This window comes from Brachionichthys hirsutus, unplaced genomic scaffold, assembly GCF_040956055.1.
Source record: "Brachionichthys hirsutus isolate HB-005 unplaced genomic scaffold, CSIRO-AGI_Bhir_v1 contig_1405, whole genome shotgun sequence".
NCBI classification, from domain to species: Eukaryota; Metazoa; Chordata; class Actinopteri; order Lophiiformes; family Brachionichthyidae; genus Brachionichthys; species Brachionichthys hirsutus.
Window position 1 is genome coordinate 170658 of NW_027180323.1, and position 101648 is coordinate 272305.

Consider the following 101648-nt stretch of genomic DNA (forward strand, 5'->3'; position numbering starts at 1 on the left):
AGCCATGGGAGGAGCGCTCCAGCACATAGGAAGGGAAACACAGGCCCTGTGATATACTGTGACCTCTCACCTCAGAGTCAGGTCCCATCCTCGCTCCAGCCGGAGCCCCTCACTGGTTCATCACCCTACAGATGAACGATAAAATTCAGGAAGCTGTGACCTCCAGCAAGGTCACCGCTGAAGACTTCTGCCCACTTGAGCATAAAATCCATCAGAATTTAGCATCTGTTTGGTCAGACAGAAAAAGGTGGTTTGCCCTCTCTGGGTTGGCTCCAGCACGACCGGCGACCCGGTAACGGACTAAGCGGTTCAGAAGATGAATGAATGAATCCTTTTGATTCATGTAAAATCTGATGTAATGATATGTAGAACAGTAAATGGAAGCAAGAACCGGATGGACGAGATGAACATTTTGTAGTTTAGCTTTCAATCTAGCAGAAGTCATTTGTCTTGGTTCAGCTGCTGGCATCCATTCTGAATGTGCCCCCCCCTCAAAAAAAAAAATCACATCAACACATCACAGATGGACACAAAATTGTTCTGGGAGAGATGACAGTCGTTCGGTATGCAGTCTTCAAACAGCGGGTGGATTTCTAATGAATGAGCTAATGTAAACTAAACTGCCCATTCCGTAAAGATAGGCTCTCCCACGGGTAGCCTGATTCTTCTTTTGTTGTTCCGTCCTCCTTCTCCTTTTATCCACCCATCTTTTCTTGCCTGCTTGTTTCAATCCCCCCTCGTCCTCACTGTTCTCACCATTTTCAGAGAATCCTGCTTAGCTGCTTACACAGGGGCTCACCAGCTCCATGTAAACCCGAGGAATGTCCTCGATGCTTTTCCCGGCAGTGCCGTCTCTCCTCCTGAAGGATCCCACAAGACACGTGAGCTTCGGTTTACACATTACACAGAGATCAGGGCAGAGAGGTTGGAGCTCAGGCACACACAGAAAAAAACAAAAAGCCATACAAGGGTTAGCAAGTGAGACGGACGGGAAGGCTGAGAAGCTGCAGCGACAGCATTCATCAGCCACATGACTGGTTTGGGAATGTTTCATCCCCACACACGTTCACCCGCTGAACAAATATTGGGCCAGACACGCAAGTAAAATCACGCTGACTCAGGAAAGCGGCGAACATAATTATTCATTTTCTGAAGAGGAAAAAAAAAATGGATTCTTATAGTATTCAAACTTAAAAGCCTATCACCATTATTACGACGAATAGAGTGCTGAGCATCCAGAGTAACGCCATATTAGGTGAAACAATTTAGCAGCTGTTGGCTTGCTTGTGCTAAAACTCTCATCCATAAGAGCGTGACACTGTGGACATGTGATGTGAGAGGACGCCCAGTCCTCTGTAAACGTGCCACACTGGCTGGAGTCATAACCAGCAACACATCCAAACTGACATCTGGGTCCAAGCGAACATCATGTTCTTAAACGGCCTGCTAAAGATGCACACACAGACGAGGACATTCACTCTGATCAACTTCAGAGCTGAGCCCTTGAATCTGCATGTTTGCTCTTCGGCAAGGGCGAGCTGTAGGCAATGACGTTCCATCATTGTCATTCATTTCATTTGACAGTGACGGCGCTGGGCTCCATTCATCGAGTCATTAGAGCTCCCACTAAAGTGAGACAGACTTTTCCGAGCTCATAACTGCTTAAAGAAGATGGATCTCTCACGAGAACCAAATCAACTCTATGCAAGAGGAGGAAGAACCTCAGCGAAGACAGTCTTTTTCCTCTCACCCTGGTAAGATTCGCAGTGATGCTACCCCCCCCCCCCCCCTAAAATAAACACAGTTCGTACTGACATTCCGCTTTAAAAAAAGGCGACTGACCCAGGTCAGATCAGTTTGTGCGCATCACTGTCATTCCACATATACTCCTTCCTGAGTCTATCTAAAGTCTGTGTGTGTCCAAATGAGCATAGCAGACATTACAATGATTAATATGTCTTAAATATGCAAATATTCAGCTTGAACCCAACATGTTCTATAAATAAATAAAAAAAAAACAGAGTGGGCAAAAAAAAGAAAACAGCCATGAGAGGAGGATGGGTGGGTGGGGGTAAAATAAATGAGATTTCCCCTCTGTTTTCCTGTCTGAAGTGGGAACAGTGCTCGCTGTTTCTGTGAACTGTGCATCGCGCGTGTTCACGAGGACACAACACATAGCAGGGATAGCGTCCGAGGAGCTCAGGCTCAGTAAGGAGAGCTGAATTTTAAGGGAGTAGACCTTGGGAGTCAGGGATCTGGAGGTCGCTCAAGACAAGCCTGTTAAATTCAACACCAGCTGATGGAGGAATGAGGAGAGTCTAAACATGGACAGGCACCCTGTGGGAATGTTTAAACATTTCTTAGGCTTACTTGAAGGCATCAATCATATTTGGTACAAAAATAAGGTTGTCAGCGTTTAACTACCGTGTATTAAATCATTGCAGCGGCTAATCTCTGACAGATTGAATCGTCTAAAGCTGAATAATATTTTTTTTTTAAAAAGGCTTAGAAACTGTGGTTCACTGAGATAAACTTTAGTCATCAGCATGTAAACATTCTCAAACTGTTGCGGCAAGTAACTTTAGTTTAGAAGGAACTAAGTCATAAACTATTATTAAATTACATTGAAGTTCTGACCTGTTAATAGTATTAAAGGTAAAGTATGTCACAGCACAGGTTTAACACACTGGGGGGGGGGGTCAGGAATTCCAGTGTCAAATATCTCACTGCCTATTAAAAAAAAACGAATTCCATGGAAATCTATCCAATAACTGTCAATATATTTCTGATGAAAACCATGACATAAAAACAGCATCACCAAATGCAGCCAGGTTATGTTGTTTATGTGCTGCCACCTAGTGTTGATCGGATGATTAACAAGTGACACGTCACATTTAACAGGGAACATACAGGTCCCTTCATGAGTCACCAAGTCACTGTATAATAACTCGGAAATAATGTCCTCTATCGAGAATTCTTTTTAGAAAATGCATAACTTTATAAAAATAAAAATAAACCTTCATGTGAAAATGCAGAAAAATAAAGAGTAAAAGTGCGAGAACCCCCCCCACACACACACAAACACACAAACACAAACACAAACACACAAGGATAATTCTCAAGGATAGTTTTAATGACATAATTACAAGAATGGTGTACGGAGCATGGAATCACAAATCGGAAAGAATGTGTTTTGTCACTTTTTGTTTTTTGACATTTGCTCTGCTGTGAAGTTAAAATGTGAATCTGAATAAAATGTACATAACCCGTTGGAATGGATGTCAAATGAGCAGCAGCTCAGGATACTTTTTTTGTTCATCATTATCTTAAGGCTACTGGGAACAAGGTCAGAGCAGATATGTAAAATACACACACACCAATAATTCCCGTCACATATCTATGAAGGACAAGCCATCTCTTCACTGTCGATCGAGATCATTTTCAGGTTAAAATTAGATTTTATCTGTAGCACCATCTGATCACTATTATATTACTGGTATACACTGGTATCCAAATCAAACATCCTGACCAAACAATGAATTGCACTAGAATGTCAAGAACAGTTTGACTAAAAGATTTATGTTCCTCAAATTAAAATATGGCTAATGTAGTTTCTTGATTTGTACTTTATACCAACGGGGAAGTACTCATACATTAAAAAAATTAAAAAAATAAAGAATTCCAACACACAAGATTCAAGATTCAAGATACTGTATTATCATTATGCGAACATAATAAAATCATGAGAAGGCCCACAGCTTAAGGCACACATCATATCATAATCAAATCGTGTGGCACTCAGATCAGTGACTCAAATGACACAACCCATAACCCCCATCATAATATAATCACCTGACTAACACCAAATAAGCTCACATCCTTGGAGCTAAACGTTCTGAGTCAGAAAGCAGACAACCAGATGAAAATGAGTTTGACGATAGGCAAAGGCAAATCCACAGCTGGAAGCTTACATTTGCAAATAGTGATGGTTTCCCGACTGAGGTCAAACTTGTCGGACAGGCTAGTTTGTCCTGATCCCAAGGCTACACAGTCAAATCTTTATGTCCTACAATGATGTTTCCTTGGATTCTGGCACAACTGGCTGAAAGGTCAGGATCTCTGTGAAGGTGTGACCTAAGGAAAGAAGCAAAGGCAGGACATTAAACAGCCGTTATGGTCTCGGCCCGTTCCCCTTTCCTCGTCCACCACTGCGCTTTTTCCCCCTTTTTGCTCCATTGCAACAATATGGTTCCTCCATCCTTACGTTTCCACTGTCTCAGCTGCAAGTCTGTGTTGTCCAGCGAGTGATCGTACGGCTGCGCTTCGGTCTCCTCCTCTGGTTCCCGGAATTCTGCAAAGTAAGGCAGCTTCAGGGCCTCTGCGGCGGTTGCCCTGCTCTCTGGATCTAGCAACAGCATGCGTTCCAGCACAGACACGGCTGAAGGAGGAGAAGAGCATGGTTCATACAGTTCACAGTTTCACCGATGAAGCTGAACAATCGAGAGGCTGAGCACATCTTACCGAGGGGATTAGCTGTGGAGAAAAGCTTCTGAAGGTCTTTCTTTTCCAGCCTTGGAAGACTTTTAATGTATCTTTTGGCCTAAGAGATTAAATGTCACACATCATCAGAATCATGCATGGATTATGTTTGTACATGAATTGAAAAGGTGCACACACTTATTTTGCCTGAATGTCTGATCTCTAAAGCTACAGAGAGAGCGAGAGAGAGAGAGTGTGTGTGTGTGTGTGTGTGTGTGTGTGTGAGAACTCACATCCTCAGATTCTAATTTCGATATAAATTCCTGAGTTGGTGTTCCTGTGGTCTTCATGATTTCATTCAGTTGATCGAGGTCTGAGAATAAACCGTCAAGGGTTAATTTCACAGGATTATTATTGGAGTATAACGGTGGACGAACACTCAGTCTGAAATAAGTCAGCGGAGCTCAGCCAGTGAGGTAAAAAAGATACGGTCGCTGCCTTTGAAAAGAGGCTTCTGTTGCAGCATCTCTGCCATGATGCAGCCCACAGACCAAATGTCCACTGAGGAAAACACACAGAAACAAAACACACATCACATTCTTTGTTACCAGTTCCATTTCAATGAATAAAGACAGCGGGGGCGAGAGAAAGCTGAATTCACATCTAAAATACAAGAGAAGTTGTTAAGGCAATAGTTTTAATGGCACATCCTAGAACATTCTATTTCTGAGCCCATTTTATCATTTATTATTTTGTGTGTTATTTTGTATTTTAGCTGCTCTCTAGAGTTATTCAAAAATCATTCAAATAACTCGGTCCATAGAGAAGAAATAAATAAACAAATAAACAGGCAGTCCCCTCTTAATTAAAGCCATGACATACATTTTAATTATTAACCTAACAAGTCATATGAAAAGTAGTTTATGCTTAATTCATGGGTAGTTATTCCTCCTTTGTGCCACGGCACAAATTGCTCAATACACAGTAATGTATTGAGCAATAACTGACCAAAATAAAAAAAACTCTATGATGCAAACGCTAAAAAGTGTAAAATCAATAAATCACATTCCTGAATCCACCTCTTTGTATGGATCCGTTCCAACCTAAAATGGGTTCTTCCCGCCCACACATCCAACCCTCCAAACAAGTTCCATGAAAATCTGCTGAGTGCGTTCAGCCTAATCCTGTTGACAGTAAACAAGCAGCAGAATAAACGCAGCTACAAACAACATGTCACTGGCTGAAGTCAGAACAACTCAACTTGCTGTCGCCTTCGCAGACACGTCCCGCGATCAGGCTTGCATGATACGAGTTAGAGAGGAAAAAGAAGCAAAGCAACAAGACCCAGCCTGTTCGCTGGAGGGTAATTATGGGAAATGTAGTAAACCTCTAACAGCAGCAGAAGCTCTGAGCTGAAGGACAAGCATTCAGCCGAATAGGGCTGAGTCATTCTTCATCTCTCCGTAGTGTGAAAAGCATGTGCTAATAGGGAACCCTGATGGACGATAGGGGAAAGCGCTGCTCCCGGCCCTGGGATGAGCTCCTCATTACCTGTCTGGGTGTAGTGCATCCAGTTCAGGATGACCTCTGGGGCTCTGTACCAACGAGTCACGACGTAGCCCGTCATCTCGCTGTCTGCCTGCCGCGCCAAGCCGAAGTCCAAGATCTGGTGGAACATGAAATGAAACATTAAGACAGACACACACACACAAAAACTATAGCTCATTGTCGTGCAGATCTGGTAACGAGACTAAGGCAGCATATTTCTAATTTCATAGTTAAACTGCAGAGAAAGGTGATTTCTTGATGCAGAGACACACAATGGGCTTCGTTTGGTTCGCTTACCTTGAGCTCACAGTCTTGGTTGATGGCCAGATTTCCTGGTTTGAGGTCCTGCACGATAGCAAAAGACAAACTATTAAGAAGAAAATTTGGAGAGTTATAGTTTGTGCAGGAAATGCCAACTCCCTTCAGAATGATATAATAACGTAATAAAGCGAGCTTGTCTAACAGAGCGGTGGATGGATCATAGAAATGATGACTTACCCTGTGAATTATACCAGCAGAATGAATATACTGTATTGGAAGGACATGAGATGGATTAAGCACTATAATTATTTAAGCATTAAAGTAACAGTTAATTCACAACGCAGGGTCTCCACCTTAAGCCCTTTGAGTATCTGATAAACCAAATATTGAATCTTCTCCTCCGACAGCTTTTGCAGCTTCATGAGCTTCCCCAGATCGGTCCCCATGAACGGCATCACCAGGTAACTCCAGGGAGAAGGGGGAAAAAAACAGTCAGAACAAAGCCTCGATAACGCACGCCGCTTTGAAATGACATGTGCAAAAATGTGCCTATATGTAAAATAGGTGATATAAAAAGAACAGAGTGCACTTACAAGTCGTGAAATATGTCCAGAGAGAGGTCAGCGGTAAACACGTCTAACAAGCCAATCACCTGCAGACAGAAATACGTGAGATACTACACAGAACCCTGAAATAGTGCATGTTCAAGCTTCATTTTTCTAATCTTCCATTAAAGTCCATAAAGCTTTCAAAGCTCCATCTGGCTCGTACTAGCAAAACGAACGAGTCGAGCAGTCCCGCATGCCTGGGGCCCTCCCCTCACTGATCCTGCTGTGCCTCACATTTTCATGTTTCATGTGTTTGAGAAGCCTCAGCTCCCTGTAGGCCCGCTTGGCGAAGAGCTCTGACTGGAAGGGTCTGTACAGCTTCTTGATGGCCACCTTGGTTCCGGTTCTTGAGTCCGCTGCTGAGCTGAGGGAAAGAATACAACAGGGCTCAATATCAGAATATTCCCCTGATGTCCTTTTGGACGACGTCGTATATTGAGTTCACGCGCAGGTCCGACGTTCAACTGATCATCTAGAATATGTTGCTATACCATTTTTACTGTGCCCCAGGAATGTCAAACAGGTTTCTAAATGTTGCCGTGGCTTGATTTAGACAAATAACGAAAGTAAAACCAGGCAGCTTTATGCAAAATACAAGCTCTGAGGTGCACATCTCACCGTCTTGGGTCTGGATGCCAGAGGACACGTGTCCATGCAACACTGTGGAGTTTGTCTTACTGCTGCATTCACTCAAGAATCTATGACCCCAACCACTGTGTAAATATCGGAACAAGCCCACAAAGTTTTTTTTGGGGGGGGGACTGTACATCAAAATGACGCTTCATGGCACTTACAATGTTTAATGTCAGCTCTGCTCAAGGCAACGCGTTATCATAACGCTAAATGTCATCAAGATCAGAAATCAAGCTGCGACAGATACAGGCCGAGGGCCCGTCTGTGCTTGTCAAACGGCATTATTAATGTCACTATGCACTATAGAGGGATGCAACTTTGCTATGGTTTAATTACGTAGGTGGATAGACGGGACAGATATGTTGAAATTTAAGTATTTAGACAAATTGAGTACACGGAAATTAGCCTTTGGCTATAATTCTGTCATATTTTACATATTTTTATATGTTCATTAATATTTACTGTCCTTGTTTATGATCTACACGAGTTTCACATGTAAATATGTTTCTGAAAATGTGTTTGTTCATTTTGAGTTTATGCCTGATGTTTGATGCTCAAATAAATAAATAAATAAATACATTTAAATAAAAGAAATAAACCTATTTAACCAACAGCAGCAGCAGCAGCAGCCGTATGGCAATAAAACCGGCCTCATCGAGGATCAGGCTGGTGTGAAACGCACTAATAAAGTTATGAGTGCGTTGAAATCCACGTCTCACACATGGAGCGTCCAGCAATGGGGCCTCATAACATAGAAGATCCCGGACCCCGGCCCACGTCGAGAAGCGCCCCTGCTTCCAGCTGAGAGGTGTCTGTAAACGAGCGCTTCCACCTCCAGCGCGTTATTGCGCGACACGCAGACAGCCTAAAGCCGTTTAGTGGCCGCCCAACAGTTAATCATTGATAACAAAAGAGAAAGCGTCGGGCCCGCAGAGTGCGTGAAAAGCTGCGATCGAATGACGTCAGAGCGCTTCACTTGTAACTTAGTCTTTTTACCGACAACTAAAGACGAGCACAACAACAACAACAACAACAACAACTGCTGTGAAAGCGAAGCGCGCCGCCAGCGTCTCCATCACACGAGGAAGTGGAGCAGCGTGCGGCGCGTTTCTTTTGTTTGGCCGTGGCGGAGCGCGCCTGCCTGTCTGTCTGCCTGTCTTTCTGTCCGTCTGTGGGGCACCATCTGTCCCATCGGGGTTCGCCATAAACCAGCTGTTACGCATTTACACTCACTTACCAAACCGTCCCGTACGCTCCGGTCCCCACCTGCCTCAGATCCCGGTACCGCTCCGGTACTTCCCACGACGTTTTGTTGACTTCATGGCGATGATAACCGGGTCTGACTCGTCGAGACATTCTTGTTTTTTCTTTTTTTGTTTTAAAGCTAATAACAAATAGAACGTCCAGGAGATGTTGCTCGGTGGTTGTTATTTGCGCCTACCGCCGTTCCACACCCATCGTCCCGGATCCCACCTATGCGCGCCGCTCTGTGCGGCGCTCTGCGCGTCAGCGGCTCAGGGCGCACCCTTAGGTTACACAAAAAGCCCCTCCCGAGCAGAGCTCCCTGATGAAAGGTGAAAGGGACGCCGGGGAGGGAGCGAGCTGCCGAGACGCGCGTGACTTTGAGACGCGTCGGCAGGTGCGCCGTATTCCTGAAAGCAACTCAAAAGTCGACGCAGTCTGGCGTCGTTGTTCCGCGGCGCGGACAGGTGGGACGTGTTCCAATCCGAAAATGCTTTTCGTGTTTGAGGCTTGCTGGGACATGAGGAGGACAACTCTGCGCGGATTTGAGACGCAAGACTTTTACGCGTCCATGAAAGGCGTGTAAAGAAAGCGTGGTATTAAATAAATACTCTGCGAGGACTCGGTCTGTGGAAAATGCACATAAATATGAAAATTTATTTTTGCTTCTATCAAATTCAAAGACAAAAAGATGTGATTGGTCGTCAATAAAAAGAACACAAAGTCTATTGACGGGTCAGTTTATTATTCAGGCAACTTGAGAGCCCAACAACATTTTACTGTATTCATTTTGAAACACACGCCATCTGTTTCCTACCAGTTTAAATGGTTTCATTTAAACCGATCTGTATTAATAACGGATCAAAGCCAGATCGGTTCAAACCAGCGGTTTATGGATCAGTCCTGCGGTGGCACAGTTCCAAACGGTTAATGAAGGTCTTAATGAATTTATCCACAACTGATAACGTCACATTTTGTGGCACAATGGGCAAGAAAGTTTGAAGAGCAGCTTGACTCCCGTTTTTAATGCCGAGTGCTCAAGCTACAGAACAAAAACAGCTCATTAAGTAACGAGCTACTATGACAGTACTAAAAACCAACAAGATTGTCTATAAGAGAATATATATTAGGATATATTGTGCGTGTTTATTTTTGCTGCACGGATCTATGCTTTCACCCACTAACATCCCCAAACATCAACATTTCTCTTTTGCACACACACACACACTATTTGGTATATATTCGGGTGACACCCCATGTTTTGTCAGAGTCAGACAGGTCATTGTGTGACTTGTTGTCTGACTCGTCATTAATAGCTGACCGAACACCAGACAGACAGACAAGGAGCAAGTTTCTTTCAAAATGTAACCAAATTGCTCAAATTAAAGTCGATCGTCTCACAAGCAGCTCAGGCTCCGTCTGCCGAGGTTCAGCTCGGTAGCCTCTGGGGGTGTCAACCCTCTGGCTCATTTCCTTGATGCTGCCGACCAAAGAGAGGCGTGAGGCGAGAGACAGATGGCGAGGATCCGAAACTCTCTCGTTACTCTTGGCAGGCTAATCAAGCATTCAAGGAAGTTATTTACGAAGATCATGTGACACTCATTTTAGTAGCCCAGGCCGGAGGCTTGCTGTCATAAGGAACAGGACCTCTGGCTCCAGATGCAGATGTTGCCTCTTGCTGGCGCTCCTCTCCTTCATCCCTCTCTCCAAGCCTGGGAGTCTCACCTCCGCCGACCCACGCGGGAAACTCGAGGCCAGGCTGCGAGGAGAAAGGCTTCTCCAGAACCTTGAGGACTCGCTGGACCTGCAGCGCAGAAAGGAAAGTGAGAACATGCTAACACACCCTGAAAGTAAAACACTGCAGGGGCGCTGAAGTGAGCCGAGTAGAATTAAGCTGCTTTTTAACCACTTCTGTAAAATGCAAATCATTTTCTACTAAGGTCAAACAAACAGTCCAAAGTGACACGAGAGGGTGTCGATGAGCTTTTTACAATCTCAAGGGCATCGCGGCGGATCCAAGACTGACCTCAGAGAAGTCTCCATCCTCGGCGGCCTCAATTGCATTCTGGGCAATGTAGTTCCTGAGTATTACCCGGGGGTTGGTGCTGTTCATCACCCTCACCCTCTCCTCCTGCAGGGCCTGCACGTCACTCTGCCCTTCCAGCTCGCGAGCCAGACGCTTCCTGCAGCAGTGATAACATAAAAAACACTCTTTAGCTACAGCGACGGACCAACGCCCCGGTTCCTCCCTTTTCCTTTCTATCCACCCCCTTTATCAGTCACACTTCACCCATCACCATCCTCCAGACACAGTCACGTATCCGGTCGACACTGCCCCCTCTCTCTATACACCTTGTTATTCCCATCCGAACCTCACCTATAACTTGTGATCCAGGAACTCCACTCCTCAGCATGTTTGGCTTTCAGCGCCTCCTGGCTGGTCTCCATCAGATCTTTCAGTTTGCTGATTCGGTCCAACTGCCTCGCGATTGTCGCCCGGTCTGAGATCATCTGGAACAGAGCTGGGTTGCTCTGCGCCATGGAGAGCAGCATCGCCAGCTCTCTGTCAAAAGACGATGGAAATCAGAACTGTTAAAAACAAAATGCAATCTGAATCCCTTTATTTTCAAGGTAGTTTTTTTTCCCAATTACCCAAACACAGATCGCAACCCTCAAAATACTTGGCTGCAGTAAGACATATCCAGGTGATGAGATTCTTCTAGCTGCCTTTACCATTTTACTCTGAATTCCTCACTTTTAAAGTCTATACTAATCAACTACTTCTTCTAATCAGTTTCACGCATGTAATTTTAAATTGAAAACTATTCTGAAATTGCTCCGATAGAAAGTCCATCCTTAACTTACATTCAAGTTTCATTGGATGTTTGAATTTGAAATGAAACATCTGTTTAATCTGGATTGAAAAATGTATCCCTGTTGCTGCGACGCAACCAAAATGTTATTTTATATTTAACTTGCCGTAACGATATGAAATAGACCAAACATAGCTTGCAGTCTCACCGTGGATCCATGGTAGGTTGGTTGGCAGCCTTGAGTTCCTCTAAAGAGGCGCACTGCTCCAGGAAGAGGTCTGTGGCTTTCTTGACATGGTCCTCTTCTGCCGCACTTTCTTCCTCGGTGGGAGAAGAAATCTGACTCAAGATGCGGAAGGTGTTGGTGAAGTCAGCACCTTCAGTTCAGGGGGGGGGGCAGAAATAGCTCCAATAGGTAAACCATCCTCGACCAAAAAGCAGCGATCCATGGGTTCCCCTCAGGGCAAGCAAATACATTTATTCCTAAATGTGCTCAAATATTTACATCAATAATAATAATAAATATCAACTTACAATGTGAAATTTTCCAGGCACAAAATATCACAATCATTGGCGATAAATGTATTTTGTTATTTTGCAAGCTAATCCTGCCGAGTGCTCTGAAGAGAGTGGCGAGGCCAAATGTTTCAGAATAAAATATTAAATTAATATTAAATATAGATTCACAATGAAAGTCAGTGACGCAGCGCTGAAAGTTCATTTATAGAATCTGCCACGTACCCCAAATGGGTTTTTTCCTCCTTCCATTTCATGTTATGGTTTTATTTACAATTACAAAAACACATCTTCAGGCACAAACAGCGCAGAATCCCCTGCGATAGGCCAAGTATTCTTCCTGTTTGATACCTGTTTGAAGTCTTGTCACAAAATGAAATGCTCTCTCCGGCTACACAATGGTGTAATAAAAAAAAAAAAAGCCCTCCCATCCCATCCCACCTGCATCGTGCATCGTGCGCAGCAGCTCGGTGACCAGGATCTCATCCTCGGGCTCGCTCTGCTTTAGCAAGCCCAGCTTCTTCCTCATGTTCTCGAGGTAAAAGCCGTTATACAGGTCCAGGTACTCATCCATGACGGCCGCAGCCCGCTCGGGAGGCACCTCTGGCGCAAGAGCCTCGGCCAGCTTCACCAGGTTCCACCGGCAGATGGCTGGCTGAGCCTGGTAAGAGTATCGGCCGTTGTTGTCGGAGGCATTGCAAATGAATTCTGGGTCAAATCTGAGCAGGAGAAAGAAATCTGTTCTCATTGTTTGAAGAGAATGAGGACTTCATAAACACATAACCGTGTATTATCGCCTTAATTACTGCGTCCACGGCAGCTAAATAACACTCATTTGCCTTATATGCTAAGGATCAACAAAATGAAGACTGGATCTATGACGGCACTTGCACCCAACCTGTCCATGAAGCCGTATGGACCGTAGTCCAGCGTGAGTCCCAGGATGCTCATGTTGTCTGTGTTGAGAACGCCGTGGCAAAAACCCACACACTGCCAAAGAGCCACGAGTCGAGCTGTACGGAGCATCACCTGCAGACAGAGGGAGAAGGAGAAGCAGACGTTTAGCATTTGGCTGGTTTAATGCGTTTCCCAAAAAAAATCTTCATCTGAAAATAAACACACACGGGGGGGGGTTAGACATGACTTCTTATTAATTATAAAAGGAAAATGTCAAGGTTAATATATATATTTTATAAAACCACATTTTATATTATACTGTATATAATGCATTATATTATTTTGTGTGTGTATCTATATCGCAAGTAAAAACACTTTTTCCATTGTTTTTAGCGTTGATTTGAGTGTTTTTAAAGGGGGAAATTGATGAAATTGTTTTCAGTTATTTCATAAGGGGAAAATTGATTTGTTGTACGATTGCTACGGTCCGGGAAGGGATTACTGTACCGAGCGGCACACAGACAGTGAACCAGCTAATGCATTTTAACTAGATAAGATCAATATGTTCTTCATCTGAAATTGGCTGCTTGATTAACTTTCACTTGGCTGACATTTGTGCGTTGCCGTGGCAGCAGAGCATCGCTCCACGTGCCCTCACCTCTCTGAAGAAAGCCACGTTCCTCTCCACCCGATCTGGGTACGTCCGCTGAATTTCTGGGTAAAACATCTCAATGACATAATCCATCATCTGACCTCGGATCTCGCCGCGACCGTAGCTGGGACCCTGACGGCCCGTGAGCTCGTCTGCCTGCTTGAAGATCTCAAAGGACCCGAACCTGCTCAGAGCGACCCACGAGTCAAGCAACGCGAAGCGCACGATTACTGAGGCGGATCAAAGAAGGCGACACCGTGGCTCACCTGAGGAAGGTGGGGGCGATGCGGAGGACCACGGAGCATCTCTCATGGCGAGGGTGCCCACTGTAATACACATCTCGTACAACCCTGCTGTCAGAAGTCACCAGGGAGCCAGCTCTGGTGGTGGGAACACCCAGGAAGAACATCACCTCGCTGCAAAGGAACTCTCGTATGCTGGAGCGCAGGACCTTACGGCCATCAGCTTGTCTGCAGACAGAATTAGTCCACATAGATCATGAAAATTCAACTGTCGAGAGAAGCGTTTGGGTATTTGTATTTTTATTTGTAGTATACTTAATACTATTATTCTCCCTTCTACCTGGAGTAAGGAGTCAGCCCCGCTCCCTTCACCTGGATCTCCCACCGGCCGCTCGGGTTTTCTCGCAGCAGTTCGGGATGTTGTCCGGGCGGCACCTTCACCTCCCCGAGGTAGCAGGCCGCTCCGTCGCCGAGCTGGCCGGCGAAGTGGCCGAACTGGTGCCCGCAGTAGCAATGGGCGGCGGGCTCGGAGCCAGGCATAGCTGCGGACCCGCTAAGATATCCCGGCCCAAGCGGGTCGTTCATTACCTCATCCCCGTCCAGCCCCAACAGTGCCAGAGCTTCGTGCGACACACACACGAACCGGGGATTGGTTATCGGCTGCGGCTTCACCCTGGAGAAACACGCTCCTTTCACCTGCCGCACTCCTGGGACGTCGCACGGATCCAGGGGGAGTTTCTGGAGGGCGACATTGTCGAACTCGAGCCTCTCCAACGAGGAACGACTCATTGCTAGACCCATATTATCCATCCCGACTGAACCGAGGAGTCTGATCACGGACACAGCGGGAAGAAAGTTGCGTGACGGTCCCAGCCGAGGACCTAAACAAGCCATCCAACTAAAGCCATCCGTCAGTTTCTCCTGTATCCTACAGCGGATGTTTACCACCAGACGGGTGGTGTAACAGTATTATTAGTCCGACTGGAAATACTTCGCTGAATTAAATGTCAAAATAAGGGCTGCAAAAATTATATTAACCTCATTATGTGATTATAACTTATCATTGTTTTAAGTGTGCAGATCCATATATCATTTTAATATAATAAAACGACTTGACTCTGCTCCATATTCGGTTGTGTCGGTAGAGACTTCCGTTCTGTACTGCAGGAATCCTTGCAAAGTTTGATCTGACATACTAGGACAAACATCTTTAAAAAAAAAACAAGAGTTAAGTAAAGCAGTTTTTTTTTTTATCTGACATGAAAGACTTTCAAAATACTTTTTTTTTTGTCACGATGGGATCCATTTATCTGCGCCACAGCGGGGGGGGGGTGAAATCCGCTGCTAATAGCAGGGCAGTGAATGCAGCAGCGCGAGTCCGGAAGCAAGCGATGCAAGGCAAAGCAGTAACCTCGTAGTTAAGCAGAAATCGACTCTAAAAGTCTGTTTCATCGGAAGCGAAACAAAATGGGAACTACGGCAAGTCACCTCGGGAAGGATTTGCTCTCAGAATACCAAGTACGTGTCCAAAGCAGAGTCCGAGCAAAGATAATCGAGATTCACCGAGCGGCTAAAGTTGAGGGCAGTAGTACTGGCAACGACGTCATAGCTGTTAGCATAAACTTTAAAGGCTAAAACAGGTATTACAAGTGCAGTTGGATTTGCTAGTGATCTGTATTACTATTATCCATTAACAATACATATTGGCTGCTTCATTTACTTTTTTCATTATACAAATTGAAATAGATAGTTATTATTGCTAATGCCACTAATTGAAAATGTCTTAAAATTGTAGAAAGTAGCGTGGAGAACGTTTTCTGATTGTTGTTCTAATGATTATTTCCTTTGAAGGAGCTGACATTCTTGACCAAACAAGAAATTCTGCTGTGAGTTATTATTTGCATGTGATATTATAAATATAAAACTTGTTTTTGAAGTATGTAAAACCATAAAACGCTGCTTTTTTTACATGATATTTGCTTCTTCAGAGCTCACAAACGATTTGCTGAACTTCTCACTAAAGAAGAGAAAGAACTTCCAAATATCAGAATATCCATGGAGAGGTTTCTCGATCTGCCAGAGTTGAAGGTGATGTTTTTTTCCCCCACGTGAATCAGAAGAAATCTGGTATTTTGCGCAGATTGTTCTGTGTTTGTGTATTTTTATGAAAAAGCCTCCAGCATTGATAACATATCCTGATCCTTGCACTTTTCCAATCAGTTGTCAGGTTTGTGACACTGTAAAAGAGAGAAAATCAGAACCAAGCCCCAAAGATTCAACCCAATAACCATTTTCTTGCGGTAAGAAACGAGACTAGTATTCTTTCTTTCAGCAAGGGAGAATGGAGCTGCTCTCTAGCCGTGCCAGCCACCCTCCCAGCAAGGGAGAGTGGCTGCTGCTAGCTTCGTCCTCGATTCTCAGAGAAACAGCTCCACTCCAGCTGGTTTTATTAGCAGATAAGAATGTGTACGTGCGTAAATCACCCAGACATGAAGACTCCAACCTTGAGCAGATAGCACACAACACAAAGTGTTCACTTCTTCAGTCTAGTCAGCATATGAACAGATCTACGATTGTCACATACTTTATGAATATCTTGAGTAAGATTATGAAGGATAAATGGCCTTAAAAGAACCATGACATAACTACTGCTACTCATTGGTGAATTAATGATAAACACATTCGCAGATTTATCTAACAATTCCCCCCTTTTTATCATTAATGAACACATAAACATAACATCATGTGATGTCAACTCGACTTCAAATGGCATTCTCATTCTCATGTATCTATACGTGACGGATCAGGTTCCGTGAGATCCGTACCTGCAATAGCAACTTTCAAACAATAGGCAGTGATTTTTTAATGCAAGGGAAAACATAAGCACACATGATACTTTGAATAATTGACCTTTACCCATGTCAAAATCACTTATTAGCATGTTAAATTGTTGGATTGGAAATCAAAACAGTCATGGCCTGCAGCCAGACTTCATCAGTGTGTGTGAAAGCATAGAACCTCAAGTTTATTTAAGTCACAGTTTATATTGCCCAGTACGGTAGGTGAGACTGCTTTAGCTTGTTCTGTCACACAAATCAAAGGGACCCCGAGGGGTAGCGACAGTCTGAGGTTGGTGCACGGTGGAGTGATGCGTTTTCATTCACCAATCACTCTTTTCTTCGATCAGGAGTGTGTGTTGAGGGGTCGGTGGAGTGATGCGTTTTTATTCACCAATCACCCTTTTCTTCTGGCACAGCTTCTTCGGTCAGGAGTGTGTGTTGAGGAGTCGACTGACAGGTTCTTCTATTAGACTATGGTGGCGTTCATCTATGGCCTACAGCAAGTGGTTACTAGCACGCACTGCTGGAGCAGCTAAAAATGTTTGCTAACAATGTTACTTGTCATCCAGTGAGGTCCTGCATCTGCGCAGTGTCGCTCGGGATCGGAGGTGTGATCTTTTGAGTGCGAGGGTTACTCACACGTTGCACCGGACACTGTTGTTAGTTGTGGTAGCACCTGCAGTGGGTGCCGTGCATCCCAGTTGCTCCTTCGGCGACCTTTTCAGCCGTGTGGGTCATCAGCTGAACTCGGAAGGAATCCTACCACCGTTGGTGTTCCCAGGACTCGTCGGGTGTTCTTTACCCGCACAAAGTCTCTGGGTCTGCTGTTCGGGCAGGTGCATCTGCTGCTGCTGCTGCTGCTGCTAGACGACACGACCTCTCTTTTTGGTCTCTCAGTACCTGCGTCAGATTTATGCAGTATTGGGTCAGTGCATCATCACACAGTGTGTTTGGCCATAGGAACCAGTCCAGTGTTTGGAGGTCGTCCAACCACCACCTCACTTGTTGACGACAGATTATGCTGTGGGTTAGGGTTAGAAGGTAAACCAGGATAATTCCAACATAACTTCGTTCATCTGGCTTTCAGAGTGTGGGGTTGTTTCGTTCTGCAGCGCCACCAGAGTGCGTCTGGTAACTGCAGTGTGTCTTCAGATCCAACTTAAATCTGTCACTGAGTTCTGAAGTTCTGAAAGCATTTTGTTAGCAATACATGAATCATTGTCAAACCATTGTCAGAGAAAGTCATCTTCTCCATCGCTGAAGCACTTTGTTTCTTTGTGCTTCAACCAAATTCGAAAGCAAGGTGAGCGTTCCACCAAGTCCATCATCAGATGCTGACAACGTCTCTGAGGTAGACGAGCAAGTTGATGGAAAAGTCAATGGAAAAGTCATTGGACGCGTCCGTCCAACATTATGTCATGCAATCACTTGTGAAATTGAGAAAGGATGAACAAACAGGAACTAATAAACATCAAACAAAGACGGTGCTTTGAGATCCTTCAGAATGGGAGACGCCATTCTCTCGTCAGGGGCGGACCAATCATCCTCAAGGGCGCCCAGCGCGGGCCCCCAAATCCAGATTTCTTGCCAGTGAAGAAAGTTTTGACAAATACAGGTTGCTGAGGAGTCAGGCATACACAATTAAAAACAATCAATGATCATAATAGAGTCTCTTTAAGGAATGTAGATTCAAAGGCTTCATCTCTGCTCAGGAACATAAGCTGTAGAATGCAATAAATGTGATGTCACCACATCATGAGTTGATGAAACCTGCTGTTTCATCGAGTCCATTAAAAAAATCCCCTCATTGTTGTGCAGTGATCAGTTATACACGTACATCATGGCGCATGCAAGGAATGGCAACGCCATCGGAATCACAAAAGAAGAGTAATTTCAAAGAAGGTGTCATGAAATCTTGACCAAGCAAAAATTATCAGAACATAAAGAAGAAATCAAAAACTCTGTGATAATCTAAAACATGTATCCTCAATAGTCTGTGTCCCTTTAACAGGCCTAGATAGAGGTTTGTGTGTCACAGCATCAGAATCCAATTAAACATAAAACATGAATCCCATTCATCAATAACTGAACAACAGGATGCTGTTCATAAGCTCTGTGTTTTAACTGCTGTTTGAGCTCATATCTTCTTGCATCATTAAGTCTAAACATCAGTTGAGCTGTGTGTGTGTTTGTGTTTGCATCTCACGTGAACCGGAGGGCGATCCGTCAGTCAGTCAATCCGAGCCAGCCACAGAGAAGGAGGGACCCCCGCCCCCTCATCCACGACACCGCTGTTGATCACCCCTTATCTGGCCTCTGTCCCTCAGTGGTTCCGGTCACTCCCTCATCCAGCGTCCCCTCTGTTCACAATTGAAGCATCCGCCTGGTCATCGTTCCTCCACAGGATGAGAGCATGTTCTCTTTCTCATTCGTGACGATGTCTCCCACGGGACGTCCTCTCGGGAGGCACGCTGCCTTGAGACATCGAGCGTTGCATGCTCTTTGGAGGAAAGTCTTTTTCTTCTTCTTTCTTCTTCTTAGCATGTTTGACGTGGTGCATTCAATCGGTCAGTCTGTTGTTAGCCCCACATATCATGCTCGAGTGAGCAGTGTGGCCTGGTGGGGGGGGCGTTGGACCCTCAGTGGAATGCACCCTGAGGTGGACGATGAACTCTGGTCTGATGGTGATGGTGATTGATGTCTTCTGGTCGTGGACGGTGGGAGGAGGCACCCAACCCTCAGTGGCTGGAACAGAGTGACCCGCGGGGGCCAAACTCCAGTACAGTGGAGCAGGTTGTGGAGCAAAGGAAAACAATTAGTTCCTGCATATTGTATTATATCATATTACATCAATCAACTTGAACCTCTGAGCTTAGCATGCTATCATCTTTTGTAACATAGACCTGAGACATGTTAAAGCGAAGGAAGCAAACAGTAGGAGAATAGCACTCATAACACTCACAGGAGTAATGGCTTCCAACAGAATACATACATAAAAATTTTTTTTATAATGATGAGTAATGGCACAAAGCTATTTGTGCCACCATCCCCCCTCTTGAGGCGTGGCAACGCCCACGGCTCAATATCGCTGCCCATATGTAGACAAATTTAGGCAGACGTGAATGTCCTAGTTGATGTCATTGCTATCAATGACCTGGTAGTGTATGTACCGTTTAAAAAAAAATTAGATTTATTTTCCCTATCTGTCCTTCACTCCATGATTATCTACTTGTTTTTCCTACCTAGACATGCTGAATCGTGTGTTTTTCTTTACTTGGCGCCCTGCAGTAATGCGCCCAGTGTCCTATCTCACACCTTCCTTCCACCCCCTCCTCTGCCACCCCGACCTCTCTGATAAGGTCTACGTCTGTCTCGCCAAAACACTTCCTCTTTACCATCAAAAACATATCATCAGACTTCTCGTTATTTGTTTCACGCTACTCTCTCTTCATGTTTTGCCCGTGTAATAAATTCAGACAGAGTTAAGTTTAGCAAGGTGACAGAATGCTTCATCAGCCAGTGGCTGATTTCTGTGTTAAAGGTTTTGTTTTTGAGACGGAGCTCATTCTTTAATTGTTGCCGGTACGGACCGGCCTCATTATTAACATCATAAAGGGCACTGTTCTAGTCCTGCTCTGAAGTCATCAATAACTTCATCAGACTTTGGCTTTGTTTGTCCTATTTTACTGTAGTTAGCTCTTTGTCTAAACACCTCTCTCTCTTGCATTTAGTCTGGGTTTGACTTTGGTTACGTGGGCGGACAACAACGGTGGGGCGCTACTTTTTATTTATGCCCCTCCCGAGTGGAGGTGCAGATGGGTAAATTCCTCTTTTCTAATTTTGGTTTAGTAGAAAGGTTATTTATTCTTCAGCGTTTACTTATTCTATCTTAAATACCTTTCCTGCTATATAGAATTCCACACGTGACGTAACTCAGAGAGAATCCCCCTAATGGGGCGAAGTGCAACTCCCGAGATGCAATCTTCTAGAGCAAACTTTTGTTTGCTCCGGCTTCTCGCTCGGCGTCCTAACACAGAGTTGCATATCGTTTTAGACCCTCCAGTCTGATCACCACTAACCTTCATGAATGAGTTCACAAAGTCTTCCCCAGTGACGGTCTTGCGTTGACACCGTGAGGTTCCAGACCGTCCAGCCGTGCAGTGATCCCATGAGGACTCAGGCTGTTTTACTGTTACAACTTTGACTCATTCCGTTCATCCACATGAAACATTTATTCACAGACACGTACATACAGGGTTTTAAGTCTAGACTTTAACAACAACAAGCAGATCTGTACTTTATTTTTATTCAGCAACAACAACTTTGTATGCTTTAATTTATTCCAGGCCTTTACATCCGCATTTAATTATTATTATGGCCTCTAAATTTAATGACGTCGTTTGTATGCACTGCTCAATAGGATCGTACCGGAACCCTACTAGCTTCCTTTTAAACAAGACTGTATTGATCACTTGATCAGGTACTGCGCAATAGGACCGCTGCTACCCCTATTCGCTCGTCTTCAGCGCGATGAGAAACATCTCCATCCGCTATGAGGTCTCCCACTGACTGCGTCTTCTGGAGCCTCCACGTTAGGGCTAATCCCTACCCGCCTTCTCGCGGAAACCTCTACGTTAGGGCTAGCTAAGCCCTACCCGCTTTCCCGAGGAACAAGAAAAAGGGTGTCTTACCTTCAGGCTGGTCTGCTCTGGTTCGGATCCCGTCAACCCGATCCCCAGGGACTGGCACGCGAAGGATTGGCCCCAGAAAAGGGTCTTAGTGAATTAGAGTGTGCACCCTCTAATCAATTCTTCCAAGCCAGCCCACTGCAGACGGGTGTATTGGATCCTGCCGACAACGCCAATTAATGTCAGGTTTGTGACACTGTAAAAGAGAGAAAATCAGAACCAAGCCCCAAAGATTCAACCCAATAACCATTTTCTTGCGGTAAGAAACGAGACTAGTATTCTTTCTTTCAGCAAGGGAGAATGGAGCTGCTCTCTAGCCGTGCCAGCCACCCTCCCAGCAAGGGAGAGTGGCTGCTGCTAGCTTCGTCCTCGATTCTCAGAGAAACAGCTCCACTCCAGCTGGTTTTATTAGCAGATAAGAATGTGTACGTGCGTAAATCACCCAGACATGAAGACTCCAACCTTGAGCAGATAGCACACAACACAAAGTGTTCACTTCTTCAGTCTAGTCAGCATATGAACAGATCTACGATTGTCACATACTTTATGAATATCTTGAGTAAGATTATGAAGGATAAATGGCCTTAAAAGAACCATGACATAACTACTGCTACTCATTGGTGAATTAATGATAAACACATTCGCAGATTTATCTAACATCAGTCCAACCCTTTCAGGCAAAGAATCTGTCATGTATTCTCGACATCCGAAAGCAAAGACGGAAGCCTCACATTTGAGGACTTTCTGGATCTCTTGAGTGCCTTCAGCGACTCGGCGACCCTTGAGATAAAGTCCCATTATGCCTTCCGTATATTTGGTGAATACATTTTTACAAGTTAGCTGCTATTAATAGTGCGTGTAAGGCCATCAGCCCGTCTTGAGCATGTTGGTGTTTTCAGACTTTGACGAGGATGGAACTCTGAACTGTGGCGACCTGGAGAAGCTGGTAAACTGCCTGACCGGAGAGACGGATGACACGAGACTAACAACGGAAGAAATGAGACAGCTCATCAGCAACGTGAGTTCACCCAGAGATGTCTCCTCTTAAAAGAGTTGAAAAGCTCATCGGTTAAAACCGCCTGTGGATGCAGTTTGGTACGCTCGTGTGTCAATGAGCTTATCGGTCTTTACTTCAGATTCTTGAAGAATCAGATATTGACAAGGATGGAACGGTGAACCTCTCAGAGTTTCAACACGTCATATCACGGTCGCCGGATTTCATTAGGTGAGGATTCAAGTTCGTTATTTACTCGTAATTTCTTCTTTTTTTTTTTTACTTCAACTGTTTCTCTTATGTCTTGCTGTCTCCGTAGCTCTTTCAAGATTGTGCTGTGACGACCTCTAACGTGCTGTGGAAATGCTTCGCCCTTTAATTCTCATGCTTTTCATCTTTATTTAGATGTTTGCCTTAAATTATATTTCCCTGTGGTTTTCAATGTCTTTGTATGGCTTAAAATTACCCTTCACACAAATTAAAATATTTATGAGGAACTACTCATTCACAATGTTTCTTTTTTATACAGAGATGAGAATTTGTGTACATTATAAAATACATTTATTTCAAAGTCTCGTTTGTGATAATACACACGTCCAAAGTACAGTGTCCACTTTTATAAAAAGGATTACGTGGCACTAAGTTACTTCCTCCTTGACGACAGCGGCAAAAGTGTTCCACGCCCCACACACGACATCAACGACACGCAGCTGCTGCTGCTGGAAGAACGCCACACGCTGAGGCTCGTCGGTACTGGTCAACGTCCGGTTTCCAAGTTGGCCGTACTCGCCTGCAATGATAAACGGGAAGGAATGGCTCAAATGAAGCATATTTAAAGTGTTGCTTTAAAATAGATCATTTATTTGAAATGGTACAAAAATGCAAAAACCATCGCATCCGATCCGAACATACCCCAGCCCCAGGTGTAGAGATGGCCTGTTGCTGAAATGAGACCAGAGAACAGTGACAATGCTGTAGACTTGCGAAGGAAAAAAACAATGGGCGATGCTTCTTACTCGTTACTGCGGCCGTGTGGCGGGAGCCGCAGCCGACGGTCCTGATTTCACATGAGGGAGCGACGTCCAGCAGAGCTGGGAAGGCCTGGATCGATAGGAACACCTCATCGTGATCCTCCCCTCGTGGCTCTTCAGGAGGACGTGCGCCGGCGTCTTTGCGCGGTTGACCTGTTCAGGGCGGTAAATGATGCGACACGTATAAATTTATACAAAGTCATTCAAAAAAAATTGCCTCAACAGAAAACAGTTTCACCTGCTTGTTGGCGATATTGTTGCCGTGGTGCTTTCCTCAGTCCTCGTGATGGAAGCCCAAGCTGACCGCTTTCATTCCAGCCCCACACATAAAGGTCGCCTCCATCTACAGAAAGGGATCGTAAAAGCTTTGACCCAATGGAGGACAACAAGATGCTTCACCGCCAACGTGTCGTGTGGAGCGTACCACTAATGCAGGCAGAGTGCCAGCCTCCTGTGGCTACGCAGCTCATGGGCATCCCCCAGAGAGCCTCCACGACTCTGGGCTCCTCCTCAGAGGTCAGGCCTCCATGTCCCAACTGACCATGGCTGGCAAAAACAACAACAAATGCACACAGAAAAGATAAACGCATGCCCGGGACATGTGAAGTTTAACTCAGGTATTTGGTGTCATTGGTACCTGATGTTATTATAGGATTACTGTGTTTACTATGTAAACGTTGTAAATGTTGTAAATGTTATGTGTGCTTTTTAATTGGACCATTGTGTCTGCAAATAAAGATTTTGATTGATTGATTGATTAATAAATAAACGGGGTGCAGGTCCTGGCTCTACCTGCCTATTCCCCAGGTGTACACGGCTCCAGCGGCCGTGAGCAGGACCGCATGCTCCGCGCTCAGCGACAGCCTCTTGGCGGTCAGCTGTGGCGCTAAGAGGCGGTGGAAGGGCGGCTTGGCTGCGAAGTAGCCTCCAGGGACCAGCGGGAGATTCAAAGGAGCGCCTGAAAGCAGCACAACAAAAGGACTAGTTTATAGTCGGTGATCACAAACTCAAGGACGTTTTAATACGCGTTACCAAGGCGCCCGGGCTTTCTCTCGGAGATCCGCGGGGCCGTCTTTTCTTCTCCCTGGAGATCCCAGGACTCAATCCGGTCTGGGAAAGCGAGGATCAAGCGGGATTCGGCGACGCAGGCGTCGGTGCAGCCGCGGATCTGGTTCACGAAGGCGCAGCGCTCTGCTCCGAAGCCTGCCAGGCACACGCAGCCGCCCCCTGCCAGGGCGAAGCGGCATTACAACCTCTATTTATATCACAAACACGTGTGTGTGTGTGTGTGTGTGTGTGTGTGTGCGTGCGTGCGTGCCAGAGCAGTTTCCTCTGCTAGGCTTACCATCCAAATGCAAAGACGCTCTCCGACTCCAGCTTGCGCTGATTTGATGGCTCTCCGAGCAGCAGCTAGCTAGCTCTGTCGGGCTAGCTACTTTCACTTCTCGGACGTCGTCGCTCGAAGCTCCTTTTTTTAATTTCTCCTCTGCAACTATCTGTCCAAACGCATTAAAACCGAACCCAAACCACCGCATTTCTCACGGCCACGCAGTTTAAGCCGTCCAACGCGGGTATCCGCAAAGTGTTGACATTTGACGTAGAGCTGCATCGCGCATGCGCAACGGCGTCACTCCACAAGGATCGACGTCACCGGTTTTATTTGTTTTTAGTCAAAGTAAACACAAAAACAAAACCAGATGACAAACAAGTAGAGTAGGAACGTCGTGATAATAGGGATTTAAAATACACATTTAAAACGAACGCGTGAATAAAATGCTTTCACTTTAACAAATGCAAAATAGAGCCGTTTTGTGGAATAGACATAATATCATGGAATGACAATCTTTAGTGAAGAATGCATAAAGTATAGCCTCATTAATATCCAAGCTGAATGTACGTTGCCTGCCAAGAGATGCATAAACATACAAAAAGTACAATCAATGAAAAAGTCAATCACAAAAACTCTTTGTTGCGCGTCAACTGGATTTCATCTTTCTTCCTAACGTTTGCTTCAGTCATAATTTCCACATCAGCTTCTACAATCTGACTTCCTGCTGGTTCAATGCTCTTAAACATTGTCAAGAGGCACTTTTTTCAGGGTTCACTTTCCTTGCCCTCCCTGGTCTTGATGATTCCGTACCCCACAGCCTGGTCCAGACACGTCTGAGCCGCCTTAGAAACAGCTCCCGGCGTCCCTTCTCCTCCCTTCGCCAAGACAGACAGGATCTCCAGCGCTTCGCTCTCCACGAGCATTTCAGCCAGACCCTTCTCCGCCCGCATCATGTTCTGAACTATGATCACTCCGCGATGGCGCAGGTCTGATATTTCGCTGAGCAACAGAGCCTGCATAATCTCTAGCCAGTGGGTCGTCTGAGAGGAGAGGGGGAAAAACAGGAAATGATTTCAGCTAAAACAGAAAAATGCATCATTGCAGTATGCGATAGTGCTCGAAGTGTGGATGTGTGCGTACTGTCCCAGGGATGCGGGTGCAGAGCTCAGGCTGTTCTGCAGTCAGCATGGCCAGAGTTCCTGCAGCAGCTCTCCGCAGCCTCTCATCCTCCTCTCCACTGTAGAGCACAAGCAGCTTCAGACGATCGGTCCCTGTGGCCAGATACAGCTTTTGCACCTGGGGAAGGGCCAAAACACACAACCATACTTCAACTTTTCAAGACATTTATGCAATAACGCAATATAGAATGATGTAGCTCACCTCTGTGCTTAAAACCAAATTGCACATGCATTCTGTGGCAGAAGCTCTAACCAGTTCGTGTTCTTCAAACATATAGCCTTCAATTTTTGGCACTGCCTTCTCCTTTATGATCTTTTGTCTGTCGAGCAACATCAACACAAGCAGCCACTTTAAAATCCGATGCAAAATGTCATGTTATAAAGCAAAAAAAAAGCAACTAACTAACTACCCTTTTAAAATCGTCTTTGTTTTCAGACTTCCCAATGAACAGAAATACATCAAAAACAATTAAAGTCTGGTTTGTCTGTTCTCTGCTAATTAACTGGGTGTTTTGTACATGCACATATTATTATTTTTTTCGAGGAGAGACGCTCCCCAGTGGCCAACCTGAGTCTCTCACTGATGCCGGCCAGGTTGGTAAGAGCCATAAGTGCTTCAAAGTTCTGCAGCAGGGTGCATTCAAGGCTGAGAAGACTGACAAGGGGGCGTACTACCTCATAGATCTGATGACAAAAAGCGAGGCAAGATTAAATAGGAAAAGTTCTTCTCATTTTTTATTTTTATTTTGAAGAATTTCTTCGAGGACATTCTTCTCACCCTTTCTCCTGGAAATGCAATTTCTGGGTTTGATGTGATGGCTATTTTTGCCAGGGCTTGTGCTGCTTTGATTTTACCTACATCTGTGTTGTCAGACGCCAGAGGAATTAAAGCCTGTGTAGGAGAATACTCGACATTAATCACGTAAAAACAACTCAAAGTCAAAGTATTTTTTGGGAGCTTCCAAGCTAAACTAAGTTTATTTACGTGGGTGCTCTACCTTTCCTCCACCCTGTGCCACCACTGTGCCTCTGTCTTCCTGCCGGTCCACTAAGGCCAAAAAGACCCTGCCGAAAGAAATGGCATTAAGATAAAAAAAGAAAAGTATTTACAGAGGAAAAAATGAGTGGGGAAACTGACTACCACGGGCCTACCTGGCGATACACTCCCTACAAGCCTCGGTGAGAGCAGGACTCTCCTGCTTGACCATACACACCAATGCAGACACCACACCAGCCTCCAGTAGCTTCTTCAGTCTTTTCTCCACATAGGAAGGTGCGTCCTGACACGTGACAAGAAAGACACGCTCGCATAAAACAGCCAATCATAAAGGAATACTGTGTGTGTGTGGTTCGCGAGTCTAGCAGCACGGTGGCGCAGTGGATAGCGCCGTTGACTCACAGCAAGAAGGTCGGAGGTTCAAATCCAACCTGAGGGCTTTCTGTGTCTCTCCCACTTCTTTCCACCACTAAAAATGTGCAACTTAGGTCCAGGTCTTTATAGTGTTTTTTTTTCTCTCTCTTTGTCCCTCTTCCAGGTCTTTATTGCAAAAGAGAACTAATTCTTAATCAACTTGCCCGGCTAAATAAAATAGCATATTTTAAATGTTACCTTTGGGTGCTCCTCGGGCACATGCTGCTTTGCATACTTTGCCAGCTCCACCATCTGAGGGTCTGGTTTCTCCACATCATAGCTGTTGGTGCAATTCACTAACGTGGAGCCCACAGCAAAGAGCACCGTCTTATCCTCAGACTGCAGGCAGGCGAAGGAAAGATGGTTGTTAAAGCCATCCTTAGATTGGTCCTTATGCATACATAAGATATTCTACGCGTGTCTGATTTTATGGTGGTACCGGTACTTTCAAAATATACACAATAGTCATTAAGGATGAAACCTTACAATCACAGACAGTCATCACTCAAACCTTTGCTAGCTCACACATGGCCAGGAGAGCGTTTTTGTCTTCCGCCAAGTCCTCCTTCACATCGGCATCGAAGGTGAGGTAGGCAAGTCCTTCCGCCGACCACCGGCGAGAGGCTGGGGGCATAGACTCATTACAGAGCCACCTAAAAGACAAAGTGACTAGCTTTTTATATAAAATAAAATAAATCCAACATGATTTTATTATAATGGAGCAACAAGGATCACACATTTATCTTATTCAACACCAATACTGTACACACACACACACACACACACACACACACACAGGCAAACGTACTTCCTGCACTGCTTGGCAAGTTTTAGCGTGGATCCCTCTGCAAACTGCTTCATGCTGAAATCAGTCCCTCCTGCTGATCCAAGCTTGCACAAGCCCTGTGCAAGAAGCACAAGACACCATGGCGGTTCCAGTCATTTCCCACTACTGTCTGGAATAAACGAACTGCTTTTTGATGCAGCACTTACCACCAGGGCTCGCACACGTATCCTGTCATTTTCACTCTTTTTATACAGGTCCTTCAGAAGGGACACGCCATTGGCTGTTATGAAGGACGCCCTCTTGGCTTTGCCTGCGGCGTGAATGACAGCCTCCACGGCTACCTGCTGGTGAGTTATATCCCCGGAGGCACAGAGGGATATCACCGCATCAATCAGGCCTGACATCTCCAGAGTTCTGTTTCCCACTTCACTTGGTCCTTGGAGGAGCACCGATACCGTTTGAATGGCTCGCAGTTTTGGACCAATGCCAGATTGGCTAAAGTGTTGCCTACCCAGAAAAACATTTGGAAAAATTATTGAGACCGTCACTTTTGAATGATGGTCTGTTTCTCTTTTTACGTTCATTTTCAGTTTTTGCAGGTCAGGTGACAGAAAGAGGAAAACCTTTGGTTGTTAACTCACTGCACATATTCTTCACAAAGTTTGCTAAAGTTCTCCCTCTCTTTGTCACTCTTCAGGTCATCATAGAGTTTGCCAAGCAAGACGGAGCAGCTCATATGGGAGTTGTCTGTAAGCGGTGGTCCCTCTGAGAGCTCAGGAACCGTCCCAGCCACCTCCAGGATTTTCTTCAGTCCTACAGGGAGGACAAAAATGTCATTAATCGCAGTGAGAGACAAAATTGGTGATAGACTGAGACAGAATTGGAACAGCTAAAGCCAGAGGTGAATTTCTTCTGAATTTAGAAAACAGAAAATGTGTATGTCGATAATGGAAAACTGATACAGATCCATGTTTGTCTGTATATTTCTGTCTGCTTTATAAAACATAAAAGCACAAGAATGTGGAAGATATTACTTTATCTGCGGGTGTGTTTCATACCTTGGTCTATCACCCATAATGTAAGGGAGTTATCTGGGTTTTTCAAAGACTTGCGGGGAACTTGTTTGACCAGGAGGTTGATGGCGCCGTCTCTACCCGGCCCCGACACTTCAAATGCTGGCAACATTTCCAAAAGGTGGTGCAACATTGAGCGGAGCTCCATGGAGGGTTCTGTGTCAAATTTATGCATTCAATTATTACTGAAAGCACAGAATAGAAATCTGACGTACATGTTATTGAAGCCGTCAGGAAGCGCAGTCAAAACTCACCAGGAAGTATGGCTTCATCTTTCCCCCTGATTTCTCTTTTCATGCCCTCCGTCAGCGCCTCGAACATTACCTGCAGCAGGTGGCAGGCAGCCAGAGACACGCCGGAAGCTACGGATCCCATCACCGCACACAGCTGGCCCATTCCCAACTCATTCACTATCGCCATAGTCTGGGAATAAACAGGGGGCGTCAGGAATAAAAAGCAGTTCGCCAAACGACAACAGGGAATAGCCTTCTGACAGAAGGAAGAGACACACGTGAACATCTGCCGATAAGCCTCAATACAGACGACTTGGCAATGAATGAGAAGGTCAAACTTACTCTGGACTGATGCCCAGTGCACAACCCAACCAGGGTCCTCAGGGCAGAAAGGACCACTTCCTCCTGCGTTGACTGAAGAAGTTTCTGAATCAGCTTCACGCCATCGTTACGGAAGATCCGTTCGGCTCCCGCGTCTTCTCGAGATAACACCACGAGGTTCTGAGCAGCCTGGAATTTCACAACAGGCCCCATTATTTTAGTGCAGTACGACTTTGCAGGAAAAATAAAATTCAGTCCAGCTTGCTAAAGATACAATCAATGCAGAGAATAGCATTCATGTGAAATACGTCAGCAATTTATTGTCATTACATGCCAACCTTTTGTCGATCAACGTCTTTCGCAGACGCATCTAAGAGGACGGAGAACATTTGCTGTACACGAGCATCTGTGGATTTTAGTTGCATTGACTAGGCAATGAAGAGAGAGAAAGCACTAGTTAGCAACAACTTCCAAGTCAAATCAAATAACATGCAATCAACATTGAAAACAAAATATGCCCACCTTTTGTTGGATCTGTGCTCCCAGCTGTCTGAGCAGATCCTGGAAGGCTTTGTTTTTGGGCTCCAGCTGTGCACATCTCTGAGCATCCAGAAAGGCCTGGTCAAGACGAGCCAGTTTCAGAAATGCCTGTGCTCTCCTGAACCTGGCTTTCACATCACCCGGGTCATTATCGAGAGCTGAAGGGCGGAAGATAAAGAGAACACATTCAGGATCAGGCTCTCCACACATCCTACTCCAAAGTCAGTGTATCAGATCAAACAATTAGAACCTAAAGTAACTGTAAATAGTTTCCTCCACCCTATGTGTGCATGTGTTTTTCTAATTATACACTGTGGGAAGCTCTGACTATTTTCAAATGACTTATTTTAGCAGCCCTCAGACCTAAACCTGAACCTGCCACAGAAAATCAATGGATAGATTTAGTTTATCTCACCTGCGGTGGCATCAGCCTCTGCCTTGCTGTATTCCTCCAGCTTTAGATAGCATGCAGAGCGGTTGCGGTACAGAACGGCGCTCTCTGCTTGTCCGTCGCACAGCTTTAAAGCTTTAGTGTAGCAGCGGACAGCTCCCTGCGTGTCTCCTGCCTTAAACAGGGTGTTGCCCTCCTCCTTCAGGGCTGCAGGGTCCTGAGATAAAGGGGGGGGGGGGGGGGGGGGGTATTTAACAAGGCAGTAAAGTTATCTGAATGCAATCGGCTAATCGCAAATGGCTAAATTACGCAGCGTCACATTACCTTTTCTTTATCATTGATGCTCATCTTGAATCTGCAGCAAACTAAACACTTGATGCGGTGATTATGTAGTTTAACTTTATGTGCAAGCCACCGCTAGCCCCAAAAGAAATAATGCTACATGTCACTCTGCTTCCTGTTTTTTTGGCAGCAGGTTGATGACGTCATTCAGGCACTACCCCGCCCTCTACCGACGCTGCATTACCAGAACATAAATGGAAGACGGGAGCCGAGCTCTTCCTCTCCTTTATTTGGTAGCATTTATTTCTGCGCATTTCTTTAGGTCACAGACACCGAAGCTTTTTATTAAAGGGTAAAACAGAAGAAAGGACGTAAAAGCCTTTAAGTGATTATTTTATTTCAGTGGATTCAGAAGCAAGAAGTGTTTACATAAGAGATGTGTAAACGACGTTTCATGGTTTTCTTTTATGACATTTAACTAAGTGTGCTACATGACAAAGTTCTTCTTTCTCTTCTTCTTTTAATATCCTTTGTTTTTATTTATATTCTCTTATTTTAACTGAATAATGCTTTACGGGTTTTTTCCAATAAGCCCATTTAAATTGATCTCTACTCTGTTTGAAGGACTCAACTATAGATATTAAAGATACCTCGGTAATATGCAAATAAACTGGTATACAATCAGTAATCGATCAGATCAATACGTCAAGTTCAATATGTACAAATAAATAGTAACAATCAGTCGTATTGTTACCTGAATGCTCCGCTCTCGCTCTCTCCATTCACCTCACTGGTCTGCTGTCTCTCATCTCCCAGAGACTCTTCTGTTTGTATTGTAGAAATGAAGAACTAACATTCTGTATCATGTATCGAGTTTTACTTATATGAACATGATACCATGATGATGTGTTTGCTGAAATGTTAATCTCAACAAGCCAAAAAGATTAGATATACCATACCGCGCAATACCATGCAAGATTATCCTCAATAAAATATGCAACCAGCTAATGTGGACTGTATTTCCCACACCTTTCACCCAGGTGAAAGTCTGACACTTGTTTACCGTGGCAGTCAGGCACCATTGTTGTGATTCCACTCTTACTGTGGTGACAAAAAGATTATTTTGGGATGTTGCTTTCAGGTATTCTCATATCACCGTGGCAGCTTAATAGCACAACAACCAGCCTGAATAGTCGGTATATATTTACTAAAAGCTGGGCTTGTTGTGAAGCTTCATGCATACCAGATCCACGGGACATGAACAGCATGAGCAAAGCAAAAGAGGCGAGCTCGAGTCTGAAAGCGCAATGAATACCAGCTGAGTAAACATGTGTTGCTTATCACAACTTGTTGCTGGAGGAGAGTTTTTTTTTTTACAGAACACGGTTTTGTGAGTGCTGTTGTTCTGCCTGGTACAGAACCTATTTTTCGAGTCTTGGTATAACACATTTTGAATGGACCAAAGAAGGTTGTCAACTTGCCAGCGTCTTGTGACAAGAAAATATCTGTTCATGTTGTGTGCAATGAAAAGAGATGATCAATTATTAAAGCACCAGCTCAGATCCTGTGTCCTTGAACACATGCCTGACTTGCTGCAAGATCAATGGAAACATCAGAACAATGTGACTTACCTGCAAGGCATCACTATATGTGTCATTAAATATCTACCAGTCTTTGCAGTTGTTTACCTTCACGATGATGCTCACTCCTCTGCTGTAAGATATAAGGCCAGTCTCAAGCTTTGATGGATATATTGCATCGTGATTCAGGTAAACAAATGTCAAAGTTACCCCTCATTCCACAAATTACATAACTGGAAATTGAGCTTAATTTACTCCATAATGGAAAGGTAAGACAGATAGGACTCACTTGCATCAAGATTCAAACAAGTTACCTTTATTTGACTGCTTGACACATTTAACATGCTATCAATGGGACTACACAAATTGTTGAAACAAAGGAAAGCCTTTTCATTTACAAACTGCACAAGAGTACACAGAGAGGTCTATTGTCCTCTGGATCCTGGAGTCTTAATTATATTCGATTATATTAGATAGAACTTTATCAATCCCTTGAGAAGACTCCTTCAGGGAAATCCTTTTTTTTTTTTTTTTTGCCAATATCCCAACTTACTTCATGTCAAGTTACTTTATCCTGTGTGTCGTCCTTGCCTTTAACTTTTTTAACATACCAGACGACTGTCAATATGCCTGATTAGGCAATTTAGTCTTCTCCATTGTTGAGTGACGTGGACTTCTGTATTGTGGACTCGGTCCATTTATCAGAGTGGATGGTCAGACTAAGCTACCAGGGGTACAGCCCACACAATAATGGGCTATGACATTCTTCCCACTCTTTGATTATTTTGCACTGGAAACGAAACACACTCCTCACGTACTATATTTTAAGATTTTCCATGTATTGTTGCAGACACATCACAGCAGTTATTTGGACAATGTTACCAGATCTGCTTATGGGCCCTTGTATTAACAGAAATAATTACAGACATATTATTGTATACTGCTGCTGGGATGTTCCAAATAATACATTCATAATAATACATTAGTTGAATATCTTTGACTTTATGCAGGTGATGTTAGACATGAAGTAACTGTGTAATAAAGTGCTGTAAATAGATATACGGTCGAAAAATGTTATGCTCATTCCTTGTGTATTTATATGACCTTATGAAGAAATGCAATGATTCAATTCCGACAGTATATTATATTTTTTGTCACAGATATTACAAGTATTTTTTTATGAAATATAATCATCAAATACCAAAATACCACTTTGATTGACTACTGAAGTATTAAAATTATTCAACCCAAGTATCTATATTGGGCTTTTGCAGCTATGTCCTACTGTAAAAACAAGACACAGCCAGACACCTGCTCCTGGCACTGTTCCTGAGGAATCTTAACCCATTCCTCATGGAAAATAATTCCAGTTCTGTATAATATTCCAAGGTTCGTGGGATTGGTATAACCTTCATCATTTTCTTTTCCTTTTAAAGGGATATAAGTCAGCTGACTTGTGACAGCCCCTTTGTAATGTTTCAGAACATTTTCTAAAATCTTGATTTGGCTATTGCAAACATCTGCTAAATACTTTACTTTTACATTTTATTCCATATGCAAAGGTTGTTTACTTGCCTTACTTTAGCTATGTATTGATGCCAAACGAATTCATTAATAATAATTTAGTAATTTGCACATTTAAATTGCATTGCAAGTAATCGTACACGCACACAATACTGAATTCTTTGTCCAGAAATGAAAGATTGATTAATTTATTTAATTTGACATCTAAAACGATCCAATCAGCTGATGCGCAGCTCCTCGTTTACCCATAAGCCTTTGCGGCAGCTCGGAGGCGCTTCCTGCTTCACTTGGTAATCTGTCATCCTGGGGAGAGAGCCACAAACGCGCTGTTTGGCTCGACAATCTTCCGGATTACGGTCCTTTGAATGGTAACGTCAGATTTCTCTTTGTTTTGTTCTCAAAGAGACGGATCTAAAGGTCCGTCATTGAATGTTCGATGATGTTTAGGTGGAAAGTGGATGCAGTAAAAAAAACAACAGCATCAGTCGCTCATTGTCTTGTTATCAAGCCATTAGTGTTTGTCTGTAATGTTAGACTTGAATCTGTCGTGCTGCTGCACGGCGTTTTCACGGATGCAGGAATGCTTTGTGAGCGCTGTTCACACGGATTTACGTCTAAATGACAATCTTCACGGTAACGCTGTGGCTACTAGCGCGCAAACCAGTCGAGTTCATGTAATGTTATTACATCTTTGTAGCTAGCGCTAGCATGCCCGTCTGCTTCGTCCGTGTACAGTCCGATATTAGTATTTAAGTTTGACAAGAGTACGTGAATGGATCAATGAAATAAGTATTTTTTTTACGTTTTATATATAATTAGTTGTCGCGTATCTGCGTTCAAACAAGACGGCATTCGAACTGTTAACACAACTTCTGTTGGATTGACAGCAATCTGTGCTAATGCTAAAACAGTCCCAGCCTGAGGAGTGAGCGGATTATGTCCTGTTGGATTTGTTCGCGGGAGGGGGGCAGGGGCAGGAAATCCTCCTGGTGTTGTGAAGAAATAAGTGCATATTTTACATGCTCCAATAATGAAAGCTTTTCTCCCCCAACAGCAAAAGAAGATCCTCCCAACTATCTGTCCATATGGCCTCGCTCCGGAGAGGGGGGGGGTATCATTTGTACCCTTTTGTTGTGTTGGACAGGATTACTTAAAAATGTTGGCGCGGTAAGCCAATCATTTTTTTCTTCTTCTCTCCCCTCTGCCCTTTTTTTTTTTTTTTTTTACACTGTCTGGAGTTTAAAGTGTAAATGGCAGCAGGAATGGAGGACGAGTGAACAAAAGGGTCTGCGCTGGTAGACGAGACGGCGTTGTGGAGTGGAGTCTGGACCGGGACTGCAGATCCACGACGGCACACATCATGCTGCAGGGACACTAGGGCCCCTGTGTGAGGCCCTCTCTGTGTGGCGCTTGTTTTTTTCTTCTCATGCAGCCTCATCAATTTGGATGTTTGAAAACAAGGGCGACTTTGAAGGAGCCCACCGGTGGCTGTGGTTTGGCCGGAGCTGACAGACTCCTTGCCAGCTATTGCTGCAGCGCTTTTCACTTTGGTCTCCAGTATGGTGCGTGGAGGCTGGAGGCTTTGCAGGAGCGGAACTGAGCTGTTAATATTTGCGTAGCAGATTACATTTTATTATTTCCCCTGTACTGCAAAGGATTGTCATTCAAGCTTTCAAAAAAAAAAAAGAAATTCTGTGCTGGGGAAACCCCCCCCCCCCCCCCCCCCCAGCTGATTCAAGGACATTTATTTACATTTGGGAAGAAGCCTGCGCCAGAGGATGAAGCTGAGGAAACAGGTGACGGTGTGTGGAGGAGCCATATTCTGTGTGGCTGTATTCTCGCTGTATCTCATGTTGGATCGAGTCCAACATGACCCTGCGAGGCAACAGAATGGTGGGAACTTTCCACGGGTAAGAATGAGTGTTGTCGTTTTAAATCTTAATATGGTTTTGTGATGAACGTATCAAGATTTTGTTAAAGCCCTTGTGGTTTGCATGAGTTACTTTTCATCCTGTAGCTCAAAGCATATTATGTATTATTTGTTTGAACATCCAAAATCTAAATGTTCATGTCAAGTCGCAAACATTTCTCAGAAACTTTATTGCTCATCAATCCCAGACTGCCTTTAGTTCTGGCTGAATCCAGAGATCTTTCATTACTCTCTTATTTCTAGTCTTGAAACGCACGTTTTGTTCACCCTAACGCAGAAGGAGAACGTGGGTGTAGTTTGCACATGTCCCGTGATGTTGGACCGCTGCGTGACGATGCCTGTGTGCTTTTTAGAGCCAAATCTCAGTTCTTCAGAACCAGATAGAGCAGCTCGAGCAGCTCCTGGAGGAGAACCACCAAATCATCAGCCACATAAGGGACTCTGTGATGGAGCTCACAGACACAGGAGCTGTGTCTCCCAGTGGCCACCTGCCATTCAGGAGTGCCAACGGCTCCTGGGTCCTGCCGTTCGATGGCCGCCCCAGTTTCTTTGCTATTAAGCCCCAGGATTGCCAATTTGCTGCAGGCGGTCCCGGTGAAGCAGATGTTCAGGTGAGCCGTTTATATTGCTTTATTTGTCGTTGGACTCAAATTTCGTGTTTGGTGGGTAAATGATGGGTTTGCGTTTCGTCTCAGATGCTGGACGTGTACTCGCTACTGAAGTTTGACAACCCCGATGGCGGCGTGTGGAAACAAGGCTTTGACATAACTTATGAACCCGCAGAGTGGGACAGTGAACCCTTGCAAGTGTTTGTGGTCCCTCACTCCCACAACGATCCAGGTGAGTCGTTTTTCACAGGCTGGTGATTATAGCCACAAGCGGTGAAATTAAAAAGACGCTGGCAACGGAGCACTGAAGCTATTTCAATGTTGGATGAGCTGATTTTCGACTGATATTTCCAGCCTTTTTAGCAGCCTGTCGCCTGCTTGCTCACTTGACGTGTCGTATGATATGCGAGCTAGCAGAAACCTGGACTTTTATCCATAAACCTTTAACATAATATGATTTATTTGGAGCAGCATTTGTTTAACGTCAGCTGTGAATGCTTCTTTCTTTTTCATATACATACATACTAAGTGTGCGCTCTAGTTCACGTAACGATTTCCATTTCATGATGGAGGTGGGGAAAGGATGTGGAACTCTGATTTCTATGAAATCTTTTAGCCAAAAAAATGTGTGCGCTAAATAAACATGATGTTTAGGGGCTGTAATATTATATTCTGTTGGACAGTCACGAGGCTATTTCAGTCGCTTTCTCTGAAACCACTCTGCTAAATGGCTTTCTGAGGGGAAGAGGTGTACTTGAATAAAATATGAGTTTGATTTTTGATCCATTGTGGCACTTTCCACAGAATTTTGTCTCCTACGCTGCTCTGTCATCTTGCCTTTGTATCAGCTAGCAATATGAAGGCGGGAAGTCTGTGTCGTTTCAAACAGAGTCCAATCGTAGGGGACGGTCGGCCAGCGATTTTGCTAATTGCTCATGGACGGAATCATCTTCTCTTTTTAGGTTGGATCAAGACCTTTGACAAGTACTACACGGACCAGACGCAGCATATATTAAACAGCATGTTGGTGAAGCTAGCAGAGGATCCTCGCAGGAAGTTCATCTGGTCCGAGATTTCCTTCTTCTCCAAGTGGTGGGAGACTGCAGACGTACACAAGCAGGAGGCGATGCGCAAGTAAGTCACTGCTTGGTGAAAGCATGCAGCTTTCCCCCGACTTCCCCTCCTAAATCTGGGAATCTGTTGAGATTTCTTTGATGCCCGCTGCTCTAGATGCAGTATTTTACTCAATGGATAGTGTTGGCGTTGGTCTAAAAATAGCTTATCTGCTTAATGAGATCCTCCTTCTAAGGGCCTGGATTATTGCCACCTTTTCTACTTTGCCCTCTCTCTCCAACAGGCTGATACTTGGAGGGCAGCTAGAGATTGTGACTGGCGGCTGGGTGATGACGGATGAAGCCAACGTTCATTACTTTGCCATGATAGACCAGCTCATCGAAGGACATCAGTGGCTGGAGAGAAATATAGGTACGCAAGGAAGCCGAAATTTTAAAGAATAATAATTAAATGCTTAGGAAGCTCCTTTCTTAAGCACCCAGTGGGGTGGGTGGGGGGTGGGGGTAAAATTCTTTCAGCACTCCCTGCTGTGGGCAATTTTGCTTAACATGTGCCCCCTTTCTTTTTTTAAACAATGATAAATCTGCCTCGTCTTGCCGTCATAGGTATAACTCCTCGCAGCGGGTGGGCGGTGGACCCTTTTGGCCACAGCGCTACAATGTCCTTTCTGCTGAAGAGGGCCAACTTGACCAGCATGCTCATCCAGAGAGTCCACTACTCCATCAAAAAGCACTTTGCCTCCACCCGCAGCCTTGAGTTCATGTGGAGGCAGTCCTGGGGTGAGCGGAGCAGAGCCAGCAGCGCCATCTGATTCAAGTACTAATCTTTGTTGAGCTCATTGCAGAGTGAGCCACGCCACTCCAGCTTTACCTTCACATTATCACAGTGTGTTATTGTCTCGAAGGATCCGTCACCGTTAATGAAATAAACATCTCCCGACACTTTACTCTTCATTTGTTCTAAATTAGGAAAGAAAAATCCGATTTGATCTTAGATAACAGAGATTGTCACTTTCTGATGTTTACTTTGGGTTTGTGTGTATTCTATACGTGTTGCTGCTTTAACCTGTTGCGTGAATGTTGCCAGTCTTTTCAGAAATGCCTTTTTAAAATAGCAAAAAGGTACATTCTGTCGGAGCAGAATATACCTTTTTCAGTGCATTTTAACCTCTCAAGCCCAAGCTTTGCTTTCTCCGTTTCAGACACCGGATCGAGCACAGACATCTTTTGCCACATGATGCCTTTCTACAGCTACGACGTGCCTCACACCTGTGGGCCCGACCCAAAGGTCTGCTGCCAGTTTGATTTCAAGAGGCTACCAGGAGGTCGGATAAACTGTCCGTGGAAAGTTCCACCAAAAGCTGTGGTTGAGGCCAATGTAGCGGAGAGGTGAGACACTGACTCTGATCCTGCTGGTTACACGGCGGTAGTGGTTGTTTGTTCATCAGTTCATTTCGTCATTGGTGCACAGTAACTTCAGAAATGTAATCTATGGCTTATTGGTGATTATTTAAGTTATTCACCAAAACATTCTGAGACTGCTGCTCTTCAAGCATCAGGAATCTTGGGGAAGCAATCTAAAAAAATGTCCCGCTTCAGTTCTCCTGTATGCGTCTTGATTTAGTCTTGAATGTCACCACATTGAGCTGCTTTTGTAGAACAACTTTCCAGATGCCTCGTTCCACCGGCTAATGGAAAACACCTGCAGGCCTGTGTCCTCCAAACATTGGCAGAAGGAGTGCAGTTTTGGTGCCAAGAAACATGTCCTCAATGTTTTCCCCCTGTCACTCTTCCTCTCTCTCAATCAGGGCGAACCTCCTCCTTGATCAGTACCGTAAAAAGTCCAAACTGTACCGCAGTAGGACGCTCCTTGTCCCCCTGGGAGATGACTTCCGCTATGATAAGGCACTGGAGTGGGATCAACAGTTCATCAACTACCAGAAGCTGTTTGACTACATGAATTCTCGCCCAGAGCTACACGTACAAGTGAGGGAATAATTTGTCACCTGTCAGTGTTTCCTTTTTCGGCGTTCTCTCGCTGCTCGCTGCAGCCTTTTCTCGTGATAATGAATCACGCGGCGATGCTTTAACTTGCCGACAGCGTGGAGAATCTGTCACGTCTCAAGGAAGGTGTTGTGTTGGATGAAAGTCACATGTGTAACTCTGGGATTGTGATACATTTGTTTTTTCTGTGGTAGAGTAAAGACTGTGCTTCTTCTTGTCTCTGGCTGCTGATCCAGGCTCAGTTTGGGACTCTCACAGACTACTTCAATGCTGTGTACAAAGCGCACGGCGTGGCCCGGGGCTCCAGACCAGCGGACTACCCCGTGCTGAGCGGAGATTTCTTTGCCTATGCAGACCGTGAGGATCACTACTGGACTGGCTATTTTACCTCTCGACCCTTTTACAAAAGCTTGGATCGCATTATAGAGTCGCATCTCAGGTGAGGGGGGGGGGGGGTTCAATGACACCTATGTGTGTTTGCACAGATGGCGCTGTCATTGCACGCCTGAAACAACTAGAATCTGCCCCAAAAGTTCATTTGAACACAGTGGAGGAGTAATGGGGGGGGGGGGGGGGCGTTTGGTTTGTTCCACCCCTGTGATGCCTGTGGAGGTAGTAACAGCACTGGGCCAGGTGATATCCTGATGTTGCGACAGAAATCCAGCGTTATAAGCACATAGGATAACCTTTAACTTTAACAGGCTAATGATTTGGCTTCCTTGTTACATCATGTCTGACCTTTTTCTCATCCTCTCCCAATTTGGAGGCATTTGTGGTCTACTTTCTTTGCCTAAGCCGCTACTGGCTGCGTTTTAAATCTCCAGCTCAACACTCGTATAATACATCATCAAAAATGTCGCAGAGGCATTCTGTCCTTCCAGTTCGTGTGTTTGCACAAAGGCCGAATTGTTGCTTCCAGCTTAGAGGAAACCGCAATTACTAAACTAAAGACTGTCATTGTTAATTACAATGCTTACAAAATGAATCATCAGTGAATTATAAGAACGTACCTTTCGTACATCGTTGAATTGAATTTTAACCGGGACCTTTGCAACCAATTGTAACTTTTTTTTTTCTCTCGGCTATGAACAATTAAAATGAAGACAAAATGCTTCTGGGATGCTTTCCAAACTGCTTAAAGATTAGCTGCCATCCTAAAAATAATGTAGTAATTTAAACTGTTTTGCTGAGTAGATGAAGCTGTTTATTCTCCTCTTGCTCATCTCCTTCCAGGGGGGCAGAGATCCTCTACAGCTTGGCGGTCGCAAACGCTCGACATGCTGGCATGGAAGGGCGTTACCCAATTTCAGATTATAACCTGTTGGTGGACGCGAGGCGGTCTGTCGCCCTTTTCCAACATCATGACGCCATCACTGGCACGGCAAAGGAAAATGTTGTCATCGACTACGGCACAAAGTAAGGATCTGAGACTCTAGCATATGTCAGAACTACTACTGTACTTTCGTCTTGTCCCATGAGGGGTCGCCACAGCAACCCAACGTTCTCCACTTCACCCTGTCCTTTGCATCGTCCTCCCCAACACCAGCCACTCTCATGTCCTCCCTCATGACATCCATGTATCTTCTCCTGGGTCGACCTCTAGCCCTGTTCCCTGGCAGCTCCATCCTCAGCATCCTTCTACCGATATAGTCCCCGTCTCTCCTCTGGACATGTCCAACCCATCGAAGTCTGGTTTCTCTGACCTTGTCTCCAAAATGTCTAACCTTCGCTGTCCCTCTCATTGTCTCACTTCTAATCCTATCCAACCTGGTCACTCCCGAGGAGAACCTCAGCATCTTTATCTCCTCCACTTCTAGCTCTGCCTCCTGTCTTTTCCTCAGAGCCTCTGTCTCTAAGCCGTCCATCATGGCTGATCTCACCACTGTCTTGTAGAGCTTTCCCTTCATCCTCGTGTCAGCGATAGAATACATTTATTTTAAACACTAACGTTATCTGATCTAGAAAAACTGTTACCCCTCTGCTATTGTATTTTTGCCTGTTTAATGCGTGGAGGCCTGCAGTTCTGCATTCATTGCTTCTCTTTCTACAAAGATTGCTGCGCTCCCTCATCGGCCTGAAGAGGGTAATCATCAATGCTGCCCACTTCTTGGTGATGAAGAACAAAGAGTTTTATCGCTTCTACCAAACGGAATCCTTCCTGGAGACTGTAAGAGGAAACGTGGAGGGACGCTGAGAAAGCTGTGTGTTCCGGTTCCTGTTGGTGCCTTCAGCTTGTTGTCTGTCTTTGTTTCCTGTTTGTGCAGGATGACAGACGTGCGACTCAAGACTCACTGCCTCAGCGTACGCTAATCGAGCTCAACCCAGCAGGGCCGAGGTATTACCAGTATCCCCTCGCTCTCTTCATCTCCGCTTGCATCCTGTGCCTCTGATTACTCCCCCCCCAATACGTTACCAGGTACGTGGTCCTGTTCAACCCCATTGAGCAGGAGCGGCTGTGTGCGGTCACCGTGTTGGTCAACACGGTCAAAGTGCGAGTGCTCACGGAGGACGGTCAGACGCTCCCTGTGCAGCTCAGCGCTCAGTGGAGCTCTCCCAGTCAAATGAGCGCAGAAGTGTTTGAGGCAAGTAGTAGCATCGGTTGTTTAATGTGCTCGAGACCGATCCTGAACTGCTGCTGCTTGTGATAAAAACAAATAAATAAAAAAACCCTCCAGAGGGATCTGTATGAAGTTTGGTAATTTAACTCGAGTCTGTGCCTGTTGGGACTGAAGAATAGAAAGTTTCACACCTCTACTCTGCTCGAGGCTACCTGAATGTTACATAGTACACCCGAGCCTCTGACTCACCTGTCGGAGCGGACGATGTCGCCCTGGGGCTTCTGCAGGTAGCAGGTTTTCACAGGGAAGAATAATACATATTTTATATATATAAAGGTTATATCTGGTGCAAGCGGTGGAGAAAAGGTCCCTGCTACGGCGATGACTTTAAATTGATGTAACAATTATTTCCAACTGAATATGTACAGAGAGTAAAGTAATAATCGAGTCCTCAGAGCTACGGACCGTACGGATTTCTTTTGATGTTTCCTTGCAACCAGGAACCAGAAGAGATGCATCGTCTTTCAATTCTAAAAAAATAAAACCCACCCAAGTTGAAGCAGCACAAATTGTGTATTGATTGTGCAGTAGTAACAAAAAGCTTCCCATCAGTATCCGCCACTGCTCCGGCGATTCTTTTTTTTTAATGTGTAAATAAAATTCCTCCGCAGAAAGTAATGCATTGAAAAGAGAAATCTAGTTTTAATGACGCCATCTTTCATCTTGCTTTAATTACAGCCCACTGCCGAAGCTTTTAGCTAATAAAGAATGCGTTATGGTCAACGCTCGTCGTTAAAATTAGCGAGGAAAGTCAAGCCAGGGGCTGTAAAACAAAGGCTTTTAGTGTCTGCACGCGCTTTTGGTTGTATGGATGACGTGGTTTATCACTATTCTCTGCCCCCCCCCCCCTGCCCCCCCCATCTAGGCTACGTTCATGGTTCGTCTGCCGCCTCTGGGTCTGGCTGTGTTCCACGTTTACGAGTCTCCTGATTCGCCCCTGACGCTCCGATCAGACACCCTGCTCCGGCTGCCCGGCCGGGGCGTCGCCGCTCGAGCTGGGGACCCACTTCCTGTCCGATCTCAGCAGTCCGACTCTCAGACCTTCTACATCAGCAGTCAGTCTCTGACCCTCGGCTTCTCTGGAGCCACCGGCCTACTGGAGGTTCGACTTTCACAAACTTCTGTCTGAATTGAAACCTTCTGAGATGTTTTTGTTTCCTGCGCATCATTTCTCGGTAAACCTGGGTCGTATTATCAAAGTGAACATGGCATGTCTCGTTGCTCCTCAAAAATCCTTTCATCTCTTCTGTGTTTTTTTTTTTTCTCTGTGACATTCCTGTTCAAATGCTTTTTCATCTCCAGAGTATCAAGCGGAAGGAGGATCCTGAGGAAGTGAAGGTTCAAATGCAATTCATGGTTTATGGCACCCGTCCCTCCAAAGACAAAAGTGGCGCCTACCTCTTCCTGCCCGATGGAAAGGCGAAGGTATTACTCTGTCATCGCCTGATGCTTGGCTGCCCGGGGCAAGAAGGCAGGCAGACTGCCTGCTGCGTCGTGCGTCCTTGAAACACAACAGAGTGTCTTGTTTTCATGCTGTAATCTCCTGTTGTTTCCAGTAATCTAAACAATATGAGCGCGCGCAGCTCACCGTTCTACTGCCCTGTTCTTCCTTTCAGCCTTACAACCAGAAGGAGCCCCCCGCGGTGCGTGTCGTGGAGGGGCCTCTCTTCTCAGAGGTGGTGGCATACTACCAACATTTCCAGCAGACCATTCGTATACACAATGTGCCAGGTACTAAATGTATCTCCTATCAGCTCCCTATCCAAAATAAATCTGTAATATTTCCCAGGAGGGGGGTCATGGGAAGTTTGAGTTGTTCTACTCCTGCTTTTGTTCTCCCAGGGGTGGATGGGTCGTCTGTGGACATCAGCACCACGGTCGACATCAGAGATCAGACCAATAAGGAGCTGGCGATGCGGCTGGTCACCAACATCCAGAGTGGGGATGTCTTTTACACGGATCTCAATGGCTTCCAGGTCACTTCCTTTATTTATCATCAAGTAATGAAACTTTCACCTGTCGTTTTAGTATGAAGGGTATTTCCAAAGATTTGAGAACTAACTGATAAGACATGATTACATTTAATGTGTATATAATTAAGAATGGATATCATCCTGTGCCTGATCTCTTCTTGTAGATGCAGCCTCGCCGCCACCACAGAAAGCTCCCCCTGCAGGCTAACTTCTTCCCCATGCCCAGCCAGGCGTACATTGAGGACGGCCGCCGCCGCCTCACGCTGCACACAGCTCAGTCTCTGGGCGTCACCAGCTTGGAGAGTGGTCTGTATCTCGTTCTGTTTTTATTCAATGCTTTTCCATGTTTGTTTCAATGGAGCTTATTCCTGAAAGTGTCCAGAGCTAATCCTTTTATCTTTGTGAGTGATGGAGGCCTTTGTCGTTTCTTTTGCTGCTCCATCAGGCCAGCTTGAAGTGATCATGGACAGGCGGCTGATGCAGGATGACAATCGTGGGCTGGGTCAGGGCCTGAAGGACAACAAGAAGACGGTCAACCATTTCCGGTTGCTGCTGGAGAGGACATCCACTGGGAACAAGGTCGGGAAGATGCCGATGAAGGCAGCTAGCGTAGTTGGTCAGGTTGGAAATTCCTCCACAGAACATCTAACTGTGTGGCGCTAAATGAATCAAACCTGTGAGCCATAGGAGTGTTGTGTCCGTCATGCTGCGCTCATTAAACCCTTTTGTTATCTTTTTTAACTACTAATTAACACCCCATCTGCTGTTATTGTCGTTTTTTTTGTCTCTTCCTTTTCCACTTCATTACCCTCAGCATGACGGCATCTTTGCCAAACTCTCCTCCTTTTTTTATTCTTTGCTCTCCAAAATCTTGAGCGGCGGAGTTCAAGAGGTAACGTTGCTGTGGCGACAGCCAGGGTGTTTGATAGCTGACATTAGTCTGTGCTGTACCTTTTTTTTTTTTTTTTTTTTACCTCCCTCCATAGACATTTCCAAACCAGTCCGTCTTCATGATGACGCTATTGAAAGTAACAAATTTACGGTGTGTCATTTGTCAAGTAGAAGAAACTGACAGAGTGAACGGCATCGGTTGATTTGTCGCAACTTCATCCCAATAATCCTGAGCAGTTTTACCACAGCGCTGTGTGTGTGTGTGTGTGTGTGTGTTTTAGAAGCCAAACATGGATCGATTAGCGCTGTCTGGATTAGAGATGAACCGTAGCTCGTCCTGATTAGAGCCTCTTCCACATGTAGTGTAGCAATGGCAAAAATGACGACTCGCTGACGCTGCGTCGGTCTCGCTTAGCTGATGTCTTTTTCTGTCCTCCTACAGATGATGGACAGCACAACAAATAGCTTCCCATCTATACTCAGTCACATGACCAACGCCTTTCTGAACCACGAGGTCCTGCCGCTGCCCGTCCAGCCCAAAAGGCGCGGCGTCCCTCCTCTGCAAACCTTCGCCCCTCTCAAGTCCATCATGCCCTGCGACTTCCACCTGGTGAACATGCGCAGCATCCAGAGCCAGGTGACGATGCAAAGAAGCAGCGCTCGCTCTGTCTACTCGGCCTATTGACTCAACCTGATTGTGTGTGTGTGTGCGTGAGCAGGAAGACGCACTCTCTCCGTCTCCGTACACGGCATTGCTTCTGCACCGTCTGGCTCTGGACTGTGGCATTGAGGCTCAGAACCTGGCCTTCAACTGCACCACTACCCAGGGACAGGTCAGGGGTGCTGCATAAATACGGTCTCACTTTCTCTGGAGTATTTTTCAAAGCTTGATGTTGCTCCTTTTTATTTGACTGTCTGAACTCTTCGACCATGAAAAGCTAAACTTGACATTTTCTAACCTCCGCATCAGTTTATAGGATTTGTAACCCCCCTCTTCCTGCCCTTGTTGTGTCTCTCTCTCTCTTCACAGCTGAGCATATCCGGGCTGTTCAGGAACCTGGACCTGCAGCTGCTTCAGCCCGTGTCTCTGACTCTGATGCACTCCAGCACCCCTCTGGCCAATGACTCCACCATTAGCCTGGATCCCATGGAGATCTCTGCCTTCAAGCTTAAACTGCGCTAAAGAGCCAATGCGGACTAAACGAATCAATGAAGAATATACCGGACTCCTTGGACCGAGAGCCGGGCCCATGGAGGGGGTCAAAGACAGGCACCAGTGGGATCCGGATCTCCTGTTTTGTCGAGCTGAACCACAAAGACTTGAAGTTTGAGACCGTAGCTGGACTGACTGCACAGCAGGGGGGGGGGGGTCAGACGTTAGCTGCCACTGTGGACAGCGTGTCTCCGGGTGAACTTGAAGCTCTTCCGAAATGAGACCGACTGCCAAGAGCTGATCTTCAGATGCAACTGTAGACCTGTTGCCTCTGGGATCTCATGTAGTTCTGCTTTTTAAGAACTCGTCTTTTTCTACACTCGCTCCATCCTGGAACGAACTACTGAATGTAAATATCAAGGTTGGTGGGTGGGGGGTTCGTGCCACATTCGTGCAATTTCCAAAGCTTTATTTGGTATGTGGGTATTTCATTTTCTTTATGTACTCTGAAGATGACAGATCACAGCACTCATTCTTTTTTTTTTGTACCCATTAATGTAACGTGGACAGCAGTTTTGATTCTTTGATTTTACCCCAACAGACTCGAATGCAGCCGTGGGTGGGTCGGTCTCTTCATCGTCTCATGAGGAGGCCGTCTCCGTTATGCTGCTGCGTATCCGAGTCCCGGAGCTCCACGCCACTGCGTGGAGAAAACGCGCTCTTGAGTGTTTATAGGATGAGCCATCTCCTGCCGCGTTGGCTCGTGTTCCCCGTTTCCCTGTGCTTCCTCTTGGCTGATTACAAACCCGTTGGAAGGCGTGTGCATTTCAACCCCCCAGTCCATCATCCCTGGCTGGTTTTGTTCGCCGCGCTGTATGCAGTAGAAGACTAGACAAAGGCCATACCTCAATGGGACACTGTGGCAGGTATCAGTGGAAGCGTCTGTAGAGTTAATGTTCTGGGAGTATCAGGGTGACGGTGTGTGTGTTATCAGGGACCATTCATTGTGCCGTTGAGTGCTATCCATCAGTCTGGCTGTCTGTGCCGGCGCAGCTTCTAATATCAGGACAAAGGCAAAATCCCAGCGTCGACTGTGATGTAGATTAAAGGTGTAGTTCCCTCTAAAATAAAAACCGACTCTCCCGCTCTGGTATTCAGCTGTGCAGATGCATTTTGTTTTAGAGCTACCAGTCTAAAGCTGTGAAAATTATTATTCTACCATCAAATGTTTGTGTTAAAATGTTAGTCTTTTTTTTAATTTTCCAGAGAGCGAGGTTTATTAATTTTTCAGTAGTTTTCTACAAACAGCAATCCTAAACCCAGAATAAAAAAATAATATATTGCAAATTTAAAAGTAGCACAACTCATTCTGGAATCAAACTGGCATTTTCACTGGCTAGAGATTCTCTAGTCTAGGACGTATGAAATGATTTTACTTTCCTGTGATCGTGTCACTATTTCCTCTGAGATTTGTGCCGCCGCTCTGCTATGTAGCCGAAGCTGAATGGATTTTATTTTTAGTGCTCGGTGCATGAAACTGTATAATTTAAGATTTGACAGTGAGTAGATCAGCTTCCGATTTGCCCCAAGTTTTAATATAGAAAGAAATAACCGTATGATCTGAAGTACTTTTGATCATATAGTGTGCAAACTGGAAACTCGTGACTGAATATACAACACCACGTACTATGCATACTATAAATATGAGTCCATCGTTTACGATTATAGGATGCTTCATTGTGCAAAAGGAATGTTGGGTTAAAACAAAGTTCTTACAGTGATGCTCTTCTGTAGTCTCTCTGCAGAATTCGGGGGCTGCATATTTTCCTGCTTGTGTAAAATGGTGAAGTAACAGAGGGACTTCTCAAAAGCAAAAGCATCGAAATATGAATATTTGATGAAGATAACTGATGTAAGAATATATACCTGTGATTGTCTTTTTTTTTTTGGGTGCGTGTGATTTTATTTAACCAATAACAACCTTTCTTGACCAAATATTTTTTTCCTGTTAAGCTGCACGAGTCTGTCTCACGGCGTGGAGGATGTTGTCATCTGTGTCCAAAGCTGAGGCTGGACGTCTCACTGCCCAGCTGTGTTCCCACTTTGTGCTTACATCGCACTCTGTGTCCTTCTACTTTAGCCTCTCATCTTCTTCTTCATTCTCCATGGGAGGGCTTCAGCTTTGTTGCCCTCCTCCTCCTCTGGCCTGTCTGCTCTATGCATCCTGCCTTCAACCCCCCCAGCAGAGATGGACATTTCAGTCATCCTGGATTTCGCTGCATCTTGAATTTACATTTTCCGTCTTGTCGTCACCTTTCCGTAAACCTTCCCTCCTGCTGATGTGATGTTGCACCTGTCTGTTTAGATGTCATTTAAAAATGTGATCCGTATTGTAGCACTGTTTATTTGTTCAGAGGTAATATATGAAGCCATGGTGTCATATGTTTATTCTTGGGATGGGGGGGGGGGGTTAAAATTGCAGTAGAGTTTAAGAGATGAATGAAGTCAATAAAGACCAAACTACAAAACTGTCTTTCTGGAATTTGATCGATGAGTTCAGCCTTTAATGAATCCCACTGCATTGTCCTGTGTTGTAGTCTGCCCCCCCCCCCTACCGGTAGGGGGCAGTGTTGAGTCAGAATGGTCTACTCTAGATACCGTAATAGCCCTAATGGACTGTCCGACGCGTCTAAAAGGTCTCATGCGCTCATTAGCGGCAGCACATTTCTGTTTCCGAGGCCCAGCTGTAATGCCCGGTGGGACCCCCCCCCCCTACCCCCACCGGGGGGCGGGGCCCGCCTACATTTCATTCCTTAACCTTTGTGTGAAGGATAAACCGAGCCGTCTATTTTTGGATGCGGCCCAAAGGCGCAGCAATAATGTTCGACCAGCTGACATGATGAGGCTGGGGCGCCGTGAAATCAGCTGATTTGTAGCTGTAATTATTTTTTCTTCCAGTGCGTGCGTAGTCATTAGACTGCGCCGCAGAACATGACGGCTAATTAACGCAAAGCCTAAAGAGCATGCAGGGAGGGAAACGAACGGGCAAGAAACCGATTAGGGCGCAAGAGAAAACACGCAGCGAAGGTGTGAACGGAGCGACGAAAGGCGTTAAAGCGCCGCTTTCAGTGTTCGCAGAGGTTTATAATGCAAAGGAAGGCCCGACACGCTGAAGGGCACCGCGAGTTCTCCCGGTAGATCTCATTATGAGCCAGAGAATAAACGCGCCTTACCTGCATGGCTCTGTCCGGGGCTACTGCAGAGAGAAGGTGGTCCCTGGTGGCCCCGAAGTGCAAAACACAACAACAAACCGTAGCGCACAGGAAAAAGAAATCATGCAAAGATTGTAGGTATGTATACCTGCCGTGAACAGGGCCCTGAATTTCTTCGGTGGCAGCCATAATTACATATAAACTTTCGTCAGAAAGACGATCCAATCAGCATCCAGACCCTGGTCACGGCAGGTACTTTTCTTGTCTGCGTGATTCCTTTTTTATTGTGTGCGCTACGATTTGTGGTTGTGTTTTGCACTTCACTGGGAAACAGTTCCTTCAAGGCTTTTTGAACAGCACCGCTTTTGTTTGCAATTCGACAATAGGGAGAAGATCGGATGCTGGCACCGAGATGAAGCTCAACGCCCCCCAGAGTGATCCCACTTCAGACAATGATGAAGCAGTGAAACATCTGCTCTTTTGGGTGCTGCTCGTAATGGCCGGGTTGCTATTTGCAATGCATAAACCCCTTAAAGGTTTGAACATCTGGCAGTTTACAAAACACAAAAAGCCTGTCTAATCTGTGCAGTCATTTTTATTCCAGCATGAAGCATCTCCACAATATTAACATTGTAAGTTAAATAAAAGGGTACAAAACAAACATACGAAATGTGAGACGATTATCTCCTTGTATCTTAACGACTGTCACCGGTCAAATCAAATACCTTTGATTCACCTTGTGCGGAAAGTTTTTCGTGTATTAGATGGGAAATGAAAAATCTGTTTGTCTCTCAATGTATGATGCTCGCAACGGGAAGGGAAAGCATTTCACAACTGATGAAGACATTCTGGGAGAACAGCGACCCTCTTCTATAAGTCAATGGAATTTGATGGCCTGATATTCCTCTGCCGTGGCAGCGATTCCGACTGTGCCTTGATATGAAACGCAGCATCCTCCTCATCAAACAGCCCGCGGGACGTTTTCGTGTGCCGTCCCAGTACGCTGCGCAAATCTGCACTGATGCTTTCTTACTATTAATGAACAGCGTCGTGACTTCAAAACCTGGCATGAGATTGTAAAAAATATGACATGTTTATCCATTCATCCAATCGCACCTCTTACCGACAACAGATTCCGAGGTGATCCCAGGATAGATGAGATAAGTAGTCCCTCCAGCGAGATCTGGGTGGGGTGGGGGGGTCCACTCGCAGGAACATCTCCAAAGAGGTGCCAAAGGTTAATAAAACAGAATAAATGCTAATGTATCACACCTGCCTGTGATGATGATGTGCCACTGTGTCATCACAGTGTGCTGGATCACGTTCTGCTGTGTCTCAAAGACAACTAAAGATGTTTTGATGATTGTTCTTATACTAACAATTGAGCTCGGAGACTATATTTCCTTTTTCCTAGAAACTGGGACCGTTGCGCTTGAAAGACGAGATGTTTACCGTTTAGGAGGCCCTGAGGTATAACGCTATCATGTCGCCTCATGGGAAAGGAGTTTGCAGGATCTTTGGAGCTTTGGTCCTATACTGGGAGTCAGATAACATAGAAAATTTCTGATGTTATTATAAATATATGTTTTACCATTCTGTTCCCTCAGCATTATGGGAAAGCATTGCTAAATTTCAGAAGCATCCATTTTGACCCATCCGACAGGATAATGTGGGGCGGCTCATTTGAGCAAAAATGAGCAACTGCATAACAAAAAAACAAGAATCAAATGAGATAAATAAAAAATGTCAATAAATAGAGGAAAATGCAAATGACTGATTCGTTGATGTCCTACTTTGTGTTTTTTTGTCGCGTACCAGCTCCATCCAGTCGCAGCGGGACGCTGCTGCAGGCTCGGCTAGATGGAACTCTGTGTCTTGATGAAAGACGTCCTCTCGCTGTGCCCATCCGCTTCCTCGCTGTCTGATTCAGACTGGTAGGAGATCAGGTCCTCGTCCCCCCACACAGTGGGGATCCCCTTGTAGCATATCCGTGCTTTCCTATCCCGCCCTTGGCCGATGCCAAAACCAAGGCCCACCCTTACCCCCCTCATCTCTGAATACGCAGAGGGCAGTTTGGTCCTCCAGCGCAAGGAGGCACCACGGGAGCGCATCTGCAGCAAGAGGAACACCCCGGCGAAGGCAGCGAGAATGAAGGCGCAGCTGAGCACGGCGATGACGGCTGGCAGCTGAGTGGAAGGAGGGCTGCCGAGCTCTGGGGGCTCTTTGTCTTTTCCTCGGCCATGTGCTGCTGCTGGGGTCCCCCCCTCTGGCTGGACGCCGGCAACCTGAAGCGGCCCGACTGGTGTGGATTTACGCAGGACTTGGTTCTGGTGCGGGCAGGAAGTGAAGACCAGACGGCTGTGAGGTGGACAGGACAGGCAGTCTGTAGGTCCGGTGCCGGAGCAGGTGAGGCAAGCGGGGTTGCAGGGCAGGCAGGCCTGGACGGAATACAAGTCGACCCAGGTCTCCAGGGAGAGGTTGAGCAGCTGCTGTCCCGACGTAAAGCCCAGAGGACACAGCTTCACACAGCCCTGGAGGAAGAGGTAGAACCCGGGGCTGCACTCTGGATGGAGAGTAGAGTGGAGAATGAAAGCACAAGGGAGGTCACTTCTCACGAGGTCCAGTACAACTGAAGAATCTGCTCCTTTGTGGTTTCTTTGAAAGCTCACTGGGAAGAACTACAGTTTTCACATTTTCAGAAAGCAGTTTTTCCACCAAGTTGTAAATTATTTTTGCTTTTTCCGCTGGGAGATATTTGTTGCATCACCTGAACACTGTCTTGTGTCGCTATTTTAGAATAATTACACAATCCTTTCCAGTAACCTTGGGCTAATTTCTCACAAGTTTTTATGATACAGGGTCTCTGTAAAAAAATAAAATAAAAATGCAACCAGTAATTATTGAAATGTGTGTTTTTAAATAAATGATGTAAAAGACTGGAATCATTAAAGCCTCTGAAGGCTTCAAACTCATCTGCCTTTCAATGAGGCAGTCGTGCTCCTAGACAGTTGTTGACAGCATAGCACAGCCTTCTTCTTCTTCCTTTAAATCTCCCCTGCTACTCCTTTATGCATCCCATCCATCCATATACACACGCATGCATAGCCTGCGTTCTCGCATAAACAGCACAAGAGGGGGAAAACAGCCAATCTGTATTCACAACATTAGTTTTAAGCAAGCTAAACTACTCACCACAGCCCAAAAGAAAAGCCTGTTTAGCACTAATGACCGTGCGCCAGAGCAAATACAAATGAGCCCATTCAACTTAAGTAGCTCCCGTTCGCAGTTGGCGTGCCGAATGATCTCACCGATGCAGATCTGTTGGGCATCAAAGGTCTTGCAGCTGTTGTTTGACGGCCGAGGGAAGTCGGATGATGAGGGGTTGATGATGCTGGCTCTGGTGCCCCACAAGATGAGGGTGAACTGACTCAACACACCTGAGAGAGTTTGGGGGGGGAGTCAGCGACAGATGAAAAGAAGAGGCGTGAGATGTGGATGAGAATATTAATGTAATTCTTCACCGAGAGCGTACTGGGCTGAAAAGAGGATAAAGGGGTGGGGGGGGGGAAACAACACCGGAGAAGGATAAACACAGGCTGAGGATACAGATGCATTCCTACAGCCTTTTATTTCCCAAGATGCTGAAAGTAAACAAAGCCCTAGGATTGGACTTGGACAAGATGCTTCCGTTTGCGCCTGTTAACAGAAAATGCAGCTCAATACAGGAGTTGTAAAAAAAAATCATTCCCAAGATAAAAAAGTTCAGAAGGTTGCATGCAATTTTTTTTTTTTTTTTTTGCAGAAGGATATTTTGTTAGCGCGGCAGCCGCCAGGGGTTTAATCGCGCCCCCAGAACCAAAACTTGGTACCAACTGAATCAGGAGAGCGGGCCAGGAAGAAAATAGAAAGTGAGAAGAGGCTAGAGAGGGACGGGCATTGAAAAAATGTGAAGAGGGACTTGAGTTGATGAGGGGATTGATGCGGCTGGGCTGGACAGCTAATGATATGGAGTTACCATAGTCACGACCATTGGGGAGCACGTTCTCAATTTCCAAGGTCCATTCCCCTTGGGGGTCCTCGTCCCATGAGTGGGTGGTCATGAAGGACCAGTCATTGAATCCCTCTGAGGAAAAGTCGTTGGGTCTGAGAGAACAGGGGGGGGGGGGGGGGGGGGCACAAAGATGTATGCTTTATTTTTCCGCATCGCTTCTTCCCAGCGAGCCTGCTTGTGGGAATACCTGTCGACGAGCGGGGGGGGGGACTGAACCACACACACACACAAACTCACGACGTGTTCATCTGTGTGTGCGACAGATGTGAGAGATGTGTGTATTAGGTGGCGTGCTTGTTCACCTGGGGAACAGAAGGGTGGAGCATGTTCCCAGCGGGCTGATGAGATGAATGGCCAACTTTCCTCTCTGGTTGTGAGAGAGCGTGAGGCGAGCCTGAACGTGTTCCAGAGAGCCGACATATTCCGGCCGTCCCCAGCAGGCATCCACGCTCTTGCTGAACACCAGCTTGTTCCCGACATCTCTGCAGAAGCGGTGGGCAGAGAGTGGTTAATGTCGTGTGGCTGCAGAAGCGGACACACACACACACACACACACAGAGGCCCGTGCTGCAAATCTTTGCCACCATCACAGCTCTGGGCAGAATGCTATCAATCAGACTGGGCTGGAATTCAGAACAACTGCTTTTAGGGAGGCTGAATTCACTGCAGTTTGAACACATTACACAGAGCTTCAAATGACCCCCCCCTCCCCCCCCCCCCCGACCTTGGTTCTGTGAGCATGGCGTGAACACACTGGTGCTGCGGTCCAACTGTGGTCCAGTTCTGTGCCAAAGCCACCATAGCACCTGCATCCAAGAGCCCATAACCGTAGGAATGACTCACTGTGGGGGGGGGAGAAAAAGGCATGTCGAGAGTGGCAGGTGGGCGGATTGTGGCGAACACAACATCACATCAAGAAAACTGATAGTGAGCTATGCACTCGATTATAGTCAAATGAATAATTGCTCCTCAGTCCCTAAAACATATGAAAATCCTCGATTTAAAACGCAGCAATCCGATAGACTGTATGGAAACAACCCCCCTTCCCCCCCGCCCCCCACCACTGCGTAAACATGGACCTAGAGTAAGCCAGGAAAATGAATTCTAAAAAATGAAAATGTGAAATCTAAATTGTTGTTCGAGCACATCGGCAGACATTACGATGCATTATCTTACTTTGTCAAATTGCAGGTGAAGCGGAGAATGCAAACCGCAAGTAGCCTGACAGGATGTTATTGTGTGATTACTTTGTGCACAGAAGCAAACACGCAAATAAATCTGCTGTGCACCGAATGTATTTGTTCTTAAGTTAAATAGTTATTTGCATAATAATTACTTCTCTATTGAATGCAAGTCGGATTTACACACAAGCTTCTTTTTTTTGGCTTTCATAAGGACCTATATTCTGACACAAAAAGCAACATGTGCTTGATTTGGTCCAGCCGGCCTCTAACCTCTACGTCCCACTCCGTTGGTCTTCCAGTCTGTGGCGCCGAGGTGTCCGGGCTGGGCTGTCCTCACCACCAAGTGCTGCATGTCTCTCCAGGTCAGGTTCATGCTGCACAAATGCAGAAATATGTACCGATCGCTGGTATTACCTTCTAAAATTTTGCACACAATGACAAAAGCCGGGTTTTGCTGACTTCGGCTTTTTCAAAAGGAAATACGAGGAGGTGTGGGACACAAGAAAAGATCGGGAATCCCACATGTTATGCTGTTTTGTGATATGTCTGTACTTATATTGCTGTGCTTTTAATGCTATAGTGATGAAAGGTCAGGGAACACAGTAAAACAGTGGCTACAATATAGTGGAGGACCGTCTTCCCCACACCGTAATAATACTCTCTAATGAGGACTGGGAGTGTGGGGGGGTCACCTTCCACACAGTGTAAGACAGTTTTTCTTCTCATCGATTTATTGGGAGTTGCAGCAGAGAAGATAATGAATCGCACTCGTGCAAAACCACGGTCGGCAGAAAACAACAAATGCACTGTGGCACTTCGCCTCCACATCAGCATTCACATCTCACGCCCTCTCGTGTCTTATTAATTGACAAGTTCACCCGTGCACTCAATGTCACCTCTGCCGAGAGGAAAGGGGAAAATAATAAAAAGGCCACACGGCCAAAAAACACTCTGCCTCATTAAATGATTGCATCTATGAGAGGAGCGTGTTCCCAGTCTGATAAACTGGCTATCCTGTTATTGCTGCTGCCTGTCAGAAGGGACGCGGCCGCTCGCTGACAAACGCTTACAGGCTCGGCTGCGTGGAGGAGACCTCAGCCGTCAGCCAGCGTCCCTCTCTCAGGCTATCAGAGGGGACAGTGAGACACGGCGGACGCTCCGCCTGAAATGAAACTGGGCTTTGAGGCAATACTTGATTTGATTTGACACCTGCTGGCTAATCGCTAACGTAGGTAAATTCGGTATAAATGGATGACTGCTGACCGATAAGAGGATTTAGCACCCGGCGGATAAAGATGGGAACATAACGGCGAGCACAGAGCTGCCGACGGAAACGTGGATTTTGGCAGCTGAGGTCCAGAATGAGCGATGATGAGTGGCGCTCTGGAGTTTCTACAGGTATTCAGACGTCTCTGTGGGCTGCAGCTGCTGATTTGTCTCGCTAATTAACGGATTATCAAAAGCTTAATTTACTGAGGGAAAAAAAACAAAATCAGAGCTGGGATTTAGGCACACTGCTGACTGCTAGATGTGTGTGTGTGTGTGTGTGCACACACTCAAACAAACACCTATCATCACAGCACAATGGAGAAAATGCAAAGGAATAACGATCTTTTTTCTTGTTGACTGTTCATTATTGTAAAATGAAAGCTAAATAGTTACAGTATAGGATTAAGAGACGTTGTTCCGACTCACTTGGCCTCCAGAGACAGAGCGATGATCCCAGCAGCCAGCGGGGCAGACGCTGACGTCCCGGTGTGAGAGTCGGTGCATTTTTGCCTCAGGTCTGTGGTCACCTTGGAGACAGGAGGAAGAGGAAAGCAGTCATACAGTTAAACAGACACACAAGAAGTTCCTCGCCGTGGGAGGGGGGAAGTTTCACGGCGAGAAAAGCTGAGAGTGAGTCGTAGAAGAGGAGAAGGCAAGAGGAAGTCCGTCAGTGACTGGAGATGGGAAGCCCGCGGGTCGTGCTGGAGCCTATCCCAGCAGCCAACGGGTGAGAGGCGGGGTACAACCAGGACAAACCACCAGCTCATTGCAGTGCCACAACACACACAGACAATCATTCACACTCACACTCACGGACAATTTGGTGTAACCAATTCAAACATGCAAACTCCTCTCAGAAAGGCCGCAAGTCGGATTCGAACCTGTGACCTTCTTGCTCTGCGCCACCGTGCTGCCCCACCCACAAACAGCCAAAACATAAAACAAAGTGATCAAAACTAGTAGTCACTTTGGATAGAATAAAACTGCGTGCGGTCCACAAAGTAACTGCTGCAGTACAGCGCTTCCTTTCCCTCTGTTGGATGAGTTGTATATTTGCTTGCCTGCAGCACGCTCCTAGTAGCACGTAGCAGAGAACGGCAGCGTTACGGCTGTTTCATGTTACCGTACGTCCCCGAGGCGAGTCTTTCTTCAGCTGACAAGCAGCCAGGAGGAAACACGTGTGTTTGTTAGCTTCACATCAGTCGCTCTGGTTTTCACAGACTGACGCAAGTTTATGAGTTGATATCGGACGTACGTGCTCCAGCCTTTGACTGAGTGACACGGGGTGTGAGATGTAAGAACGATTCGTTTTTATGCGTCATGTCGACACTGACAGCGCCACCTACTATTTGCTTCTCCCCTGGGTTTCCGGAGCTGAATGTGGTGGCGAGGGTGGAAGCGCATGGCTCGCTGTACCACGGCACGTTGCCCGACTGTGTGGTGCTGCTGATGGACAGGGTGTAAATGCTGTTAGTGTAGCCGTCACAGTTGCAGTTGTCCTGCTCCCGGCCACCGTTTCCCGAAGCCCACACAAAGATGGAGCCGCGTCCGTCCCGTCCCTGCGGTATAGGAAACACAAGAAAAAGAAATGCATATGCTTAAATCATGAACCACAGGAATGCACAGAATGAAACGGGAGAGAGAGGCTTAGCAGGAAGCAGCCGAAGCGTAGCAATCAAGCGTCTGACAGACGTACACGTCTCACCGCGATAATGCCTCGTCGTTTACTGAACGCGCTTTGTTTCAGAAAGAGGCGTTTGTTAAGTAATACATCATAATTCGGGCGACTTACTGCGGCAGAACATCTGGTAACAGACAGAAGAAATGTAATTACAGCATCTACAGAACTGGGGCATGATGAATGACGTGTGACTCTGGGAAGGAGACTGCACGCGCAAATACAAGAGCTAAGAGGTGCACATTTAATCCAGGCGGTTAAAACTCTCAGGCGAGTTTACGATTCAAAATGTCACTCAATGTTTTTTTTGAAAGAAACAAAGGATGTCCTTGCCAACCCCAGTTCCCTTTGGCTCAGGCTGAGGAAGCAGTGCTTTTTTCTTGTCTTGTCAGTGGAACACAGTTCCTTTTCAATCAGCGACCAGGAACTTCATCAGCGGTGGAAAGTTTTGGTCTTTAGAATTGATTTTTGAGATTTAGAGTTTACTTCCACACTGTTGATCGGTTGATCCCTGCCCTACAGGGCTGATCTTATGCCTCTGGACCTCTGTCTCTGAGGTCGTGTGACGAGTTGTCGAGTGTCCATGACAAAGACAGAGAGGAACGGCATCTTTAGACAGACAGGTCTTTTCAACATATTTTTTTTAAAGGGCTTTTTATTTAATTTAATTTTTAGTTTTGCAGTCATATTTTATTATGTTTTTTCTCTTTAGAAAATGTGATAACCAAAACTGTTATTCTTTGCAAGGCCTTTCCAGCACTTTAATTGTTTTTATGTGAAGCGCCTATTTTTCAGTGCAATGCCAAATAATCATTATTAACTCACATCTCTTCCATTCAGCACTTTATTACATGCCGCAAGCAAATTATTTTGTCAAAGAGTGAAAGCAGCAATGCAGACAAGGTGACTTTCAGATTGAAAGTCAAACAAAAACAGTGTAAAGTCAGAAATAAAAACTCTTCTTCCACCAATGGGTTGAATCAAGTGGGTGGATTCATTTTGTAGAACAAAACAATAAGATTAGAAAGAAAGAAACAGACGAATTGAGGGTGACCCTTTTCTTTTTTTTTACATCCCACATGTGGAGAAAAAACAATGAAACATCAAGAAGCAGGAAAAAATGTCAAGATGAGAGACACAGTGTATTTCATGTATTTCTCCAGTCTCGTTTATCCACAGAAACAGTAAAACATCAAACTAGAATTATGTCCTTGCCATTCCACGCCTCCACCAACCAGCAAAGTTGTATCTTCCATCCATGCCTGTCCAGAATCATCAATCTACTGACAACTTTTAATTAAAAGAGATTTTATCCCCCCCTCCCGACACACAATGAAAGTTACTACTATATTGACATGTGACATCCCAGTGATAAATCTCCTGTTAACAACATGCCGTCTTCATCGTGAGGTGTTTTTGCTGCCTGGCGCAACAGTAATCACCAATAATGATAACAAACCAAATCAGCTTGCGATGGTCCACCAGTGGAAAGATCAGGCCAGGTTCACCGGTTATCACCCGGGGGCGAGGAAGTGAAGAAGGTGCACTCGTACAAGTAGCTTGGGGTCTAAATCAATAACAATCTGCACTGGTCTAACCTACAACATTGCTGCCTTGAAGGGTCAGAGCATGCTGTTCTCCCTGAAGACACCCACATACAAAATTGATCTGGCATGACTTTGTCAAGCTTGTCAATAAGTGTTAAAGTGCAATGAGAAAAATAGAAGGAAACAGAATTCCTGCTCCTGTTTTTGCAGGCATCGCCACTAAAACCAAAATCTGACTGGACGCCATGTTTAGCCAGGCAGCGCCGTCCTTCAAGTATGGACGGCGCAGCAATGAAGCCACATATTCTGAAAGATGGATGTTTCACACACACACACACATAGCTTTAACCTGGCGGAAGAAAAGATCTCTGATGTCTCCAGTTTCAAGGTGGGCAGTCGAGATTAGTGCCAATAAGGCAGTATCTGACTAAATGTGATTAAGATGCTCCTGATCCCAAGTCCTGGTGATGAACAATGTCTAGAAAAATGTTTCTGTAAAATGTTATGATATCACAGTGACTCGCTGTGAAGCTGACTTTTGGCCTGGAGGATAGAAAAATTCCATTAGGGCATCATTAGCATATGAATGATTGAGTTATGGCTGATAGTGAATAATTACCTTCATCTTTGACCTTTAAGAGTTAAAGTCGTGGTAAAGGTCAGCCGTTAATGTCAGAGCGGATTTGAACGGTTGCTGCTAGTAAGGAAGGGTTTGGGGTCAGTCCCACCTGAGGACCTGAGAGCTCACATGTTTTCCCATTCTACTCTGGCTTCCTTTAATGGTCCGAAACGTGCAATGTCTGTCTGTCTGTCTGTCTGCAATGTAATAAACCGGTGATCTGATATTGACCCTGCACACAATACGGTGGTTAGGGAAAATGGATGGATGACTAGAATGCCCAGTGCCTCAGAGCCTGGCTGTTGCAGAGACAGAGGCGTCCGTGCGGAAACTTGCCCAGGACTTTAGTTTCGCACGGAGCGCTAGTAAAAAATTTAATGAGAAAAAAAATGAAAAACTGAAAAGGTGGACCGAACCGAACATGCAGAACCGAAGCGTTTCAATACATGGCGTGAACCATTACACCCCTAATAAGTTCCAATATTGTGGCTTCTCAGTCCATCTAAATACAAAGATGTGCTTCTTATCAGTGTGCTGCAACACGCCTTTCTCTGGCATGGCCAATCAAATGTGAAGTACACAAAGAGACCTCAGAGGCTTTTTACATGAGCTTATTTTCCATATAGGATTATGCATTTAATTCTCTTAATTGACTCCCACCTCTAAATCTGCACATTGCCCGTGAAACAGAAACTGGGGAAAGTCTATTCCTGCTGTGTGTTCAATGCTGACTGACTCTGAACCATTCTGTATGCTAACATTAAGAGTCTTGGGGGCTCTGGGCTAATCCTCCTAAATCTTCCGGCCCTATTTTCGACCTTGTGCTGCCTTTGCTGCAGGCTGCACTGGGACACGATGACATTTCAGCGCCAGGGGTTATCTCACTGCCAGGGAAACACACATTGAGGTCCTATAGTGCTGCTGTCAGGCCATTTTGTCCTCACTGAACACACTGTGACACGTGGATTATTTCCAATTTTAGGATGTGAAATTATGACTCATTCTATTTGAAAGAAAGTGTGCAGTCTAATTAAATTATAGACAAATTACAGCGGCGGTTAAATCTGTTGAAACCATTGTTCTGCATCGGTGCTCCGCTGCTCTGTTACAGTTCTCCCAGCTCACATTTATTATTTAGCTGCTTTTAGAACCTCCTTTAATGCAGCACGCTGACTTTAGCTGTAGACACCGTGACGCACTCTTTAATGGCACACGCTATTCAACCTTCAAGGACTCGCCCGTGGCTAATTAGCAATCTCACCTTGATTTTGTTCTTTTCAACAACACGTAGAAAATGGAAACATGTTCAGATTTAATTTCAACATCGCTGTTTGATGGCTTGTTGAGAATTAAAGATAAATAAATAAATGAGTTCAATATTTTTGGTAAAAGGCACAGTATTTGTCTGCTTGCTGAGAGTTAGGGAGGAGACTAATGCCGCTCTTATGCCTGTGGCATAAATATAAGATAGAGCCAGCGGCCATATATACTGCAGCTTAGTTCAGCATAAATACTGGAGCTGGGCAAAGAGCTTTGTCTACAGTTCCAAAATCTTCAGCTCAGAATCACCATATTGTGTCAGGTTGGCTTAACCCGCATATGAAGTGAATTCTAAGTAGAAGACTTGCATCCAAGGACATAGTGCTTGTAGAAAAAACTGAATTTGCGCTGATATGAATAGCTTTAACCTTTATCACTGAAGACACAATACTATTCAGAAACGTGTTTTTGTGTGTGCATAGATTACTCTCTCTCATTATAACAGAAAATTGGCACACAGACATGAAAACTGCCTAATCTCAAACAAGACTAAAAAGTAGAAAAGCACTCAGAGAGCGCAGACCTCCGCCAAGCAGCTCATTCCCTTCCTAATTGGATTTACGCCATCCACATGGTGATCTTTATCATCACCAAAAGGTTCTAGATTCTTCTCGGTATCTTTATACATATATCAATTAAATGTACATTCATATGCTCTGACTGACCATGGTGATTCCCTGGAAGAAAGCCTCCTTAGCCAGCCTGGCAGGGCCGTCCAGTGACTTGCCGTCATCCTCTGGGCCCCAGCTGGCGCTATAGACATGGATGTGCTGAGGATTCAGGCTAAGCGAGTGTGCCTCCACCACGTCCGTCACCTCCCCATCCAACATACGAACTCCTGTAAAAATTTAAATACGTGCACAGCAATGCAGAATCGGTTACAAAACTAGATGTCATGGAGTACCAGTAAGAAATCGTTTAGACTGCAAGTCCCCGTGAAAAACATTAAAAAAACAGGAGAAGCTAAAGATTTCAAAGACAAACCGAATGGTTCGAGAGTTCCGGTTTTAATGAGCGAGTGCAGGAGAGAGAGTTCACCTGCAGCCGCTGCTCTAACAGAAGCGACAACATTTTACTGATACACAAACAGAAAACGCTGCTGGTTGCTAAATCGAGAAAGCCGTTTCCTGACCCCACTGAACCCACAGCAGGGACAAGAAGGACACACACACACACACACACACACAAATAGAGCTGAGCAGGACATTTACAGAACCTTCAAGCGACTGTTGTCTCTACAGAGTAGCGCAGAATGTCACCTTTCACAACGGCTGAACGCACCCCTGTCTGAGCCTTTGAAGTCAGTAGCATCAGATCAGTCCTCTGAACATGACTGCACCCTCATTACTGATAAAGCACCCCCCCCAGACACGGAGGGCGTCGCAACAACTGCTGACATTTACGCTAAGACTTCAATAACCCATCGAAGACAATGTGCCTGGCCCGGCAGGCGTGAACACGCGCCAGGAGGGATGGAGCCAAAGCAGTATTTACTCTGTTGGAGAGCAGATTCGCTGTAACAGAAGTCTGAATACCAAGTAATCTAACCCCCCCAAAAAAGAGCAATGTTTGTTCAACGGTCCCTGTGAATGGGCTCCGTTACAGCGGTAATAATAACTATCCTGGCAATGTCATCTACGCCCTGTGGCTCAGCAGTTCCTTATTAATATACGGTAGTGTGAGCTCTCCCACTGAGTCAGAGGGAGCAGGGTGGAAGACAGGTGTGTGTGTGTGTGTGTGTGTGTGTTAGGAAAACAGGTATTGCATGTGAAAAGAATCACCAAATTAGCAAAGCAGAGTTGATGACAGTTTTGGACACAAATGACCAATTATTGTGCAGCAAGGATTCTCGTATTTATGCATTACCACCAACATGGCCGATTGTGCACAATCGCACGTCGCTGCTAGCAAATCACAGCTGCTAATAAACAATCTACTGACCCCCCTGACGCGAACAGATTCGCAGAGGAATAATTGACGAGTGCTGGGCCGATGCGTGACTTCGTCTGCAGATAAATGTTGCTGAAAACGAAGGAGAGTTATGACTAACATCTGTGAATGGGACTGCTTGGGGGGGGGGGGGGGGGGGGCACATGAGTCTCGTTGGCCGCCTTCACGTCGCTGACAAATTGTTTTGTGACAAAGGTTACTTCGTGCCTTCTAGCAATATTTCATCAAATGCTAAACATCCTTTCTGACTTAATTTGCGGTCACATTTATATTCCAAATGAAGCTGCATCTTCTCTATTAATGCATATCTGGAAATACTGAAAGCAATATTGTATTACAGTTTTAACTGTACAGCCCTAAAAGTCAACTTTTGCAGAAACTGCAGAAACATTTTAGTGCTATGGCTTTCACTACCAACATAACTAAATTTTAAAAAGATCTCACACTGCACAGAGTTCCCTACACTTTCAGCTTGACACTTTACAGTCAAGCTGAAAGAAATCAACAAATACACCAATTGTTGAGATTATTGTGCATATTATTTCTCTATAAACACCTTCAGACGGATTAAACTAAACACTGCCCCCCCCCCCCAGACTGCTTCACTCACCTCCAATCTTAGCATTGTAGGCCACACCTACACCACACACACCATTGTTGGCTACAGCTGCAACTTCTCCAGCACATCGCGTTCCGTGTCTGGGAAAAGAAGGAGTCAGAAGCACACAGCTCATAAGAGAGTATTAAAAAAAAAAAAAGAAGAAGGAAGAAATAATTTACACAGTCAGCAGGGGAGTTACAATACAGCAGATAAATACTGATGGTAACAAAAAAAAAGGCTGCCATTGTTTGGAACTCCTGCTTTGAAATAAGAATAAAAAGAAGATCCCTTTTGTTCCTCCTGCTGATTTGTGTTGGCGTCAGCGTCATGCTGAGGCTCTATCAAACCTCGAATACCACATTTGTGCATACAAAATAAACGCGTCGCAGAGGAGTGTGTGAAAATTTCAAGGGCTGGTTAGATGGCAGGCTTAGAAATATTTTAAATAAAACACATTCTTAATCAGCCTCTTACTGCATCAGTGAGCGAGTGATTCCCACGTGTGTGTGTGTGTGTGTGTTTGTCTTCTAGTTGGAGTCATGCAGTTAATGCATTTAGTTTTATAATAGAAACAAATGTGCTGCTACCAACTTCCAGAGATCAGTAAAACGGATCAAAATCTGCTGACAGTTTGTGAGGTTGTCTGTCTGCACTGTCAATCAAATCTCGTTCAACACCCACACAGTCACAGTACAGGGAGCCTTTTTTCGAAACACTTTGCTCCATGAACAGTACACACTTTCATCTATATTATTTCACAACATGTACATAGTTTGACTAGTGAATTCAGTCAATAGTACAGTAATTCTTTTAAACACAGCTACAGAGACCCCCCCCCCCCCCGCCCCGCCCCGCCCAAGGAGAAAGACAATGATCTGTCCAATAATAACTTTAACTCGACTGTCACTGGCCACCAAAATGAGATAAAAGGGATGGTTTCACGAACATGAATTATTGATGGACTCACATTAATAACTCAGCTCAGAGTTTCAGAGAACAGACAGGTTCCTCATAAAATGTTGTCAAAATGTCATACATAGATATTTCAGAAGGGGACCCCCCACACACACGCACTGCAAATTGAAAAACATGCTCCATCAACTTCAGGTCCAATCTTGCTGGAACAGCTTTGCACATCTTCAGGAACCCCCCCCCCCCCCCCCAGTGTAATTTGTTATCTATAGATAACTATCTTAGCTATTTCTATTTTAATGTATGACACTAATTTCCTTTTTCAATATCTTTAGCCTCATAGCATAATTGCCCATCATCAATAGGCATTGCCTAAGAGTTAGGCAATTATGCTATCAGGCTAACAATCTCTTGTTTTGGCAGCACAGTGGTCAGCGCTGTTGCCTTACAGCCAGAAGGTCGCAGGTTTAAATCCAACTGGAGTTTGCATATGTTAGCATTGCTGTCACGAGGCTAAAGTCCATTGTTTTACTGCTAAATAGCTTATTTCCTTTTGTACAAATGGGAGAAGGTAATGGAGAATTGAAAGTTGCCTCCAGGACATAGACTAACAAATGTGGGGAGGGCATATTTTTCTTTTGGGTCTATGGCAGTGTTCATTAGAAACTGAAGCTTTAAAACACCTTAATGACCTAATTAGCATTGTAGATCATTCAAATTCACATCCCCGAAGCAGCCTCTTTATCAGATTATTCAGATTCTATAACAATCGAGGCTTTCACTGTAGATTTCACTGCAGGAAGCATATCTTTGGGTGATTATCTGTTATTTCATCACAGCACTAAAGGTGAATAAACCTTCTAGCTCATTACATTTCAGCTCCATTATGCATCTAGCATATTTATCTTATGAGTAATGCTATTCAAGACAGACCTAGAACAGTGGAACTAACATATTTTTTTAGATTTTAATGCCTCTGTTTAACATAAAAACATGCATATTTGAAGACCTACAAGACGCATGCTTCCAATAATTTATTGGAGCAGTGGCTCACTGCTGCACACCAGTCTGTTTCAATGTGTTGGGAACAATTGTTTGCACTTGATTCTTTGACATTTAAAACAAAAATGTAATCCCATAATTATCTAGATTTTAAATTATTTTATACATCCCATTTTCCTCTGCAGTGTGGTTCTTTTAATGTTGGTGCAAAATGACACATAAACACAGAGGAAGCCCTAATTACTAATGAGAACATATTGTCTCACTTTCCTTAAGTACTCATGCCAGAAAGCCCACAACCATTCACTCTATCCTAAATACACAGTCAGCATTTTAGCTGCATATATGCCAACCGCATCTGATGCTCATTTGTGAGACCTGACCTGAAAATCCACACGATTCCCCCACAAAATCTATGAGGAAAAAAATGACACATGCAGAAAAGTTAGAAATAGAGTAAATACATCATCTATCGCTGAAGCAGAGGATGGAAAAAAAACGACAAACTTTGCCCAAGAGCCAAACTGAAGAGAAAGACCAAACAAAGCTTAAACACAGCTTTGATAAGGCTGCTGAACTAGAGCTACTCATTTCACACAGCCAATGGAACAGCTGTTATCTTATCAGAAAGAGGGAGGAAAAGGGGGAAGAACGAGGCCTTGGTGTTATCTCGCCGGCTCCACCGCAGGAACCACACTCTGTCAAATGCTGCCTTGCTTTTAAGGAAAGTGTAGATATGTCACTTGACACATTCTCGCTCAAGTAACCGCAAGGACCCAAAGGACTCTGCTACTGAAACACTTATCTATTTTCAAATATGTCTAAAAAATAAGAAAGATACGAGATAGACAACTTTAGCAAAACATATAGGACTTCATTGAATTGTGTCCATGGCATCATAATGCATCCCTGAATGCGACTGCATCTAAGCCATACTCGGCTCAACTGTGGGATCACGGCATTGCTTTGTGGGTTCGTATCTGCTTTTAGAAGGACTGAATAGGGGCTCTTCATTGGAGCTTCCAAAAGGATTAGGCTGTTTCCCCACTCAGCACAGCACAACTAAGCCCTGGCCTCAGGCAGGTTTGTTCAAATGGTTTTACTGGAATGTTACGGGGAGAGCTCCTCATTGTGTGGTCGGATACAGAAGCGCTATCTGCTGCCTTGTGAAGACGATCAGATATTTGTTCTAAATCCCAGAGTTGAAGGTCTTGGGTTTTGAAAAAAACTACACAAATTAGATAATTTGTAATTCATTTCAGTGAACTTCAGTGGGCAGAATTTTTGAGTGGTTCAGAAACACAAAGTCCTTCATCTGTCAAGAACCACTTACACCTTTAGGCAGTTAAATGTAAACCCCAGTCACCGGATTGCTGACTGGGGTTTCAAGCAGCTTTTTTCTAGCATTTTAATAACACGTTTTTGTATTGCAATAAATAAATATATATATATATATATAAAAAAACAGGCAAAAAGCCAGATGAACTGAGTTGAAATATGAGGTTCATGTTAACAACACCTCAGAAAATGTCTGCCTGGCTGTTTCTAATATAAAGACACCCTGGCCTGCAGAATAACAAAGACAAGAGGAAGCAGAATTATATTATTCAGGTTTGAGAAAGAGTGGCAGCCACTCTCTATTCTACTGAGACCCGATGTTGAGTTCTATAACGTGTCATCACCTAGGTGACCTTAATGCTGTGTTAAACCTCATAGCAGGGATGTTACAGCAGACCACACAGAAGGAAGCTGTCTGCTTCGGTTTGATGATTCAGGCTCTTTGCCTGTCTCTGTATTTCGTATATTTGCAGTAGGACTGTAGAATGAAATGTACTTACACATAATTCAACATGAAATGTTACATAATGTTACATTGTAAATTTATAGACTCAGTGAACTGCCAAATTTAAACAATTTCATTGGGTAAAGAAAAAGGAAAACATGAATGATATAATCTGGAAGACATGGTAGAGGAAAAAATTTCAGAAATATGTCAGAACATTACCATTTTGTTTATGCATGAAAATATATGTGAAAATATTTACAACTGATCACGTATTAACTTTTCAACAGCACAAAAAAAACAAGACAAAATCACTGGATCAAAAGTTACTCTGCTTAAAGTCACCAACTACTTTACCCCTTAATGACTGCAGGGGTTCTCTGACCGTACTAATGCAGCGGATCCCTGCTCAGCCTTGACTAATACCAGAAGAAATTAACACTACGAATCAAATTAAAATGATTTGTCTTCTGCAGCAAGTGATGCAGCTGCCTTTATCACTTTTCCTATTGAATGCATTCTTGATGAAGAGGCACTTTCATGGTCAGAGAAACTAGTAGTTGAGCCCCCACCAAGGACGAAGCACAAAACGAGAGATGCGTGCAAAACACTTTGCTTGGTCTTTCTCATCGTCATCATTCAGATCAGCTGACCACACCTCTTCCTTTATCTTTCAGGCCTTGAGTTGCTTCAGTATTCAAACTCTGCCATGGATTGGATTGAAGGACACACACACACACAAGTGTAACATGCCAGTAAATTTCTAATAAAGGCCGTCCTTACACAATCTCACACTAAAGACATGCAGATGTGAAATAATGGACACCTGTGAGAAGTTCCTGACAGGCGAATGTCGCTCTTCCCCAGGGTTTAGAAATACAGACCATTTTTCTCTTTTGACTCACGTTCTCCCCGATGAAAGACAACATGAATTTGAGCAAGCAGGAATAAATGAATGAGCACAGCTGGTTGTTTTGCTTCGGGTTATACATTTAATTATAATATCCACACTGCATGCCCCCCCCCCCCTTCGCCCCCCATCATAGATATATCTTTTTTTTAGGAATATGTATATAGTTACCAGTATAAGCTCTACTGATGAGATGTGCAAGGGAGGTGAAATCAATGCTGTCATCATCTTTTCTTGCCCAAAAGAAAAATGAACTAATGGATGTAATGAAGGGGAAAAAAGATTAAATTAACCACACACACACACACACACACACACACACACACACACAAAAAAAAGACCAATATCATCATGATAAAGATAAAACAGCCTTCAAATTCTCCGACACACATTTGAAAAATATCTGGCAGATCTCTTACCTCAATATCAAATAGAATCTCTGTGGAACAAGCCCAGAGATGAGAATTCAAAACTCAGCCTGTGATCATTTCAGATGAACTGGGCTTCCCAGATATGGAAATACACGCCTCCAACTCTCCTTTGCTTTTTGTTTCCCTATGAATATATTCATATAATCTCACTGTGAGGGGGGTTGTGAATATTACTCACTGTCAGTCCATGTTAGTCAGCGGTGATTTACGCGACTCTCTGGATATAATTTGCCCGCAGGTCACGCCAAACAACACAGACACACCCCTGCCATTCATTTCATGTCTATGAATTGATCAAATTGAGGCTAATTGCGTTAGCAATTCCACTCACATGACAGATTACTCTGCACTCTATGTATTTATTTTATGTATATATATATATATATGAGTGTGGGTTTTTGAAGTAAAGGCACGTAGCAAGTTAAATAAACCGGAAACATTGAATAATCTGCTCCAGTCATGCTTTGCTCTAACGGAAGGACATGAGATCTGCTTTTACGGTGACAGAAAAGTTTGGGGTCGCTCCGCATGGCTGCTCAAGCTGTCTGCAGGGACAGAAACAAGGACCCAGCTCCAAAAACCCGCTGACGCTACTCCCTTTCAATTGAAGCACACACCGAAGACAAATGGATCACATTTCAGATGACGACAGGAAAATAAATGCTACCTGTGAAATTGTTTTTATTTTACTGTATTTTATTTTCTATATTTTCTTTCTTTCTTTTGCTCAGTTTGTTTGCTGGGTTTTTCCGTGTATCTTTTCCTTTTTAGCTTTTATTTAACTTCCATTTTTTTGTTTTATATATATATATATTGATTGATTTTGTTTAGTTAATTTGAACTTGAGGGGAGGATTTTTATATAAGCCCATTTGGCTTCTTTTCCTCTCCTGCACTATTATTTGCCTTTGTAATGTTTTGTTTATGTTTATTATTGTGCATATGAATAAAATAAATAAAAAAAATGAAAATGAAACAGAGGCAGAAACATTCAAATCAGAACAGCTGCAAAGAATTGGTTCCATTCTCACACAGTATTCTTCAGAAGTTCATGAAGACTTGTTGGGCTTATTTAGCATCTCCCTTTGACCAACTAACAAGAGAATGTGACACTTTGAAATTGAGGACAGAAAAAAAGAGCATCATGGTGGCAAGAGTCTGAGAAAAGAGAAGAACGGCAAACAAATCCTGCTGTTCATTATAGAGAGAGGACGTCTGTTCTCATCTGCTCCAGGGGATTGGACTAAAGTGGAGGACCATGGTGTTTGAAGAAATGGGAATGGAAAGGAGGAAGGTGTTGGCTTCTCCCTCTCTGGAGCTTGAAGTGTTGCGTTATTAAATTGGTGCGAACATGTTTAAATGCGATCACCAAAGAAGGGAAGCGAAGATGAAGAATCACTGAGGGCAAGTCACCAACTATACTGTATTTGCAACAAATAAGTGTCAGAGTGGGTGTGGGGCTTATGGGCTGGGACTTGAATTGCAGCTACAGCAGCTTGGCTATTGTGCACTGAAGCAATGACAGAAAAGAGGGAGCGATCTTTGAAAAATAGCTGCACCAGTGCATTCTTTATATAATTGGTTTCTAAATGCTTGGCAAAAAGCCACATGGAGTCAGTGCCTTCTCAAAGTGTTGCTGCCTGTCAACTAACATTTGTAGGAAGGTGGAGCAGAATCAAACACCGAGTGTTGTTTGTTAGAAAACGGAAATGTTTAAAACATGCAGAGCATGAAAGCATTTACAGTATTTTACAATCAGATTTATACCGTCCGCACTTCTTGCCAAATTCCAACAGGTGCAACAAACTCATTTTGAAGCCGTTTACGCACGTTGCCAGGTTGCCAGTTATGCGACCCTACCTGTTCTCATTTCGCTGAGTGTATCTCGGTTGGGGGTCGGCATCTCCATCATTAACATCATAGCTGGCCTCGGGGTCCTAAAAGAGACACAAAAAGCATCAGCACATCAATCGCTTTGTATTAATTAGCTCCTCAAACACCGTTTAAACACGACTGGTATTTTTTTCCGCGCAACTGTAAATGCAGTTCTGCGTCGCTTACATAATTGCTATTGAGGTCAGGATGATCTTTCTCAATGCCGTCGTCCAGGATCGTCACCACGACACCTCTTCCCGTGTATCCTTCGGCCCAGGCCACTTTGGTATTCAGGTCTTGATGCGTTGGCGTCGACTGAAAGGTGCAGAAAAACCTTTGTTCGTCAGTCAATCTGCTAAGAATGAAGATTCCCAGACAAAACCATGGCAAATGGTCTACTAGTCTGAATAGAAATTAAATAATTTGCAAATACTTTTTACTTACCACAAAAAATAAATAAAAGAAATCACATTTTAAAAATTCAACCAAAAAGGTTGATACAAAATAAACAAGACACAGAGGGAAGATGTGAGGTGATTCATGAGCACTTAAAATTCAATTCAAATTAATTGGATAACCTGTTACAGGCCAGAAATCTGCATGTATCTGCCTCCCTCCCAGTAGAAATAACTGTGCCCAGATTTCAATATGAGAGGCAACAGACCAATTAGAAATATGGAATTGAAAAGAGTGATTGGGTTGAAGAAGACATTTGCACTGGGTGGTATGAAGAGAAGTGGGTACAGGAGGAGTATAACATGGCTCCAGATACGTAAGGCAGATGGAGGAAAGGGATACCGCACAAAAAATCTTATCTGCCCCTTCTTCTATTTGCTGCCAATTCTCCAATTTCACGACAATTTTCTCCACAGTGCATGTGCACATCTTCAGCCACAAAGCCCAGACACTCCAATCTAAAATTGTCTTTGAACTGGCACAGACAGCAGCGTAAATCAACAAGAATTCAATGTTTGCTCCAGCTGAGGCTCCCAAACAAACTGATATAAAATGCCTCTATATATAATAAAATGGTTGTGCTACCAACAACGCTGGAGGCAAACACCCAAAGGCTAAACCACTGTGCAGAATAAAAGGTTCTAGTCCCCAGACGATTGGAGGTCCAGTGCTAAATGCCGGAGGTGATTTCACTTCTTTTGAGTGCCGATATCTAGTATGTCTGAGATATTCAATGCTGTTACCAATCCATGGCACCGACACATGCATTGTGAATATGAAAGAAAAAAAGAGCGGTCAGAGCAAATTGAAGCACCTCTGAGAAAAGCTGCTCATAATGAAACAGGACCATTTTCTACCAATGAGTCAAGGTGAAGCAGCTCAGCAGTGCGTCTGTCCGGACAGTTCATTTCACCTTCACCTCGGTGTCCTTAGATGCATCACATGAAGCACTTTGCAGAGATAATGTTTGGTGTAACTTTTACATAATTTGCTTCTACTGGATTGCTGGACGTTTGACTGACTCATTCGCTTTAGGCGGATGTGATCTGCACCGATGGAGGATTTGTTTTGGGTAGATGGGTATCCGCATCAATCTCAAAATGTAATGGGATCCAAGTTAGTATGAGACCCATCTTCAGAATTTCTTTTCCCCATCAAGATCCATCCAACAGTTTTTCCATAATCCTGCTAACAAACCTAAATTCTTTAGTTTGTAGAAATCAAAAGTGTGGGTCAGATAAAATAAGTGTGTTATACTGACAGCACCCCTTTGAAGCTCTTGTAGTTTTTATTAAAATGCAGTGTGTGGCATTTAAAAAAAATAATACATATACCGGTACAATGAGTGTTTGACTTACATATATATATATATATGTTTGTCATAATGATATTTGCAAAATATCCAGCCTGTAAGGATTAAAAACCATCAAACACACCAGATACCACTGCTTGGAGAAATCGGGGTCTGTTGGGTCTTCATAGACATCCCTCTTCTTCCTTTTTTTCACCACTTGCTGCTCCACCCACAGGACCTGGGGTACACACACACACACACACACACACACACAATCCACAGTTTACATTAATCCTCACATGGATTTGCATCATTTATCATGTTCTAATCAGAAAGTGTTGCTATCTCCTACAGAGCGTGGATGTGGAAAAACATGGCTCCAGCTGTGTTCAAAAAGTAATAAGGAGAAAGAGAGGCAGAGATCAGAAGCCAATCTCATTTATTTCATTCCTGAGGTGCAAAGGGAAAGTATAGCTGCTAAACAGGCGGGGGGGGGGGGGGGGGGGGGCTTTGAAGTCCTACATGGTGTTTGTCAAAGAAAATCCACACGAGGACAAATCATCTAGTCTGTCCTCAGTCTTATTTCCACAGAGTCATGATGTGTTCTGAGTATTCATTTGTTTTAGAATGATTGAAGATGCCAAATTGAATATATTATTTAATGGGTAAATATTTTAACACACAAATTCCATGAATAAACAATACAAATCTGTTTGAGCTTTTATTATATTGCACTCACAACCCCACGGGTGGGAGAGAACAGATCAACCTCCAGATGTGGCGACTCTCTTTTTTCCTTCAACACCCTGCCATCATCAGCTTCTCATTAACAAAGCCAAATATTTCACAGCAGTAAACTCACATTTCCACCGGTTGATCAATAAGTGCATCTTGCTTTGTGCACAGTACAAGGCATCGCTTACATATCGGGAAGAATGTGTTGCCTGCTCCTGTCGTTTTCCAAGGTGGGATCCCATTTGGACACAACACCAGAGTTACTGTTAGTGCAGTACAGACCTACTGATTATGTATATATATATACATATTGCATTTGCATCAACTGACCTGCATGCATGACAATGACTGTTGCATGCATTCTTTTTCTGTCCTAAAGGTCTGATAGTCTGCTGCCTGCTCCGGTTATCTAAGCCCAGAGCTGCCAAATACCTTCAGCCTCTCCCCCCCCCCCCCCCCATGCCTTGTTTTTGGAATGGTGGTCGACTGTAGATTCAAATATCCTAATAATAATACTACCTGAATGACCAGGAGTCTTTACAACACTGTTATAAAAACTGACATTACCTGAGGCTGTCACATTTTTTCATTTTCAGTCAGCTGCCATATTTATAAAGAAGCTCCTCTGATTGGCTTGATTTCTTAACTTGCTGGTTCTGGTTGCACTGCTGTTCATTGTGCAACATCTTATTATCAGGGCAAAAAAACACTGATGCCTGAACAACATGACGAGGATAAACCAATACTCTGGAGTGTGGAGTTTCATTTATAAAGCCAATTAATTCAAATGACTAAAAGCTAATAAATTCACATAGCGGCTTGCTTATTTCCATTAACGCGGCATTCAATTCAATTCAACACAGGACGTGAGGTCATATTTTCAGCAATGGCAAACTGAAATATTTTGGAATTAATGTGAAGAATAAAAGAAATGGAACATTCCAGGCTGCTCATCCTTTCCGTCTAACTGAGGTCTTTGCGAAGACAAAGTCAGTCATGGAGAACTAGGGACAGCGGTTCAGTATAAATACTCATCTGAGGTCTGGGACAGAGGCAAAAGGGGAATCAGGCAGAATCGCGAAAACAGAGGAGACTGCGCATGGTTGTGGTTCAAAAGCCACTTGGGCAACAACACACTGTTTGTTCCAACTTTTGCACAGTGTCCTGCAGGCTGGTGATGAAGGAGAAGCCATGCTGGCACTGTTACTTGCAGCAAGGCACTGACACAGATTGGGCTTTATTCTGCAGATCTGTTCCAGATGGAGGAAGAATAGATGAGAAAGGACAGGCCTGGTGACATCCTATTATTTTCCTCCATTATATATATATTTAAAAAAAACCCTGAAGGAATGAAAAGTAACAAGACATCAAAAGTGTCCATCTATATCCTATATTTCTCTGTACCACATGTCTCCATTGTTGGCCAGAGACTATTAAAAACAAGTGAGGCATGTTTCATAATGACTACGAGTGCTATATTTTAGATCGAGCCAGCCTAACAGACTTTCAGTGCAAACCAGGCATCGCAGAAAAAACTCCAGTTCTCCCATTCATGTAGATTGTGGGTAGTGGATTTGGGTTGTGACAGTTTTAGTTGTTGCCCCCCCCCCCAAAGAGAATTACACAGAAGCCTTTTGGTGAAAAGTCAAAAGACTAATTTGTGGAACAAAAAAATGACCCCCTCCCCCAAAATCAAGCTGTGCTGGCTACTCATATCAACCTCAGCAGCAATCTTTTTCAAGCAGCTTAAAACTTTGTCTGCGTTTCTATTATATTAAAATGCTGTGCTGCTAGGAGACGACACCAGCAGACCAAACATGTTGCTGCCACAGAAAAGCCTCTCCGTGAGGGTTGCTGCTCCTACATCAGCAGCCGGAGCCTGGATGCTCTCCAGGTACTGTTCACAGATCAAACAATGATATTCTCGGAGCGCTGTCCTCCCATGCTGCAGCACAATCCCTTGCTCCTGACAGTAAACCCAAAATTTGTTTTGAAATGGACCTTATTCTCCAGCTGTATTGTTTACAACCCCTGGATGTATGCAACCTATGATTTGAGATGCAACCCTCTAAAGTCTAAACACTGTTGAAAGTAGGTCAGAATGAATGCATTATTTCCCCCTGTGAAATAATCCACATTAACATGTTAAATAAAGAAGCAATCGAGCTTCAGGCTGAGGGTCTTTAAAAAGGGAGAACATTTTGGAAGACAGACGAACAATAGGATATTTTCATGACCAAAAACATCGAATAGCACTTGCCATTTCCATACTGATAGTAAGGCCCCGTCAAAATAATGATATGATGCAATCTTATATCAATAGGTAAACTCTGCCGCAATATGGAGAACGGCGGAGAGAGAGAGAGAGAGAGAGGTGGATGCACTGAAGGGTGAAACATCTTCGAAACAGAGCATGCCACAATGAGGCTCATCACTATGATAAAAACGGTGTGGTACAGCTTTCATTAAAAACTTAGCATTGAAAGATTCTCGATGTTTTCAACACATTAACGAGGTAAATGTGACGCATGGAGCAAGAGAAGAGCCGATGCCTAATCTCTGTGGCTAATCTCTGCGTGACTGGATGCTAAACACTGTAATTTGTACAAAATCAACAGCAGCCTTCCCAAACAACTGTCTCCCTCATAAGAAAGGTGTGGGGTGTGGAGAGGACACAACAAAACGAACCTCAGAAGCATATAAGTGAAAGCTGCCAATGAAGTCTCGTCACTTTTTGGTTGTTGCCAACATGGACTACTGCAATGACCTGGGTGAACGCTGACATCCGTCTTACCTGTGGTTCTTTTTGCAGTCTGACGTGCATCTCCCTGTGGCCGGACAAAGCCCTTTTCTCCACGCTGTGATGCCTGAAGTGATAATAATCTCCAAAAACCTGCATTGACACAAAGGCAAAGGCAATAAATTCAACTGCAACACCGAGCAAGGTATCCCCTGTGCATTTACAAGCAAACATGAAGACACCATTTGGACATCAGAGCCCGGCCATTTCTGTCTATGGATTCAAAACCTAAGAGAGGATCACCACTGCGATGATGAGCACAAAAGTGAACATCACTTCTCTTCGTGGAAAAGAAAAAGCCCAAGGAAGCTAATGTATCAGTGGAGTCTTTGATATGGACAGAGTGTAAAGTCCTATATGAATGTATTAATAAGAGTAAAAAGTCTTATAATCGCTCAAGAGAAGGTGATTCATTTTTGCAAAAGCCAGTGTTCATTATATACATATAGCTGAGGGGCTAAACAGACCCCAGAGAGGCACCCATTACAAATCATGAACATTATAAATCTTTTGATGGATGCCATGTATGGAAAAACATTAGAGGCATTCGTTGGAGATATAGTCCCCTCAGAGCGAGACGAAAGCATTTATCATGCCGCAGTCACAATGGCTTCGCTTGTTCCACGCATAAAAGAGCCTTTAAGGAGAGGCGATTTGCTGACAGCCGTCACCAAACTGGCCTTAAGCCTCAGAGGGCACACTTTCCTTTTGTTAGCCTGGCTCTTCAGTGACTCACGGGTCAGCCTGCCCCCCCCCACCTCCCCAAGTCATGGTCCAGGAAAGCTGACTTGAAAGCAAGACAGAGACTAAATAAGACAGACATTGAGCTATGAGCATGTGAATGAAGACAAAAATAACTAAGCAAAAGGGTGGGGAGAGAGAAACGGAGGAGTTCGCAGCCCAGCATCGCTTTGTATGGCTATTCACAAGAGAGCATCCTCCATTTGAAGCGAAAGCATCGCAATCTGTACAGTAGCGCCACTGGGGTTTGGCTCACCTTCACAAGCCCAGTGGAGCGGTGGAAGAGGGGAGGGAGGGTTGGGGTGTAGGGTTTGACAGGCCGACTAGGCAGGATGGATGTGAGTCGGGAGGGAGAAGAGCAGACACAGCAGGATGGAAGCTTCTCCTGAGGCTGCGGCGGATTCCGCTGGGTGGCCGTCTGCAAGTCGACCAGACTGGAGGACGGAGCTCAGAGACCGAGTCTGGCAGCACGGATACGAAGCTGCCAGCCTTTGCGTTGGTCAATTTCACTACATTTTCTCAAATATTTGCAATTAAGACTTTTTTTTTTTTTGCTCTGATAATTTGTACATAAACCAGTGAGGGTCAATCATTGTGGAATTACTCAATGCTATACAAAAAGGATCCTTTCTCCCCTGCAGAGCCGCACGCCATTTTGGATAGTGTGTGGAAAAGATTAATGAAACCGCCTCTATGAGATGACAACTTTGCAGGGCATTCTGCAAATGATAAAAATGCGGTGAGGCAGAATGTCGACATGAAATAAGATTTCCTCAATGACTCAAGCCCGCATTGGACAGGTAAAATAGGATATGCATTCAAGTTTGTGTGAATTTTGTCAGCTATTTTTAAGTTTATGTCTTAGTCTTGTCTCAAAAGCCCTTATTCGTAATAGGAATTTAGACAACATCATCCTTTTATATTAAGTTTTAGTTGACTGAAGGTCTGGGGATTTAATCATATTTGATTCAAGGAACACTATTTATTTTATTTAGTTAAAGAACATTTTAGAGAAAGACATTTTAGTCTTTTCTAAAACATCCTGGCCATTAGGATTTCAATCTTGTCTATTTAAAACCTTTTTTGTTGTCATTTTATTTTTATTTCACATATTTCACATTTAAGGGTTATATCCAGAGGGAACATGTTTGATTTAATTGTCTATTTTGATGAGATCATTTTGGCCTCAGGTCCTGCAATTATTGGCAGATAAAAAGGCTGACTACCAATCATTCAGGGCGAAAAAAGTAACACTATTTTCAAGAGAAGCAATATTTTTTGATTTGATTGCCTAATATGAAAAAGATATTTCAAATCAGGAAAAGACAGTCTTGATTAAGTAGTAAAGTTAATAGGAGCAGACAGTAAAGGAAAATCAAACAACTATAATAGCATACTACGCAGTCGTGAAAGATCCTCAGTTGATCTTCACTTCATAATATCTTCAGTAAATTAGCTGAAGAGCAAAATGACCTTACATGCACCTCGTCTCAAAAATAATGTCAACACCATGTAATCGGAAATGGCCTCTGAAAAGAGGAAGATGGAAGTATGACATGAGGAATTAATGATAGACACTTCACATTGATTGCGGAAGGGCAGAGAGCTAATTTGTGGTCCACCGGTGTGGCTCGTCTGTGGGACAAAGCCTATTTCCAGGAGCGCTGATGCCCTAATTTACAGTCAATGGCTCTTGGTAAATTGAGATGGACATTGAAACGTTGGTGCAGCTTCCTTCCAATAAGTGTGGCTGAGTCACGCCTCGCTCTAGTCTGAACCAGAATGAGCCACATGGTGTGTGAATGTGTGACAAAGGTAATAATTGAGGCCACTGAGGGCCGTTAGCCGGCCTGACACTACGCTCTGAGTCTGCATGATACATATACTTTCCTTTAAACTCCCCACAGGACACTGCCAGAAGTTGCTATTTCAGGTGTTTCTTATTTGAGCTATTTTGATGACATTGGTGGCCAGGTAAACGTGTAGCTTGGTGTTCACTTTCAGCACACAATGAAAAGCTTAGGTCCAATTTTAATATGATACACATTTTTCGGCAAAACTCCAAAGATTCATGGGAAAGTTTTTTTTTCAGTCTTATCACACGTGCAAGAATACAATTGTGCCTGGAATCTGTTTTGTTCCAGACATGCTATGATTGTTGCAAGACATGGGTGATGGAAAAAAGTAGCTATAACTAATAGTGCTGTCAAGAGATTATTATTATTTTTTTGCGATTAATCAATTATTATCTGTAATTAATTAATCTAATTAATTGCTGAGAAAAGCCCTCAACTCGAGGTATTTTCATTTAAATTCATTGCATTATTGTGGCAGATCAAAAGATTGATATGTAACAAAAAGTAGCTTTATAAAGTCTGAGCCATTTACATTCTGCTGCATTGCAACGAGTCCCAAGTGCTGCCTGCAACATTTGGTTTCGACCATGAGGGGGAATATTGCTGCGTTCTCTTGTCAATCTCCAAATAATTAGAAAGTAAAATAACACATCAGGTCCATAAAAAGTGCTGTAAATTTACACATCAAAAAACAGAACACTTTTCTGAGCAATACAAGTATTTGAACACTGAACTTGTTGGTTTTTCTCTGCTTCAGATAATATAAAATAACACAAGACCCATCAATCTATATTCAGCAAGAGAACTGAACACAAATATTTCAAGCATTCAGCGTGGGTGCTTAAGGGTCTGTCAAACTGACATAGATGGTGACAGAGTTCCCCTTTTATTGTATTCCCTTAAGCTTGGACAAAGTGCATAGAGGCAATTCCACCCCATTGGAAATGCAATCAATCAGACCCATCTTTTTACAGAAAAACACTAGAAATCAGCAATTGGTTAGAGACAACAATAAAAGTATTTCACTCTAAACACAGAGCACCTTCATTTATAGCCTGTAACACAAGATTCCGCTATCCCGATGGACAGTTTTCCACAGGAGGAACATAAATGTAAAATGAATGCGTTGCTCTGCTATTCCTCTGTACAGCAGGATGGCACTGGCAGGCGGCTTCTTTTGCGCATCTCAGATAATTATGTCAGTGGAACACCAGAGCTCATTGATTGCCACGCAGCCCACCAGCCCAATCTCCTCTTTCACTCTCCGTTTTATACATCGTCTTTCATTTTAGAATCGTTTGTTCAAACAAAACACACACGGCACTGTATGCCCTTACAGAAACGGGTGCTTGCTTTGCCGTGTATTGCGTGGTGGACAACTTGCTGCTGTGCTAATAGAACAGTCATGTTATTATTGCCCACTGAGCCACTGGGTTGCCATCTTCGAGACTAATTACAGCTGAAACTCTGGGGTTTGGCTGAATGAGGGAAGCTCATTATTTTACTTTGGAACAACCAGGTTAATTTGAGGGTTTTTAAAATGAAGGGTAATTATTTGTTTTTGGATGTCGCCTGCCTCGGCCACATTCGCAAATTCAGTGAACTCGTTGCTTTTGGGGAAACAGCAGTAGCCACAAAAGATGTGTTTGTGGGTAATTGTATCGCTGAACAACGACGATACAACAATATGTCTATGAAGTTGATACTTGCAGTAGCGATGAATTAAAAGGGACGGATGCAGAATTAAAAGTATGTAAACCGCTACGAGCAACAGAATACATCTTTCACAGCAAAAATACAAGAGGACATTTCAAGCACTTGTTGGGAAGAACAAATATCTTTTTTTAAAATAAAGAGATTCCAGTTCAAGGCATGGCCATCCAGACCTGCTCTACTCTGAGTAGGATGCACTGACAATATGAAAGAAAGGAGAGAAATGTCACAGGAGAGACAGCAGAAAACCAAGTGGAAAATAGTTACAACAGCCATATATGATGGAGGACGTCAGACATTACTGATGCCTGACCCTCAGCTAATATTATCATAAAACTACATTTATACAGTTCTGTCACAGTAAACGGCCACTGCCTTGTATTTCTTATCGATTGTATCCCCCGAAAATCCAGAATAGAACAGAGTGAAATCCTCCTCACTTTACAAAGGCAGCAGCGCATTGTTTAGAGCTTACAGTGCTCCATTACTCGATTAGAGCACCACGGTCCCAGGAGTCAGGCCTGCTAGAGTATCGAAACATAAAATGGGAGGCAGGGCTTTCATTTATCTGGCACTCGTCCTGGGCACACATCTTCCAGTTTGGCAATGGGAGGCAAAACAAATTTATATCACATCGATGCATGCTACAATCTTCGCTTCATCCCCAGAGTATCATCATTGTATTTTAAAATGTATTAGTAGTCGTAGAAATAATAATAATAATAATAATAATAATATGGATCCATTTAAATTTGTTTTGTGGAAAGAGCACATGCGTAACAATTAAACCATTTTTTAGTACAGCAGCATTTGGTAAATTTCTGTGTCTCAACACCAATGAGCACCCAGCTAGCGTTGCAAAAGTGTTCTGTCTGTTAAAAGGTAGTTTTGCTCATGGGTGGGGGGGGCATCGGGAAAAACAAAGCATGTGGCCGACAGAAAGGTCATTCATTTAAAATGGCAAAAGGTCGAGTGAGTCAAGCCTCTTCCCCTGCTGAGGTCCAAAACAGTCAGAAACCTCATGGTCTTGACTGAAGAAAACCAAAGTGTTTATTTTGTTGAGCATGAAGTATAAAACGTTTACTATGTTGCACTAACGTGTTTTTGAATCTAGTCATTGACAAATAATGTACATGTTTTTCAGCACTTTTGCTGCTGCTTTAGTTGAGACACTCGATTATTAATATGTCAAGCAGGCTTATAGGCAACGCTTATTAAGTAATGGAACAAAAGCAAAAATAAAATCTCAAATTTCATGATTAAAAAAAGCCTTTCAAGCCAAAAAGGAAACTTAATGAAGTGCCCTTTCAATGAAAATTGAGGTCAGAAATAATTTCAGATGGAAGGATAAAATTCTCATCTTCCTCGTATTGCGAGTGAAGGCATTGGCGAGAAAGAAGCTGTGTGTATAGCTAGCACTATTAGCTTGGCTCATAACTGGGCTTGATTGGCTCTGTTCTGCTTCCTCTTGCATCACTGCAGGGGTTCGTTGGTCATCGCAACACTTCGAGTGAATGATTTCTGCTGAGATGGAATTCAGTGCTCCAGTGGCAAGCCAGTCTCTTAAATGCAGGATCTCATTTGAGATATTTTGTTTTAGATGCAAATCAATGTTGGAGAGCGCCGAGCGGCAACCAGTAACCCAACGGCTCAGGAATCCCTGGGTCCCGTCTCCGTCTTGATTTGGCTCGCGGGCCGATAATTGCCGACCCGGGATCTTGATCCGCCCATTTTGGAATGTGTAATGAGAAAACTGATTTGACTTGGTGTAATTTCATGCTTGAAAAAATAAAATATGGTGAATCCACACGGAATCTGTGTTTCGATTCAGAATAGACCAGATAATCAAATGGTCTGAAAATATTTTTTTTCCATGCACTACCAGCAGACATCAGAAATTTAGAACATCCAGGAATCCAGACGAAATTTATCCTTTTGTGTTTTATTAGCACGCAGAAAATGTTAAGAAAAGACGTAGTCCTTATCAAATGCCAAATGCCCCCCCCCCCCCACACACACACACAGGGGAAAGATTCTGAGCCATGGCCTTGTGTAAGTGAGATTGAAACACATAAAAAGGCTGTGTGTATGTCAGAACAATCAGTTTGCTCTTTGGCTTTTTAATTTGAGTTCTACCCCAGCAGGGTGATTCATATTCTCGACTTAATCGAAGGTATGTGCTAACCAGCTTGTAGACACAACTAAGCCTCACCAGAGTAATGAATATTAATCGAGTCAGGGGAAATGGATATTTATACAGTTAGAGGCTAAAGTTAGTTAGGTATGGATGTAATGTAATATATGTAATATTGGTGCTTTTTTTCAATGAGCCAAAAAAAAAAAAAACAGCAGGAGAAACAAATATGAAGAGAAAGAATCAGAGAGAGATTGACAGATTTGGTTGTTTCAGTATGCTAAATAGAATGTTAGCTGAAGCTGGGGCCACGAGGGGCCTCTTTCTCTTGCTATGAGGAAAAAAAAAGACAAAATGATATATGAAATCAACCAGCAGAAAGCAAAGGAATTAATCTAAATGGGTTAATTCTACAGTCACCGGAAGAGGGGTAGAATACATAAACGTTTTAAGCATCGGTGCTCTTTGGATCGAAAGACACTGCAAAAATAAATATGCCACCATCATTGCTGCATAAATGACAAAGAGACAAGGCAATTGAGTTTAGCATTATGCAAATGAGGAGTGACAAAATATTGCTTAAGAGTGAATTTAAAAAAAAGCATGCTGCAAATAAGAATCTTCTGAAATACTGAGCATATTACAGCTTTTAGGATTCTGTGTAAGTAGAACTGCTGCTGGCCTTTAGTTTATGCCTGCAGGCAGCACGCCACCTTCATTCTCATGCCATCAACATTTACAAGCTATTCTGATCTAACGTGCATTGCACACAAGCTGCACTGGATTCCGTCATGTAAAAATAATAACAACAATAATAAAAAAAACATTTCCCTCCCACTCCTCTACTCATTTATGCTAATGAGAGCCTCATGCTCAGACACGACTTTCTGTCAGCCCACAGAGTTACAACTCTTTCCAAAGGAATGAAAGGCAAAGCCACTTGTCGGTATGTCAACTACAGTCCCTGTAAAATCACTCTGAAAAGCACTCAAAGGGTTGCCTTATTGATTTTTTCATACACAGATCAGTCAATCTTTCAAATGTTCGCAAAAAAAGGGTAGTAGGAGTACTCAAACCATGGATGGACAGACTTTTGAAAGGAAAAGAAGCAAAAGGTCCTCTGTCTGGAATGTGCCCTTCACTTTAAGGGCTCGCCTCAGGAAAATGGAAAAGCTGTCAGCACCTCCAGACATAGATGTAGAAGATCTGCCGCTAATACAGGAATAGTCATCACGGCCTGATGGCGAAACACCAGCACTCAAACGCACTCACCGACACATACCGGTACTTCTCTCACTGTTAAATCGCTCCATCTGCAGCTCTCCATGTGCAATGAAGACTACATTAAAAAAACCAATCCAAGCCTCCAGCTGTCCCATCCGGCTCTCTCCTCTCATGGTGTCCTGTGAAGGAGCCCTGGGATTCTGCTGGATTATTCATTTGCAGAATGTAACTCCGCCTTCTCTTTCCTACATTGCCCATGCTGAACTCCCCTGGTGCCAGACCAGACTTCCAGGCTCTGTGACCCTATAGTTTGAGAACTAAAGCAAATAGATTTCACTTTCTAACCGCAGGTCTTCCACTATTCCATCGAGTAAGGCCATCATGTTCAGGCCGTCTCTTCTCATGACATAGAGACCCATATTATAATATTTCTTCCAATCTGTCCGTTCAGGCTACAAGTGGTCGGAGATAATGACATATAAAGTTGTGTCTGCCCTGTGCATTTATGGACATTTGGCATTCTATGTCTGTGCCTTTTTTCGAAGGTGAAGAGATGTTTTCCTCCTTTTCATTACACAGTTCAGGATTTTGAAGGCTTACCTTGCAATGCAGGAGGTTGAAAAGTTTGTGCAAGGTGCTTTGATTCTAGTCTGGCTGCACACTGCAATTTTCGTGTCAGGATTGAGCCGTCTGCTGCCTGTCTGCATAAATAGGGTCGTACATGCTGTGTGGCTATGTGCACCTCTAGTCATTAGTCCAGCTGCCACTTTAATAAATACAGTTCCACACCGTATAGAGCTCAGCACAAACCATCATCAAAACAATCATTTGTGTGTCTGTTTCACTTCGGTTATTAATTCTAATTTATGTTTTCACGATGAACGATATTGTTGCAGCCAGTGACGTATTGAAGAAATAAATTAAACAGTTATATTTATCCAGTGATTTGTAATCAAAAGTTATTTTCCATTTAACTTCAACAGCTTTAGATTATATTTCATTTAAAAATCGATGAATATTAATATTTATTGTTCAAATGCTGACAAGAGACGTGCGGTGAGGCAGCAGCCAGCTGAGCCTCACCGTGGATTGAGAAATCACCAGGGATGGATGGGGTAAACTAGTGTATGCAGCAGATGTGTGTTGTGTGTTTGTGCGAGGAAAACAAATTAAAGTGTCCCTACCACACTTATAAAAACAACTAATCTCTTTTACCAGCTATGTAAGAATAATATTTCTATTTACCACTTTATATTCTCTCCTTTGTTATATGTGTGATTGGAAATTACACAAAGGCTCTAAATAGAAGGAACAAACTAATAAAACTCGGTCTGCTCAGCAGCATTCAAATAATTACCCATAATTCTATACTGAAATACATTATAGAAAATTAAATGGGAAATTGTTTATTTCAAGGTCTAATCACACAATGAATAACATGTATGTGTGTGTGTGTGTGTGTGTGGGGGGGGGGGGGGGGACAAAACCTCACATTCTTTACAGAGGCCTGATACTGCAGATTAAGGAGAAGTCTTTGAAGAAGCAAGGCTGCAGTTCGCTCTGTTTGCTTCCTGAGAGCTGAGCTGAGATATGCCATGCAGTGGCCATGGAACGAGAGCAGCAAGATTGGAAGGGTGTGTGCAACTTTGAACCAGGAATCGTTCAAATTCAACGAACATCAAACTCCTTCATGGTACCACAAAAGCTCAGACAGTCGAAAACATCAAAAAACAGCAACTTTAGACTTGGAGCTTTGGGATTTCTGTGTATTGGGAACGGTATCCTGGAAGATTTGCATATCATTGTGACAACTTGAAATAGCCTCTGTAGGGGCATCATGCTCATGTGATGGAATGGTGGAAAATGTCAGTTGCAGAAATACCGCTACAAAAAAAGTTATCAGAAACTGACACAGAAAACCCCAACATGAAAAAGATTTCTGTTTGTGTTCTGTCCTTAACATCCGAGGAGTAGTATTTGTCCTTAACAGTGCAATTAAAGTGTAGTAAAATTATTTAATGCATTCAGTTCAATGAAATTGGGACTATTTGAATCAATAATACATTTTACAAGCTCAAAGTGAAAAAAAATCCCGCATTAATCTCCATTGAATTGAAGTTGAAGTTGATTAATTTTCTTGTTGTTGCCTCACAGCAAGAAAATCCTTGGTTCAATTCCACCTTGTGCGTTTCTGTATGTTTTCCTTGAGTCTAACTGGGTTCTCTGAATCCCGCTCCCCACCACATCACTAAAAACATGTAACTCAGTTGAATTGATCATTCCAAATTGTCCGTAGGCATGAGTGTGAGCTTGAGTGGGTCTCTGTCTTTCTGTGTGGCCCTGCGATGAACTGGCAACGTATACATGGTGTACCCCGACTCTCACCCGTAGTCAGCTGGGACAGACTTCAGCATAACGCGCAACCCGGATTTGACTAAGTGGCTGAAGACGAGGCGATTCCGAAGATGAACGCAACGAATATGAATTAATTGTTCCGTCATATTAACTGCTGCAAAGGCATAACTGCGGACATGGAGCTAAGATAATGGATGACACAATGGACAGAATAACGAGCGTCCAAGCACAATTTATCCTGGTGTGGAATTCAGCAATGCCAAGGAAGCTTTTCTGGTACCGTTTTGAACCTTCCTGTGCTGGAGAGGGCGAGACATTTACAATAATTTCAGTGGAAAACAACACACTGAAATCAGTGGAAGCAAGGATTTACAGCGATCATCCATTTAATGAAAAATGAAAACAGGTCCCACAGACCCGAACACCACACAAGGGTTAAACAAAAGTTCAAAAGAGGAGACAAAACTGCAATCATTGGAAAAAAAAATATTAATTCAGAAAGCATTTTTTTCTTCATGATTTAAGAGTTTAAATGCATGACACTGCAGCAGGGCATAAACTGATATATCAGTGCAACTAGGCAGAATAAGCTACCACTCATGTTTGCTGTGTGGGCCGTAAGCATTTGCGTGGTAGCCCTGAACATGCAAGAGTACAGAGCACTTATTATAAAAGGACTGTTGTGCAAGGTCCCATGATGGGTTTCATAACAATGATAAATGGTTGGAGCATCCTGCTGAACTATTATATGACTCACAACTTTTGGCCTTTTCTATAAAACTTTAAAAGTGAGAATGTACTGGGACACCTTTTGCTTTTCAATTTGCTAGTAATTATGGGATAAATAAATTAACTTGCTTGCACCATCCCTGGAATAAAAGCATAAATACTAATCATCATCATCATGGGAAAAGCAGCATGCAATAAATTGAAGGAAAGTAATCTGAAATGTTCAGAGGCAGAAGGGTTGAGTGTCACTGGCATGTGAACACAAAAAGAAGCTTCATTCAAATAAAGAAGTTCTTTAGTCCCAGTTTATATGACTGTATATCAGGAGCTAAAAAGCACAAGCTGCCATTTGAAAAAGAAAAAAAAAATGCCCCCGGTATGTCTGAGTCTTTCATGTCAGTTTTATTATAGAAAAAAATAATTTGAATAATATTTTAGAACTGCTCATGAAGCCCCGGACATCATCAATTCAAAGAGAATAAAAATTGTCCAAATAAAAATGTATCTCCTTCTGTGCAGCTGTATGTCCACATGGATGGCAAACTCCATTCCCACATTATTCTGGCTGTTTTAAACTCTAACTGCACAGAACTCCTACATAAAGCTGCATGATTGCTTCCATCTGCACACTTCCCTAAAGGCTCTCCATGAAACCTTAGGCAGAGGTCATGGATCAAATTTAAATTAAAGGGATGCATGATATTTGTTGGATGGACAGATCATTGACCAAATAATGAGAAATTGATGTACAATCGGCTGAAAATTCAAGGTGTGCAAATACTATATATTTTGAATATAATAATACAAAACTGAAAAAAATCTGTACCATTCACGTGATGCATTCAATTATCTCATAGCTACATAACGTAAAAAAATATAAAGAAATACTTGATGCATTAATCTTTACATACATTTAAGAAATGGAGATCAGGGGTGTTAAACTCATTTTCTCCAAAGGGCCACAAGCCACATTAGCATTATGGTTGCCCTCCAAAGGCCAAATGTAAACCGTAACACAATAAAGAATGTAACTAAATGTAATGTTATTTAATGTAAAATGGGTCATTTAATGTAAAATGGGCAAGATAAAGAACATTCCACGAGTCCAGTTCAGCACTGGACAGCTCAATAGGTACACATGGAGCTGTCCAGTGCTGATCCTGAGTGCCATATGTAGCCAACATTTCAGCACATGCTGGAAAAAACAAAAAGGTTCAAATAACTTTCAATAGTCACCGCCAGCAGATTATTCATTTCCTGACTGCAGCGTGTTGCTACTGTTATTGCCATGTTGCTGAATTTGTCCGTTTGATCAGTTCACTACTTAAGTTACAAACACTGCATATTCAATTGTGTAGTTGTAAAAATATATGGATAGATTATTGCTGTTATTATAATATAAATCCTTTCAATTGAGCAGGTTAAGAAAACCACACTACTACATCGATCAATAATCAAACTTATTCAAGTAAATAATATCAAATAATAAATAAATTAATCAGTCTGCATCACAATTTGTCTTTGGAAAAAGTGAATCTGTTCCTTACACTTGCACATTTTCCGCCTTCCATAACATCAGTATCAAAGACAATATGTGCCACTGGTCTCCTGATGTATTCCACCCACTGACAGGCACCGCGGTAGCAAGATAATCAGTGTACATGTGAAGAGAACATGAAATGGAAAGATAGAAAACAAGATTCTAAATCATCAAATCAAAGATTAACGTGTGTTACATTAAGGTATTTGTGAACAATAACTCGTCGCATGTCTTCAGTTACAGTCAAATAGCTGGTTTGTATGCTTTGATAGCATCTCTTTGCCATTTCATGTTTTTGTCGAGCAGGGATAAAACGAGTATTTCAGGGGTTCTCTCAGCAGAATGCAATCGTGGTTGAGCTCTGATCTTATCTATAACTAACAATTTATCCCTCATGGGCATTTTTATTTTATTTCTAGGTCTTACTTCCATTCATATGCTTCTTGATATTCACATATATTACATTTCTAATAACATTTTCTAAAAACAAGGATCCGATTGCTGACAGAAGGCAGGCAAGGCGAGCCAGAGTAATGCCACTGACTAGGTGAACAGTGGAGGAAGAACGGCTGAGCAGAGAGGAACTCTTGAAAATGGTTTTAACAGTAATGTTGTTTGGCATGCAAAAATGTTTGAAGGTCGTTTCCTGTATGAAAAGCCCAGAGTTGCTCTGTGCTTCTTTTATTTTGTATGTTTTTTTTTTTACCTGGAAGCTAGACAAAGGATGAGCTGCAACACTCTACAGTACTTTCTCGGACATTAAAACAGCATCCAGGGGATTACCGTCTTGGCAGCAATTTGCAATTCATTTAAACAAGAGTTATTTTTCCCCTCTTATTGATATAATTCACTTCAATTTCAGCAAAAAAAAAGGAAAACTAGTTATAGTAACAGATAAGGTAATAACACTTTATTCTATTCGGCATAAGAATAATAAACATTTTAACAGCTGCCCATGCTAAAGAAAACTGTTCCGTTTGAATCTGGTATTTTGCCGTCAGTGGCCGAATGAGTAGCGGCAATAATTACAGAAGCATTCAAAGAGCCAGTTTTCACTTTTCAGTCTTGGCAAACAAGTGAGTGGTTTCATTTCAATTTGATTATTGAAATTTAAATTGTCTCAGATTGCTTGTTGCTCGAGCTGGAGTAATCTATTTCTTATTTCTTGTATTGAATTGACAGCATTTATTTTATTTATTCATAATTTCATGCAATGAATGAATCATTACACATCTACAGAGCAATTCAGAAATATGTGCTTCTCTAAATGTTTCAAACCGACATTGCAAATGTAATAAACCTGACATGTGCCACTGCATCAGCTCATTTCTGACAGCAATGCAGTCGGTGCTGGTGTTGACCGTTGCATGTATCGATCTGTGCCGGTCATCGAGGTGAATAATAATAGGCAGATTTGCACGTTTAAATTTAATGAAGATGAAAAAGGGATTCCTTTATTGACAGCAGAATTAATTATATCAATTGTAATGTAAAAATTACAAATACTGAACAGGTATCAGATTAGTGCCTTGTATGTGAATAGAAGAAAAATAAATTGCAATAATAATTCAACTGAAGAGAAACACTAAATAGCATAATGCCGGCTAACTGAAGTCAATACTAAAGTTACCATCTTCAATTTATTGAAGGTCATCCAAAGTCAATAATAATGGAAAGATTATGAATTTAAGCAGTCTTGAAAAGAAGACCCCCGAGGAAAGATACTAATATTAAAGAAGGGCGGATGAAGTACACGCATGGCTGGCTTCGCATCTCTCAGGAACAGCCAGCAGTCTGATAGACTTTATCTGCTTCCCGAGTTCCCGCATACACTGGATTGAAACAGTCTCACCTTTGAGTTACACTCCAGCCATCCTTGACACAACAACAACCACTGCCCCTTCAAACTTTCCTTCTCTTCAGGCCCAAAAAACCTGACTGAAAACGTCTTATCTGTAGCAGGCGTAACACGAGTCTTGTCGTTTTATAGGTCAAAGATTAGTATTACTTTTTTAAAAAACTAATTTTAAACTAATTTTGAGCAGTTCGTAAGCAAAGTTTCCTCTGGCGTAGCACCAAGCGATTTCTCGTGGACATTTTTCGAAACGGCTAAATTGTCGGCTGCTGGCTCTATTCTAATTTTAATTTAAATAAAGAGATGGTACTGGCTCGAGGATCTCCGACCGCTAAACACAAAAAGAGGTGGTTGAAAAAAATGGATGAGAGGACGAGGAGCCGGGGAACGGAGAATATTGTAGTAACATTTACCAGCAGATTTGACAGAAACGTTGGAGCAGACAGACGATAGAAACATGTTGCTGAAGAGAAAGGAAACAAAGGCGGAAAACCTTCATTGTTAAAAGTTACATTTCCAAATGGCAAGAGACCTTGAGATTGAGGGAGAGTCATAACATTGTGTTGCCAACAAAATTGACCCTCTCCACTGACAATAAAATGAAGAAATCTACTGGAAATAATGCGCTGGCAATTTTCTCCATGGCAACCAAATACTAGCACAGGCTGTAGGATTGGTACACCAGCAGGCAGGCCAGAAGAGACCTCACAGAATGTGTCTGAGGCAGTGAGCAGAAGGGAAGCAGCGTATCCTAAACTAGATAATAAGAAATAAAATGAAAAGTAAAGAAGATAGCAATCAGGCGAGACTGAGAGGTAGCGATGGAGTTAAATGCAGACATTTCTACAATGTCTGCATGTTGAAAAGCAATTTCAAAGTATTTAATCTCAAGGATTCTTCCTCGAATCCTTGAAACTCACCGATTCAAAATTCCTTGAAAGGCTTCAGAGTGAGGCAGCATTGGGGTATTAACAAAAATGTGCGCTTGCAAATGTAATGAGGCCATTGCTGCAGAAACGAGTACAGCAGTGTTTCATGAACTACTTCACATTGTTGGTTTACAGGAGATCCCGTCAGCTCTCTTCCCTTGTGGCGTAAACACATGCTGGTCGTAAAACTTCAAGCGACTTCCTAAAGCTCGATGGATTTAAGAATAGAAGATTGAATCGAAAATAAAGCAATAAAAAAAAGGGGCTCAAGAGCAAGGAAATCTTTTTTGGATTGTTGACACGGACTAAGGTTGCAGCTTTATAGCTGTTGTTGCTTTTATGTTTGGAAGCAGAACCATCGCCTCCATGGTGACGTACTGCTTTTTCACTGCAGTAAGAAAGAATCCACATGGCCACAGCCCTGCTGACTACGGCTGTCAATTTATGCATTGAAAAAAAAGGTAGTTGTTGATGGACACTCTTCAGTCTCCTCTTAAAGATGAGAAGATAAAGAAGAAACAAAAAAGAAAATTAGCAGACAATGTCATTCATTGATGCTAGAGTGTGTAGTTTGGCAGTAAATGCGCCAGACATAAGGAGGAGTACGGACAGACACAAACCTCTAACCCCTGTTTTCAGGGGATTAGAACACAGGAAGAAATATATATATATATATATATATATTGGAGCCATCATTTTAAAATGTGTCTTTTTTTGGATCGTGTCGTGGATCTTAATGATTGGGATGAAATCAAGTTGCAAAAGCAGAGGTGGATCAGGGCAGCGTTCTTGATGTTGTTGAACACCCGAAAACAATCAAACTCAAATCTTCATGCATCACAGAACACTTCTACAAGCGCCGTTATTTCTACCTCCCCATTTCTGGTTTTAGAATAGTAAATACAGGGTCGACAATCATGACAGGATAAATATGGAACGCGTCAAATCTTCATGTCACATTAATTGCTCACTAGCGAGTCATCGTGACACACCTCACCGGAACAAATGCATAAGTATGTGACACATCTTCAACTCCAGCGGTGACCCTAGAGTCGTGCCTATAAATAAAAATGTGGAATAATGAACAATGAATAATAAATAGATAATGAAGAAATGCTGCAACCTGTGCAAGAAAATCTTCATATCAAAACGCTCTACAATGCAGCAGGTTTAATATACAGAAGAGGTCAAGTTAGGTGACGCTACATGAAGGATGGACAAATCCAGGACCTCCATGTGTGTCCCCGTCAGGTCATGCTCAGAAGGATAAAACCCCGTTCAGCGCCGTCTGCCGTCAAGACGAATAAAGGGGAAATCTACACTCCTCCAAAATGTATATTCATTACAGCTTTAATACCTATGAAAAATGAAATAAAGAACCAAAGGGAAAAGACAAAGTGTTCTGAAAAACAAACAGTGTTGATAGAGGAAAAATAAACTAAGGCTTCTGCTAAAACAGAATGTTACTCTTTCTTAGAATAACCTCCTGATACCATTATAATATAATATATTAGCATCTCGGCAGGCGTGCGGTTGGAATTCGCTAGCGCCAATGGCAAGACTTCAGAGCTCCCTTTCAGAGAGGCGCGTCTTATTCCCATTTAAAGTCCCGTGGGAAATAGGAGACAGCAAATACTGCAGGTGCAGCCATTGCCTGTCTGTGGGCTGCAGAACAGGGTAGTTTGGGTTTTATGGAACCGGAGAATACATAAACATCCCAGAATGCAGGAGGCAAAGACTGAGAGTGAGACCCAGAGCTACGTTTGATGTTCCTTTTAGTAAATTACTACGGGAAAATGAGGGCAAAATCATTCCATATAAATTAACTGACACACACACACACACATGCACACACACACACAGTGAAACAAGACAGCGTATTTCTGTTTTCAAGGCATAAATATGCAAAACCAAAGAATTAAACCAGTTCACATTTGTATAAAATACAATAATCATAAACCCTTCAATGAAAGAGAAAACTGCCCAGTTATATTCTTTATAAACATCTGCGCCCTAACGGCTCACACAACAATGGAAAGACTGGGCAGCGAGAGTGCACCATGCATTTATTTTGTTATTTTGTTATACTTCTTGCCAATATAGCTCATATGACTGCAATTGAATTGGTAAAGAGAGCGAGAGAACGGGAGCGAGAGAGAGAGCGCCTACCAGTAGGGTGGTGCATCACACAGTTGGCAGGGTATTATGTGCAGAGTAATGGACAGTGGGCTTTGGAACACAATATATTCTACATGTGTTTGTGTGTGTGTGTGTGTGTTCGGGGCTCTGCTGGTGTGAAATTGGAAACCCGTGGTCCGTAAAAATGAGAAATTACAGCAGGAATATATTGGATTTTGAAGGAATACTATAGTACGAACAGCAAACACAAGGTGACTGCAATCAAACACTTGCTCACTAACTGGAAACTACCTGCTACGTCTGCAAAACAAGAGTCAGAGGAGGAGTCGTTTCCCGGACTTCCTGGAGAGAGGCTGAGCTGCCGGAGCAGATGGCAGGAAGACGGAACAAAACCGGTGCAAGGTGATTTTAGATCAAAACATAGCCACAATTTTGAGCACAATTAGCCATAAATAAAAAAAAGAGACCAAATTGCCACAGTTCAATAGAGGTAATGAGAGAGAGTGAACGATGTAGGGGGGGCTCTGGCATTTGACATCTATTCCACAGCGTGGGGGTGGGGCGAGGACTCAGTCTGTCATCGCCCACAGACTGCGCCCATCCTCGTAAAAACAATAATCCTGACTCCACTCACCAAGAACAAAACATGACATTTAGCTCTAAACTCTGCCGTGGCACTCCCACAGAGACACACACAAAAAAAATCCATAACAGATTACAGAGAGACAGATAACCAGGAAGTCTTGATGACATTTACACTTTAAACCCCAGTGTTGAACAAACGCGTGCACTCAGTCAGACACACACACACACACACATACACACACACACACCTACACACACTTATCTAATCCCCAATAAAAGAAAATGGAAATATAATGATTTAATCCAGAAATACAAAAAGGACCAAGGCATTTCTGAGCAAATCAGTTCCACGGTGATCCCATAATCACCTTAGTTATCAAAATCCCATTTTCTCCTGAACACATCAGCTTTTTTGCTTCCTTCAATTGCTGCGTTGTACAACAGCCAAGGACAACGCAAGATTTCCAATTTATTCTCAACAAGCTTTCTTAATTAAAGCGCCCTTCTCACAATGGCAACTCAGGTTGCCCATCTACGGTTTTAAGGCACATGCAATAAATTGCATATTTCCTTATACATGCATTAAATTGCATGTATAAGGAAATATTTCAACTTTCTAAATATAAAGTTTTCAGTCCATGTACAGCAAGTATTGTAAAAACAGCATTTAAGTAATGCCCCTGAAACAAATCCCAACTCACAGAGTGAGTCTAAATTCAACTGCTAACTGTGAAAGCAAAATAAAATACAAAAAATGAAAAAAGCTCCTAAATAGCAAAAGGAATCATGTCTGTACTTGGTTATTGTGTGTGGAAGGTTTAATAAGGGGGAAAAAAACCCATTTAAGTTAAGAACCAGAAGAGAACTTTTAGGACAGATGTTGTTCCTGAGAGGAGTCAATAAAAACAGTAACAACATGACTAATAACCACGTTAATAATACTTAATGATGATGAGCCCAGATGCTGCACGGACTGTAGATCATCCTCCCATCACTGCCCCCCACTCAGGGACTAGAGAGTACAATATATTTATTTTGAAGCCTCTATGAGACAATGACTAAAGATCTACTCCCTCCCACGTAATCTAATTCCAGACAGTATACTACATTTCATCCTTCCCGTCATCCAGCACTTTTGCTTTTCACTCCGTAACACCAAACTCCATTATCTATCAACAAGAGCCCGATGTACGTCTTTGGTTCTCCCTGGTGACTCCCACACATCTTCACCTTCTGCGATCACACCTCTCACTGCTGTTCTTTTTTCTGAAATACGCATGAACGAAGTTCCAATACAATTTCTTTTTAAAGGAAAAGAAGAATAGGTTAAAAGGAGATGGACATCTTGCGGATTGAGATGGTGTCACGCACCCAGGAGTACGCGATGCACTATTTTGTGTACCCACCAATTGGAGGAATCCATCCTCTGACAACATCCAGCTGTATTTCCTCAACAAAATTGCTATTTAGCGGGAGGGGAATTAAAGCTGTAGATCTTCACAACAATCTCATGGTTTAATGATGAGACTGTAGGCTGGAGATACAATTGTGTATTGTGTGGGTGCAACGAGGGAAGGACAAGTAAAGAGCAGAAAGACAGTCATTCCACTCAAACAGTCATTCCGTTTAACAAAAGATAGAAATCTAATCGAAGTTCGTCACGAACCCATGATGTGACAACAGTTCACGATAACAGCAGTCCTAACAACATCGAGCTTTGTACTCTGCATAAAAAGATCCACTAATGAAAAGCTAAAGAAAGGAAAAGCTAAGCTTTAAATTCATTTTTCAAACCCCTCTTTCAGAAAAGCCACATGATTTGAGGCGAGGCAAAGTCGGGTGACACGATGCACGACCTCCTTCGCATCGGAAGTTGTTCGCTAGCGTGTGGAGTTCTCCGGCAGCTCCACAAAGACTCATGCAAATGAATGCAAGCCTGGAGTGGAGCAACAGGGGACACTAGGGGACGGGGTAGTGACTCGCTGTCACCTCCAGAACACAAATGTGGGAAAACCATTTTGCTATTCAAGAGACCTACCACGTCACTGAAAGAACAGCAAGTCACTACATCCCCCCGTCTTTCTCACATTTTTCTCCCTTTATCCTCAAAATGTGACACAATGGACCATTTAATTAGAACGTCCTGCCATTCCCAGAAAAACAAGGCAATTTAAATAATTAGAGGTAAAAACCTTCCTTGTGACCATGAAACAAAGGCATTATTGTTCTTTCCATTTATTTCTAACACCATCAGTAAACACAACCATCTGCTTGTGTGTTGGGGAGTCTCGCCCGTTCCACTTCAAGCTGGACGAGGTGGTTGGAGGACAAGCTTTGGCAATCTGCTGCACAAACGGGATTGCCTGGAGGTGTGGTGTCAGGAACTCTGATGCTCAGCTTTGATGTTTCGTGGCATTGGTTTTCATCTAAAAGCCATAGCTGTGTGAGGACACCGTCTCGCAGGGAGCGATGTAGCTACAGCCCTTTAGAGACAAACACACAGTATATACAGTAGGAAGAACTTACGTTGCCGTGGTTGATGAAACCATGCTCCCTTGCAATGCGATCCGCCTCCTCCGCTCCCCCGTCAACCTGGACTGCCCAGGTGTTGGTGAAGACCTCGACAGTGTCAGCCCACTTCTGCTCTGCTGTCAGGAGGACAAGGGCTGTCCATAGCTGCAGCAGAGCTACCCTGGCATCCATGAAAAGGTGAACGCCTCACAGGTCACTCAAGCCGCCCGTCCGTCTGTCTGTCTGTCTGACGCTGCTTCCCAGTGTCGATCTCACAGCAGCAAAGTAGAACAGCGGTCTGCAGAGGAGGACAGAGCGATCTGTGAAAACGCAAACACGGCCCGGTGAACTGGGTCAACCTCTTTGACCCGAAAAATCTGCAGCAGAAGCCATTCAGAGAAAAAGCCAAACCCTGCAGGAAGAGACTGAAACACGTCGGTGAGCCTCATATTCTAATCAAAGTGTAATCTACTATTACTACTGCTACCCCATGCGGCTCCATTGTAAAATATTAAGCATGACAAAAAAAAGCCATCATTTGAGCAGATATTCAAACGAAGACGATTTTCACTCTTCAGCATTCGGTTGCCTTTTGAGTTGTAGGAAAGGAGGCTGAAAGGCACGCATGAAAAGGACAGCAGGCTTTGACTGAGAAAGAGGATGAAAAGGTGTGGGGGGAAAATGTACACCGCTTAATCAGAAGGAAGACGGGGAGGAGCGATTTAAATGGCGGTCCATCCTACTGTTGGTTTCATCAAAGTCATTTCAAACTCTCATTCAAGCCAAAACCCTTCCTCACCACAAGCCGATGTGAAAAGAAACAGATGGAACCTGAGTGATGGGAATGGAAAGCTGGTTCTTGCTGAGGACCGGCTCCCACTGCTTCACCCTGGAATTGCATGCCATTTTTGCAAACGATTTCCTTATAGATTCCAGCGGCCGCAAATGCCTGAGGCATTCGTGCGTAGCGACTTCACTCATCATCAAAATTAGTCTTTTTTTTTTATGTAATAAGGTCTGGTTTGTTTACTTGTGTTTTCCTGTGTCCCATTTTTGTTCTCACTAGTTTAGGCTGAATGCAAGAAACACTGTTGATTCTCATGACCCTCAGAGGATGAATCCTTCCGGGTTTGGTCGCCACTTGCCCCTTCTATTGGTGGCAAAAATGTGCCAATGTTCTGAATATGTCAATAATCTGTATGTAATATACAATTATACATCATTTATATACCAGGTGGTCCCAGAACAAAGAGAGGATGCTGGGAGTCATGGAGACCAAAAGTTGCAGTTCGCACCTCTCCTCTCTTCCTGTAATTTCCATTGCATCTCATTTTGGGAACTTATTGGAAATAAGTTGCAACTATTCTTTTTCAGCACGTTTGGGCTTTTGTTAGTCTAAGGACCGTGTTGTTTTTTCACCTAAGGACAAATTCACGTTTTATACCCACTCCATTAAGGTTCTGAAAACAGCATCAGTGTGTTATTCATTCTGTCAAACGAAGGAGTGTAATGAGCACTGCAGGCTTAAGGGGCTGCGATGGGGCTTTAGGCTTTCAGTCAGGCTAATAAATCTTTGAAACACTACAGAAGCATATGTCTAATGGAAGATAAGGCAAACCTCGATGTGCAATCTGTTTCCCCGACTGTGGCTGAGCATGTTTAAATTCTTTATAGACTCTGAAGGTGAAAAAAAAAAAAGGTATTCTCACAGTGCATTTCAAGTAAGTAGGACAGAGGGTCCAGCCATTCTGTGGGAGAGTTCGGGCATAGGATGTCCTGGTTAAATGTACACAGAGCCTATAAAACATCGGAGCATGTTCTTAATGATGATCTCATTACAAGGACCGCAAAGATCTTAGCATTTATCATTTCTACTTAAGCTTGGGGAAAAAATGTCAGAGTGAGAACCTCATGATTGATTTCCCACAGTTCGTATACGTGCACAGTCAATAAACGTACCCGTTTCACATTGACGCATGATGATGCTAACCCTAACTGAGATCATATGTGTTCAGTCACAGAACAGGAGACGGGGACAGTGTTGTCAAAAGTACTCAAAAGTCCGACTACTGAAATATCATTTTGGTGAAAGCGAGTTAACCACACGTAAATATAACATCAAAAGTTAAATGCCGGACTGATACTCTACATGTATAGTATAGCAAGTAAAAAATAAATAAATCAATGTTCTACTTAAGCGCAGTACTTGAATATCTACTGGGTTACACTCCCTCCCTGGCAAGGTGTCTACTGTCACTGTAAAGGCAGACAGGAGGAGTGTGTGGGGGGGCAAAAGGGGTGGCACCCCCTCCATTATGCAGCACTGTGGAAAATAATGAGAACATAATAACATTTAAAACACCTTCTCGTGAAGCGCAGCCTGGAGAGGAGTTAACACGTGGCTGCTTACGCTTACAATATACATCAAAGAGTAGACCCCCCCCCCCCCCCCCACACACACACACACATATGAGAAAACATAAGACCACAGAATCTAAACTACAAAGAAAACCAGTCGCATAGCCTCTTTCTACATGGATGCCATGTGTCAGCAGAGGTGGATGAATGACCTGTGCTGCACTAAAATAACACGTCAGCGACGAATGACTCATTCACGAGTTTCTGATCATGCAATAAAGATATTTGGAAACTGAGCGTATTAAACTGCCATAATTTTGGCAATTTTATATACCGTATTTGATTTTAATAGCCATCCATCCATCATTAGTAATACATGCTTAATGAGAAACTGACTTGCATTTTACATGGCACTTTTCAAGTTTACAGGTTCCTCACAGCACTTTTCACATGGCAACAGCTGTCATCAGCGGCAGCAGCTGCCATGCAGGGCGCTGAAGGGGAGAAACAGCATGTCAAATACCCCACAACATTTCTATGCTGAGCCGCACAGACGACCACGCGAATGCAAATGGAACAGGCATCACAGGCAATTTAGGGTCCACCACTCTTTCAGGGGACTTTCTGCATGCAGCCGGCGCCACCGACTGAACCATCAGTCTTCTAATTAGTGGACAGTTCCATGCAAATTCTAGGTTCCACCTGAATATCTAATATTTAACGTTTTATTTTTTTTTGTATATAAAACTACAAGATATAAAGTATCTGGCCCCAGTAACAATCTTTCCCTCAAATCTTGAATAATAACATTTGAGAGATCCTTGACAAAGAATATATGTTTAAAAATTCAGATCGGCCAGAATGTCATTACTTCTTTTTAGCACTCTTTAATCATCAAAGACTCAGCCCATCTCAGTTGTGGATTAAACGAGTATTGAATGACTGGTGAGCAGCGCGGTGGCACAGTGGTTAGCGCTGTTGCCTCGCAGCAAGAAGGTCACAGGTTCAAATCAGACTTGGGGCCTTTGTGTGAGGAGTTTGCATGTTCTCCCCGTGTTCTGCGTGGGTTCTCCAGCTTCCTCCCACTTTCAAAAACGTGCAGCTTAGGTGAACGGGTTATGCTAAATTGTGTGTGAGTGTGTGTGTGACTGATTGTCTGTCTATGTGTGGCCCTGCGATGAACTGGCGGCTTGTCCAAGGTGTACACCCGCGGTCAGGAAAATGAATGAATGACTGTAATGTACTAATAAAGAAGGTTTACGTAAAAAAAAAAAAAAAACCTGGCTTTGATAGAAGAGAGTTTTCAATTTGAATTTCCAACTCATCTGGAAAATGCCAATATCTTTGAAAACACTTGACCTTTGCTCGACTCAGTTAACACGAGCGGACGCCCACAGTTTCGGACCATGAGAATGTCCAACTGGGAAAAAAGTGATGCATTTGGAAAAAGCAGCATCTGCACACAATTCCCTTTCTCTGCGTGGACTCCCTCTCAGGAGCGATACCATAAATACAGCGCGACAGAGGAGCAGATCTACTCTTGGTGGGCGTGGAGCAGGTGTTTCTATTGCAAATGAGCGGTGCACAAAGCTGTGTAGGAGCAAAATGCAGTACTTCAGGCCCTCCTGTCCTCTCATAGAGAACCACAGCATCCAAAACCATGAGGCATTGCACAGTGGCACGCTGCGCTCCGTCCAGACAGTAACGCTCATCTGAGGCACAAAGTGAAGCGAGCAAAACTCTGTAAAGCCTGATCCATCCTAGCTCTCGCTGCCTATGAGACACGAGAGAATCGGAAAAAACAGTTGAAATGATGTCTGGGACGGCAGCGATGTGTTCAAGAGATCACATCAATGCCTCACGAAGACAGAAACAAATGTTGTCTTGGTAAAGGAGAGCCCTTTGTTACATTGAGGCTTCATAATCCAGTTGAACATTGGCTGGTGACCTTGGACTTTCTCTTCCCCTTGTCCAGATCCCCAGCGGAAGTTCCTCCAGACATAAGAACAGTAACCAGGGACAAGACGGGGTGAGTTCAGCCGCTTGAAGCTTTCCCCGCTTGTTGGATAGAACTGGGCACAATTAGATTTTCATAAAATCAGGGCTCTGGTTGGTCGTGGGGAAGAAAAGAGAATTTCACGTGCTTTGCCTGAGAAACAAAATTAAACCGAAACACATTAAAGCAATTCCCAGCATAGACAGATAAAAGTGCTTTGATGGGGGGGGGGTAGCAAATTAAGGCTTCAGGGTGAAGCAAGAGAGAAAGAAAATGTGGAAATGTGCATGCAAGAAAGAGAGAGAGAGAGAGAGAGCATGAATCTGAATGAAAACATGCAGTCCGGACACACGATCAACTTACCGACAATGAACTTCAGAGGAGAGGCGACCCGGTCAGCGATCGGGTCCAGCGATCGGGTCCAGTGATCGGGTCCAGTGATCGGGTCCAGTCATGCCTCCTTCAACACGCGCGGTGCGCCTGGAGAAGGCTTGCTTGCCAGACAGGTACGCGTCTACCTAACTGGGAGGACTGGCGAGAGCTCGCAGCTGCTTTATACAGGAATAGCCGTCATGCCGTCTGCAGACCCCCCCCCCCCCCCCCCATTGTTCCCACCCACTCTGCCACGGCTCCCCCCCCCCCCCCCCCCGCATTCGAACGCGTCTAAAACTCACACGGACAAAATACCAACAGAACCGACGCGCCATGCCGCTTCATCCTCTTTCGCTCCCTCCGATCGGAGCCCCCCCGTTTTCTTTTGACTTTGCACGCAACCTGAAAACCGCGCGTTTCTCTTCTCGATCAAATCAAAATAAATAATATCGCTTATCCGAACGCACCCAGTTTTTTCTAGAAATAGAAGAACTCCACTCTCCGCGCCGCAAACGCCATCGTTACATATATTTTTTTGTCTGGTGACTTCATCAGTCGCATTCCCAGGAATTTCTTTGACGCTTTTGCTTTCCAGCGGTTTCAGGTCTGGAGCGTGGTTTTTATTTGACTAGCGTGACG

The 101648-nt window shown here is 43.8% G+C and overlaps 7 protein-coding genes across 8 annotated transcripts; 2 read left to right on the forward strand and 5 right to left on the reverse strand.

The window, feature by feature from the left end:
- Positions 1 to 3125: 3125 nt before the first annotated feature.
- Positions 3126 to 8996, reverse strand: LOC137912731 (mitogen-activated protein kinase 12-like). The gene is made up of 12 exons (XM_068756865.1): positions 8767 to 8996; positions 7131 to 7260; positions 6882 to 6940; positions 6642 to 6753; positions 6526 to 6555; positions 6325 to 6372; positions 6031 to 6145; positions 4969 to 5040; positions 4773 to 4852; positions 4522 to 4600; positions 4265 to 4438; positions 3126 to 4134 (listed from the first exon to the last, which is right to left on the reverse strand). Exons 1-12 carry the CDS (start codon positions 8883 to 8885, stop codon positions 4067 to 4069), a joined length of 1086 nt encoding a protein of 361 aa, XP_068612966.1. The 5' UTR covers positions 8886 to 8996; the 3' UTR covers positions 3126 to 4066.
- Positions 8997 to 9405: 409 nt separating this feature from the next.
- On the reverse strand, positions 9406 to 14785 carry LOC137912730 (protein adenylyltransferase SelO-1, mitochondrial-like). 2 transcript variants are annotated; one of them, XM_068756863.1, is made up of 9 exons: positions 14232 to 14785; positions 13916 to 14119; positions 13656 to 13833; positions 12999 to 13129; positions 12542 to 12819; positions 11793 to 11961; positions 11149 to 11334; positions 10798 to 10954; positions 9406 to 10575 (listed from the first exon to the last, which is right to left on the reverse strand). In XM_068756863.1, exons 1-9 carry the CDS (start codon positions 14783 to 14785, stop codon positions 10351 to 10353), a joined length of 2082 nt encoding a protein of 693 aa, XP_068612964.1. In that variant the 3' UTR covers positions 9406 to 10350. The 2 variants fall into 2 exon arrangements, with proteins under 2 accessions (XP_068612964.1, XP_068612965.1); XM_068756864.1 differs by having other exon boundaries at positions 10360 to 10575; positions 14232 to 14692.
- Positions 14786 to 15264: 479 nt separating this feature from the next.
- On the forward strand, positions 15265 to 22905 carry LOC137912732 (calcium and integrin-binding protein 1-like). The gene is made up of 7 exons (XM_068756867.1): positions 15265 to 15409; positions 15743 to 15777; positions 15880 to 15979; positions 22083 to 22236; positions 22319 to 22437; positions 22556 to 22644; positions 22733 to 22905. Exons 1-7 carry the CDS (start codon positions 15359 to 15361, stop codon positions 22752 to 22754), a joined length of 570 nt encoding a protein of 189 aa, XP_068612968.1. The 5' UTR covers positions 15265 to 15358; the 3' UTR covers positions 22755 to 22905.
- A 124-nt stretch (positions 22906 to 23029) lies between these two features.
- On the reverse strand, positions 23030 to 24979 carry LOC137912737 (RCC1 domain-containing protein 1-like). Its single transcript, XM_068756873.1, has 8 exons — positions 24790 to 24979; positions 24477 to 24671; positions 24237 to 24402; positions 23869 to 23990; positions 23675 to 23787; positions 23430 to 23556; positions 23326 to 23355; positions 23030 to 23203 (listed from the first exon to the last, which is right to left on the reverse strand). The coding sequence occupies exons 1-8, from the start codon at positions 24977 to 24979 to the stop codon at positions 23052 to 23054; spliced, it is 1095 nt and encodes a 364-aa protein (XP_068612974.1). The 3' UTR covers positions 23030 to 23051.
- A 365-nt stretch (positions 24980 to 25344) lies between these two features.
- Positions 25345 to 31056, reverse strand: LOC137912724 (protein unc-45 homolog A-like). Its single transcript, XM_068756858.1, has 19 exons — positions 31033 to 31056; positions 30733 to 30925; positions 30300 to 30475; positions 30116 to 30205; positions 29799 to 29966; positions 29478 to 29646; positions 29209 to 29379; positions 28792 to 28963; positions 28357 to 28657; positions 28172 to 28266; positions 27875 to 28016; positions 27562 to 27702; positions 27105 to 27232; positions 26951 to 27017; positions 26731 to 26844; positions 26521 to 26636; positions 26155 to 26272; positions 25915 to 26070; positions 25345 to 25814 (listed from the first exon to the last, which is right to left on the reverse strand). Exons 1-19 carry the CDS (start codon positions 31054 to 31056, stop codon positions 25539 to 25541), a joined length of 2817 nt encoding a protein of 938 aa, XP_068612959.1. The 3' UTR covers positions 25345 to 25538.
- Positions 31057 to 35872: 4816 nt separating this feature from the next.
- Positions 35873 to 46374, forward strand: LOC137912726 (alpha-mannosidase 2x-like). Its single transcript, XM_068756860.1, has 23 exons — positions 35873 to 36004; positions 36378 to 36635; positions 36720 to 36864; positions 37595 to 37766; positions 37990 to 38117; positions 38312 to 38485; positions 38908 to 39094; positions 39514 to 39691; positions 39946 to 40148; positions 40943 to 41125; positions 41762 to 41876; positions 41974 to 42044; positions 42126 to 42291; positions 43193 to 43429; positions 43630 to 43752; positions 43944 to 44058; positions 44170 to 44303; positions 44465 to 44606; positions 44746 to 44879; positions 45115 to 45192; positions 45634 to 45828; positions 45911 to 46024; positions 46222 to 46374. Exons 1-23 carry the CDS (start codon positions 35873 to 35875, stop codon positions 46372 to 46374), a joined length of 3537 nt encoding a protein of 1178 aa, XP_068612961.1.
- Positions 46375 to 51412: 5038 nt separating this feature from the next.
- Positions 51413 to 96475, reverse strand: LOC137912723 (furin-like). Its single transcript, XM_068756857.1, has 15 exons — positions 96299 to 96475; positions 75967 to 76065; positions 72580 to 72675; positions 70874 to 71002; positions 70673 to 70749; positions 63785 to 63873; positions 61890 to 62062; positions 57407 to 57619; positions 56487 to 56587; positions 55062 to 55165; positions 54332 to 54449; positions 53910 to 54089; positions 53572 to 53699; positions 52865 to 52993; positions 51413 to 52119 (listed from the first exon to the last, which is right to left on the reverse strand). Exons 1-15 carry the CDS (start codon positions 96473 to 96475, stop codon positions 51413 to 51415), a joined length of 2520 nt encoding a protein of 839 aa, XP_068612958.1.
- Positions 96476 to 101648: the final 5173 nt, after the last annotated feature.

What these genes read in the sequence shown, in the direction of transcription:
- LOC137912731 (XM_068756865.1), bottom strand. Translation starts at nt 8,885, where the DNA reads ATGTCTCGACGAGTCAGACCCGGTTATCATCGCCATGAAGTCAACAAA. An exon ending in AACACATGAAACATGAAAAT is followed by an intron (nt 6,941 to 7,130) that starts GTGAGGCACAGC and finishes TTCTGTCTGCAG; the next exon opens with GTGATTGGCTTGTTAGACGT. An exon ending in CTCCACAGCTAATCCCCTCG is followed by an intron (nt 4,439 to 4,521) that starts GTAAGATGTGCT and finishes CTCCTCCTTCAG; the next exon opens with CCGTGTCTGTGCTGGAACGC.
- LOC137912730 (XM_068756864.1), bottom strand. Translation starts at nt 14,692, where the DNA reads ATGGGTCTAGCAATGAGTCGTTCCTCGTTGGAGAGGCTCGAGTTCGAC. An exon ending in CAACCTACCATGGATCCACG is followed by an intron (nt 11,335 to 11,792) that starts GTGAGACTGCAA and finishes GTCTTTTGACAG; the next exon opens with AGAGCTGGCGATGCTGCTCT. An exon ending in TCCTGGATCACAAGTTATAG is followed by an intron (nt 10,955 to 11,148) that starts GTGAGGTTCGGA and finishes TCACTGCTGCAG; the next exon opens with GAAGCGTCTGGCTCGCGAGC.
- LOC137912732 (XM_068756867.1), top strand. Translation starts at nt 15,359, where the DNA reads ATGGGAACTACGGCAAGTCACCTCGGGAAGGATTTGCTCTCAGAATAC. An exon ending in ATTTGCTCTCAGAATACCAA is followed by an intron (nt 15,410 to 15,742) that starts GTACGTGTCCAA and finishes TTTCCTTTGAAG; the next exon opens with GAGCTGACATTCTTGACCAA. An exon ending in TGAGACAGCTCATCAGCAAC is followed by an intron (nt 22,438 to 22,555) that starts GTGAGTTCACCC and finishes TCTTTACTTCAG; the next exon opens with ATTCTTGAAGAATCAGATAT.
- LOC137912737 (XM_068756873.1), bottom strand. Translation starts at nt 24,979, where the DNA reads ATGCGGTGGTTTGGGTTCGGTTTTAATGCGTTTGGACAGATAGTTGCA. An exon ending in TACACCTGGGGAATAGGCAG is followed by an intron (nt 23,991 to 24,236) that starts GTAGAGCCAGGA and finishes TGTTTTTGCCAG; the next exon opens with CCATGGTCAGTTGGGACATG. An exon ending in TCTCTACACCTGGGGCTGGG is followed by an intron (nt 23,204 to 23,325) that starts GTATGTTCGGAT and finishes TTATCATTGCAG; the next exon opens with GCGAGTACGGCCAACTTGGA.
- LOC137912724 (XM_068756858.1), bottom strand. Translation starts at nt 31,056, where the DNA reads ATGAGCATCAATGATAAAGAAAAG. An exon ending in AGAGGCTGATGCCACCGCAG is followed by an intron (nt 30,476 to 30,732) that starts GTGAGATAAACT and finishes TCCGCCCTTCAG; the next exon opens with CTCTCGATAATGACCCGGGT. An exon ending in TGTAGGGAGTGTATCGCCAG is followed by an intron (nt 27,018 to 27,104) that starts GTAGGCCCGTGG and finishes TTCTTTCGGCAG; the next exon opens with GGTCTTTTTGGCCTTAGTGG.
- LOC137912726 (XM_068756860.1), top strand. Translation starts at nt 35,873, where the DNA reads ATGAAGCTGAGGAAACAGGTGACGGTGTGTGGAGGAGCCATATTCTGT. An exon ending in TCACTCCCACAACGATCCAG is followed by an intron (nt 36,865 to 37,594) that starts GTGAGTCGTTTT and finishes TTCTCTTTTTAG; the next exon opens with GTTGGATCAAGACCTTTGAC. An exon ending in CGGAATCCTTCCTGGAGACT is followed by an intron (nt 41,877 to 41,973) that starts GTAAGAGGAAAC and finishes CTGTTTGTGCAG; the next exon opens with GATGACAGACGTGCGACTCA.
- LOC137912723 (XM_068756857.1), bottom strand. Translation starts at nt 96,475, where the DNA reads ATGGATGCCAGGGTAGCTCTGCTGCAGCTATGGACAGCCCTTGTCCTC. An exon ending in GACTGCAAAAAGAACCACAG is followed by an intron (nt 72,676 to 75,966) that starts GTAAGACGGATG and finishes TGTGTACCCCAG; the next exon opens with GTCCTGTGGGTGGAGCAGCA. An exon ending in GCTCTGTCTCTGGAGGCCAA is followed by an intron (nt 55,166 to 56,486) that starts GTGAGTCGGAAC and finishes GCATTTGTGCAG; the next exon opens with CATGAACCTGACCTGGAGAG.